Raw genomic sequence first — 132,178 nt, 5'->3', positions numbered from 1 at the left:
CAGCTCAGGGATTCAATCTTGCAACCTTACGGTTAACTAGTCCAACGCTCTAACCACCTGCCTCACGAGGAGCCTGCCTGTTACGCGAATGCAGTAAGAAGCCAAGGTAAGTTGCTAGCTAGCATTAAACTTATCTTATAAAAAACAATCAATCAATCATAATCACTAGTCATAACTACACATGGTTGATGATATTACTTGTTTATCTAGCGTGTCCTGCGTTGCATATAATCGATGCGGTGCACATTCGCGAAAAAGGACTGTCGTTGCTCCAACATGTACCTAACCATAAACATTAATGCCTTTCTTAAAATCAATACACAGAAGTATACATTTTTAAACCTGCATATTTAGCTAAAATAAATCCAGGTTAGCAGGTGAGCAGGTTAGCAGGTTACCTGGCAATATTAACCAGGTGAAATTGTGTCACATCTCTTGCGTTCTTTGCACGCAGAGTCAGGGTATATGCAACAGTTTGGGCCGCCTGGCTCATTGCGAACTAATTTGCCAGAATTTTACGTAATTATGACATAACATTGAAGGTTGTGCAATGTAACAGGAATATTTAGACTTATGGATGCCACCCGTTAGATAAAATATGGAACGGTTCCGTATTTCACTGAAAGAATAAATGTTTTGTTTTCGAGATGATAGTTTCCGGATTCGACCATATTTATGACCTAAGGCTCGTATTTCTGTTTGTTATTATGTTATAATTAAGTCTATGATTTGATAGAGCAGTCTGACTGAGCGATGGTAGGCACCAGCAGGCTCATAAGCATTCATTCAAACAGCACTTTCGTGCGTTTTGCCAGCAGCTCTTCGCTGTTTGACTTCAAGCCTATCAACTAACCGATGTAAAATGGCTAGCTAGTTAGCGGGGTGCGCGCTAATAGCGTTTCAAACATCACTCGCTCTGAGACTTGGAGTAGTTGTTCCCCTTGCTCTGCATGGGTAACGCTGCTTCGAGGGTGGCTGTTGTCGATGTGTTCCTGGTTCGAGCCCAGGTAGCGGCGAGGAGAGGGATGGAAGCTATACTGTTACACTGGCAATACTAAAGTGCCTATAAGAACATCCAATAGTCAAAGGTATATGAAATACAAATCGTATAGAGAGAAATAGTCCTATAATTCCTATAATAACTACAACCTAAAACTTCTTACCTGGGAATATTGAAGACTCATGTTAAAAGGAACCACCAGCTTTCATATGTTCTGAGCAAGGAACTTAAACGTTAGCTTTCTTACATGGCACTTTTACTTTCTTCTCCAACACTTTGTTTTTGCATTATTTAAACCAAATTGAACATGTTTCATTATTTATTTGAGGCTAAATTGATTTTATTGATGTATTATTGTAAGTTAAAATATGTGTTCATTCAGTATTGTTGTAATTGTCATTATTACAAATAAAAATGTTTAAGAAAATTGGGTCCTCCCAATAATCGGTATCGGCAATGAAAAATCATAATCGGTCGACCTCTAATGCAGACCTCAGTTTGGCTGGGCAGCCAGCTTTAGGAAGAGTCTTGGTGGTTCCAAACTTCTTCCATTTAAGAATGATGGAGGCCACTATGTTCTTGGGGGCCTTCAATGCTGCAGACATTTTTTGGTACCCTTCCCCAGACCTGTGCCTCGACACAATCCTGTCTCGACGCTCTATGGACAATTCCTTCGACCTTAGTGCATGTCAAAGCAAAAACCAAGCCATGTCAACTGTGGGACCTTATATAGACCAGTATGTTCCTTTCCAAATCATGTCCAATCAATTGAATTTACCACAGGTGAACTCCAATCAAATTGTAGAAAAATCTCAAGGATGATCAATGGAAACAGGATGCACTTGAGCTCAGTTTCGATTCTCATAGCAAAGGGTCTGAATACTTATGTAAATAAGGTATTTCTGTTATATTTTGAACGCATTAGCCAAAATTTCGAAAAATCTTTTCTTGCTTTGTCATTGTGGAGTATCGTGTGTAGATTGGGGGGGGGGGGTTAATGAATTTTAGAATAAGGCTGTAATGTAACAAAATGTGGAAAAAGGGAAGGGGTCTGAATACTTTACAAATGTACTGTAGATAAACATCTGCCTATTTGGACCAACCCTTGAATAGAGTTTTTGGAGTGGCTTTACTCTAGTTTGCCATGAAGCGTCAGTGTTGGTCCATTATTTCAGAAACCGGGCTTGCTATTGACTGCCATGTATTTCTCATCAGACACTCTGGATCTCTATTACATTGACCCCAATGGCTCCAGAACCGCAATTCCTCTGGTAAAGAAGGGTATTGCATGGTGGACGGACAAGCATGTCAAATTCAGGAACCCCAGTGGAAACAACAACCTCACTGTAGTTTTCCAAGGTGATTTGCATACCATGCAAAATGACACAACTACCTTGTAATAATCAAATTATCATGACTGACTAGGCCTTTTTCCTCCTTCAGGCACAAGCAAACCTGTGAACTGGAGAAAGCCTGTCTTTGAGCTGGACCCATCAGACTCTGACAACAATGGCTTCATCAATGAGGATTTCATTGTGTGGATGAGGACCGCTGCTCTGCCCACCTTCCGCAAGCTGTATCGCATCATCCAGAAGAAGCCCAACAACATGACCCCCACGCTGCCCCGAGGAGAATACATCCTGGAGGTCACCTACAGTATCCTTTTGAGAAAGACCGCAATATTTTACAATATAGAGATTCATGGCAGGCATATGTTTGTATTGAGAGAACATTGCACATAGGAGACAGAGCCATATGAGTTTGTGTTCAGTTATAAATTTATGTTGAGTACAATGCTTACTGTGATGGATCTTTATTCTCTTTATACCATTCACAAAGTCTACATAGGACACATCATTTTATCTTTAGAATCCTCGTGTCCAGATGCGCTGCTGTCATTTTCTTTAACCATGTGACCTCAGATTACCCTGTGCGGAGCTTCGATGGGAGGAAGCGCATGATCCTGAGCACCATCTCCTGGATGGGTGGCAAAAACCCCTTCCTGGGCATTGCTTACATCACTGTGGGCTCTGTCTGCTTCTGCCTGGGCTTAGTCCTCCTCAGCATCCACTACAGATATGGCAAACGTAACAACAGTGCAGATATTTCCAGTTGAAGGCCTTGCTCATATGGAGACTACCTCCTCCCTCTGCATGCCTGGGTCTAGCCACCACTAGTTTGGCCCTGCTCTGGACTGCTTGCTGATTTAGCCTGGATGCACTGCTCTTTGTTTGTTAAAATGTTTGTTTTGTGTTGTAATGTTAGCTCACTCATTCCCACCTCCAGGGGAAGGCTGCAGTCAGGTGTTTTTTCAGAAGGGTGATTATGTTCTAGATATCTGTTGTATAGAACTTACACCATTGCGGATTCTCGTGACAAAGAAGAATGTCTGTTCTACACAATATATGTCTGTAATATTGTGCCCTCCTGAAAAAGGCCTGTGTGTGTTGCAGAGTGTGTTTCACCCTGTAAACGAATGGGATGAGACACAAAAAGGCTCTGGGAGCTAAGGATACTGTGTCTTTGTACAAGATGGCTGCTGAAAATGTTCTCTGTGGTCTTGAAGTACATAGTGTTTGTATTATCTTTTTATCCATATCTTATCTCAAAAGATGACATGTATATTATTTGAGCAATGTTTGTTGTATGGCTTGATGGCACTATATTTTAATGTAAGTTCCACACACACATTATTCTGTAATATTTCCTGTTTGTGAATGTACTAATGTTTTTAATTTACATACCTCTGAGGCAATTTCAAACAGTTTTGAATTGGGAACAAAAGTTCATAGACATGTTGATTGTTTAAGGATATAAGCAGTCATTGATTTGATCAAATAAATGTTCACGTATCGATTTTATTGCCTCTCAACAAAAGCTATCTTATCGAGATTGACAAACCAATGTTTAATCACATTTTTATTTTGATCGATTACTGTATTGGTCAAACTGTGGTTTTCTCTAGTATGGTATGTGTGAAATCCTATTTTGTCCTCTTAGGATACAGTAATAGCCAACTTGATCTGAAGGTTTTATGGACTACAATTGAATTGAACAATTGAACTTGTTGACTTGACTATCAAAATGCATTTTAAAACATTTAACAAGCTTAATTTCAATGTTTACCAAATGCTATGCACTTTAAAAGTGTTACATTTGTTATGCAGTACTTGAATTTTTATTTAGGTTGTTTCTTTGTCTTTTAAAGCTAATTCTGCCCTTTATTCTTTAATATATTGCATTGGATAATCTGCTGATATTTAAAATGTGAAAAATGGTATTTGCAAGTTTGTTTTTTATTTCCCCCATCAATGTTGTTAATTGAAATTAAATGTGAGGTGCACTCCTGGGTGTTTCCCAATGATGTATATAAACCCTAGAATTTGCCTGCTATGTTTTGTTTTGGCCAATGGGGGGCTTTGCAGCCAACGATCAGCCATATAAGTCCTACATACATGTAGGAATGAATGGAATTATAGAGTATTTAAAATTTCAAGGACAAAAGTACATCTTTTTTTGTATTGGGGACAGTAAAATGAGAACTTTCAAAATAAATGTTTATTTTTAGCTTACAGAACATGATTAAAGTATGCATTAAGCTGTCTGTAATAGAATAAATGTGGCAAAAACAAATGTAGACATTAGTAAATGTATTTCTATAGCGTCCAAATTATTTTACAATGTGGGGGAGTGCCAAGATGGGGGGCTTTAAAACAGCACCCCCTGTCAGTCATCTAGTGTATATATAAATCTGGCATTGCCCCATACCAAGTTATTTCACACACACACACACACACACACACACAGGTATTCTATCACAATATACACATTTCAGAAGTTACTGACTCGATAGCCTACTGAATGTCAGGCCAGGCTTCTCTAAATTTGAGCAGAGAACACACCAATTGCCAATGTCACTTTCCGCCATACGGGGAAACTGACTTTTTCCAGATTGGCAGCAACCACCTTCATAGACTACGGTGACCGTTTCATCCCATGTAGGAGCTGCACCTACTTTTCACAATTCCGGGATAATATTGTCCAACCAATTTTCCAATGTGGAAACTGTCAGCTTATTGAGGAATATACAGTACCAGTCAAAATTTGGACACACATACTCTTTCAATTTCAAATGTCGTATTATAGCTTTTTACAGTGTTGTAACGATGTGCAAATAGTTAAAGTACAAAGGGGACAATAAATAAATAGAAATATAGGTTGTATTTACAATGGTGTTTGTTCTTCACTGGTTGCCTTTTTTTGAGCATGTAGTAACCAAAAAAGTGTTAAACAAATCTAAATCAATTTTTTATTTTTCAAAGTAGCCAACCTTTGCCTTGATGACAGCTTTGCACACTCTTGGCATTCTCTCAACCAGCTTCACCTGGAATACTTTTCCAACCTTCTTGAAGGAGTTACCACATATGCTGAGCATTTGTTGGCTGCTTTTCCTTCAAGTCAAAATTTGGACACACATACTCTTTCAATTTCAAATGTCGTATTATAGCTTTTTACAGTGTTGTAACGATGTGCAAATAGTTAAAGTACAAAGGGGACAATAAATAAATAGAAATATAGGTTGTATTTACAATGGTGTTTGTTCTTCACTGGTTGCCTTTTTTTGAGCATGTAGTAACCAAAAAAGTGTTAAACAAATCTAAATCAATTTTTTATTTTTCAAAGTAGCCAACCTTTGCCTTGATGACAGCTTTGCACACTCTTGGCATTCTCTCAACCAGCTTCACCTGGAATACTTTTCCAACCTTCTTGAAGGAGTTACCACATATGCTGAGCATTTGTTGGCTGCTTTTCCTTCACTCTGCGGTCCAACTCATCCCAAACCAACTCAATTTGGTTGAGGTTGGGTGATTGTGGAGGCCAGGTCATCTGATGCAGCACTCCATCACTGTACTTCTTGGTCAAATAGCCTTTACACAGCCTGGAGGAATGTTGGGTCATTGTCCTGTTGAAAAACAAATTATAATCCCACTAAGCACAAACCAGAAGGGATGGTGTATCGTTGCAGAATGCTGTGGTAGCCATGCTGGTTAAGTGTGCCTTGAATTCTAAATAAATCAAAGACGTTGTCATTAGTAGAGCACCCCTACACCATCACACCTCCTCCATGCTTCACGGTGGGAACTACACATGCGGAGATCATCCATCTCACAAAGACATGGTGGTTGGAACCAAAAACCTCAAATTTGGACTCATCAGACCAAAAGACAGACTTCCACCAATCTAATGTCCATTGCTCGTGTTTCTTGACCCAAGCAAGTCTCTTCTTCTTATTGGTGTACTTTAGTACTCTTGCTGTGCAGCAATTCGACCATGAAGGTCTGATTCACGCAGTCTCCTCTGAACAGTTGACGTTGAGATGTGTCTGTTACTTGAACACTGTGAAGCATTTTTGGGGGCTGCAATTTCTGAGGCTGGTAACTAATGAACTTGTCCTCTGCAGCAGAGGTAACTCTGGGTCTTCCTTTCCTGTGGCGGTCCTCATGAGAGCCAGTTTCATCACTGCACTTGAAACTTTCAAAGTTCTTGAAATTTTCACGATTGACTGACCTTCATGTCTTAAAGTAATGATGGACTGTCATTTCTCTTTGTTTATTTGAGCTGTTCTTGCCATAATATGAGTAACATAGGTAAATTGTTTATTTTATTTAAAAGAACTAGGTTTGACATACATGCCCATGAAAGAGATATTTTTTTAATTTGGCTTTTAATCAAAAATGTTTTTGTTAAATTCAGAAATCCTTTCTATGACCAATCACCCTAAAAGCGAGTTATATCATAGTTTATTCAGAACTATTTAGTGGACAGAGATATTAACAGGCAAGTAGTTTGTTTCACTTTAGCTTCTCAAATGTACAAAGTGTAGGTGTATATATATATGTCAGGGGTTTCTGGAAGTTTTAATGTTTTGTTTGATTTATATTAAGTAGACCATCATTATACTGTGCTCTATTGTGTTGTTTATCATGCTAAGAGTAAGGCCTAGACAGACAATTATTAAACTTTGACCTCCTCAATTTCATGAACCAAAAAGCAGCCTTAATGAAGTCATACACAAAGAGGGGACGAATGGTGCAAAAGTGATAGTTATGGATGTTTCTGTTTTTTATCCAATTGGAATATTGATTTGTGAGAATTGATTTTTTTCCTTATTTTTGGTGAGTCCTGATTTAAAAAAGAAATTGACCTACCACATAGGATGACCGTCAGTCTGTGATCTGCACAGTCATCCTAATGGCAATATTAAGTGACATTTTGTGACGTTATGTACACACTCTTTCAACATTGAGGTGACTAAACTTCTTGGAGTAACCCTGGATTGTAAACTGTCATGGTCAAAACATATTGATACAACAGTAGCTAAGATTAGGAGAAGTCTGTCCATAATAAAGTGCTGCTCTTCCTTCTTAACAACCCTATCAACAAGGCAGATCCTATCCTAGTTTTGCTGCACCTAGACTACTGTTCAGTAGTGTAGTCAGGTGCCACAAAGAGGGACTTAGGAAAATTGCAGTTGGCTCAGAACAGGGCAGCACAGCTGACCCTTAAAAGTAAATGGAGAGCTAACATTAATGATATGCATGTCAATCTCTCATGGCTCAAAGTGGAAGAGAGATTGACGTCATCACTACTTGTTTTTGTAAGAAGTGTTGACAAGCTAAACGTACCGAGCTGTCTGTTTAAACTACGGACACCCCAAGGTCAGAACAGACTATGGGAGGCGCACAGTACTACATAGAGCCATGACTACATGGAACTCTATTCCACATCAGGTAACTGATGCAAGCAATAGAATCAGATGTTCTTTTAAAAGGTAAGAAAGAGTACACCGTATGGAACAGCGGGGACTGTGAAGACACACACAAAGGTACATACACACGCATACGTATACATTGTAATATTGTTGTATGGTGGTACTATACATTTTGTATTGTACATTTTGTATTGTAGATATGTAGTGGTGTAATACTGTTATATGATGTACTGTTTTATCTTTTGCTTTATATTCAATGTTAGTACTTTAATGTGTTTGGGACTCCAGGAAGAGTAGCTGCTGACTTGGCAGCAACTAATGGGGATCCCTAATAAATACAAATGTAAAATGATACAAAATATTTGATCGTTACACTAGCACCAGTCTACAAGAGTCCAACCAATGAGCAGCGTGTGAACATATTGCAGCAATTTCCGGTCGTCTCTAATTACTACAGCCACAAAGTCCTAGTTATGGCTAAACCTCACCTCTTTCTACAATTTATCTTCTTAAAATCTGATTTGAAACCTAACACTAACCACACTACTAACCGTATTCCTTACCCTAACATTGAATTAAGACCAACATTTTTATTTTGTTTTCATAAATTTGTACGATTTGGGCTTTGTGGCTGTGGTAGCCTCAGCGTGATTCTGGGGGGTATGGCAACGCGAGACTATGGCTGTGTTAACAAGTGACAAAGATTATGGATTTTCTGACAAGATATGTCTCTCCGCCATAACAATGGGAGTCGTTGTCCGCAAAGCGGCACGGCTGGATGTCTAGCTCCCGCCTATCCTTTCTTTGAATTGGTGGATACAATTTAAGGGTTTTATTGGCATGGGTAACATATGTCTACCTTGCCAAAGCAAGTGAAATAGATAATAAACAAGAGTGAAATAAACAATAAAAAATGTACAGTAAACATTACACTCACTAACGTTCCAAAGGAATAGAGACATTTCAAATGTCGTATTATAGCTTTTTACAGTGTTGTAACGATGTGCAAATAGTTAAAGTACAAAGGGGACAATAAATAAATAGAAATATAGGTTGTATTTACAATGGTGTTTGTTCTTCACTGGTTGCCCTTTTCTTATGGTCACAAATCTTGCTGCTGTGATTGCACACTGTGGTATTTCACCCAAGAGATATGGGAGTTTATCAAAATTGGATTTGTTTTCGAATTATTTTTGGGTCAAATCAAATCAAATCAAATGCTATTGGTCACATACACGTGTTTAAAATATGTTATTGCGGGTGTAGCAAAATACTTGTGCTTCTAGCGCCGACAGTAAAGTAATATCTACCAAGTAATATCCGACAATTAAACAACATATACCCAATACACACACATCTAAGTAAAGGAATGGAATTAAGCCTATTTAAATATATAGATGAGCAATGTCAGAGAGTCATAGAATAAAATACAGTAGAATAGTATAGGATACAGTATATACATATGAGATGGGTAATGCAAGATATGTAGGCATTATTAAAGTGACTAGTGTTCCATTTATTAAAGTGGACAGGGTCTGTGTAATCTGAGGAAAATATGTGTCTTTAAATTGTCATACATTTGGCAGGTTAGGAAGTGCAGCTCAGTTTCCACCTCATTTTGTGGGCGGTGTGCACATATTATTGTAATCGTTTTATTAATTTCGATGAGGGTTGGTGACGTCAACCGCCTGTATTCAATGGAGAGAGATGCTATGCTACTAGCCTTTGTGGAATAATTCAGACATAACTGTAAGGAATAAGTCATTGTTCTACCCCAGCTGGCATGAGAGGAATATTGACTTTGTTCTTGATGTTTTTGACAACAAGGGTAATATTCTCACATATGAACAATTTATAACATTGAAAGAGTTTCCAATACCTTTCAGAGAGTTTATTTCTGTGATCAAAGCCGTTCCCAGTGGTCTAACTACACTAATGAAAACTCATCTTAGCTTTGGTAATGATCACAAAGTTTATCCAGAACTCAGATTGGAAGGCGTGGGCTTACTTGAGAAATCTTTTTGTAATAAATATATAAGACAAATTCTTCATTCACAAAACCAACTTACACCGAGAGGAAAGTTTTTCTGGAACATGCTTATTCCTGACATTGTCTGGAAAAATGCATGGTTAAGGCCTTACAAATATTGTATACCAAACAAAGTTAAGGAAGTGCACTTTAAAATTTTACATAAGATATATCCATGTAATTCTATGATATCCAAATTTGTGGCAATTGATGATATCTGCGTTTTCTGTGAGAAAGGAGGTGAGAATCTGTCTCACTTATTCTTTGAATGTAAATTTGTGTCAGAATTTTGGGAAAACCTTGCAAAATACTTATTTACCATTATGAACACTACCTATGTTTTTGACATGAAATATATAATGTTACTATTGCAATGATAACAAGACAACTGAAATTATTGTGATTTTTTAAAATTCTTGTTGCCAAATACTGCCAAATACTACTTGAATTTAACTATTTTATTAAAACATTAACCCTTGTGAACAATAACAAGAATAAAAAAATTCTAAATCATTACAATAAGATTTTTTTCAGAGTGATTACAATTGCACTAGAATAGTTTAAAAAAATATATATTTTTGGTTTGTTTCAATATTTTCTCGTTAATACCTGCGTTCTGTTTTGTATGATATAAGAATGTAAATTGTTGACCTGTATTTATTTTTTTACAGACGCTATGCTACTAGCCTCAATTCATGAATATGCATAGCCATCTCGAGACAACTCCCATATAAGGTGCTTTTTCTCAGAGTTGTCGGGATGTCACGTGTCCTTATTATATCAGTACACTCGTAACATGTTAAGCATTACGGAACTTCCATTATATCAAATGAACCTCACTTAGCAAATAAGACATTATTTTGGGGGGACCAAATTCAACTCTCATTGATTTCCATACAAAAACTCATTGCTTGGTGGGCGAAACAACGGAAAAAACGACACCTGCTGGAGGGAGACAGATTTTCTGCCGAGTTGGGCCACTCTCACCGTCTTCCTCTCTAGTGACTGACAACTGCAATTTATTCGCCATAAAGAATCTTGGGATATCACCGGAAGCACAGTAGCTAGGTTTTCAAAGTGTCCTTGTGCACTCACCTAGAAGTTTACTAAAATGTACAGACAACTTATGGTAAGCGTTCAATTATATATTCGACCAATTGTTATGTATTTGTGTACGCTATTCGATGTTTTATTTTTGGCCACTGCCGTTATCTGACATGCCTCCTCAAGTGAACTCTAACTAAGCTACCGAGCTATGTTGCTAAGCTAGCGTGTAACGTTAAACGTTGACTAACTAGCCTTTTTTATCAGGGTAGTTGGCTTGCTAGCTATCACCTGATATTTTACACTTGCTTGACAATCAAGTTAGCCTTCTGATCTAAACACATAGCTGTTTTTATACAGTATATTGTTAACCTAGCTAGAATAACACATGCTAGCTACTTGGTAAGCTAACTAAATGAGTGGTAAGTTATCTAGCTAACTACATAGTAGTTATTCAATTTTTTATTTATTTATTTTATTTAACCTTTATTTAACCAGGTAGGCAAATTGAGAACACGTTCTCATTTACAATTGCGACCTGGCCAAGATAAAGCAAAGCAGTTCGACACATACAACAACACATAGTTACACATGGAGTAAAACAAACATATAGTCAATGATACAGTGAAAAAAAATAAGTCTATATACAATGTGAGCAAGTGAGGTGAGATAAGGGAGGTGAAGGCAAACAAATATATGTATAAATAAATAAAAATATAAAAAGGCCATGGTGGCGAAGTAAATACAACACAGCAAGTAAAATAAAAAATAAAAACACTGGAATGGTTGGTTTGCAGTGGAAGAAAGCGCAAAGTAGAGACAGAAATAATGGGGTGCAAAGGAGCAAAATAAATAAATAAATACAGTAGGTAAAGAGGTAGTTGTTTGGGCTAAATTATAGATGGGCTATGTACAGGTGCAGTAATCTATGAGCTGCTCTGACAGCTGGTGCTTAAAGCTAGTGAGGGAGATAAGTGTTTCCAGTTTCAGAGATTTTTGTAGTTCGTTCCAGTCATTGGCAGCAGAGAACTGGAAGGATTGGTTTTGGGGGTGACCAGAGAGATAAACCTGCTGGAGCGCGTGCTACAGGTAGGTGTTGCTATGGTGACCAGCGAGCTGAGATAAGGGGGGACTTTACCTAGCAGGGTCTTGTAGATGACCTGGAACCAGTGGGTTTGGCGACGAGTATGAAGCGAGGGCCAGCCAACGAGAGTGTACAGGTCGCAGTGGTGGGTAGTATATGGGGCTTTGGTGACAAAACGGATGGCACTGTGATAGACTGCATCCAATTTATTGAGTAGGGTTTTGGAGGCTATTTTGTAAATGACATCACCGAAGTCGAGGATTGGTAGGATGGTCAGTTTTACAAGGGTATGTTTGGCAGCATGAGTGAAGGATGCTTTGTTGCGGAATAGGAAGCCAATTCTAGATTTAACTTTGGATTGGAGATGTTTGATGTGAGTCTGGAAGGAGAGTTTACAGTCTAACCAGACACCTAGGTATTTGTAGTTGTCCACATATTCTAAGTCAGAGCCGTCCAGAGTAGTGATGTTGGACAGGCGGGCAGGTGCAGGCAGCGATCGGTTGAAGAGCATGCATTTAGTTTTACTTGTATTTAAGAGCAATTGGAGGCCACGGAAGGAGAGTTGTATGGCATTGAAGCTCGCCTGGAGGGTTGTTAACACGGTGTCAAAAGAAGGGCCAGAAGTATACAGAATAGTGTCGTCTGCGTAGAGGTGGATCAGAGAATCACCAGCAGCAAGAGCGACATCATTGATGTATACAGAGAAGAGAGTCGGTCCAAGAATTGAACCCTGTGGCACCCCCATGGAGACTGCCAGAGGCCCGGACAACAGACCCTCCGATTTGACACACTGAACTCGATCAGAGAAGTAGTTGGTGAACCAGGCGAGGCAATCATTAGAGAAACCAAGGCTGTCGAGTCTGCCGATGAGGATGTGGTGATTGACAGAGTCAAAAGCCTTGGCCAGGTCAATGAATACGGCTGCACAGTATTGTTTCCTATCGATGGCGGTTAAGATATCGTTTATGACCTTGAGCGTGGCTGAGGTGCACCCATGACCAGCTCTGAAACCAGATTGCATAGCGGAGAAGGTATGGTGGGATTCGAAATGGTCGGTAATCTGTTTGTTGACTTGGCTTTCGAAGACCTTAGAAAGGCAGGGTAGGATAGATATAGGTCTGTAGCTGTTAGGGTCAAGAGTGTCCCCCCCTTTGAAGAGGGGGATAACCGCAGCTGCTTTCCAATCTTTGGGAATCTCAGACGACACGAAAGAGAGGTTGAAAAGGCTAGTAATAGGGGTGGCAACAATTTCAGCAGATAGTTTTAGAAAGAAAGGGTCCAGATTATCTAGCCCGGCTGATTTGTAAGGGTCCAGATTTTGCAGCTCTTTTAGAACATCAGCTGACTGTATTTGGGAGAAAGAGAAATGGGGAAGGCTTGGGCGAGTAGCAGAGGGGAGGGCAGTGCTGTTGTCCGGGGTAGGGGTAGCCAGGTGGAAAGCATGGCCAGCCGTAGAAAGCCAGAGAAATGGCTTTCTAGAAATGGAAAATGCCAGCCGTCAATCAGCTAAACCTAGCTTGCCACGTATTCTCTTCCACAGTCTTGAATTGTCATCCACAAGTGTAAAGGTTGCATAGGTTAGCTAGGAAAATTCTGACTAACTCTCTAACTATCCAAGTGTTGTAAAGGGTGGCGTTTGCACGTACACTTGTCATGTGAATGGCCATTTTTTGGAACAAGGTTTACGTCATCTGACACTTAAAGATGCGCTACGCAGAAATTGCTTCACTATTTCCTGGTTGCTAAAATTCTAATAGTTCGCCTAATTTCAGTTTGTGACAAAACAAGCAGTCATTGTGTGAATAATAATTGTACAGTCTAAACCGATATGAAATATATTTTCCATTACTAAAAATATTGTATATTCATCTGTTTGAAGCTGGTGTAGAAAATCGAAAGTAAAAGACGTAGAACCTTTACCACGGGAAGCATAGACATAGTACACACAGAACAGATCTACCGCTTATTAGACTTGCTTTCAACTTGAATGAATGATCTATAACTAAGTGTGAATTTGGTCAGGTAGCCCAAAAAGTTACATTGTAGCTTTAATGTATGTGTGTGGAGGATAATGGTGATTTCAAGACAACTGGGAACTTTTAGGTCAAATCATGGCGTCAATGATCTTCACTTCGGAAAGTCGGAGCTGTAGAAAGATGCCAGAGTTTCCGACTTGGAATTACGAGTTGACGTTCAAAAATATGTTTCCCAGTCGGAGCTTGTTTTTCCCCTGACTTCCCAGTTGTCTTGAAAGTTTGGAAGTCTGAGATTTCCGAGTTACCAGTGGTTTTGAACACGGCATAATTTATGCTCAACTGTCTAGAATCACAGCTAGCTACATGGCTTTCTAATGGACCAATTCTGTTGGCTAGATCTACAGTATCTAGCAGAAGAAGTACATTATACAGTATATATACACTGTAATGAGTAGGTGTGTCCAAACTTTTGACTGGTACTGTATGTGGACACCCCTTCAAATTAGTGGATTTGGCTATTTCAGCCACACCCGTTGCTGACAGGTTTATAAAATCGAGCACACAGCCAGGCAGTCTCCGTAGACAAACATGGACAGTAGAATGGCCTTACTAAAGAGCTCAGTGACTTTCAATGTTGCGCTGTCATATGATGCCATCTTTCCAACAAGTCAGATTGTCAAATTTCTGCCCTGCTAGAGCTGCCCCGGTCAACTGAAAGTGCTGTTAATGTGAAGTGGAAACGTCTAGGAGCAATAGCAACTGAGCTGTGAAGTGGTAGGCCACATAAGCTCACAAAACAGGACTGCCTAGTGCTGAAGTGCGTAGTTCCTAAAAATCGTCTGCCCTCAGTTGCAACACTCACTACAGACGTCGGAACAATAACTGTTTGTCGGGAGCATCATGAAATGGGTTTCCATGGCCGAGCAGCCGCACACAATACCAAGCGTCGGCTGGAGTGGTGTATAGCTTGCCACCATTGGACTCTGGAGCAGTGGCAACGCGTTCTCTGGAGTGATGAATCACGTCCCAACATCTGGCAGTCTGACGGACAAATCTGTGTTTGGCGGATGCCAGGCGAACGCTACCTGCCCGAATGCATAGTGCCAACTGTAAAGTTTGGTGGAAGAGGAATAATGGTTTGGCTAGGCCTCTTAGTTCCAGTGAAGGGAAATCTTAACGCTACAGATGCTAGTGACATTCTAGACGATTCTGTGCTTCCTGCTTTGTGGCAACAGTTTGGGGAAGGCCCTTTCCCGTTTCAGTATGACAATTACCCCTGTGCACAAAGCGAGGTCCATACAGAAATGGTTTGTCGAGATCAGTATCGAAGAATTTGACTGGCTTGCACAGAGCCCTGACCTCAACCCCATCGAACACCTTTGGGATTAATTGGAACGCCGACTGCTAGCCAGGCCTAATCACCCAACATCAGTGCCCGACCTCACTAATGCTCTTAGCAAGTCCCCGCAGCAATGTTCCAACATCTTGTGGAAAGCCTTCCCAGAAGAGTGGAGGCTGTCGTAGCAGCAAAGAGGGGACCAACTCTATATTAATGCCCATGATTTTGGAATTAGATGTTCGACGAGCAGGTGTCCACATACTTTTGGTCATGTATTGTAGCTAAAGCAAGGTTATTAGTTAGTGCACATGTAAATAGTTCAGTAATCATTTCCAGTTCATTTATTTTTATGCATTTCTTCCTGATCACCTATATGTTTAGAGTCTTCGGCAGCTGTCCAGCCGGACTATCTCCAGTAGTGCCCGCAGACAAGTTGACAACATGGTCAAGGAGAAGCAGAAGCTGTTCCAGGTAAGCTCTGGGACCAGGACCGGCAGATGGCGATGGAGTGGAAATGTGGAATGGAACACCTCTCTACCGAAGCTCAAAGACTGTTTTTAAAAGTAGAAGTTGACAATTCTGTTCTGGTTTTGTTTACCTAATTTTGACAGTCAACATTTGTGTTCAATCTTGTTTGACTAGTAATGGTGCAGTAATGCTAAGGTTAAAGTTTGCACTTTATTCTCAGGTTCTGGAAACAGAATCTTATTTTCCCACCATTGTAGCCTGAAAGATAAGTATTTATGATGTTTGCTCATAGGTTCACTCTTAGTTTGGGCTGGGCTGACTAATTTTGCATGCAGCGTGATATGCAAACAGCTGATACGACTTTTGATATCAGTGCTTTGCTGAATCTTGCATAACACGCAGAGGATGTCCATAGCTGACCTGCCCTGCTTTAAAATCCTGTTGCTAAAGCAATGATTGCTTTTCTGCATTTTTTATCTTTTTTTACTCCTTTTTTCTCCCCAATTTCGTGGTATCCAATTGGTCTTGTCTCATCGCTGCAACTCCCATACGGACTCGGAAGAGGCAAAGGTCGAGAGCCATGCGTCCTCTGAAACACAACCCAACCTAGCCGCACTGCTTCTTGACACAACGCACATCCAACCCGGAAGCCAGCCGCACCAATGTGTCGGAGGAAACACCGTACACCTGGCGCCACAGGAGTCGCTAGTGCGCGATGAGATAAGGATATCTCTGCCGGCCGAACCCTCCCTAACCGGGACGATGCTGGGCCAATTGTGCATCGCCCCATGGACCTCCCGGTCGTGGCCGGCTGCGACAGAGCCTGGGCTTGGAACACCCAGAATCTCTGGTGGCACAGCTAGCACTGCGATGCAGTGCCTTAGACCACTGCACCACCCGGGAGGCTGTTTTTCTGCAATTTGTTGTTGATTTTCATCTTAGCCTAAGAAATTCCTGATCCTTTTAAGGTCATAATGTTCATGGTAAGTGTTTCCGTTTGTATTAGGTTAGGCTGTAATATGTCGCAAGCAGAACTTTGCTTTCCAATGAGTATAAATCTTATTTTTTCTCCTCACTTTTACTTGTTTTAATTGCAGTTATAAACATCTCACAAAGTAGTTGGGGCTATTGTAGTGCAGTGTGTGTTGATTAAGGAAATATTCAACATATTCAGGTGGTGCAAAAGTGCTTAGACCATTTCAAATACGGCCACCACCCAGACCGAACCATTTAGTTTGTGATTCATATATGTTGCTATGAAGGGCTTCTTTGCGTAGCTCTGAATATAATTTATAGGGCTAATTTACTCTTCTTCCTGTTTACACAGGCAGATAACGGCATACCAGTCCATCTGAAGGGAGGAGCCAAGGATGCTATTCTGTACAGGGCAACGATGGCCCTTACAGTCTTTGGTAAGTATGCATTACACTGAAATTGGCTATATAATGTTGTACAGCCCTGATATGACCCTCCTTGAATGTAACATTGATTGTAAGTGCTAATGGAATTTTTACAGCATATGATCAAATAATATAGATCAAGTCTAACTACAAACAATGGAGTCAAATACCAGTTTCTCACATTTCCTGCAATTTTTTTTGTTTTACCTTTATTTAGGTAGCATTTAGATATTTACCTTGTCAGCTCGGGGATTCGATCTTGTAACCTTTCGGTTCTAGTCCAACGCTCTAACCACTAGGTTACCTGCCGCCCCTATGCCTGTTATATAAAACATCTTTCTCCTCTCTTCACAGGAAGTGGATTTGTCGTCTATGAACTCCTCAATGCAGCAATGCCCAAGAAGGCATGAGTGCCCTTGTCCATTTCCATCCCTAAATCAATCTTCTCTGTTGTACAGATGTATGATCTGGGAGATTTTTTTTTTGTCCTGTCAATAATGCCAATTTGTTTCATGCACGGGATCAATATTTATTGATTGTTCAATGAATGTACCATAGAGAATAAAACAACCACAATACAAAGTATTATCCATGTGAATGTTGTCATTTCAAAATCTCAATACATCTGATATAAACAGTTATTCTGTACCTAAAAAAAATATATACACTGCTCAAAAAAATAAAGGGAACACTTAAACAACACAGTGTAACTCCAAGTCAATCACACTTCTGTGAAATCAAACTGTCCACTTAGGAAGCAACACTGATTGACAATAAATTTCACATGCTGTTGTGCAAATGGAATAGACAACAGGTGGAAATTATAGGCAATTAGCAAGACACCCCCAATAAAGGAGTGGTTCTGCAGGTGGTGACCACAGACCACTTCTCAGTTCCTATGCTTCCTGGCTGATGTTTTGGTCACTTTTGAATGCTGGCGGTGCTTTCACTCTAGTGGTAGCATGAGACGGAGTCTACAACCCACACTGTGGCTCAGGTAGTGTAGCTCATCCAGGATGGCACATCAATGCGAGTTGTGGCAAGAAGGTTTGCTGTGTCTGTCAGCGTAGTGTCCAGAGCATGGAGGCGCTACCAGGAGACAGGCCAGTACATCAGGAGACGTGGAGGAGGCCGTAGAAGGGCAACAACCCAGCAGCAGGACCGCTACCTCCGCCTTTGTGCAAGGAGGAGCAGGAGGAGCACTGCCAGAGCCCTGCAAAATGACCTCCAGCAGGCCACAAATGTGCATGTGTCTGCTCAAATGGTCAGAAACAGACTCCATGAGGGTGGTATGAGGGCCTGACGTCCACAGGTGGGGGTTGTGCTTACAGCCCAACACCATGCAGGACATTTGGCATTTGCCAGAGAACACCAAGATTGGCAAATTCGCCACTGGCGCCCTGTGCTCTTCACAGATGAAAGGAGGTTCACACTGAGCACATGTGACAGACGTGACAGAGTCTGGAGATGCCGTGGAGAACGTTCTGCTGCCTGCAACATCCTCCAGCATGACCGGTTTGGCGGTGGGTCAGTCATGGTGTGGGGTGGCATTTCTTTGGGGGGCCGCACAGCCCTCCATGTGCTCGCCAGAGGTAGCCTGACTGCCATTAGGTACCAAGATGAGATCCTCAGACCCCTTGTGAGACCATATGCTGGTGCGGTTGGCCCTGGGTTCCTCCTAATGCAAGACAATGCTAGACCTCATGTGGCTGGAGTGTGTCAGCAGTTTCTGCAAGAGGAAGGCATTGATGCTATGGACTGGCCTGCCCGTTCCCCAGACCTGAATCCAATTGAGCACATCTGGGACATCATGTCTCGCTCCATCCACCAACGCCACGTTGCACCACAGACTGTCCAGGAGTTGGTGGATGCTTTAGTCCAGGTCTGGGAGGAGATCCCTCAGGAGACCATCCGCCACCTCATCAGGAGCATGCCCAGGCATTGTAGGGAGGTCATACAGGCACGTGGAGGCCACACACACTACTGAGCCTCATTTTGACTTGTTTTAAGGACATTACATCAAAGTTGGATCAGCCTGTAGTGTGGTTTTCCACTTTAATTTTGAGTGTGACTCCAAATCCAGACCTCCATGGGTTGATCAATTTGATTTCCATTGAAAGTTTTTGTGTGACTACCCGCAGGTAGTCAGCACATTCAACTATGTAAAGAAAAAAGTATTTAATAAGAATATTTCATTCATTCAGATCTAGGATGTGTTATTTTAGTGTTCCCTTTATTTTTTTGAGCAGTGTATATACTTTGTCTATAGCAATTCTGTTTTTAGCTGTGATTGTGTACATGAACCAATAGATAAACCATTATATGGGACAAAAGCCCCTGGGCCTATAGGATAATGGTTACTTCTGCTTATTTAGTTGACTTTGAATGCTCTGCCCAAAATGTATTTCCTGCTTTTAAACACTAGAGGCCCTCACTGATCATGAAATGAGGGACATTTTATCTAGGTAGATTTGATTTGAGGAAACTGGAATGACATTTTCTGATCCATGAAGATCCATTCACCATGTTTACAATCATCCGAAGAGGTGACACTGCCTCAATGATACCCAAGCTGTTCAAGGCTGTTGATATGGGCTAATTAACCAGAAGACAGACCTATCAGTAGCATCGCAATATTTTTCCTGTTCCTTGTTTTAAACCTGGACGTTTTACTTCATATTATGAAGCTTGTCTTACCTTGCTTCAAAGTAGCCTATAGCCAAAACCCCACCGTAGAAACGTGGAGGCAATTATTTTTATAGACTTACTCGTATGCGTTCCCCTGTTCTATTGGTTTATGTCAACGTTTTTTCATTGTATAGCAGATAAAGGCATTATCCTAATCATATTATCAAACATGATAGTTGTTGCATCTTTAAGTCCCCCCTCTTTCTAACAGATATTTCCATATCTGTCCACTTGCATGTGCGGTGCGCATTTTAGAATGGTGTTTTCCCGCTAATTGCATTTTGGAATATCCATGCATAGGCCAACTGCAGTGTGTACATTGCTGCCCCTAAAATGTGAATAAATAATAGTTTATCAATATTTTAAGCTAGACATTCCTATCCTTTCCATCAGTCCTATTAATTTATACGACATACACGTCCACTATACCACTTTGATACGTAACAGTGGGGATAAAGAAGTGAATAATAATAAGAAAATAAGTGGGTATACCCTCCGATACACCACTGGGACTACCTGTCCTGTACAATTACTTAATCAAGTGAAATTGTACTAAATAAGTTATATATTTTATTGTTTGCAGTTGTCATTAAATGTAGGACCGTGTCATTGTGTTTTAAAATCGGTGGAATTGTATATGTGTACAAGTTACCCGCAGGTAGTCTAGGTTGCCCGGACGACTGCATATAGTCTCCGAGAGATCCACAAGAAAATCCACGAACGGGTCGTTTGGATAGTAAATTCAAGTGGTTTTTATTGATTGAACAAATACTTTCACTGAAATAGATAGTAAGTAGACCGTTTAAAAAAAATCTAATATAGCCTACATTTGAATTTCCTCAGGGTTGACTGGCTATATAGACTGTGACTCACATTATCCCTGTTAACCCGTTATAGGCACTTAGAACAGAAGATCGTGATGTGCCAAAAGAATGCAGAAAAGAATGCACTTTCCAGAAGTGTGTTCCCACTGGTGGATGTTTCATATATCAAACCATGGCAAGGTTTACCGGTGGACTTTCGTAAGAGTTTGCGGCGGTAAAATGAGAGTTGGGAACAGCCCCCTATTAAGTAGCAGATTGTGGAAAGATTCTACCCACTTGGACAGAGACTTCTTTCTTGGACATCTGCTGTTGGAGCTTCCAGTAGCCAGCTAGAGGAGAGAAGGGTACACCCAGAGCTCCTAAAAGTTATCTATTAGTTTCTAGAGGGGGAGTCTTCAACGAGACTGCATTTACATTTTTTGATTTTATTCTGTCAGAATTGACCAGGTGAGCTACAAATATTTTATTTTATCCTGCTGTTGATTAGAAATAATTCAAAATTCATACAAAATAAATGCCTTTCAATGAATAAGACATTGTGCTAATCTGTATGTGCTATTTATGCGCTTTTTCAAAGACCTGGATGGATACAGGAATGCAAAGATGAATTTATTTCTGGGAATAACTGCAAGATTAGTGATTTTTTTCGCGGTCGTTAATTCTTCAGTTTATAGTTTGTCCATAAAGAAACACATCTATGTTGGATTATTTCTGGACCCAGTGTGGAATCAAGAATTATACTGTATGAGAGTATGCGCATCGAAGGAGAATAGTTTAGCCAAAGTAATCAATAAATTAGTTGATAATTGGTAAAACTTAACTTTAAGGCAATGATACATTTGCTATTGGGCACATTGTTTTGGCAAAAGTTTTTTATTCTACATAATATATATACTTTTATAATATATGGGCCTAATCTATACATTTTTTAGACTACTTGTGCTTATTAACGAATATAGTTCAGAAAAAAAGTGATTCTATTTTTTGAGATAACCATGCATAAGGTGACAGAAGTTAGGTCGTTAAATAGGCCTACTTTTTCTCTCTTTTCATTGAACCAAATCTTGCCAGACAGTGGTTTAGGTAAATTCCTCCACTGGCAGATGCCCTTTCAGTCAGGGAAATGTAATCTATTCCCTTTCAAGGGCTCGTGACTTTCTGTCCACTCTCTTCCCAACGCTACACTAAATGGGTTTGAAAATGTTTATGCAACTCTCTTCTCAGATTGATTCATGTGCTGCTGACCCATAACGTCTAAAAATGAAGATAAGGCTGTCGCTGGCGGTGGCTGCCTTTGTTGCTGTGTTATTCTCCACAGTTGAAGCTCAAGGTAAATGTCCCTTCCCCCTATCCCTCCTGCCAAACCTTTTCATATACCCCTCAACTCTCTCTCTCTCTCTCTCTCTCTCTCTCTCTCTCTCTCTCTCTCTCTCTCTCTCTCTCTCTCTCTCTCTCTCTCTCTCTCAATTCAATTCAATTCAATTCAAGGGGCTTTATTGGCATGGGAAACATGTGTTAACATTGCCAAAGCAAGTGAGGTAGGTAATATACAAAAGTCAAATAAACAATAAAAATGAACAGTAAACATTACACATACAGAAGTTTCAAAACAATAAAGACATTAGAAATGTCATATTATATATATGCAGTGTTGTAACAATGTACAAATGGTTAAAGCACACAAGTTAAAATAAATAAACATAAATATGGGTTGTATTTACAGTGGTGTTTGTTCTTCACTGGTTGCCCTTTTCTTGTGGCAACAGGTCACAAATCTTTCTCTCTCTCTCTCTCTCTCTCTCTCTCTCTCCCCCTCTCTCTAGTTGTTTGATTACAGTGTTTAGGATGTAGGGGTTTTATTGTGTGTGGACATACTATCACATGGAAACAACCCTGATGCATTGTACAGTATGATTAATAAAATGATACCCAGTTATGTGTGTATTGTGCTTGTTTTGACTTGTCCTGAACCTCTTCTCTTGTTCTGTAATGTATTATGAGTTATTTCAGAATACTTACAATTGCATAAACTCAATCTTGGTACATGTATATAATATATTCTAAATTAGTTTTTATAATTATGATAGGACATATACAAACTCTGTCATGAAACCATAATCAGGAAATGTCTCCAGCTATGCCAATGAGAAATCAGGGACTCTGATATTATGTCGTCAACAGTCATCTGTAATACCCAGTATGTGACATTACTGTCTCAACAGTTGGATCTGACTTTTATGTTGATGTCAGAGTCCTCACAGGGCTCTGAAACCATCATGTGTAACCATAGTCGTATTGATGTTATGGTTCGGTAAAAGAATCCAGGACACAATTGTCATTCCTTCATTGAAAATTGGATAGGATTTTTTTTTCTTCTTTCAATTATGTGTTCTAAAACAAAAGTACACTAAAAAGAAGTAAAACGAAAATAATTTCATGGTTTAGTTATTCCCCTCTGTAATTATGTCAACTAAAATTAAGTTACATTAGCTTTTCTAGATTTGAGTATTTCTCATATTTCGATCGCCAAACAAAATAAGTGGTCATGACATGATCATTTGTAGAAATGTGAGATCATAGTTTCAATATCCCTGATGTTCAAAACGTGAGAATTCAATTCTTATAATGTTTTTTTGAAGTGTAAAAACATTTTCCGACCAAAGACAAAAACCCAAAATGGAAAGTTCTGATTATTTCCCCTGAAAGCTTTTTTGGGGAGTCCAATGTCTACTCCCATATATCTTCACTAACGGAATGGAAATATGTAATATGAGAATCGCAAATTAATCCTCAGACAGGGCAAAGACAAAGAGAATGGGGCATTCTCGAAAACGTTAAGTTGCAATCCATATGGAAAGTTAATATGTAGTCATTTTTGTCAGTACATGTTGCGAAATTGCTTTGGCATCCCTTCTGCCTCTTTTGGAGAGTCATAGCTCTTTCCTCTGAATGACTGACTGTCTGTAGACTAAGGTTACTGACAGTAGCCAGAGTCTGGCTCATGGGGAAGGCAGAGGTGTCCTCTGGTCAGGCAGGTTGCTGTGATTTGCATCCACACCTGTTGAGGGAACTTTACTGAAAGATATCCACCAATGTTTATTGTGATTGTTTTATATCTTCAATGATTTTTTCCAATGTCTTGTTTTAGTAAAGTACGTTAAAATGCAAGATGAGAAGATTGAACAGAAAATATGCGCAGTAACAACTCTGTAACAACTGTGTTTCCAACTATTTGCGACTTTTTCTACAAAGATGCTCAAACAACTTGAGTAAAGTGACACAGCTCTTTGCTCTTGTGAGTGAAAACAACCTCCCAACCCACTTTCCTTACCCAACTTCCCCCTCCATCTCCCCTCCCCATCTCCCCTTTACTCAACTCCCCTCCCTACCCCCAAGTGGGTTTATTTATTCTTGTTCAGAGACTTTCTTGGAGACATGAGGGGAGCTTTCCCGGGCCCCCTGAATTGATGTCAGGTTGGTGATCCTCCTTTACTGTGTACCAATAGCAGCTTAGCTCAGGTCCTAGTTGTTGTCCGCCTGTGCATTCAGTGTGTCCTGAGCTGTGGCTTTCTCAGTGGGTATTTTACAATGATATTCTTGCATCCCATCCCACTGCCCTTCCTCAACAACTTGCATGCCACCCACCTGCTGACATGGTCTGCAAGGCCAGCCTTAGCATGTATGTCTTCATCACATACTCACCATAATCATGGACTATAGTATGTAGCATATAAGAAGTGCCTATACAGACATAGGCTAGAGGAGGAAGAGGCACTCCTACAGCACCTCACTTCGTAGATGTTAATACTCTTACATTCTCACAGTTCTAGCTATCTTGTTATTCTGTTTACCCTCAAGTACATGTTTATATGTCCAAACACTTTTGTTTCCCATTTAACTGTACTCACATAAAGGTGAAATGTCACTCAACACTCAGCTGATCTAAATAGGTTGCATGTGAACCCCAACTGAGGAAGAATATCATGTTAAAATATGTTTATTATCTCTGTGTGTGGTCCGTCATGTACATGGGAACTTTCATCCAATTTGTCAAGTTGTTCTAAACAACTTTCTCATGTACATGTGCATGGTGCCGTGGCAGCCAGCTCAATGTGGACACGCGTGTAGTTGTCAGATTGCATCTGTTGTTGTTTTATTCTTTTTATTTTCTATATATTTGTAAATTATTTTCCTCTGTATCTCAACTCTCTCTTCATTTTGCCTGTGTAAGGCAAGCAGTATCCCAGCACCTCATGCCATCTTGTTCACTCTGCCAATGAAAAGAACGTACACAACAGTCTCCCGTGACACATTGTGTATTCTTTTTGCAAGGTTTGCAATGGATGTATGCCAATGACTTGTGCTAGAGTCTCTAAATATACAAATACTTTGTCAAAATATGTATATATACTCTGTATATATAACATGTGTTAAAATCAGCAAATGCCATCAACATTACCTGGCAATCTTGACTCCATTGTATAATCAGTAACGTTGGAATGAAAATGTTGTTGTACTTGTGTGTTGTTCCAATCAACTCCATGACTTGAGAGCAACCTGTTGGTGCTGGTTGGTTGGGCATGCGTGGTAATGACTGCACTCAGCATGTATTGGATGGTTCACTCAATGTTTGTCCTTAGGGGAGTTTTGTGTGGAGTTGTTCTGTATTAATGTTGTTTACTCCAGACTTCCGGTGCTTGAGTTGCTGACTAGGGTCACCTGGTTGTGCAACTCAAACAAATGCCATTTTGTTTTCCAAAATGGCTTCTCACACTTTTTAAATGTTGTTGTAAGTTTATTTTTTGTCACATTTACCATGGATGTGGGTTTTTGTCTCCCTCAACAATGAACGTCTCAACTTCAGTCATGAAGTGTTTATCGTTGGGCTAAATGTGAATGCTTGATATAAAATGCCTTGCTGAAAATACTTGATCAACACTTATATACTCATACCCATGTTTTGCTTACATGTAAGTTAACATCAGTTCCTCTCTTGTTTGCAGTGGAGCCCCCCTCAGACTTGAAATTTAAAATTCTAAATGAGAACACAGTGCAAATGTCATGGAGAAAACCATCGCACAGGATACAAGGCTACAGAATACAAGTTGTATCGGATACAGGTTCGTATTTATTGATCTCATCCGTTAATTGACGTTTGCCTTACTAGTTATAGCTTTTCATGCCAAGCTGAATGATAATTTGCACCAATGCTAATGGCAACCCATTCTCTATATACCAGATGAACCAGCCAAAGAGTTGAACCTCCCTGCCACTGCTACAAAGACATCTATCACAGACCTGACTCCTGATCTGGACTACTCAGTGTCCATCATCTCCTATGATGGCACAGAGGAGAGTATACCCATCTTTGGCCAGCTCACTAGTAAGTGCTGAATATTCAAATCAAATCAAATGTCATGTGTCACCTGCGCCAAATACAACAGATCTAGACCTTAAAGTGAAATGCTTAAATTACTTAAAAATAAGTTGAAATGTAGCAAATAATTAAGGAGCAACAATAAAATAACAGTAGCGAGGCTATATACAGGGGGTTCCTGTACAGAGGGTTCCGGTACAGGGTCAATGTGAGAGGGCACCAGTTAGCCGAGGTAATATGTACATGTAGGTAGAGGTAAAGTGACTATGCATAGATAATAATCAGGGAGTAGAAGCAGTGTAGAAATGTGGGGTGTGGACAATGCAATTAGTCCTGGTAGCCATTTTATTAACTGTTCAAGAGTCTTATGGCTTGGGGGTAGAAGTTGTTAAGAAGCCTTTTGGACCTAGACTTGGCGCTCCGGTACAGCTTGCCGTGTGGTAGCAGAGAGAACAGTCTATGACTAGGGTGGCTGGAGTCCTTGGCAATTTTTTGGGCTTTCCTCTGACACTGCCTGGTATAGAGGTCCTGGATGGCAGGAAGCTTGGGCCCCATGATGTATTCTAATGCTGTTACAAGGTTAAAAATAACTTGTGTGAAAAGTCAGATGGCTTTCCTAAAATCCTGATGTGGACTGATATCAAAAGGGTTTAACCTCAGATCAGATCACTCAGCCATAGGAACAATGGGCCAATTACATAGTTTCAGGCCTCCAGCTGTCTATGGTGTAGCTGCCAAGTGAGATGAAAAACATAAGATTTTTAATGGAACAACTGAGAGTTTATAGCGTTAGCTTCTAGACACATCAGAAGAAGGAAATCACATGTGTTTATTGAAACTTTAATAATTTATAGCTAATGAACAAGGAAAAATATGTTTATATGTGTGGTTGATATCCCATTGAAGAGGCTTGATTATGTGTTGATTGTCTTGGATTTATACATGGCATATGGCACACAGGATGTCATGATAACAGTTCAAGTTCTCTTGTGTTTCAGTTCAATCCAGTAACACAAGTGGAACAGCAAGGAGACCTCAGACTTCAGATGCAATCAGTAAGTATGTTTATCTCAATGTCAACCAATCCCCTCTATGCCCATTGCCTGTCCACATAGCTGTACCATTTTTTCCAGTACCTTTTTTGTGTTTTTCCATGAACTTCCATCATAATCATAATAGTTTTCCCTGGAATATTTTCCTCAGCCTCAAATACCCCTTCTGTACTGCTGAGTTGTCACAGTGTGAGCAGACAGGTGGACCGACAGTGGCTGAGAATGTACACTGTAATTCGTAATTGAAAACAGTCTTCACATTGAGGCAAACGGGTTCCTTTTGTGCTCCCATAATCCAATAAGAGGGATGACGTCACTGTCATGCCAACTCTGTGCATGTCCATCCTTTAAATTAAATGTTGAAAGAAGTGGAAAGGATTACTGCTCTGACCAGAAGTCCTTTTACTGGAGTTCTTTGCCTCTCCATGAGTCCAGTCTGTGGATTGACAGGGAGACACGCTCACTTTTCCCCACTATGTACGATTTTGGTGGAAATTGAACCAGAAGTCCCGGGAAAAAATCTGGTAGAATGCTCTTAGCGCTCTCACAATTGACCTAATTGTCCTGCTAAATCCGTAGAATATTTTATGTTTTATCAAGAAATCTTCAAAAGGTGAGAATAACAAGATGTGAGAAGCACATACGCATAAAGAGTCAAATAGACCTAGGGGATCTAAGATTCAAGACATTCATAGAAGTCCTGCCAATTATTGCATCTTGGATGTTCCAGAGAATCTGATGGATCTGTGATTTAAAAACCCACTAGGGTTTGAAAACATAAAACCGAACAATACCGTTGAACGTTTCAGTGTTTATTTGGTCCATAAAAACACATTTTTGTCTTCATGACTGTTGGAATGTCATCTGTCAGATATTTTCATTATATGCACCAATTTCATGCACCAATCTGTCAGATTGTGTTCAGACAATTAATTGTGTTTCCTCTCTCCCCATCCCCATCTCCACCCCTCCAGAGTGTTCAGTCAATGCCATAGCAGACCTAGTCTTCCTGGTGGATGGCTCCTGGAGCGTTGGCAGGGAAAATTTTAAGCACATCCGCAGCTTCATCAGTGCCTTGGCTGGTGCCTTCGACATCGGAGAGGACAAGACCAGGGTGGCCGTGGTCCAGTACAGCACAGACACCCGCACTGAGTTCCCCCTCAACCGCCACTCCAAACGAGGAGAGCTTCTCAAAGCCATCAACACCCTGCCCTACAAGGGAGGAAACACCATGACAGGTATACGTGATAGGTGTGACTAAACAGCCTACTTGGACATGTTTGATCCCTTACAGTGAGTGCATGGATATCCTGTAGATCATTTGTAAATTCTTGTTGGACCGAATCCTAACTTGAGATCTGTGTGTGTAACTAGAACATTGGTGCAAATCTTCAATTTTATGTTCTGTTTCCGTGCTTGTTCTCAAGGTAGGCTTCTGCCCACAGACAATAAATGTTATCTTACGCTGAAAGATTTTAGGTAACACTATTTTCTTAAAGGTAAATGATGTTACACTCTGTGTCTAGGGGATGCCATGGACTACCTGCTGAAAAACATCTTTACGGAGGCGGCTGGCGCCAGGAAAGGCTTTCCGAAGATAGCCATGATCATCACAGACGGAAAATCCCAGGACCCAGTGGAGGAGTATGCTAAACGACTCAGGAACATTGGAGTGGAAATATTTGCCTTAGGTACTGCTCTTTCTTGAGAACATCCTTATAATGCTTTTAGTTTGTGTGTGCCTGGAGATTCTGTAATGGCTGATGTCCAGAGTACTCCATTTCTCAGGCTAATTTCTAAGATGTTTTTCACAATGTAGGCATCAAAGGAGCAGATGAGGATGAACTGAAGGAAATGGCCTCAACTCCCCACAACACACATGTCTACAATGTTCCTAACTTTGATGTGATCAAGGCAGTGCAGAAAAAGCTCATCACTCAGGTGTGCTCCAGTGTGGAAGACCAGCTCAACTCTCTAGTGAGCGGAGATGATGGTAAGACATTATAGATGATGGTAAGACATTATAGATGATGGTAAGACATTAAAGATGACGGTAAGACATTATAGATGATGGTAAGACATTATAGATGACGGTAAGACATAGATGATGTATTACATCACATTTCCATTGTTTGATTTAAATCTTCACCTATTTCAAGTACATTGTCAGAAATAGGTATGGTCAATGTAACAAATCAACAACTTTGTAACTGTAAATGTATTGTTAAAGTGTTGCCTAACCAAACTACATTTGTTCTGTCTCTAGTGGTGGAACCGGCCTCTAACCTCCAAGTACTTGAGATCTCCTCTAAGTCCATGAGGGTGACGTGGGATGCCTCTCTGGGGGAGATCACGGGCTACAAGCTGACTCTGATGCCCATGATGGCTGGGAAGAAGCGCCAGGTGGTATACGTGGGGCCCACCCAGACCTCCGTCAACGTCCGGGACCTGTCCCCAGAGACTGAGTACGAGATCAGCCTGTTCGCCCTGAAGGGTCTGACACCCAGTGATGCTGTCCTGGCCATGGAGAAGACTCAGCCTGTCAAGGTGTCATTGGGTGAGATAACGCTCTGTAACAGCATATCAGTGATCCACTCACTCACTCTCTCACATACTAACTCACTGAAAGTTTACTTAGTTGCTATGTAAAAGAACAACCTATTTCATAATGTAGACCATATAGAGATGACATCTAATGTATTTTCCACCCCAGAATGTTCTCTTGGAGTGGACGTACAAGCTGACGTGGTCCTGCTGGTCGATGGTTCCTACAGTATCGGATTACAAAACTTTGCCAAAGTCAGAGCTTTCCTGGAGGTCCTGGTCAACTCCTTCAACGTCGGGCTTGACAAGATCCGGCTCAGCTTAGTCCAGTACAGCAGGGACCCCCACACCGAGTTCGCCCTGAACACCTATAATGACATTGCTTCAGTGGTCAAGGCTGTCCGGACATTCCCTTACCGCGGAGGCTCCACCAACACGGGCAAGGCCATGAACTACGTCAGGGAGAAGATCTTTATCTCCACCCGAGGTGCTCGAACCAGCGTCCCACGTGTCATGGTCCTCATCACAGACGGCAAGTCCTCGGACTCCTTCAAGGACGCGGCCACCAACCTAAGGAATATAGATGTGGAGATCTTTGCCGTAGGGGTGAAGGATGCTGTGAGGTCAGAGCTGGAAGCCATTGCTAACGCCCCAGCAGCGACCCACGTATACACTGTGGAGGACTTTGATGCTTTCCAGAGGATCTCCAAGGAGCTCACCCAGTCCATCTGCCTGAGGATCGAACAAGAGCTCCTAAACATCAAGAAGAGGAGTGAGTAGCCATTTAACATACAGGCAATTCCATGGTAATAGAACAGTGCTGAGACTCAGAATTTTCCCTTTAAAATGTATGTTAAACAAAAACCAATGATTGTAAAGTTAAACAAACCATACAACTCTATGCACAATGACTACTTTTAACAATTTCCACTGAAAATTGTACAAAAACACATTTACTTGAAGATCACTGCAGATGCAAAGTTTGGTAGCAGAATGACAGCACAAACAGCACAAACTGTAATTATGTTACCAAACTTAGCATCTGCAGTGTTCTTAATGTAAACGTGTTTTTGTAACATTTTCAGTGGACATTGTTGATAGTAGTTCTTGTGCATAGAGTTGTATGGTTTGTTTAAGAATCATTGGTTTTTGTTTGACATACATTTTAAAGTGGAATTTCTGAGTCTCAGTATTAAATGCCCGTACCCTTTTAACAAAGGGCTGGGGGTTTTCCAGCTCTGGTCATGTGGTCAACAAAAACTCCTAGCCCTACTCATTACACATACCCCTGTTTGAAGTTTAGCATGCTAACTCTGGGCTGTACTGTACCTGTAACTATAGCTACATAACCATACATGCGGGTTACTTTAGTGGCAGCCGCTAAGTGACCTCGAACTCTGTATAGTCCATTGTAATCAGTTATTTGTGCTGTGGTAAAGCAGGTCAGAACTGTGCTACTGCAATAGTGATATCATAATGTAACTACATCTCCACTACACAAAAGGCTGAGTAATAATCTGAATCTATTATTACCCTTGCCTTGGTCTGTTTCTTTCTCCCCAGCTGGCTTCTGGTCAGGCAGACACAAGCGAGGTATTCATTGTCAGGGTTCTCCCCAGGATTTTTTAACAAGGTGGTGCTGCTGAGAACACCTGGAACTGCCATTTCCTGCAATATAGAGCAAATAAATACTCAAATAGGGTGTGGTGCCTGGCCTTAAATGATAACAAATAAAGAAAATAAATAATTAAAGAAATATATAGTACTTTTATTTATTTTTTTACATTGTGGTGCAGCCAGTCAGCGCAGTGCCCTTCTTGCATTATTTGGGGAGAACCCTGATTGTTTTATCTCTCCCTGACTGAGCATGCTGCCTTCAAAATATCACAAAACCATATGCCTGCATCTCAGGGGAGCTCGTTGAACCATTTGTTATCGTTTACTGTTTTTAAACACTATAGCAACTGACTGGGGACCCTCTGTTATTCTGACCTAAATGTCCTTCCAATTCAAAGGCCACCCGTCTCTGAAAGTCAACAGGACTTTAGATAGTTTTCAACACCACAGTAGCAGGACATCAGTTTATCTGCTGCACTTATTATCAGTAATGATCCCCCTTTTCCAAGAACACAAAACAATTAGCCATTGGCAATGTCCTGGGGTTATTAATATGAATGTGTTGCAATCTTGTCGGCTTAATGCATAATGCTAGCATTCAGTACGACGAGTGTTTCCTATGACCAAGACACTCATGGAAGATAAATTGTCAAATATGGATCTGTGAATGATGTTGAATGAGTTCAACTCATTGGTTCCGTTCCAGCTTTTCTGAATGAATAAGATAGACACCTCTGCTTGGCATTATCAAAAGCCATAACGATGACATTTCCTGTGAGTACAAAACACAAACCAGTCACTTAATTGTGTTTTATCCCTCTCGTCAGGTCTGATTGCACCCAGGGACCTGGAGTTCTCTGAGGTGACGTCCAGAAGCTTCCGTGTCACCTGGACAACCGATTCCACCAATGTCATGTCCTACTTGGTGCGTTTCCGTAAGGCAGAGGACATCACTGGGGACTACATCTCCCTGGCTGTGCCATCCGACACCACCAGCGCCATCCTGCCACACCTCACCCCCTTCACCACCTACGAGGTCAACGTGTTCGCCCAGTATGACAAAGGAGACAGTTTCCCTCTGTCAGGGGAGGAGACCACTTTGGAAGGTAAGGGGTTAAAAGCATACACATTCAGGGGTTTCACAGCATAATCAAGTGAAGAGATACAGTACACTCTTAGAAAAAAAGGTGCTATCTAGAACCTAAAATAGTTCTTCTGCTGTATCCATAAGAGAAACTTTTGAAGAACTCTTGTTGGTTCAAGTTTAGAACCCTTTTGGTTTAGAGTAAAACCCTTTTGGGTTCCATGTAGAACCCTTAGAGGATTCTACATGGAATCCAAAAGTGTTCTACCTGGAACCAAAAAGGGTTTTTACCTGGAACCAAAAAGGGTTATCCTATGGGGACAGCCAAAGAACCCTTTTGGAACCCTTTTTTTCTAAGAGTGTATATGTTATAGTGCTTTTGCTTTTTCTCACAAGTTTATGTTTCTCACAAGTTCAATAGTTTATACAGAAGGCTGGGTGTGGAGTCTTTGTCCTTACAAATTACATTGACAAGCCACTGCTAAACAAAACCTAAACATTCTTCTTTCCAGAACGAGGGACGGTGCAGGACCTGAGTGTGTCTGAGGAGACCACGGACAGTTTCCGGGTGTCGTGGCTGGCGGCGCCAGGGCCCGTGGTGAGGTACCGGCTGTCCTACATCCCCGTGACAGGGGGAGGAGAGGTGCTGGAGGCCCAGACCAACGGACCTGACACCACTATCGTGCTCCAGGAGCTGTTCCCCATCACCACCTACCGTGTGTCTGTGTCTGCAGAGTACACCTCCGGCCTGGGAGACAAGATGCAGGTCGACGGAACCACCAAGGAAGGTCAGTCAGTTAACCAGCGTGGCTGCTAACATTTCAATTCCTTACCTATAGCTAAAGCAGTTTATACTGTACATACATATTTGTCCTTTCCCTCTCAGTCCGTGGTTCTCCCCGTGATCTCCGTGTCTTCAACGAGACCGTGTCCAGCATGAAGGTGTCATGGAGGGCCGCTCCCAGGAATGTCCTCCAGTACCGCGTGGCCTTCAAACCAGCCGACGGCACCGGGGAGAGGAAGGAGATAGCCGTGAAAGGAGACACCACCGTGGCTCTGCTGAAGAACCTCCAGCCTGCTACTGAATATGAGCTGTTTGTCAGTGCCCGCTACACCTCTGGGCTGGGAGACCCACTCCTGGGTACAGGCACCACCCTAGAAGGTACAACTCTTATGTTTGTTATAACTGTCTGCTCTTTGGCTGCTTTGAAGGGGTTGTGTTTCAGAGAGAGAGAGAGGGAGACAGATAGAGCGAGAGAGAGAGATTGTGAAATATGACTTAAGGCGATCTTCATTGTCTTTGTTTTTGGAGTCGAACATCAGCATTTTTCTCAATGTGGCATGGTGTAGGATGTCAGTCTAGAAAAACATACTGCCCTAGAAATCCTTCCTAGATATCTCAGGATACCTCTTCTCTGACTGAGTGTTAAGGGAAACTCTGTAAATGCTGGAATATTGAACTTTATGTAATTCCTGTGACACAGACAGACTGTAGGTTAGCTCTACTTTATTGCCCATGAAGCAGGGAGAGCTGGAAATGGGTGGGGGTACTCTCGTAAACCTAAAACACTCCTGAGTACAGCCAACACATGCCATGCTAGACTAGCTCATGCAGTTTTACACACTCCGGGGACATATGGGTTATTTTAGATTATTTTATGTGACACATTCAATATCACTTTAAAGGAAAATACCACTCAAAATCTTTTGTTATTCGTTTCATTAGTCCGATACAGTCCCAAAATGTTTTTCGTGTTGGCAATCAAGTTTTTGTTTTGCCAAAATATATATTTTTGTGGCATTTTCATTCAATGATTTTGTAAACCATTTGGAATAGCAATGCTGCTGATCAGAGACGGCTTACTCTGCTAACTGGGCTCCTCAACCATAGACCTTGATGCATACTTAAGCCTATGTCTTCAAGAATGTTAGCCAAAATGTACCAAATCCATTGTAGACTACACCCCTCTTTCTAACACTGAGGGATAGTATTAGAAGGTTGTTCAGGACTGACGTGCAGTGAGTTAGTGTGAGGGACATCTGTTAGTGATATAGGTGTTTCAGTAGGCAGCCATTCAGGCCAGGGCAGCAGGAGGTTATGGTCTGGGTCACGCTGGTCTGGCTGCTAGGGAGCCCAACAATAACAAAGACCACTCTATCCCACACGCCAGAACAGACACGCCCCCACAATCCGTTCTGCTCGTGGCAGCCCAATCATAGGTCTCTGGACAGCTTTATGACATTAGTAGAGTTCTGTCCCGGAACGTCTTTGATCAGGGTGGTCTAGAAGAGAAAGCTCTGAGGATGGGAGGCCCAACTAGAAGGATGAGAGGGGAGGGGAGGGGAGGGCCAACTAAGAGGACTGGGGTCTGGGAAGGGGAGAACCAACTAGGGGGACTGGGGTCTGGGAAGGGGAGAACCAACTAGGGGGACTGGGGTCTGGGAAGGGGAGAACCAACTAGGGGGACTGGGGTCTGGGAAGGGGAGAACCAACTAGGGGGACTGGGGTCTGGGAAGGGGAGAACCAACTAGGAGGACGGGGGTCTGGGGAGTGGAGACACAACTAGGAGGACGGGGGTCTGGGGAGTGGAGACACAACTAGGAGGACGGGGGTCTGGGGAGTGGAGACACAACTAGGAGGACTGGGGTCTGGGGAGTGGAGACACAACTAGGAGGACTGAGGTCTGGGGAGGGGGGCCCACCTAAGAGGACTGGGGTCTGGGGAGGGGGGCTCAACTAGGAAGATGGGTCTGGGGAGTGGAGACACAACTAGGAGAACTGGGGTCTGGGGAGGCCCACCTAAGAGGACTGGGGTCTGGGGAGGGGGGCCCAACTAGGAAGATGGGTCTGGGGAGGAGAGGCCCAACTAGGAGGACTGGGGTCTGGGGAGGGAGGACCAACTAGGACTGAGGTCAGGCAGACAGGAGGCTGTATGTGCTTTGCTTTAGTTAGGTTTGAGGGTCAGCAGTATGCATGTAGAGAGGAATATTGTTCCAGCCCTTTCCCTTGAAAGGGACAATCTGCAGTTGCTACATACATTTTTTGACATACTGTGGGGAGAACAAGTATTTGATACACTGCCGATTTTGCAGGTTTTCCAACTTACAAAGCATGTAGAGGTCTGTAATTTTTTATCATAGGTACACTTCAACTGTGAGAGACTGAATCTAAAACAGAAATCCAGAAAATCACATTGTATGATTTTTAAGTAATTAATTTGCATTTTATTACAGGTGATATGCTGGTAGAAATGAGGTAAAACAAACCTGCATATCACCTGTAAAAGCTTTACTCCACACGCAAAGACGCATTCAAAGCTCTCCCCCACCCGCCATTTGGCAAATCAGACAATAACGCTATCCTCCTGATTCCGGCTTACAAGCAAAAACTCAACAGGAAGTACCAGTGACGCGCTCAATATGGTTGTGGTCCAATGAAGCAGAAGCTAAGCTACAGGACTGTTTCACTAGCACAGACTGGAATTTGTTCCGGGATTCCTCCGATGGCATTGAGGAGTTTCCTACATCAGTCACCGGCTTCATAAGTCAATCGACGACGTTGTCCACACAGCGACCATACATACATATCCCAAACAGAAGCCATGGATTACAGGCAACATCCGCACTGAGCTACAGGCTAGAGCTGCCGCTTTCAGGGAGCAAGACACTAATCTGGACGCATATAAGAAATCCCGCTACGTGCTCGGACGAACAATCAAACAGGCAAAGTGTCAATACAGGACGAAGATCGAATCCTACTACACCGGCTCTGACTCTCGTCAGATGTGGCAGGGATTGCAAATTATCACGAATTACAAAGGGATACCCTGCCGAGAGCTGCCCAGTGATGGGAGCCTACCAGACAAGCTAAATGCCTTCTTTGCTTGCTTCGAGGCAAGCAATGCTGAACCATCCGTGAGAGCACCAGCTGTTCTGGACAACTTTATGTTCATGCTCTCCGTAGCCGATGTGAGTAAGACCTTTAACCTCTAATTCCTCCCAAACCCGGATCCGGGAACACCCCCCACAGTAAAAAAGCTGACTAGCATAGCCTAGCATAGCGTCACAAGTAAATACTAGCATCTAAATATCATTAAATCACAAGTCCAAGACACCAGATGAAAGATACACATCTTGTGAATCCAGCCATCATTTCTGATTTTTAAAATGTTTTACAGGGAAGACACAATATGTAAATCTATTAGCTAACCACGTTAGCAAAAGACACCACTTTTTTTACTCCACCAGTTTTTTACTCCATCAGTAGCTATCACAAATTCGACCAAATAAAGATATATATAGCCACTAACCAAGAAACAACTTCATAAGATGACAGTCTGATAACATATTTATTGTATAGCATATGTTTTTTTAGAAAAATGTGCATATTTCAGGTATAAATCACAGTTCTACATTGCAGCTGCAATCTGAAATAGTGCCGAAGCTGCCAGAATAATTACAGAGACCAACGTCAAATACCTAATTACTCATCTTAAAACATTTCTGAAAAATACACAGCGTACAGAAAATGAAAGCCCAACATCTTGTGAATCCAGCCAATATGTCAGATTTTTTAAGTGTTTTACAGCGAAAACACAATATAGCATTATATTAGCGTACCACAATAGCCAGAAACACAACCGCATTTACCAGCAGCAAAGGTTAGCGATCGTAACAATCCAGAAAAATATATATAATTGGACTAACCTTGATATACTTCATCAGATGACAGTCCTGTAACATCATATTACACAATGCATATAGGTTTTGTTCGAAAATGTGCATATTTAGCAGCACAAATCGTGGTTATACAATGTGATCAGTGGCAACAGGTCATGCATTCTGGCCGGCGCCATCTTGGAAAGGCACCTAATCTAATCAATAAATAATCGTAAACTTGACTAAAAAATACAGGTTGGACAGCAAATGAAAGATGCATTAGTTATTAATGCAACCGCTGAGTTAGATTTTTAAAATTAACGTTACTAGACATACAGTGTGCGTTACAGCCAGACTAGTGCCGCAATAATGGCGGACAAATGCGTTTACATTTTTCCACATAAATACGGAATAACATCATAAATAGCTCTTACTTTTGGACGAGCTTCCATCAGAATCTTGGGCAAGTGGTCCTTTGTCCAAAAGAATCGTTGCTTGGTTGTAAAACGTCGTCTTCAACTTCGGAATTAGCAGCTAACATTAGCTATGTGGCCACAACATGCCCAAATGTTCAAAGCGCAATACTAAGGAAATTCCGAAAATAGCAATATACTCGCATAAACTGATATAACTCGGTTTAAAATAACTTCGTTATGATGTTTCTAACACCTATATCGAATTAAATTACAGACGGATATAGCTAAGGCCGATAACTGAGCGTTTCAAAATGCCATCCTGAGGTCTTGCTTTGCGCAATGACGAACGACGAAAAGAGAGCTCCCTTCGTTCCTTGGCCTTTTATAAGCTCTGAGAACTACGTAGACACTCCATTCCACTTCTCATTGGTTACTGACATCCAGGGGAAGGCGGGTGCAGTTCATGTCGACCCATAGGATACATACAGAGCTTTAAACTGATCTGAGAACAGAGCCTCGTTTTCAGACCTTCGCAGTTCCTGTCATGAATTTCGCTGCAGAAAGAGTACTGGTTCACCCACAGACATAATTCAAACGGTTTTAGAAACTAGAGATTGTTTTCTATCCAATAGTAATAATAATATGCATATTGTACGAGCAAGAATTGAGTACGAGGCAGTTTAATTTGGGAACGATAAATGTCCAAGTTGAAACAGCACCCCCTGTAGTGTCAAGAGGTTATTAAACAGGTTGACATTAACAAGGCTTGCGGGCTAGACGAATTACCAGGATGCGTACTCAGAGCATGCGATGACCAGCTGGTAAGTGTCTTCACTGACATCTTCAACCTCTTGCTGACCCAGTCTGTAATACATACATGTTTCAAGCAAACTACCATAGTACCTGTGCCTAAGAACGCCAAGGTAACCTGTCTAAATGACTACTGCCCCCGTGGCACTCACATCTGTAGCTATGAAATGCTTTGAAAGGCTGGTCATGGCTCACATCAACATCATCATCCCAGAAACCCTGGTCGCACTCCAATTCGCATACCGCCCTAACATATCCACAGATGATGCAATCTCTATTGCACTCCATACTGTCCTTTCCCACCTGGACAAAAGGAGCACCTAAGTAAGAATGCTGTTCATTGACTACAGCTCATTGTTCAAAACCATAGTGCCCTCCAAGCTCATCACTAAGCTAAGTATCCTGGGACTGAACACCTCCCTCTGCAACTGGATCTTGGACTTCCTGACCCTCAACACTGGAGCCCATCAGGGGTGCGTGCTCAGTCTCCTCCTGTACTCCCTGTTCACCCACGACTGCGTGGCCGCACACAACTCCAACACCATTATTAAGTTTGCCGACGGTGGTAGTCCTAATCACAGACTAGGATGAGACAGCCTATAGGGAAGAGGTCAGATACATGGCAGTGTGGTGCAAGGACAAAAACCTCTCCCTCAACGTGGGCAAGACAAAGGAGCTAATTGTGGACATCAGGAGATGGAGGGCCGAACACCCCCCATTCACATCGATGGGCTGTAGTGGAGTGGGTCGAGAGCTTCAAGTTCCTCAGTGTCCACATCACTAAGGACCTATCATGGTCCAAACACACCAACACAGTCATGAAGAAGGCACGACAACTCCTCTTCCCCTCAGGTGGCTGAAAAGATTTGGCATGGGCCCTCAGATCCTCAAAAAGTTCAACAGCTGCACCATTGAGAGCGTCTTGACTGACTGCATCATCGCTTGGTATGGCAACTGCTCGGCATCAAAGCGCAAGGCTCTACAGAGGGTAGTGCGTATGGCCCAGTACATCACTGGGGCAAAACTCCCTGCCATCCAGGACCTCTATACCAGGCATTGTCAGAGAAAGGTCCCTAAAAATTGTCAAAGACTCCAGCCACCCAAGTCATAGACCGTTCTTTCTGCTACCGCACAGCAAGCAGTACCGGAGCGCCACGTCTGAGAACAAATGGCACCTGAACAGCTAATACCCCCAAGCCATAAGACTGTTGAACAGTTCATCAAATGGCTAGCCGGACTTTTTACATTGACCCCCTTTATTATTTGTTTATTACATTGACTCCCTGGCACTGGCTCTATGCACACTCACTAGACTCTACCCACACACTCATACACACTACACTGATACTCCAACACACACACACACACACTTGTTGTATTCGGCGCATATTTTGATTTGACTCTTTTGCCTGGGGCTCCCTTCTCTTTGACAATAAAGCTGACCTCCTTTGTCCATATCTGGACCTCCAGCCAGGGCATGGTCAGAAGTCAGATGCTCAGTTTCCATGACATGGTCAGTTTTGCTGACTCATCAGACCTGGCGTCCCACCGGAGTAGAACCTTTGTCTGGTTACAGCAGCACAGCTAGACGTCAGGACAACAGGCCAACACTGATCTCATTGTTTACGGTGCCACTGGCTTCCAGGTACCCACTGTGTGAGGTAACCTCACTGGCTATTGGAGACAATAGTGCGCCCTGTGGCAGCCAGTGGCCAATCTATCTTGTATGTTCAGCCAACCACATCCTGATTCCTGACCACTAAAGATTGGCTTCATTAACTGAATCAGAGAAAGGGGGGTTGAGTTAAATGTCTGGGATTCATATTTTAAATGTGAGCCTTATATGTATTAAAGCAGGAAGTCTTTCCCAACATGTGTTAGGTGTTACTTAGCAGCTACTTCAAAGCTGTGAGCAGTTGAGTGCTGGCTGGTTCCTCCAGCAGAGAACTGGCTGTCTGTCCACTTCCTCCCAGTCCAGGAAGAGGCCAAATAGCATGGAGAGAGAAAGACCAGAGATAACCCACGCCACTGACACCAAGCCATACTTCTACTTCTATTTTGGGTCATGGGACAAAAATATGTTTTCGATAAAACTCTAAAAGTGCAGTTTGGTGTACATATCACACTATACAAACCACAAACTGCTGTCATACAGGTATAGCTAGCTAGCTCGTGTGCACGTGGCTGTAGACATTCATATGCAATGTTTGCAAGGTTAATGTTGAGTGAATGTTTGTTCGTGGGCATAAGAGCTGAGCTTTTCAGTAGTAAGCATTTCATGGCCACAGAGTGTGGCGTGAAACCAGGTGAATTCACAACGGTTTGCTTTGATTTATTTTCATGACGATCCCTTTGGAAACTGGGCTCCTGGCTGGGTAGTGCTTTGCCAGGCTCAGTGACTTAGCAGGAGACACTGTTTTTCCTCCAGACTGAAGGTCCTTTGAGGCGAAAGGGCAGAGCAGGGCAGAGCCCCTTGCACGCAGGTGAACCATGTGTCTTCATCATGGTCTGGCCCTACACAGAGCCTAGGTGGACCAGGCTCCAGGGCAGTTAAATGAGGGAAGTGTAAATAGAAGTGCAGTGAGTTTGATGGATTCTCTTTGCCATCTGGAGAGTGCCCTTGCTATCGAGCATCCTTGGGACGTCCCTACCCCATTGGAAGTTGACATTTAAAATGGTTAAGGTAAGGGTTAAGGTTAGGTAAGGGTCATGGTTAAAGTTAGGCTAAGGGTAGGGTTTAGGGTAGGGATGTCACAAGGATTCCGGATAACACTTACCATCTGCAAAGAGCGGTTCTCAAAGGAGACTTGGCTAAACTGTTTATCTGTAAATTGAAGTCTCCATTTCCAGTGGTGTTTCTTCTTTAACTGTGGGCTCAAGAATAAGCACTGCCTGTAGGCTGTTTGTTATACAATAACTCATGTACTGTATGAATGCAGTAAATGCATGCTGTTAAGTTACATTGATAAGAGCGATATTTGTGTCCATATGTGAGCTGATAGGGTGAGCTTTTTATGAAGGCTCAGCCTCATAGCAGGCAGCACACACAGTGTACTTTTCCTAGCACCTGACTCATCCTCTTGACACATATTGATATATATCCACATATCCAATTCGAGCCCAAACCAACACGGCTTTTGGCCGACGATTTGAAGGTTAGCTACATCAACAAACATGCCTTGGTTACAGGAAGCCCCTGGCTGATCTACTCCTATACATCACTTAGTGAAGTATACAGATTAGACTCTGTGTCTCAGTGATCTAGACCCATTGTGGTTGTCAGATCTGTTTCCTTATTTTTCTTTTTGAGATTTAGGGGATTATGATGACAACCGTATTTGCCAGTGTGATGATTAAAATGTGTAATAGCTTATCCTTTGTTAATGGCTCCTTCCTCAATGCTTCTTCAATGCTTTTCGTCATTGCACAGAAGCTGGGAGAGATTGTCCATTTACAAATCTAAGTTTTGCTTACATTGTTGGTTTCAAATGCATGTTTTGCTAATTCCAACTGAGCTTACTTCAAAATGGAGGCAGTTAGCTGTGTCCGTCTGTATTCCACGTGTTGCATGTATGTGCTTCAGCGCTTGGCCCCTGTGAGTGTGCTGTGCTCAGAGTACTGATGAAAAGTGGGTCATTGTCTGCAGAAGTCATTATCATGTGATCCGGTCCCTCTTGTGCAGCAGCACAGCCGGGAAAGTCAGTGGTCTCTCTCCTCAGCGCTTGGCAGCAGCTCCCTGCTCCCTGGATGGAGGGGACTTGGCATCTAGAGGGGCCACAGAATATTATCCTTGACAGGCCCTCCAAAATCTGGAATTCTCCATTCATTTCCTTGTTGAATTCATTACTCCTCATATTTGGATCAGCTCTCTCTCTCTCTTTCTGCATCTGCAATTGTAACAAACACACTTTAACGGATCAAGTTTCTTCTGTTTCGATGGAAAATGAAAGTGCTGTGAGCGAGACACTCTGAGCTAAGCGCTGGAATCCGGTGATTGGTTTTGCAGAGCTTTTTCCGATCCCTCTGATTATGAACAAAGTAAATCACTTGTTTTAAAAAGAGCTTGAGGGGTTAAACGGAGACAGATAAATCGTTGGTGGTTTATCACTATACCAGCGAATTCCTCCTGCTCACTAGAATACACTTGTCCAAACTATCTGCATCCAGAGTGAGACAAACTGCCATATCAACTAGCAGACCTAACACAAACTGTTTTGGACCATTTGATAAAGACTCTCTGTACTAACACTGGTATGTGAGATGTTTCCCAGCTTCCTCTGTTCTTTTTCCCCTCACAGTCCTTGGCTCCCCTAAAGACCTGGTTACCAAAGATGTCACGGAAACCAGCTTCGCTGTCTCCTGGACGGCAGCGCTTGGTAATGTGCGCTCCTACTGGTTGAAGTGGAAGTCGTTGTACACAGAGGAGACAGGGGAGAAGTCAGTCCCCGGAGATATAACGGCCACAGTGCTGGACGGGCTCACTCCAGAGACGCGCTACCAGGTCTCTGTCTACGCAACCTACGACAGGGGTGAGGGGGAGCCGCTCGTGGGTGCTGAGACCACAGATGGTAAGTCACTTCACCTCCCTAATGTTTCCACCACACACAGACTTACTGTGGGACCCTCTCTCTCTGTCTCTCTGTGTCTGTTTCTCTCCTTCTCTCTCTCTCTCGCTCTCTTTCTCTTTCACACATCCTCTCTGTCTGCCTGAGAAGATGGGTTTCTGGGTTTTTCGTCCACAGTTTACCTCAGAGCTGAAAAAAATATATACAGTGGGGAGAACAAGTATTTGATACACTACCGATTTTGCAGGTTTTCCTACTTACAAAGCATGTAGAGGTCTGTAATTTTTATCATAGGTACACTTCAACTGTGAGAAATGGAATCTAAAACAAAAATCGAGAAAATCACATTGTATGATTTTTAAGTAAGTCATTTGCATTTTATTGCATGACATAAGTATTTGATACATAAGAAAAGCAGAACTTAATATTTGGTACAGAAACCTTTGTTTGCAATTACAGAGATCATACGTTTCCTGTAGTTCTTGACCAGGTTTGCACACTGGTTGAAGTGGAAGTCGTTGTACACAGAGGAGACAGGGGAGAAGTCAGTCCCCGGAGATATAACGGCCACAGTACTGGACGGGCTCACTCCAGAGACGCGCTACCAGGTCTCTGTCTACGCAACCTACGACAGGGGTGAGGGGGAGCAGCAGGGATTTTGGCCCACTCCTCCATACAGACCTTCTCCAGATCCTTCAGGTTTCGGGGCTGTCGCTGGGCAATACGGACTTTCAGCTCCCTCCAAAGATTTTCTATTGGGTTCAGGTCTGGAGACTGGCTAGGCCACTCCAGGACCTTGAGATGCTTCTTACTACTCCTTAGTTGCCCTGGCTGTGTGTTTCGGGTCATGCTGAAAGACCCAGCCACGACCCATCTTCAATGCTCTTACTGAGGGAAGGAGGTTGTTGGCCAAGATCTCACGATACATGGCCCCATCCATCCTCCCCTCAATACGGTGTAGTCGTCCTGTCCCCTTTGCAGAAAAGCAACCCCAAAGAATGATGTTTCCACCTCCATGCTTCACGGTTGGGATGGTGTTCTTGGGGTTGTACTCATCCTTCTTCTTCCTCCAAACACGGCGAGTGGAGTTTAGACCAAAAAGCTCTATTTTTGTCTCATCAGACCACATGACCTTCTCCCATTCCTCCTCTGGATCATCCAGATGGTCATTGGCAAACTTCAGACGGGCCTGGACATGCGCTGGCTTGAGCAGGGGGACCTTGCATGCGCTGCAGGATTTTAATCCATGACGGCGTAGTGTGTTACTAATGGTTTTCTTTGAGACTGTGGTCCCAGCTCTCTTCAGGTCATTAACCAGGTCCTGCCGTGTAGTTCTGGGCTGATCCCTCACCTTCCTCATGATCATTGATGCCCCACGAGGTGAGATCTTGCATGGAGCCCCAGACCGAGGGTGATTGACCGTCATCTTGAACTTCTTCCATTTTCTAATAATTGCGCCAACAGTTGTTACCTTCTCACCAAGCTGCTTGCCTATTGTCCTGTAGCCCATCCCAGCCTTGTGCATGTCTACAATTTTATCCCTGATGTCCTAACACAGCTCTCTGGTCTTGGCCATTGTGGAGAGGTTGGAGTCTGTTTGATTGAGTGTGTGGACAGGTGTCTTTTATACAGGTAACGAGTTCAAACAGGTGCAGTTAATACAGGTAATGAGTGGAGAACAGGAGGGCTACTTAAAGAAAAACTAACAGGTCTGTGAGAGCCGGAATTCTTACTGGTTGGTAGGTTTTCAAATACTTATGTCATGCAATAAAATGCAAATTAATGACTTAAAAATCATACAATGTGATTTTCTGGATTTTTGTTTTAGATTCCGTCTCTCACAGTTGAAGTGTACCTATGATACAAATTACAGACCTCTACATGCTTTGTAAGTAGGACAACCTGCAAAATCGTCAGTGTATCAAATACTTGTTCTCCCCACTGTAGATGTAGGATATAAAAATACCCCATGACCTCGGAAAATCTATCTATATAACTGGAACGAGCCTATATAAAGCACCTGGAACAAATAGGAGATCCAGAGTGGGTCATATTTGTCTGATGACATTAAAGAGTGTGTCAAGATGGTTTGAGCCCTTGAAGAGATTGGATTTGGGAACAGACCTTATTTTCGTAAATACACCATGAGCGTAAAGCTTTCATAGTCTTTATAATCCAGGAATAGATAAAAAAGGTAAAAAATAATATGAAACAACTTCAGGTCTATCACCCTGACTGTTGAAAGCAGTGACCCAGGCTTTAGAGTTATGCAGGAAACTTCAGCCCCGTTCTTGGGCGCATGATGTGGAAAAAGTGAGATACGGTGACATTTCCGGCTCATTCTTTGAGCTCGGAGATAACGTCAATGCTGCTGGCATTCAACTGATCCATCTGAACAGCCAACGAGATGCTTTTGTAATCAGGGTGACGCGTGTGACTGCGTGCGTTGGTGCATGCTTGTGCAAGCATGTGCACGTGTATGTTATGTCCATATATGGCCATGACGCAATGCGCCACACCTGCTCCCAGTTATCAGGGGAGATTGTGGATTCGGATAGACACAGGAGTAGACAGTGCTTCCCCTCTCCTCGCAATTCAGCGACCCACTGAAATGAGAAAAGCACATTGACGGAAACTCTCCCCGATTGGGGAATTCATCCGCTGGTTAGCGAGACAAAATGTGCTAATGGAAAATGTGTCTCTCCATCGTTTTGTTTATTGATTCTGGAAAGCGGGGCAGGTGCAATTTACACCGAAAACAACCTTGAGGCACCTCCGGAGGCTTGTATGGTTTATATCTATGGTCACTAGCCCTGCGGGTTCCTCCACCAGAACCACCAGCCCTCTCTCTGTCTCTGTCTCTCTCCCTCTCTCTGTCTCCGCTAACAGGACAGGTCCATTTGGATCAAACCACGCAGTGAAAACTTGGACAGGCTGCATTTTTCCGTCCATAAAACTGCTCTCTCTGAAGTCTAGCTGTCTGAAAATTTTCCTGAGCTCGTTTAGGGGTTTTGGCAATTCACACTTGTCCTTCCTGCACCAAAAACACACTGGGGTCATAGTATGGAAAGATAAAACACACAGTGGGTACAACCCACCACCTCAACACAATCTAGTAAAGCAGAGTCTGGTCAGTGTATGGTCTGACTGGGAAATAAAACTATGTTTGGATGGATTTGTGTTCACAAGCATATGGAAACTGAACAGATACCGCCGTGAAAACCTTGGAGGTATCCAACCGTGTCAATGTTTAGATTGCCCAGAAGAAGCCATGGCTTCGTACCATTTTGAAATGTAGGCAGCAATTTGGCATGCATTCCAATTCTACTTTCTGCTCAAACTCGCAGCATAATACCAAAATCAATCCATCAAGCATTAATTTTCTTTCATTTGTGTTCCCAGTGTCTGCAGCCGGAAAAGTTGTCGTCGTTTCCGAGGAGACGGAGAAGAGCATGAAGGTGACATGGCAGCCTGCACCCGGGAATGTTGTCAACTACCGGGTGACGTACAAGCCGGCGTCGGGAGGGCGACAGCTGGCCACCAAGGTGCCCGCTGGGACCACCAACACCATCTTGAGACGCTTAACACCCATGACCACCTACGACATCACAGTGCTGCCTGTGTACAAGCAGGGTGAAGGAAAAGCAAGGCAAGGAGTAGGAACCACACGTACGTTGGTTTATCATTAACCACAACTGAACTGTGCTCTGTGCTGCTTACGTTAGCTTAGGGGTGTCTTGTACAGTAGTTAGTCACTGGAGGGTTATGCAGACTCATATCAAGTACTTATCATCATCAACTACTAAATCTTGCATGAAACAGATGCTTGCAGTAGGATAGCCCAGGAGAGAATGGGTCTCCAAATAGGCAGCTAAGAACTAGGATTTTACTAGTAATTGTAATAGTTTAGCCACATTTTACTTCCACTTTATATTCTTCTGCTTATATCAAATCTTAATTTTCTCTGTTCCAGTGTCACCGTACAAAGCCCCTAGAAACTTGCAGACCTCCGAGCCTGCTAGGACCAGTTTCAGAGTGACCTGGGACCCCGCTCCAGGGGAGGTGAAGGGCTACAAGGTCACCTTCCACCCCATTGGGAATGATATAGACCTGGGAGAGCTGCTGGTCGGACCCTATGACAACACTGTGGTTCTGGAGGAGCTCAGGTAGGCTTATCCTTGGACTGGAATGTAAAGTATATCAGATGGACTGTCACATGTAATGTATTCATTTGCACAGGTACTGTAGTTTGAGCTATGCCGCATTTTCATTAGTTCAGCAATTTGTTGTGTCAGTCTATCAGTCATATCTCTCAGACAAACTGACCAACCTGTTGAGACGAATGAAGTGTAACTGATTTAAGTTTGTCTCACAGGGCTGGTACCAAGTACACAGTGAGTGTGTTTGGGATGTTTGAGGGAGGAGAGAGCCAGCCGTTGGATGGAGAGGAAAAGACTACTCTCTCTGATGCCCCTGAACCACCACCATATGATGGAGGTAATGCCTACTCTCAAACCCCTACATGAATAATCATAGCCAGCAACAGCAACACAGCACTACACAGGAGACTACACTGGAAAGAATTGATCTTATGCACAGCCAATCAACAGGCGTGGGCACGGCAGCCATGTTAAAAAGTAAAGGGTCATGCTTAAGGTAAATATTTGTATGCAGGAATCGTATATAAAAAAAAGCTGGGATCCATTTTAGAGGCAAAAGCGAAATAACACATTTTCCTCAAAGAACCCAACAACCCTAATGACCTATAAGATTTTTTTTTATTGTTTTATTAATCTCCCTCATGATACTTAAGACCTTATATATATATGTTGTGTCTCCTGCGTCCATAGCCAAAGTGGGGGTATACATTTTTAATCCCTCTCCCCATAAAAACAGATGAGTTGCCCTAAATGCCTTTCCTCAAAGCTAATTGTCTCACCAAATAACAGATTTAACGACTGTTCCATCTGTTGGCTGCTTGCTTCTTTCATCACTTTGGGTTCCTTTTTCTGGATCCTGCGGCAGCTAAGAGCAGTAGAATTGAAAAAAGGATAAGCTGTTTGCAATTACAAGTGTTTTACAACCTACCGGGTGTGAGCGCGTGGCGTGGTGCAGGGCAGTGAGTGAGAGGAGAGGAGAGGAAAGAGAGAGAAGGAGGAAAATGTTATGTGTTTGATGGAAGGCTCCAGAGAGGCCAGTCTGACCCTCATCTGACTGGAAGGCCTCCTCTAATAGGGAGCAGATACAGTGACAAGACCCACAATAATATCATTTAATAAAGGGGGCAGAACACCCCTTCTACACCCATTTCCACCTTTCTCCTTACCCTGTACTCCTCAATTCAGTCCCCCCATCCCCAATCCTGGAGGAGTGAGAGTAAGAAGGGAGTGAGGAGAGAGGGATTAGGTCTGAAGTAATCCGTTCATCAGCCTCCCTCAACTCTGAAGATATTTTACACCAGACAGTAATGGAAATTCTTGTCTCCTTTTCCACATTCAAAGTGTTTTTTCCTGTAAATAATAGATAACCATTCTTTGAGTCACAGATACATTTGTGCTGTAACGCACAAGTAAACCAAACATTGAATTTACAGTGCCATAAACAGAGACTGGATGTGAATTTATTTATTTGGTGAAATGCATATTGCAGTCAAAGGACAAACATCTGCCGTGGCCGATAAAACTTCCCCATGTAGTCTCGCCCGATAGCCTTAGATAATTGTCTTTATTACGACTGTGTAGCTAACTAAAACAGCCTGTAATCCGAACGACACACGGTTCAGCCACTCTAGGACCCTCACACTCCGCTGGACATCTGTTTATCTGTGGGGGGAAGGAAAGACTAGTCTGTAAATCAAACATCATGTAACCTGTTTTCAATTGCAGACAGTGGCAGATTGCACAATATCTGTGTGCGGCTGCTGCCGCGCTTCTGCAGTCTTAACGGACTGGGGACGAGGCCTTCTTCTCATCCCACAGGTGTCTGGAAAACAGTGAGAGCTGTGCCAGTGAGGAATGCACAGTAACTCTCACCAAGGAGACCCTCGTATATCATGTCAGGAGAGCTTATTTTTGTTGTTCCCCGGGAGAGGCTGAGCAGTGGCCAGTGAAGAACACTCCTCGGACACACAGAGAGAGAGAGAGACAGAACAGTCTCAACTTGTTGGAAGGAAAGAAGACAATAATTATATCGGCACCTGGAAATGAAATGTGTATGATGAAAATAACTTGTAACCCTAAAAATGGAATAGAAAGTGTTTTTACTGCTTGCTTGTAAAGAGAAAGATGTGTTTTTTCTTCTTTTTGGGAAGTGTGTGTGATGTTCTGTGAATCCATGTCAACAATGTCATGTCAATGACCTCTTTTCTTTCCTACTCCTTCACCTCTCTTCACACCCATGCATTATTAAACATCTCTGAGCCATCTCCATGACATGTCTGCCCTCATAACTTCACCTGTAATATAACGGAAACTGCATTATAATAACTAGAGCCCATCACTGTTTTCTTCTGTGTCTCTGACCTGTAACCTCTGACCTCTCAGATGTGGTGTGTAAGACCAAAGCACGGGCTGATATAGTCCTGCTGATCGATGGCTCCTGGAGTATCGGCCGTCTGAACTTCAAGACCATTCGCTCCTTCATCTCTCGCATGGTGGGAGTCTTTGACATCAGCCCTGACAGGGTCCAGATCGGTAGGTTGAACCTCAGTGTGCCTAAGGTCTCACAGGATATGAGCATTCCTGCTCCCTGCTGTAGATAACACTATTGTAGCTCCACTCTCCAGTAATTCTGTAGGTGTTATAATGTTGTGTAGATTTACATGGCATCTGATCTGACAGAGGCTCTCTGTGTGTTTCTCCCAGGTCTGGCCCAGTACAGTGGTGACCCTAAGACTGAGTGGCACCTGAACGCCCACAGGACCAGGGCTTCCCTGTTGGAGGCTGTAGCCAACCTGCCCTACAAAGGAGGCAACACCCTCACTGGTACTGTACTTAATCTACATCTATAACCTCAATGCAGACATTACTGTTTTATACTGTTAACGCTATCATGTTCGTGCTTGTATTTGCAACTGAAAAAGGTTCCAGTTCGTAAACTTCACAATGAAAACTGTGCCACTGCTTTGGTTCTTGGCAGCTGAGCTGTTTGTGTGATAGCCAGAGGGTGAAGGGAACTGAACTCAATTGTATGCTCCATTATGCAAATAAAACTTTGTTGTTCCTAATAGGCTTACAATGTATTTTATAATAATCTGCATTCTGTTTAGCTGCCTTGTTGGAAAGGCCTCAGAGAAATTATTAAAGCGTATAATCAGTGTGATAAATAAATGTTTCTGTCTTCGTTGCAGGTTTGGCTCTGAACTACATCCTCCAGAACAATTTCAAGGAGAATGTTGGGATGAGACCCAACGCTCGTAAGATCGGAGTGCTGGTCACTGATGGCAAGTCTCAGGATGACATCATTGCCAACTCCCAGAACCTGCGTGACCAGGGCATTGAGTTGTATGCCATCGGTGAGTCTCTGCCATCTTCACTGGGAAGTTTTCCCGTTGTTCTATTTTGACTTGATAGGACATCTGACACTCCTTGTATCCATCTCAACTTGAATAATGACAGTTATCTTTGTCGTCTTGAAGTAGCGTGTGAATGCTCGAGTTGCCCTAGAATTATTCCTTACACACTTTTGCCTCACCTTGCTCTAAGACGGGATAGCTGACTTGACTGTTGTCCCTTGTTGACTCCTCCTAGGTGTGAAGAACGCTGACGAGAATGAGCTGAGGTCCATCGCCTCTGACCCGGAGGAGATCCACATGTACAACGTGGCCGACTTCTCCTTTCTGCTGGACATAGTGGACGACCTGACTGACAACCTCTGTAACAGCGTCAAGGGACCAGGTACCTTCAGCCTTCCATTAAACTCCTTGTCGTGACTGTTAATAAAGTGACAATCTTATTGGCTATGCAGGTTACACCCCTTAGTCTTAATACTAATGCTTAGTGCTAAGGCTTATATTCACAAAATGTTCCAGAGCGGGAGTGTTGATCTAGGATCAGTTTTGCCTTTGATTTCATAATGAATAAGAGGGGAGACCTGATCCTAGATCTTTGAGACTCTTTGTGAATACGGGCGATGATCTGGATCTGTGTGAGGCTGTAGTTATGTAAACAGGATTTAGGTCATGACTAAGAGAGACCCTCAATAGAGTTGCAAGTCTGGAGCACCAGGGGAGACAACACAAGGAGCTGGAAATAATATAGAATCTAGTACTCTTTCCCCTGATGCTCTATTTTATCCTCTCTGAAATTAGAAATAGTCTGCTCCTTAATCAAATGAATGAGCTGGAACTGGATACTATGTGGGAGAAGTTCCTTTTCTTTTTTCGAAAAGGCTTTAGACGTGGCGTGCAGCCGTCTGGAGTAAAGAGTCTTTGTCTGTCTGTCAACTGGATTTTCTACTAGGGAGCTGTGTCCAAATCTGTGAAAGACAAATCAAATGCTTGTAAACAACAGGTGTAGACTAACAGTGAAATGCTTACATACGGGTCCTTCCCAAAAATGCTGAAAGAGAGAAAATAGAGAAATAACAGAAAAGTAAAACACGTAATAATAAAAGCTTAGTAAATACACAATGAGTTATGATAACTTGGCTACATACACCAGGTACCAGTACCGAGTCGATGTGCAGGAGTACGAAGTAGTTGAGTTAGATATGTACAGGTACATATACAGTTGAAGTCAGAAGTTTACATACACTTAGGTTGGAGTCATTAAAACTTGTTTTTCAACCACTCCACAAATGTCTTGTTAACAAACTTTAGTTTTGTCAAGTCGGTTAGGACATCTACTTTGTGCATGACACAAGTCATTTTTCCAACAATTGTTTACATACAGATTATTTCACTTCTAATTCATTGTATCACAATTCCAGTGGGTCAGAAGTTTACATACACTAAGTTGACTGTGCCTTTAAACAGTTTGGAAAATTCCAGAAAATTATGTCATGGCTTTAGAAGCCTCTGATAGGCTAATTGACATCATTTGAGTCAATTGGAGGTGTACCTGTGGATGTATTTCAAGGCCTACCTTCAAACTCAGTGCCTCTTCGCTTGACATCATGGGAAAATCTAAAGAAATCAGCCAAGACCTCAGAAAAAAATGGTAGACCTCCACAAGTCTGGTTCATCCTTGTGAGCAATTTCCAAACACCTGAAGGTACCACATTCATCTGTACAAACAATAGTGTGCAAGTATAAACACCATGGGACCACGGAGCCGTCATACCGCTCAGGAAGGAGACGCATTCTGTCTCCTAGAGATGAATATACTTTGATACGAAAAGTGCAAATCAATCCCAGAACAACAGCAAAGGACCTTCTGAAGATGCTGGAGGAAACAGGTACAAAAGTATCTATATTCACAGTAAAACGAGTCCTATATCGACATAACCTGAAAGGACGCTCAGCAAGGAAGAAGCCACTGCTTCAAAACCGCCATAAAAAAAGCCAGACTACGGTTTGCAACTGCACATGGGAACAAAGATCGTACTTTTTGGAGAAATGTCCTCTGGTCTGATGAAACAAAAATAGAACTGTTTGGCCATAATGACCATCGTTATGTTTGGTTGAAAAAGGGGGATGCTTGCAAGCCGAAGAACACCATCCCAACCGTGAAGCATGGAGGTTGTGGGGGTGTTGTGGGGGTGCTTGGCTGCAGGAGGGACTGGTGCACTTCACAAAATAGATGGCATCATGAGGAAGGACAATTATGTGGATATATTGAAGCAACATCTCAAGACATCAGTCAGGAAGTTAAAGCTTGGTCACAAATGGGTCTTCCAAATGGACAATGACCCCAAGCATACTTCCAAAGTTGTGGCAAAATGGCTTAAGGACAACAAAGTCATGGTATTGGAGTGGCCCTGACCTCTCAAAGCCCTGACCTCAATCCCATAGAACATTTGTTGGCAGAACTGAAAAAACGTGTGCGAGCACGGTGGCCTGCAAACCTGACTCAGTTACACCAGCTCTGTCAGGAGGAATGGGCCAAAATTCACTCAACTTATTGTGGGAAGCTTGTGGAAGGCTACCCGAAACATTTGACACAAGTTAATCAATTTAATGCAATGCTACCAAATACTAATTGAGTGTATGTAAACTTCTGACGCACTGGAAATGTGATGAAAGAAAGAAATATAAATATTTAAATAATATAAATAATAAATATTATTTTAATATATTATTATTATTATTTATTTTATTTTCTTAAAATAAAGTGGTGATCCTAACTGAGCTAAGACAGGGAATTTTTACGAAGATTACATGTCAGGAATTGTGAAAAACTGAGTTTAAATGTATTTGTCTAAGGTGTATGTAAACTTCCGACTTCAACTCTAACTAGGAATAAAGTGACATATAATAAACAATGAGATCCTATGCTTTGGGTTGATTTGACCCCCCCTCTCCCATTTTCCCTTATAGGAGGTGGTCCCGGGGCACCCACAGACCTTGTGACCTCAGAGGTGACCCATTATTCGTTTCGTGCCAGCTGGACAGGCCCTGAAGGTCCAGTGGAGAAGTACCGTGTGGAGTACATGACCTTGTCTGGACGCCCTCAGCAGGTACATACCTTTAACCTCCACCCTAACACAACCTTATCAAAGACCAACCCCTCTGTTACTCTTCCCCTATCAGCCCCCCAAACCCCTCTGTCACTCCCCCTCTATCAACCCCCAAACCCCTCTGTCACTCCCCCTCTATCAACACCCAAACCCCTCTGTCACTCCCCCTCTATCACAAATCCCTCTGTCACTCCCACCATGGGCCTGAGGATGGAAGCAAGTTGTAAAGGTTTCGTTCTCATTGACTTACTTGGCTAAATAAAGATAGAAGAGATGACATACTGTAAGTATTCACCCTGACCCCACACCTACCCTACATGTAGCTTTGAGGACATTATGGGCAGTTTTTTGGGAAGACTTTTTCATTGTCCTGGGTTTAGTTCTAGCCTCTGATCTGCCAGAGACTAGAGGGAAACCCCAGAAACTCTCCCACCTCACTTCCTCAAGCTTGTGTTGGCTGCTCAGTATGAGGGTGTTTGGTAAAATGGGTTTGACAGAGGGTAAGACCACAAAATACAAGGCTTTCAATTTAGAGTACTAGTGGCAAAAAAGGTTTGTTTTGTTTATTTCATCCCTTTATCTGACAGCTGCTGGGTCTTGGCTCCAGTGTACTAGAATGGGGTAGCTAACTTCCAACTTCTTGGAGTCCAATTTCATTTTTCTAAGTATTTATTTTATTCCAACTCTCATGGTTTTGTGATGCAGTGGTCTAGTGTGTGATCGAGGTTTTGTTTGTTTTTTACTCTTCTAAATAGAAACGGAGTGGGTTGGAAAGTGTAGAGTTTGTTCAGAGTTCCTACAACCAATTTCTGACCCACCACCTGGATTCGGTCTTATGTAGCAAAATTTGAAATTGTGTTTTTTTTACATTGGATAAAAGTACATGGTATATCATACACTACAGTTGAGGAACAATGAGAAAGGAATTCTGCTTTGAAAGTTAATGAACTTGTAACCCCACTTTTGAGAAAATGGACCATGAATATTTTGGTACAGCTACTGGAGAGTTCTTCTTTGTCTACACCCATTCACCATCGTTCACACCCTCTTCAGCCGTAGCCACACCCATCTCTCTAAGGATTCACAGTGTAGTTAAACAACCAAAGATTTCAAGACTAAAAGTAGTGAAAGTAGAAGCAAAAAGTAGTAGTAAAAATAAACTTTATCTAGTCCTTGGCCTATATCCTAATCTGACTTTGGTGCAGGTCATACTGTTCTTCCCCATTACCGTATCTGGCAAACAAACACTATATAAAATAAAATCTAAATGTATTTGTCACATGCGCAGGATACAGAAGGTGTAAACGGTACAGTGAAATGGTTACTTGGATAGTGGAGTCTTTTGTTTAGACATGTAGCTAGCTAAACAATGAACCATAATCCCAACTCTAATGCCGCGTTCAAAACAACTAGGAACTCCAAAAAAAACTCAGACTGGGAAAAATCGATTCGAATGGTCATCCAACTCGGAATTCCAACTCTGGAACTCGGGCCTCTTTCTAGAGCTCCTACACAGATCATACACGTAACGTTACCTAAAGTTAGCTAGCTAGTTATGAGTATACTTTAACTTGCAATGAAAATGACTTTCCACAAAATTGGAAACATATAATATCTAAAAATGTCGCTAGACTCTTACCTGTATACATGGATGAACGCTTCTCCCTTTGTCATGCATGCCACGGTTGCCCTTAGTTTGAAGATGTTATCCGGAGACAAGTGTTTTATACAACAGACTCTCTCCGCATTTGGCAATCATCTCTCTGCTTCCACTTGGCATTCCACTGATTTCAAAACTCAGGCCAACTTCTTCCATGACAACGACACCGTTTCTTCCCCACCATTGTCATCAGAAGACTCTACAATGTCTGGTTCAATGAAAAGGTTTTGACCTAAATCAGTGATTTCCTCATTGTCTGATTCATTTTCAGAGTCAGAGAGAGTCAGCATTGCACGATTATCCTCTCGAAAGTACTCCAACACAATGTTTTCCCACTGAGCTTTGGCAATAGCGCTATTAACTTCAGGGCAGCAATGTTGAGAACAATTGCAAAAAAAATTCAGTTCTTCATGATATCTTTCAAAAAAAGCTGCAGTAGACAGGATTATCCACACATACAGTACTTAGCAGCTCATGTTATAAACAGAAGCATGGCTAGTGGGAAGGTTCCTCTATTTTCCGTGGCTAAACCAACTAGGCTCGTTATTTAACAATTGCATTCGTATTTACAAAAGGCATACACATTTGTTATTAAGGCACATGAAAGTTCACATGTTCCAGCAAGCATTTCTGAAAAACAAAAAAACGTTCAAATGCCTCTCCTGTAAAGTAGTGACGTGCAACATACGCCTAGCTTCCAGAAACGGGTCATATTTCTGGTTCAATGAAAACCAGTAGCATCAACACAGGAAACACTGATAGCTGTACTTTGTTGTATTGTTTGGCTTATTTGTCCTCCAACAGAAACCAACCTTTCCATGCTTGTCAATGGGGTTACTTAAAATAGACATCCCAAGTCATTCTACAACCTCATACTGTATTCGCCTGGTTCATGTTTACTCTTGTTGTCTGGTTGTAGATGTTTGTTGATGGCTCTGTGACCACAGCCATCCTACCTAACCTGAACCCACTGACTGAGTATCTGGTCAACGTCTACTCTGTCATCGGAGAGGAGAGCAGCGACCCACTGAAGGGCTCTGATACCACCTGTGAGTCCTAATCTGTTTTTCTGTGTTCTTCTTTGATCCACTATACTGTACCTGTCCATTACTGTCCTTTAACATACCTGTATGTCCCACACGTAATCTCTATAGGATCAACAATGGATGTATTTGAGACTGTAAAACAAGTCTTCTTCCATTACATTCAGCACACCACTGTGACTGTATGGATGTTCCTGTGGTGCTTGTGCGGTCCCTGTTTTCAACGTTAAAGAAAGAACAACACTGTCTTATTTATGATACCATATAAGGCTGATATTATTGTAATCAAAGGGGGAAACACCATTTCAAACTCAAACCATGCTGTTATTCTGCGCCCACTATGTGCATCAAGAATGAGTTTATTTTTATGTTGTTCTTCGCTATTCTTTTATTTGTCCTCTAGAATAGCGTGATTTTATGAAGCAATTTTCTTTATGAGTTATTTCTCCATAAAAGCTCCTATAAAATACCTCATTGTTTAGTTCTCACTACTTGAATAGGCACATGACATCTGCATGGCTACATTTCACTGCAAACATTTTGTTTTTGGATGGGATTGTGTGTGTTTAGAATCTAAGTGTTTCCCTCTCCCTCTTCCCATGTCCAGTGCCCCTCAGCGCAGTGAGGAAGATGATCATCTATGAGGAGCGTCCCACCACCATGAGGGTGAAGTGGGAGGAAGCAGTGGGTGCCACGAACTACATGCTACTCTACAGAGCCATCAATGCCACAGAGCCCTCCGTGGAGAAAGAGGTGAGACGGCAACTGAGAGAGAAAGAGAGAGACGCCAGACCAACTGTTGCACTGACACACATACACGGATGCTGCCAATGACCGGATATACCGGTCCCCTGCCAATGTCTCCTGACAGCATGCAGATGTCAAGGAGCAGTGATGAATAACTTTCCTTTTATGGATGCAGAGACAACAAAACACAGAATTATTTATTACATTTTTTATCTTACTCTGGCATGATATTAGTTCCTGAGGTGTCAAATCAAGAGGATTAGATCATCTGTAGTATTGGCAAACACTTAGATAAGTTATATGACACTTGACACTGCCTAAGACCCTTAATCTGTGGAAACATGTTCATCCAAACTGCCTGTCTGAACGACAGTGAGCCTTGTAAACTATGTTTGTTCCGTCATGGTCCTCCCCTGCAGATGAGAGTTGGAGGGGACACGACTGATGTCCAGTTGGTGCAGCTGATCCCCAACACGGCCTACACTCTGTCTGTCTTAGCCCTGCATGGACAGTCAGCCAGCGACCCCCTGACCGAGCAAGGAGTCACATGTACGTACAGAACAGTACTCTTCTACCTTCAAATGTTGTTATTAATGTTTTGCGCTCAGTGCCCTAAGGGAGGGTAAGGCACGACAGATCCTAACTCGTATAGAGTAAATCAAGTCTCCTCACTCCCTAGTTTATGGAATGAAAGGGATTAAAGTAATAATGTAATTTGGTGAGCCTCATGATCTGTATCTCTGTCCCCTCTGTAGTGCCCATGCCCCCTGCGGGAGAGCTGAGGGTCAGAGACGTTACCCACAGCACCCTGAAGATGAACTGGGATGCTGCTCCAGGTGCCGTCCTCAAATACATCATCACCTACACGCCTGATGAGGGAGAGGCCAAAGAGGTGAGATACGACATTCACAATACATCTGTTGGATACAGACGGCAGTGAAAGGAATACTCTGTACTCTACATACTCCCTCTGGGGGCAGAAACATATGCCTAGCTTCCTCTCCTACTGGTCACAGCAGACACCAGCTCCTGTGCTGAGCACATTCTCTGTTTATGTCAGCTAGCAGATTGATATTGATATTATTTACACATCATTTGAGATATGACATTAGACAGCGTAATGGGAAGGGCAGCTGGTGAGAAGGGTATGCAGTGGACCTCTGGGGCTGTGCTATTTGACCGGGAGCCTGGTGGAAGGATCACACCACTGGACCGGGAGCCTGGTGCAAGGATCACACCATTGGAGCGGGAGCCTGGTGGAAAGATCACACCATTGGACCAAGAGCCTGGTGGAAGGATCACCCCACTGGACCGGGAGTCTGGTGGAAGGATCACACCACTGACAGAGAAGGAATGACCTCCTGTACCAAATGCCATGATCGTGCGATTCCTGAGTACTGAAAAGAAACAGAGAAGTTTATTGTGCATTTAGAAATATGTTTGGGGTACTTTTCCAGTGCAGTATGTTTGTGCTTGACTGTCATATATATATATATATATATATATATTTTTTTTTTTACTTGATTGTTTGTCTCCACCTCTGCGTGTGCTAAGGATTTACACATGAAGTGGAAATAACATGCTGTCTCGTCAGATGTATACAAAGACGCCCACAGTTTCTCTCACAGATTCTTTGGAACTCATCAATGAGAACGGAAAATGATTTTGGAAGGCATTCAACATGACCATGATGAGGAAAACAGAATTACTCATGACAAACCCTAACCCTCCATTTACAAAATAATGCAATAGTTATTCAGTTGTTAATACAAGTAAATTATTTAACATGGTTTACACTGGAATAATGTGACAGACTGTAGGGCTTGATGTAAACAGAGATGTTGTTTTGGTCTGCAGCTTGAAGTGGGGGGAGGTGTGACCTCCAAGGCCCTGGACAACCTGATCTCTCAGACTGAGTATGTCCTGGCTGTAACCCCCATCTACAATGATGGAGCTGGAAACCCCATGCTCAACACAGCCATCACAGGTACAGTCACACAGCCTATGTGAGGGTTAACACACTGGGGTTACACTCCATGGAAGTCCTACTCAGTACTATAGGCCCCAAAAACCTTTGGGCCCTAGTTATAGGGTATAGTGATGTTTTTGTTATAGGGTATAGTGATGTTTTTGTTATAGGGTATAGTGATGTCTTTTTTATAGGGTATAGTAATGTCGTAGTTATAGGGTATAGTGATGTCCTAGTTATAGGGTATAGTGATGTCCTAGTTATAGGGTATAGTGATGTCATAGTTATAGGGTATAGTGATGTCCTAGTTATAGGGTATAGTGATGTCCTAGTTATAGGGTATAGTGATGTCCTAGTTATAGGGTATAGTGATGTCCTAGTTATAGGGTATAGTGATGTCCTAGTTATAGGGTATAGTGATGTCCTAGTTATAGGGTATAGTGATGTCATAGTTATAGGGTATAGTGATGTCCTAGTTATAGGGTATAGTGATGTCCTAGTTATAGGGGTATAGTGATGTCCTAGTTATAGGGTATAGTGATGTCCTAGTTATAGGGTATAGTGATGTCCTAGTTATAGGGTATAGTGATGTCCAGGGTATAGTGATGTCCTAGTTATAGGGTATAGTGATGTCCTAGTTATAGGGTATAGTGATGTCCTAGTTATAGGGTATAGTGATGTCCTAGTTATAGGGTATAGTGATGTCCTAGTTATAGGGTATAGTGATGTTATAGGGTATAGTGATGTCATAGTTATAGGGGTTATCCCCCTCTTCAAAGGGGGAGACACTCTAGACCCAAACTGTTATATACCTATATCCATCCTGCCCTGCCTTTCTAAAATATTCTAAATCCAAGTTAATAAACAGATCATCGACCATTTAGAATCCCACCGTACCTTCTCCATTATGCAATCTGGTTTCCAAGCTGGTCATGGGTGTACCTCAGCCACGCTCAAGGTCCTAAACGATATCATAACCGCCATCGATGAAGACAGTACTGTGCAGCCGTCTTCAACGACCTGGCCAAGGCTTTCGACTCTGTCAATCACCACATTCTTATCGGCAGACTCAATAGCCTTGGCTTCTCAAATGACTGCCTCGCCTGGTTCACCAACTACTTCTCAGATAGAGTTCAGTGTGTCAAATCGGAGGGCCTGTTGTACGGACCTCTGGCAGTCTCTATGGGGGTGCCACAGGGCTTAATTCTCGGGCCGACTCTTTTCTCTGTATATATCAATGATGTCGCTCTTGCTGCTGGTGATTCTCTGATCCACATCTACGCAGACGACACCATTCTGTATACATCTGGCCCTTCTTTGGACACTGTGCTAACAAACCTCCAAATGAGCTTCAACGCCATACAGCACTCCTTCCGTGGCCTTCAACTGCTTTTAAATGCTAGTAAAACTAAGTGCATGCTCTTCAACCGATTGCTGCCCGCACCCTCCCGCCCGACTAGCATCACTACTCTGGACGGTTCTGACCTAGAATATGTAGACAACTACAAATACCTAGGTGTCTGGCTAGACTGTAAACTCTCCTTCCAGACTCATATTAAACATCTCTAATACAAAATGAAATCTAGAATCGGCTTCCTATTTCGCAACAAAGCATCCTTCACTCATGCCGCCAAACATATCCTCGTAAAACGGACTATCCTGCCGATCCTTGACTTCGGCGATGTCATTTACAAAATAGCCCCCAACACTCTACTTATCAAACTGGATGTAGTCTATCACAGTGCCATCCATCCAAAACCCCATATACTACCCACCACTGCGACCTCTATGCTCTTGTTGGCTGGCCCTCACTTCATATCCATCGCCAAACCTGCTGGCTCCAGGTCATCTATAAGTCTTTGCTAGGTAAAGCCCCGCCTTATCTCACCATAGCAGCACCCACCCGTAGCACGCGCTCCAGCAGGTATATTGCACTGGTCATCCCCAAAGCCAACACTTCTTTGGCCGCCTTTCCTTCCAGTTCTCTGCTGCCAATGACTGGAACGAATAGCAAAAATCTGGAGTTTTATATCTCCCTCTCTAACTTTAAGCATCAGCTGTCAGAGCAGCTTACCGATCACTGTACCTGTACACAGCCAATCTGTAAATAGCACACCCGACTACCATATCCCCATATTATTACTTACCCTCTTGCTCTTTTGCTCCCCAGTATATCTCTACTTGCACATCATCATCTGCACATATATCTCTCTGGTATTAATGCTAAATTGTAATTATTTTCGCCTCTATGGCCTATTTATTGCCTACCTCCCTACTCTTCTACATTTGCACACACTGTACTACCTCATCCCCATATCTATTTTTCTTTTGTGTTATTGACTGTATGTTCGTTTATGTGTAACTCTGTGTTGTTGTTTTTGTTGCACAAGATGCTTTATCTTGGCCAGATCTCAGTTGTAAATGAGAACTTGTTCTCAACTGGCCTACCTGGTTAAATAAAGGTGAAATAAAAATAAAATAAATAAATAGTTATAGGGTATAGTAATGTCATAGTTATAGGGATGTCATAGTATTTAAATTATATATTTTTTTAAATTACCCCTTTTTCTCCCCAATTTCGTAATATCTGATTGGTAGTTACAGTCTTGTCCCATTGCTGCAACTCCCCTATGGACTCTGGAGAGGCAAAGGTAAAGAGCCATGCGTCCTCCGAAACACGACCCTGTTAAGCCGCACTGCTTCTTGACACACTGCTGTGTGTCGGAGGAAACACCGTCCAGCTGGCGGCTGAAATCAGCTTGCAGGCGCTCGGCCCACCACAAGGAGTCTCTAGAGCGCGATGGTACAAGGAAATCCCGGCCGGCCAAACCCTCCCCTAACCCGGACAACACTGGGCCAATTGTACGCCGCTTCATGGGTCTCCTGGTCACGGCCAGCTGTGAAACAGCCTGGGATCGAACCCGGGTCTGTAGTGACGCCTCAAGCACTGCTGCGCCACTCAGGAGTACAGAGATGCCATAGTTATAGGGTGTAGTGATGCCCTAGTTATAGGGTATGGTAATGGCATGGCAATCTCTCCCATTTAATTTTTCCTTTCTTCTGTGTAGATGTTGTTCCTGCTCCTAAGAACCTGCGTTTCTCTGAGGTGACCCAGACCAGCTTCAGAGCCGACTGGGACCATGGGGCTCATGACGTGGCCCTCTATCGTATCGGCTGGACTAAGAAAGGAGACACCAACTTTCAATATGTAAGACAACCATCCAGGTGGTTTGCACTTATACAAAATCGTGACATTAGATTTTGATTGACTATGTACAGAATATTGGTATAATGTACAGAATTTGATTATTCTTGGTATTCTCAATAAAGTTGTGATTAGGAAGCATTGCCGACATATATTCTATAAGCCCTGTTGTTTTGTGTCTACCAGTCTATAAGCCCTGTTGTGCTGGGTCTCTCAGTATATAAGCCCTGTTGTGTCGTGTCTCCCAGTCTATAAGCCCTGTTGTGTTGTGTCTCCCAGTCCATAAGCCCTGTTGGTTCTCCCAGTCTATAAGCCCTGTTGTGTTGTGTCTCCCAGTTTATAAGCCCTGTTGTGTTGTGTCTCCCAGTCTATAAGCCCTTTTGTGCTGTGTCTCCCAGTCTATAAGCCCTGTTGTGCTGTGTCTCCCAGTCTATAAGCCCTGTTGTGTTGTTTCTCCCAGTCCATAAGACCTGTTGTGTCTCCCAGTCTATAAGCCCTGTTGTGTTGTGTCTCCCAGTCCATAAGCCCTGTTGTGCTGTGTCTCCCAGTCTATAAGCCCTGTTGTGCTGTGTCTCCCAGTCCATAAGCCCTGTTGTGTCTCCCAGTCCATAAGCCCTGTTGTGTCTCCCAGTCTATACTCCCTGTTGTGTCTCCCAGTCTATAAGCCCTGTTGTGTTGTGTCTCCCAATCTACAAGCCCTGTTGTGTCTCCCAGTCTATAAGCCCTGTTGTGTTGTGTCTCCCGGTCTATAGGGCTATAAGCCCTGTTGTGTCTCCCAGTCTATAAGCCCTGTTGTGTCTCCCAGTCTATAAGCTATGTTGTGTTGTGTCTCCCAGTCTATAAGCCCTGTTGTGTCTCCCAGTCTATAATCCCTGTTGTGTTGTGTCTCCCAGTCTATAAGCTCTGTTGTGTTGTGTCTCCCAGTCTATAAGCCCTGTTGTGTTGTGTCTCCCAGTCTATAAGCCCTGTTGTGTTGTGTCTCCCAGTCTATAAGCCCTGTTGTGTTGTTTCTCCCAGTCCATAAGACCTGTTGTGTCTCCCAGTCTATAAGCCCTGTTGTGTTGTGTCTCCCAGTCTATAAGCCCTGTTGTGTTGTGTCTCCCAGTCTATAAGCCCTGTTGTGTCTCCCAGTCTATAAGCCCTGTTGTGTCTCCCAGTCTATAAGCCCTGTTGTGTCTCCCAGTCTATACGCCCTGTTGTGTTGTGTCTTCCAGTCTATAAGCCCTGATGTGTCTCCCAGTCTATTAGCTCTGTTGTGTTGTGTCTCCCAGTCTATAAGCCCTGTTGTGTTGTGTCTCCCAGTCTATAAGCCCTGTTGTGTCTCCCAGTCTATAAGCCCTGTTGTGTCTCCCAGTCTATTAGCTCTGTTGTGTTGTGTCTCCCAGTCTATAAGCCCTGTTGTGTTGTGTCTCCCAGTCTATAAGCCCTGTTGTGTCTCCCAGTCTATAAGCCCTGTTGTGTCTCCCAGTCTATAAGCCCTGTTGTGTTGTGTCTCCCAGTCTATAAGCCCTGTTGTGTTGTGTCTCCCAGTCTATAAGCCCTGTTGTGTTGTGTCTCCCAGTCTATAAGCTCTGTTGTGTTGTGTCTCCCAGTCTATAAGCCCTTTTGTGTTGTGTCTCCCAGTCCATCCTGAACAGTGATGAGACCAGTAACGTGTTGGAAAAGCTGCAACCAGACACTATGTACGACGTGTCCATCACCGCCATATACCCTGACGAGTCTGAGAGTGAGGACCTGCTGGGCAGCCAGAGAACATGTAAGATAAGTTAATTATCTAATCTAATGCATTACAATAAATACATATTAGGAGCTGCCCATGCAGATCAGATTTACTAACAATAACTCTTTATATTTCTGTTTCCCTCTGCAGTGTCCAAGGTTATTTTCACCCCTGGTAAGTTTATTTGTTGTAATCAAACATAAATCCATACAGCACTCATAGAGAGAATTCATTTGAATCAAATACATGTATTTTTATCAAAGTGTCACCATCCAGAAGTTAGGTGATCTGTGTTGATTGGATGTGTGTTTACGTCAGAGTTTATGTTGTTGTTTATGATGTTGTGTTCGTGCCCAGCCCCCACAGGGCCTCCTCAGAACCTGCAGGTGTTCAATGCCACGACCATCACTCTGACCGTCAAGTGGGACCACGCCCCTGGTCGTGTCCAGAACTACAAGATCACATACGTCCCCACCGCCGGGGGCAAGACCCAGTCGGTAAAACCAGGACCAGCCAGTAGCCACACGAGTCAGCTTAGGGCATCACAATTCCAAGCTGTTCATAGTGCTAACATCAGCGTTTAATCCTAACCATCCTCTGGATGATGAAAGGATAAGGAAGGGAGACCTTGTAGCATGACACAGAGGCACTTTGTTTGTGTGATGGGAAGATAATAGCTCCCACCAGAATGTTCAGATGACACAATTTAAAGCTATAACACACAGCAATTTTTGCATTATAATTTCTGAAAATGTCCATAATATATCTACCGCTAATAGTGGAAGGATCATTTTTTACAGTATTACTTAACCGCTGTGTTGTGATTGGCTGTGATATTTCAGTTTATGTGCGTAAACAAGCACTGAATGAATAGTGTAGGGAATTATTGTACCATCTAAATTGCTGTGAAATATATTTTCAATAACAATTTTTTTTTTTACAGCTATTTGAAGCTGGTGGACCAAAACCTCTGTTTGAAGCTTGTGGACCTTTGTTTTGGTCCACCATTTTCAAACAGCTGTAAAAACTATATTTTTTGTTATTGAAAATATATTTCACAGTGATTTAGATGGTACAATGATTTCCTACACTATTCAGTGCTTGTTTTCGCACATAAACTGAAATTGAGTGAACAATGTAGAATTTCACCAACCAGGAAATGACAGCGCGATTTTCACTAGATAACACAGCCACAAAGTCGGAGTTTCCCAGTTTGACAATAGATAGATGAATATCACAGCCAATCACAACACTGGCGGGTAAGGAATACTGTGAAACACTATCATTCCACTATTAGCACCAGATATAGTATGGACATTTTCTGAAATTACAATGCAAGAATGTAAAAAATATATATAAGGCGAGCAATGTCGGAGTCCGGAGTGTATATATATATGTGATGGGATGTATAGACATTATGGACAGTATGTGGATAGAATATGTAGTATATCTGAAGAATACGTAGGATAGAATAGTATATGTACAGCAATAGTTGAAAAGGATGACCTTGACTAGAATACAGTATACATATGAAATTAGTAAAACAGTATGTAAACATTATTCATGTGACCAGTGTTGCATGTCTATGTACATAGGGCAGCAGCCTCGACGGTGCAGGGTTGAGTAACCGGGTGGTAGCCGGTTAGTGACAGTGACTACTGTAAATTCAGGGCAAGATACTGAGTGGAGGCCAACTAGTGATGGCTATTTAACAGTCTGATGGCCTTGATATAGAATATGTTTTTCAGTCTCTCGGTCCCAGCTTTGATGCATTTTAGAAACACGTGGTGGTCAGGAACCTTGACCAGAGCTCCAGGGGAGTGGGGTTATCAGTGTGGAGAGGTGGAGGAGAAGGGGGGGCAGAGATGGAATGTCGGCCCAGCAGGGTTGAGGGTGTATGTGTGTGTGTTAATGTAACAGGACAGGGAGTGTGGTACCAAGGGGATCGTTGACTGCAGACAGTGTTTACAGGGTCCTTCAAGTTGTCTGGCATCGCTGCTGCTCCACTCTATAGAGCTGGATAGTAGTTTAGACAGAAAGGCTTTTCTCCTCAGGCCAGATGTTTAGGCGCTTAGAGTTTGCATGATGTGGAGGCACACAGAGAGAGATCCAGTAAATGGAAGGAAGCAGTTAGAGAATTTCACTCTCTCATCAGTCTTGTCTGTGAAGTGATAGGCCTACCATATTGGAGTCAAGGGTAGCTAGCGCTATGTCAGTTATTTGTCCATTCAGAGTTTCCATTCCCATGCAGAATGGATGAAATGTTTTCCCTTTTTTAATTAGAGGACAGAACCCAGTTCTGTTCAGTGGCCGTCCGTCCCTCGGTTGCTGTGATGATATCACACGCTAAACATTGAGGCATTGTTGGAAAGCTGGAAGCTAATGAGCCAAGCTTAGCCAAGTGTTTTTGGTTCATTGACAGATCTTCAACAAGTATGGAGAGCTCAAGAGGCTCCGCTTTGATTCATTTGTGACAAAAAGTCTGCGTAGGAAATGGGAGACACTGATGATAAGTTTTCACCAGGCATGCTGTCAGTGGTTAACTTACTCTGTGGAGTACAAGAAAAAAACTAGAAAACTCACACACGCACGCACGCACGCACACGCACACACACACAGGGTTTACTCAGTCAGCCGTCTCTGTGAGGCGATGCAACCCAACATCGTTCCTTTTAATACAGCAGCTCCTTGATCAGAAACAATGCAGTAAATTCATCAATCATACCTCTTTAAACAACCCATCCCACTGTTAGGGCCATTAGAGTACAGCTTTACCTTAGATCTTGCTCACTACAATAGCAAAGTGCAAAAATGCTCGATGCATCCTCTGACAATTTTTTTTACAGTCTGGTATTTCTCAACCTGCATTCTTTCCATCAAGTCTCTGACACTGACATACACTGTCAAGGGAGAGAAGCTGGAATCAGAGACATCCACATCCAATAAGATAATTCAACTGTTTTTCCTATGTCATCTCTTCTGAGGCCACATTGAATGGACTATTTGACGCATTTGTAATCTGAAGGGAATATTACAAGAATTTAGAGTTGATCCAATAATTGCGAAATGAGTCGACCCTTAGGCCTTGAGTGTGATCATGGACCAGGTGAGCAAAGTGAGGGTCCTTCCGTCTTCTCTCCCAGTCATTTCAATCTGTCTTCATTCCCCAACAGACGCAGATTGGAGGGAAGAAGAACACGGTGCTGCTTCCCAGGCTGACCCCCGACACTCCCTACTCCATCACCGTGTCAGCCATCTACAGCAACGGGGAGAGCAAGGACATCTCTGGCAACGGAAAAACCAGTGAGTGACCTACTGTAACTGGGGCCTCGCTAAGGCCTTCATGATTACATCATGTTCCCTTTTGTCTTCTCAGCTTCACCAGGGAACCGGGGTTACATTTGTAACCTAGATGCTGATGTTAAAGATGCCCTAAATACTGTGTTTGTAAAACATTGATTTTACGCCTACCACTTGCCACTTCTGTACCTCTACTTACATTTTAACATCTGTAGCTCATTGTTGTCATTTAACATAGTATGAATCCTAAAACCTCCTTTCTTCTCTCTCTCCAGAGCCTCTGGGTGGAGTGCGGAGCCTCCAGGTCACTGACCCTACCACCAGCACCCTGAACGTCCAATGGGAGGCCGCCGAGGGCAATGTGCGCCAGTACAAGATCTACTATGTGCCCACCGCTGGAGGAGCTGAGGAAGTGGTAGGCTGGGCCACCTCTAACCAATCACTACCGAATCTCACTATGGCATGCATACTCTTTCATTATCACATCCATTATCTAATGCTGAAAGAATACAAACACCAATACACTGATACTTCACAGATTCACTCAGACAGTCAAACATACTTGCAAAATACTACTCCTTTACCAGACCTTTTCTCTCTCTTTTTAATCGTGTTTTATGACGTTTTTCCAAATTTCATATAGACAGATCACTTCTGTGTAGCTTTGTGACTCAGTCCTGTTGTGTGGTTGTATCTACAGGCCCAGGTGTCTGGTAGCACCACCAACACTGTGCTGAAGAACCTGATGTCTGACACCCTCTACACCGTCACTGTGGTCCCTCTCTACCCCCCTGGAGAGGGCAAACGCATGTCTGAGAACGGCAAGACACGTGAGTCCATGTACAGGTTTACTGTTAGGATGGTTCACGTTATCTAGTATAGATGACCTGCCTCAACAACCCTTTTCTCATGACGTACCATGGTCAATTTAATGAAGGAGCCTGTGTACAATCTAAAATAGTTCTATTTCTACCAGTCTTGGTACAGCATTTCCTGAGCAGAAGATTGTGCAGTGTGCTAAGGCTACAATATATGATAATGAGTTGGGTTTTTGTTTGGTCATTCTTTGAGACCTGGCATTTCTGTAGAGCATGCACTCTCTGGTCTAGTGTATTGGCTTGCTTACTCCTTATGCCAGTAAACTCTTGTAATGAGCCCAAAATATGTCCCAGTTTTATTGTAGCGGAATTTTCCTACTAAATTAAGCGAACCCCTTTTATTTCTGGGGGCAATGCCAAAAAGATCTAACATGTTTTTGGTTGTCATCTGTTTACAGCTAAAATGTCCAATGCCATGCTAGATAGTATGATTCACTGTAGACACTATATTTAGTTTATTAGCTGGTTACCATCCATTTTGAACAGGCCATCCCTCTTCCAGTTTCTTCCACAATTATATTTCTCCACTCAGTATGACTCAGTCTTTAGTGGGCTGATTGCACAGGAAGGAATTCCTCTGTGTTGGCAACACTAGTGATGTCTCCAGCCTTAAGGTAATGGGGTCCGTTTATGGGGTGTAATGACTGGTAGTGGTTGTGGTAGCACGGCTGGGGGGATAGCATGACGTGAGTAATTTGCTCCTCCCATGGAAAAAACTAGAGGAGGGAAGAGAATGAATTGAGAGTATTTTTTCACTTTCCATTCATCAGCCTTCTCTAGACTGGCTATATTTATCAAAAGTCACTTTATGTCATTACTGTTACTGGTACCAAAGCCATAGCCTAATGGTCTTCTGTCTATCCTGTTGTTAGGTTCATCTGTCCTGTATTAAATCCATCAGAATGTACCCCCAGGGACACCGATCAATGATAGCTTTCAAGCTTTTGATCTCTGTCAGAATTATAGGACTCTACATCTTGCTTCTTCAATTTCAATGGAATCTATATTTCTTCAGGCAGTCTGACAAATGATGCTAATCAAATCTAAATTGGGCTTTAGTCATCTTTTATCAATTTGTGATAAAAAAAATATTGATATTGATGTGGACTATCCATTGATGCTGTGCTTTCAGGGTGAAGCCCAGGACTTTTGTTACTTATTTCTGGCCAATACTTCTGGTCTCTAAGAAAAGAAGCTCCCCATGTACTTCCCACTCTGTCTTTATGAGTGTACAATGCTGAGTGGTACAAAGACTGGAAACATCATACTAGTCAACTAGTATGTATTGTACATAGACCCAGTGAACGCTTGGATGGCTTCAAGGTGAACATTCCCTAGTGTCTGATTCAGCCACCAATAATTTAGTTGGACTCTCTAATACATTTTTTCAGCTGCTGTTCTCTTCCCACTCACCCCCACTCTCTTCTTTCCCCATCTCTCCCTTTCTTTCTCTCTCTCCTCCTCCCTCCATCCCCCTCTCTCTTTCTCTCTCTCCACAGTGGAGCGTACCCCCGTGAGGAACATCCAGGTCTTTGGCCCCACCACCAACACCCTGAATGTGCGCTGGGATCCCGCCTCAGGCAAGGTCGTGCAGTACAGGGTTGTCTACGCCCCCCTGAGCGGCACCAAGCCCTCAGAGTCGGTGAGTCACCACCAGGGAGACCCATAGGGTCTCTGATTAACCCCGCCCCAGGTCAGAGGTCAAATGTTAATGTCCAGTGACTTGGGGTGTGTGCAGGGGTGGCCGAGTGGAACGCTTCGGTCCATTTACAGATTTCCATCACTACAGCTCTTTGTGAAGGAACAGAACAACATCAACCTGTTTGTGCTCCACATCGACTGTCTTTCTGGTGGGGGTTCTTATTTAACAGTCTATTACTGGTTTAAGGCCACATTTTCATGTTCATTAATTAAAACAGGAAGCTGTCTGGGCTTTTTCCCCTCCTTATCTGGCTTGACGGTGCCCACATCTGGAGTTATAAAGGATGTCACAAACAACTCATAAACTGCTACTTGACATTGCACAAACAGCCACATCTGTGAGAAGCATTGAGACACTGAGACCCTGTTTTGACTTAACAGGTCTTTAAAGAGTGATGCTGTTCCATTTTATTGATAGCTAGAAGTACTCTCTTTGTTCTTATAAAGCCACAACATTGTGTTTCTGGGGGAATATTATGATGGACTTGGGCTGGGCTTTTCCAGTGCCAGGGCCAGCTTTCCACGTCAGCAGCCATGTGGCCAGTGTCACGATGCGCCATCACATTTAACACAGGGAGGTTAGGTGTATGCACTACTAGATTAGGAAAGCAGCCTTGTCATATTGGGTTTACTCCTCGAGAAGAACATTTTGCTATTAATCCCTCCAAAGCGATGACCGACGTAAGGGTTCGATGACATTTGTCAAAAACAGTCCCATCAGAGACACAGAGATAGAGATACACACATTGAACACAACACAATTGTGTTTGGGGTCAAAGGGAGAGAGGGAAACCAAATACCAGGTGGGTGGACTCCTGTATATTTTGTACTGTATGTGATACTAGGACAAGGCAGGTAGATGAGAAGATCAGGGTAGAGGCTGATAACCTTTGATAATGTTATCAAGAGACAGAGAAGTGGGGTCTGGTATGGGAGAACACAGACACACAGAGATGAGCACCAGCCAGTGAGGACAGAGCAGAGGAGCCAGGCTGCTGTAAGCAACTGTCAACACATTACGTTAGTTACTCAGTGTGTTATTGCCCTGACTGTCTGGAGGGGCCATACATCATTGACATAAAATTCATACTTGTGTTCCCCCATTCACTGAGCACTGAGAAGTATCAATACAAGTGGTTGTTGAGTGAGGTGAGGTGAGAACGAGTTGATAGAGGTGTCACACTGAAACCGCTGTCAGGTTGTCAGACTGGGGGGTCATAGTGAGTGTCAGAGCTGCCAGGGCCGTGGGTCAAACAGCATTACAGCATGATTGCTGTTTTCCCCCTACAGCTGATACACTTTTCAGACAGGACTCTTCTCCCCCATCTGGATGTGTCAGTGTAGGCTAGCTTAATTGATGTAGAATAATGTTGATAGTTACAGCTATCCTTGTTATTACTATTAATGCTTGTCTTCATCATAATTTCTCTAGTTTTGAGAATCAAACGTGTGGGTGCGAGAGTTGTAGTTTGATTGAATCCAACCCACTGTAATGCATGCTGGAGACTGTGATTGGTCCTTCAGTGCTGACCTCTGTGTCTCTATCCCCTCTGGTCAGATCCTGGTTCCTGGGACCTCCACCACCACCCTGCTGGAGCAGCTGGTCCCGGACACGCCTTACAACGTGGGAGTGGTCGCCATCTATGCCAACGGAGAAGGACCACCGGCTGAAGACAAGGGCACAACACGTAAGATCCAGTATATACTATCTATCATATATAAGATCCTATTGCCTTTACATGTTTATCCACATCCAAGTATATGCTTGATATTGTGCTAACTTCTTTATTATCCCCGTCCCAGTTCCCCGCAGTGGCCCTAGGAACATGCGTGTTTATGATGCCACTACCAGCTCTCTGACCGTGGCATGGGAACATGCTGAGGGACCTGTGCAGCAGTATAAGATTACCTACGCCCCCACCACTGGAGACCCCATCGAGGAGCACGTAAGCACCTATATTGCTGCTATTTCTGATGATAACCTCATCAAACACCATCTTGATGAGTCTACAGCATGAATTAGAGTGTGGCCCAAGGCGCAGTGTGGGGAGGTTGTCAGGATCCTTATTTCTCCTCTGTTTGAAGTACCTGTTGAATAGTATTAATGAACAGTAATACAATGTTTTGCCTGTGTGTCCTGTAGACCATGGTTCCTGGGAACAGAAATAGCGTCATCCTGCCCAACCTGGATGCAGACACTCCCTATAAGATCAACGTGCAGGCCATCTACCCTGACGGACCAGGGGGAGATCTGGATGGAGACGGGCATACAGGTACGCTAGCACATTCTATGCTTGGTCCACTATTCAACATGATAGACAAACAGACGCACACGGTTCTCCACAAACACAGTTGCTCGCAGACACATACTGTAAGTTACAGTCACACACAGACACATTCACAGTACAGGAGTTTTATAAACTCAGCCAGTGATTATTATCCTGGATGTCAGAAACATGGCTTCAGTTCAGTCTGCCTGTGAATACCAGAAACTTTTGAACTGGCTGCCCTCCAATGTTAGATCTCACACTAGAGCTGCCCAATACCCAGTCTCATTTCCTCTAACAAATTACACCACATCAAAGCAAAGTCATAGCTTGGGACTGCATGGCTGTGATATTAATGTTAAAAATGTTGTAATATGTTTTTAATATGTTTTGACGGTCTGTATTTTCTTCCCCACAGTTGGCATGCTAGGACCTCAGAATCTGAGAGTGTCAGATGAGTGGTACACTCGCTTCAGGGTGTCCTGGGACGCAGCACCCTCCAGAGTGGTGGGCTACAAACTGGTCTACTCACCTGAAGGTCAGATAGCTACTATTTTACTCTTCTAATATACTATTATATTCAGCTGTGAAAGAAGATTCACTTGGCTTACTTAATATACATATCCAGCTATAGAAGAAAGTCACAGATGTGATTGTTATTGACCTGGAGTGTCCCTGTCTATGCCTCCTGTTATTGATCTGTATTGTCCCTGTCTGTGTCTGCTTGTTATTGACCTGGAGTTTCCCTGTCTGTGCCTACTGTTATTGACCTGGAGTGTCCCTGTCTGTGCCTACTGTTATTGACCTGGAGTGTCCTTGTCTGTGTCTGCTGTTATTGACCTGGAGTGTCCCTGTCTGTGCCTGCTGTTATTGACCTGGAGTGTCCCTGTCTGTGTCTGCTGTTATTGACCTGGAGTGTCCCTGTCTGTGTCTGCTGTTATTGACCTGGATTATCCCTGTCTGTGCCTGCTGTTATTGACCTGGATTATCCCTGTCTGTGCCTACTGTTATTGACCTGGAGTGTCCCTGTCTGTGCCTGCTGTTATTGACCTGGAGTGTCCCTGTCTGTGCCTACTGTTATTGACCTGGAGTGTCCCTGTCTGTGCCTGCTGTTATTGACCTGGAGTGTCCCTGTCTGTGTCTGCTGTTATTGACCTGGAGTGTCCCTGTCTGTGCCTACTGTTATTGACCTGGAGTGTCCCTGTCTGTGCCTGCTGTTATTGACCTGGAGTGTCCCTGTCTGTGCCTGCTGTTATTGACCTGGAATGTCCCTGTCTGTGTCTGCTGTTATTGACCTGGAGTGTCCCTGTCTGTGCCTACTGTTATTGACCTGGAGTGTCCCTGTCTGTGCCTGCTGTTATTGACCTGGAGTGTCCCTGTCTGTGCCTACTGTTATTGACCTGGAGTGTCCCTGTCTGTGCCTGCAGGTACTGATCAGACCATGGAGACGTTTGTTGGAGATGTGACCAGCTACCAGCTGCACAACCTGCAGCCTGGAACCACCTACGACCTCAAGGTGTTGGCCCAGTACGACGCTGGCCTCAGCGGACCTCTCATTGGACAAGGAACCACATGTAAGTCATTTATTGGTTGTTTGATTGGTTGCTTGACTCATTAGTTGTTTGGTTGATCAAATTATTGTTTGATTGATTGGTTGACTGTTCCTGTCTTTCACAGTGTACCTGAACATCACTGACCTGACCACCTACAACATTGGTTATGACACCTTCTGCATGAGATGGACCCCCCACAGGGCTGCCACTTCCTACAGACTCAAACTCAATCCATTCGACCGTAAGTGCTGTACCTGGCTGGGAGCCCATTCCATATAACCTTGATACCTGTGGGGGAGAACTGTTTCTATATTGATTTGAGAATGTTTACTGTCGATCAGATATGTAGACAAAGTTGCCACCCTATCACAAAGGTGTCTTTGTTCGAATGTCTAAATATGTTATATAATTGTATTTTATTCATGCCCACTGATCCATCTGTCTCCTATTAATTCTCTGACGCTGGAGGACTGTAAGAGAAAAAAAATATGGGAAAAAATGTTGCAATATTTAAGTCTGTTTACAGTATGGTAGCCATTATAGATGGAAGCACTGCACTTTGCCACATTAAGTTAATTCATGTTTGTTTGAAAGGGCATGTTGAATAAAACAAAACACTGTATAAGCCCACTGCTACCTCAGTCCAAGCACTATCACTGGCTGGCTTTAACCCCTCTCCTTCCCCTCTCTTTGAAAATATTCATAATAATGATAATGAATTAGATTTATATAACGCTTTTACCAGGTGTGATTTCCAGTTGCTCAAAGTGCTTGGGGATAAATGGGGTATACGTTTAAAGTGTATGGGGATAAATCACCTGATCCACTACCAATGTGTGTTACTCTTTCCTCCTACAGCCTCTAACAGGGGAGGTCAGGAGACCACCATCACTGGGTCTGAGAGCCACTACTGTTGGGACGGCCTGACCCCTGACGCCCTCTACAACGCCACAGTGTACACACAGACCCCCAACCTGGAGGGTCCTGGAGTCAGCGTCAAGGAGAGGACCCGTAAGAAACTCCACTAACCATCAGACCTGTAACATGTAACATTTCATTGTGTTTACACACATGTATACCTCCCACCACACTCCGGGTATAAGAAAACACCTCAGGGTCTTTGCAGGGGACTAACAGGGCATGCTAGTGAAGTCCAAACGGTTTGACTGTTTATGTTCTGGTCTTTGTTACAGTGATTAAGCCCACAGAGACCCCAACTGAGCCCCCCACTCCACCTCCACCCCCCACCATCCCCCCTGCTATGGACGGTAAGGAAAGGCTTGAAGTCAGCATGCTGTGAAGAGAAGTGAAGCTAACACAGAGAAGAAACTCTTCATACATGTCCTACCTGACATTGACTTGCTCTATGTGCACCACAGTGTGCAGAGGGGCCAAGGCTGACCTGGTGTTCCTGATTGACGGCTCCTGGAGTATCGGAGACGAGAGCTTCAGCAAAGTGATCCAGTTTGTGTTCAGCATGATCGGAGCCTTCGACGTCATCCACCCTGGCGGCATGCAGGTACGTAGCCATTCAGGCTATCCTCTGAGCGTCAGCTCTTTGATGTTTACAGCATATTCTCTTCTCTTTTCCTCTTTCAGCGTGTATTCTTCATGTCAATGCTTTATTATTCTCTCGCTCTCGCTCCCTCTCACTCCCTCTTTTGTCTTCTGGAAACAGGTGTCTTTTGTGCAGTTCAGTGACAGTGCCAAGACAGAGTTCAAACTGAACACTTACCAAGACAAGGGAAGGACCTTGGCTGCGCTGCAGCTTGTCCGCTACATGGGAGGAAACACCAAAACAGGTACGCCCACAGACTGCTACTCTCAATCTTACTGGATGATATCGTTAACACCAATTGCATAATGTTGAGTTAATTAAAGATTCTACAAACATTCACTCACCACCAATGTCATTACAGTGTCTTCATCTTGCTGGTGGAGTTGAATGGGTCTATAGTTAAAGGTGGAAATTGATGTCTTACCCCTCTGTGTACAGGTGCTGCTCTGAAGCACGTTGGTGAGAAGGTGTTCACCTCAGACAACGGCATGAGGAAGTACGTGCCTAAGGTTCTGGTGGTCGTCACCGATGGTCGCTCCCAAGACGAGGTCCAGAAGAGTGCCTCCAACCTGATACACTCTGGTAAGTGTTCAACATTTGGATTTGTCCTTACAGAAGTCAGTAAAAGGATATTTTCAGTCCAGATTTAGTCAACATAAGTGTAGCTACAGAACTTTAGAAATGACTAGATATGTTTTGAGATAAAGCATTACTTACTCCTTTTGGGGTTTTCACTGTCAAATTGGAAGATCTGAACAGCCAACAGGGCTAGGGCATATGGATCATAACGGTTATCTTTGTGCTCGTCTTGCTCCAGGTTACAGTGTATTTGTGGTCGGTGTGGCCGATGTGGACGTGGCAGAGTTGAGGAACATTGGCAGCAAGCCAAGTGAAAGACACGTCTTTGTTGTGGATGACTTTGACGCGTTCGCCAAGATCCAGGACAACCTCCTCACATTCATCTGTGAAACGGCCACATCCAGTAAGATTTACATCTACATTACACAGTACCTCAAGACACAAGTGAAAGCAGATTGACGTTAGCTGTATGTTGTCCTCCAGCCTTTTCCATCACATCATGTTTTGTTTTACTTCTCCCTCCTCAGCTTGTCCTTTGATCTACATCAACGGGTTCACCTCACCTGGTAAGTATATGCTACACCTATATTCTGAATAAACTGACAGCTGCTGATAACACCTATGGCCAGGAGCTCTTTACTGACGTAGAAAAACTCTGAGCCCTAATTCATTCCTACCAACAATGTCAGTACTGTGTTCCTGTGCATTGACTTGTATCTTCTCATGATTGTGTATTGACCTGACGTGTGTTCACCAGGCTTCAGAATGCTTGAGGGCTTCAACATCACAGACAGGACCTTCGCTGCCATGAATGGCGTGTCCATGGAACCTGGCTCTTTCAACAGCTTTATAGGCTACAGGCTACACAAAGATGCATTCCTCTCTGCACCCACAAAGTAAGTGTGTGCCTGTTTGCGGGCTGTTGCCTGCTCTTCTCCTGTGTATTGTAATGCTAGCCAGCCTACATAATCATTTTTTTGTATCTTCAAAGGCTCTGCTCGGAGAGCGCTGTGCCAAGAGCCCTTTTCAGCCCTGTTTGTTGTTGCAGCAGCTTGTAGAATATGAGGTGTTAGGAAGAGAAAATGATTTGGTTCAGAGTGTAAAGCTCCCAGGGTAGCCCCTCTCCCACATACACTACCGTTCAACAGTTTGGGGTCACTTAGTGGGAGGACAAGTACATTCGAGTGTCTAGTTTGAGAAACAGATGCCTCACAAGTCCTCAACTGGCAGCTTTATTAAATAGTACCCGCAAAACACCAGTCTCAACTTCAACAGTGAAGAGGCGACTCCGGGATGCTGGCCTTCTAGGCAGAGTTGCAAAGAAAAAGCCATATCTCAGACTGGCCAATAAAAAGAAAAGACTAAGATGGGCAAAATAACATAGACACTGCACAGAGGAACTCTGCCTAGAAGGCCAGCGTCCAGGAGTCGCCTCATCACTGTATTTCTGATCAATTTGATGTTATTTGAATGGACAAAAAAATGGCTTTTCTTTTAAAAACAAGAACATTTCTAAGTGACCCCAAACTTTTGAACGGTAGTGTATGTCATAGAGGGATCAACCAAAGCAGCCGAAGGTCTAGAGCCCAGCTCTTTACTGGGCCCATTAAAATGTATTCAGGCAAATGCTGAGCTGCTCAAGAGTTCTGCGCTAACATTTTAGGCATGAGCATGCTTAGTTCATTTGTCCATAATCATCTGTAGTTGTGCGTGGGTAAGTCATTGACTTCATGTGCACAAATGGAAACACTTCAAGCAGTAAAGTAGGGACGGAAAATACTTTCAATATGTCCGTAATTTTTGGAGTCTGGGGTAGAACTGGCAACCATTTTCAGATTCTGTGGTCTACGTGACGGTGGATATTGTGTGTCTTTTTGGTTTATGGTGTGGCTTTTAGATGCCAACCTTGTTTCTCTGTGTCTTTGATTTTCCAGAAGTTACAAAGGATCTAGTGTTTCGTCCTGGCCAAAGGCTCTATAGATTACGATTGGCTATCTTAATTCCAACAGGTTTTAGTGGACCCTCTCACTTTGATCAAAGATGAATGATTATCTGATTAACTAACTTAAGTCAACATTTTGTATGTCAAATGAATACAGCTAGTAATCAGATTTTCTCAGTGTTGTAGTCTATGAAGTTGACCATCTTACAGAAGAGAATCCCTTAGCTTTATGAAAAAGCTCTGCCATGACACCTGTATCCTGTATTTTTCTTCCTGCCAGGGAGATCCACCCAGAGGGTCTTTCTCCATCCTACACCATTATCCTGCTCTTCCGTCTCCTTCCTGACACCCCCAACCAGGCCTTTGATATCTGGCAGATTGCCGATGGTAACAACAACCCTGAGGTCGGGGTCACTGTCAACCGTAAGCCCCCATCATGCTTTGTTTCTCTTCTGGGTTAGCTGAAGCTACCTAACAGCTATGGTCTGATTCCCCTCCTTACTGCATCAAATAACAGTCTTTAGAAACTTAGACCAGTGTAATGATTAGTGGGCTGCTACAGTCCACTGATCCCCTCTAGGGAAGAGTTTTGGTTTGGCACGGACTTTTCACACTTTTTCTACAAGTCCATAAGTGTTCACTTGTGAGGGCCATCTTCCCTGTATATCTCTCTCTCTCTCTATCTCTATCTCTCTCTCTCTCTCTCTCTCTCTATCTATCTCTCTCTCTATCTCTCTATCTCTCTCTCTCTATCTCTCTCTATCTCTCTATCTCTCTCTCTATCTATCTATCTCTCTCTCTCTATCTATCTCTCTCTCTCTCTATCTCTCTATCTCTATCTCTCTCTCTCTATCTCTCTATCTCTCTCTATCTCTCTCTCTCTCGCTATCTCACTCTCTCTCTATCTCCCTCTCTCTCTCTCTCTGTGTGTGTGTGCGTTGCATGACTTCTCCCTGTAATGTATGTTTAGGGGTCCATCTGAAGCCATCGTTCTCTCTTTTCAGCTTCCAGCAAAACAATCACGTTTTACAACAAGGACACCAGAGGGGAGATCCAAAGAGCCACGTTTAATGAGGATCAAGTGAAGAGAATTTTCCACGGGAGCTTCCACAAGGTAAACACCATTTCACTTGAATGAAAACAGTTTGTGGGCCATATGGTGACATTAAGGCTTGGCAGAGGAGTAACATATCTTGGCCTATTTTTGTGGTTGAATTTCCCAAGGACATACAGATCAGCAATAATCAGCAATAATTTGGGATAATAACATCCAAAACACCAGGTTCTAAAGATAAATTTTCACATGAATAATGAATTTCTGTGGTAAAATGTTTAGATACATTTTCAAGGCAGAGTAGACGTCCTGTCTGGGATGTGTAGCCTTGATATGGTCACCACCTATGATAGATGTGTTCTGTCATTATGGTCGGTCATGTCTGTTCATAGTTGATGTTTCTGTTGATTAGTGTTATGCCTCATTGAATACACCTCCTGAGGGTATGATCTTGTGGATAATAAACGCCAAGACTAAGATCTAGCTAGGATATGGTTACTTTCCTCTCATGAAATTAAATGTGATCCATCTTATAGTATTGCGATGTGGGTTCGGTGCCAAAGTTCAGTCTTCAGCCCTTTTTATGCTCTGCTGTTAGCTTTGTTTTCTGAGGCTGAAGGAAGTTACTTTGATGAATGGTTTGGAAGGACTATAAATATATTTTCACAGGTTGGAGGAGACTTTGGTGACCCATGGTGATCTTGCACAATGTGCAACCTGAATATTTTATTTTATTTGGAACCAGTTATAGTTAGCCTAGCAATGGAGACTTACGACGTGCTGATTGGCCATTGTCCTGGCGGCGGTCAGGTGGGAATTCAAGAACATTCTGAGGAAGTGGGCTGTTATTGGATCAGCGTTTGTTTTGTTTTACCTCGTTTATGATAAATGAAACTCAATACATTGGGAAAAAAGCCACTTCGTACTTTTGGACCGCATAAAAGAAAGCTAGCTGCATGTGTCCAATGAGGTATTTTCAGGAGTATTTTCTGCTTGAATAAAATTATCTGTCAATAAAAAAAATGTCCTGCTTCAACAGACAGTTTCTAACAGTCTGAGAAAATCTGAATAAAAATTCAACAAGCTCAAAGAGACCTACAACAATATGTAAACATGAATGGAGATATTTTGACATGTATATTGCATCTTCTATACATCTTTACTGCCTCCGAATGTGGATTCCCATTGGGGCCCTAATAATCTTCTATGTTGGGATTACAATATTAAGTCTCAGTGGGGGTCAGTGAGTGCATAGAGTCATTACTGTACATGACTGTAAACATCCATCAGTCACTCAAGGCTTTCTAACCCAGTTGAACTAACTCTGTAGGTTGTCATTATTGTATAAAAAGCCATTGGTCCTCTAGAATGATTTTCTCAGTGTTTTACAACCATGATATACAGTGTTTTTGTCACATTCTGCGTAACTCAGTCTCAGCAGGAGTAGAGGAGCCCATGTTGGACATCAAACGCCAGCCCCAACTCAAAGCAGAGCAGAATATTAAACATCCTCTGTTGTGCTCAGATATCAGACTGTAGGGTGACAAGGATTTCAACAATGAACATCAGTAAGATGCAACTAAAATGAAAAATGACTGTTTCCAATGGACCTGAAAAATGTTTCAAGTGTATCCAATGTTTCTGAAGGGGAACAATATGCCTCCTATTATGTAAAAACTTCAGCTATTCCTTTTTCTAAAAACACATAATGAGGACACTCCCTCTAGTGTGCTCTACTCTGATCCGACATCAAATGTACTTCCTAGGGTCAATGAATCCATTGTAAACACTTCGAAGTCATGAGGGAGAATGTTTCGCCCATAGAACATCAAGTTGATGTAGTTTCAGTCAGACTGCTAAGCAGCAAGGCTAATTACAGACTAATGTTATGAATGGAAACCTGGAAAATGTCGGGTCAGGGCTTCAGCCGATGACATGACTAACATCAGTACAACGACATCATCAGAGCTCCAGTTGGATGTGTGTGCTTCTTATCTCTTCTTATGGTTGTGGTGGTGCCTGCAGTCTGAGTGTGCGCTGGGTGGTTAGTTTGTGGTACTGTGCAGTTACTGCTCCAAGCGAACAGGTGTCTTCGGTGGTCTACCTACCTGCTTTTTCTCTGATCAGGGAAACTATTTGCCACTCAAAGAAAACGAAAAACTATTAACATGTATAGTGTGTGCCCTACCTCAGAGCAGTTCATATCTTTTGATATGAACTCAGAGTAGATTGTTATGAGACACAATAGATTATTCCCCTCCCCTCGACTATTTCTCTCACAAAATGAATTGTTTCTACTTACTAAGATCAGACATGTCCATAGGGAAGTATGAAACAACTAACCCAAACCAACCATTATCTCTATTCCTAGTCTGACCCATGCTCTCATTTGAACTATAGTCCTGATATTTACTAAGTATAGTAAAATGTGTAGGGTGTAGCTGCTTCATATAGTTTAATAGCAATGTGTATGTTACAGAGTGCAGACTGATCTACCTCTCCTTTCTCCTTGGGCCAGTAGCTAAATAGAGAATTATCCAGGTTAGAGAGGTCTGGCTCTCCTCTGATCCACCATGTGGGAAATCTCCTAATGATAGCTTTAGCAGACGCTAGCCCTCTCTAACCAACTGGGGATTCCCTCCCCACACTGCAGGGATGGTGGCCTTAGAGGGGCGTTTGACCAGGGAAAACTTTATTCTCAGGCAGAGTGTTCCACTAAATAAGAAACACAAGCATTTTGCTACACCCGCAATAACATCTGCTAAATACGTGTATGTGACCAATACATTTTGATTTGATTTGAAAGGGGGAATATTTTTCACCAACTCATATATGTATCATTGGTGCCATTAGCTTTTTTGCGTTTGGTTGCGATCAAGTGGAAATATATATTTTTTTAAATTGTGCTTTTGGTAATAGCTAGATGTATTCAGTCCATCCACTCTACAGGTTCCCCATACTTAGAGCTTCACAAATGCAGCTATTATTCTCTGAGAGGATCCAAACTCTCTAAAACTTTCCATTCAGGGATTGGGTGGAATGAGCGGTTGGGTTTTGTCAGTATTTGCAAGCACTAATTGAGAATGAGTGGGAGAAGAGAATGCTCCAAAGAACCAAAGCAGTTTAAAACGTTGGTCTTCGGTCAATCTAACTGATACATTTCCATAGCCCTGACTGCCCTCTTTGTACTCTCATTATAAGAGTTTCCTCTGAAGCCTTCTTTTAAAAGCCCTCCATTCCGCGAGGTAGCCAAGCAGACTTAATGACGCATGCAACCATTCCTGCAACAGAAGAAGCCACTCAGAAATGAAATGGTGACTTTACAACCAAAGCTAAGCAAGCTCCTTTTCTGAAACCAGGATGGGAATATTGTATCGTCCTCCAAGACTTGACATGGGAGCGTAGATGTCTGGAATGATATGGCGGCAGTGGTATACACGAAGAAGGATTTTGTCTCTTCCTGGAAAGAGTTGGTGAAATCTGCAATTTGTCAGTGCATCAAAAATATCACGAAAGATCCACTTTTACTTTTAATCAAACTAATGTAGGATTCCCATATCAGGCTGCATGTGAATTGTGATTTCACGCGCCATCGTGAAATGGAGTGAAAACATGGAGGAGTTGTGAAGACACAGCCAACAACAATAAAATGGAGTCTGATAGAAATCATGAAAGTATGTCAGACACACTGGAACCCAAATATAGCCATATACAGTATACTGTTGCTATGTCTGTGGACTGGACAACTTGTTCTATATATAGCATATATAGCATATAGCATATGACGTCTATAGTATACCAGAGGGAGAATCCATACTAAGCGTGAATGGAGTGCTGAAAAAGAGATGTGTCCAGGATGTGTCATTGTCTACAGGAGTTATAGTCAGAGGGAGGGAGGAGTAATTAAGTGTAATTGTGACTTGGTCAGTAATAGTGGAAGTCAAGGTCTAGTCTTTCTTGACTCCTGTGGTTTTTGATCCATTCAGAAGATTTTCATCATCTGTGTCAGTGTGATAGATTTCTCAGGCCTTTATTAGAGAATGAGTCATTGTGTGACTCATTGATTGTGTTCCAATAGAATATGCTTCGTGTTCCCCAACATCAGCCAACTGCAGTTGATGGAATTTCATGTTGCTTTCAAATGATGAGTCTCGGTGAAGGACACTGACATTTTTGTGAATCCTCATTTTGCAGTAATATTCTTGTTGGTTAGTGAAATAATGTATATGTACGCATTATTTGCGCTTGCAGTATGTAATTTAGCGTTATTTTGGTAAGCCCTCAAGTGCATCATGGTATATACTGTATGCCCATGCCAGGATCTTGGGGTATCAGACCCTCCCCTCTCCTGTGGTTGGCCAGATAATAATGTTGTGAGTGGTTGTCAAGTCCGGTTGGTTTCGCTCTGTAGGACAGTAACACAGTAACGTTAGCCTGCTGTCTCTGTCAGGGTGAAAGCTTGTCAGAATGTTCGGCAGAAAAATGCAGCTGCGCAGGAAAGTATGGAGAGTGTAGCACTTTTGATGGTGTACCATAAACAACATCATTTCGAGATGTGATGGGAGTTTTGGAGAGTTAATGTTGAGAAATGGCCCATACCCTGGCAGTTTTGTGTTATTTCATGTATAGCCTATAGTTTGTTGTTTCATGTTGATCATTCAATGTTCTGTGTATCAGTGAAAGTGACATTAACTTTTTTCCAAGGGACCTACAACCAGAATGTTCTTACTTCTTACGTGATACAATGATCTTTAATTAACTTCTTTATAGAAAATCATATTAATAATGGTGATTTAGTAAAATACAGTATCAGCGTCTTTATAAACATCAGTTAGAAGACTTTAGGGGTTTCGTTTGCACATTGGCTCAACTGGGTTCTTAGTTTATAGTACGAGACTCCTGAAGAATTGTGCTTTTATTATTTTTTTTACCTTTATTTAACTAGGCAAGTCAGTTAAGAACAAATTCTTATTTTCAATGACGGCTTACCCCTAACCCGGACGATGCTGGACCAACTGTGCGCCGCTCTATGGGACTCCCAGTCACGGCCGGTTGTGATACAGCCTGGAATCGAACCAGGATCTGTAGTGACGCCTCTAGTGCCTTAGACCGCTGCTTCGCTCAAAACATGCCTTTCCATAGGAGAGAGAGGCTCTCTTTTATACCTTTATTTAACTAGGCAAGTCAGTTAAGAACAAATTCTTATTTTCATTGACGGCCTAGGAACGGTGGGTTAACTGCCTTGTTCAAGGGCAGAACGACAGATTTTTACCTTGTCAGCTCGGGGATTCGATCTTGCAACCTTTCGGTTACTGGTCCAACGCTCTAACCACTAGGCTACCCTAGTACCTGCCACCACTAGGCTATTGCAGAAATACCATGTGAAAAACACTGAACGCTTTCAGTACTCTTTACCAAGCAATTATGTCCAAATATTGTTGCTGTAGTTGTTCATATTGAGAAGATTAGAGTGGTCTTAACTAATAATCCTCTTCTCCTCCTCTTCCTCCTCCTCCTAAAGCTTCACATCAGTGTCTCTCCCGAGAGGGTCAAACTGAACGTGGACTGCCAGGAGGTTGCAGAGAAACCCATCAAGGAGGCCAACAACATCTCCACAGATGGCTATGAAGTGCTGGGCAAGATGGCGAAGTCAGGAGGATCAAAGAGAGAGTCGGCTACAGTGAGTGAAAAATTGATAACACTTATTTGAAATGGAAAACTCCTGATAAAATGCATCCCTCACTCACACACAAGCTGTGAAGTGCAAAGTGCCCAGATGTGCTCCTCATGTGTTGATGCTCAATTAAGAGCTGACAACTCACGGTCATTGTTGGAGGGATGTAAGACGCTGCTCTCTCTGTCTTGTTCTCTCATGCTATCTGTGTTCCAGCTCTCTATGGGATCTGGCCTGCGTCTGGAGCCATGTTGTTTCTAAGTCTTGGACGCTGGAGCTCAATGGAAGCCATGTGTAACACCCATCTGTATTCGTCTCTCTTCTCTCATCTTTCTGTTCTGTTGTGCAGTTCCAGCTCCAGATGTTTGATATTGTGTGCAGCTTGAGCTGGACCAGCAGAGACAAATGCTGTGATCTCCCGGCCACGGTAAGAGCAGCTTCACTGTAGACAGCCCTCTAGTAAGGCCTCACCTGTACAGTACTGTACAATCAAGCCTTGATACATTGACTCTGCTCATCTTTCACTATACACCATTGAGCACTTACTATAGGTTAAGAGAGCCATTGTAGTTTTGCATGTTCATTTTGGAGTTTATATGTCATTACTAATGTTTTAAAGTGCACATGCTGTATAGCCGTTACGAAGTGATGCCTAGCTGGCAAAAAGTTATTTGAAATGAAATGATTGCACTGTCAGGCCTGAATAGACCATTGTATTCCTGGCTAATTGGACTAATCTCAGTACAGTACAATCCCAACCCCACCAAAACAACTGGTCCCTTTGATCCTGGGGTGGACAGATAAATCATTGTACCATCTATGGTATCTTTATTATTGGATACATGTTATATACTTGACTATAGCCAATTACCCATCTCTCTCTCTCAGTGTAATTTGCATGAGATATTAATGTATCATGTCAATGAAGGCTGTGTTGTATGAGATTTCACATATTCCCTTCCACAAAAAAACAGATGGATTTTTTGTTGTCAAAGAGTATTTGTGTGTAGGCCATGCTATGGTAGCAGTTATATTTTAGTATGCTCCCCAGTTCTATCATGGCTTTAGCAGCCTTTCTAATGTGTTTCCTAGCAGAAAACTTCAAGGCGCCATTTTATGGTTTGGGTTGCCAGAGCAGTGGCACTCATTTTCATCACAGATACTCCTATTTGCACTTGTTGTATTTCGTGAGTTACCAGAAAGGCCCACAGATGTCAAGAGATGGACAAACTATTACTGTTGTATTTCAGTAAAAAATGAAATAACATTCTTATTGTCTTTCTTTCTTTCGCCATCTCCTTCCTTTCTCTCCTGCAGAGAGATGAGCTTAAGTGCCCGGCTCTTCCCCACGCCTGCACATGTGCACAGGACAGCGTTGGCCCACCGGGACCACCCGGCCCCTCGGTAAAGACAATAACCATCCCACCATCTGTCCTCGTCTTGGGGCAGGGCTCTCTCTGCTTCTGTCTGTCCTCGTCTTAGTGTAGGGATCTCTCTGCTTCTGTCTGTCCTCGTCTTGGGGCAGGGCTCTCTCAGCTTCTGTCTGTCCTCGTCTTAGGGTAGGGATCTCTCTGCTTCTGTCTGTCCTCCTCTTAGTGTAGGGCTCTCTCAGCTTCTGTCTGTCCTCGTCTTAGTGTAGGGCTCTCTCAGCTTCTGTCTGTCCTCGTCTTAGGGTAGGGATCTCTCTGTTTCTGTCTGTCCTTGTCTTAGGGTAGGGATCTCTCTGCTTCTGTCTGTCCTCCTCTTAGTGTAGGGCTCTCTCAGCTTCTGTCTGTCCTCGTCTTAGGGTAGGGATCTCTCTGCTTCTGTCTGTCCTCGTCTTAGTGTAGGGATCTCTCAGCTTCTGTCTGTCCTCGTCTTGAGGCAGGGTTGTCTCTGCTTCTGTCTGTCCTCGTCTTAGGGTAGGGCTCTCTCTCTACTCACTAATGCGATGATGATGATGGTGATGCCACTCTCAATCCCCACTATGATGATGTGAACATATAGGAATAGTGTTACAGGGATATTTTTCTCCTCACAACTGTTGCCCTGCTCTATAGATTAAGCATGTGGATATTAGAGTGGGGTCAACATGTGAGTATCTGTGTTTTTTCCCATGGAAAACGAAAGACAGGGGGATGAGATGAATGGTGTGCAATGAGGTGTGGACTATCAGACTTAGGGATGTGTCAAAAGGTAAATGCCCATCGGGAAAACAGTACATCTGGAATATGTTTGCTTCACTCCGCAACCTCATCTAAGCCCCTGGGGGATTCCTGCTGGCTTGGGATTTAGGTCTGGAAACAGCTCCTGTTGTGGGGATGGCTCTGACTCTCAGTCTCTGACTCTCAGTCTCTGACTCTCAGTCTCTGACTCTCAGTCTCTGACTCTCAGTCTCTGACTCTCAGTCTCTGACTCTCAGTCTCTGACTCTGTCTCTCATCCTTGCTTGACTTTCCCAGGGTGGACCAGGTACTAAAGGACCCAGAGGAGAGAGAGGAGACTCAGGACCAACTGTAAGTAATGATTTTGTATTGATTTAGTATCAAGCCATTTAACACACACTTGGATCCAGAGCGATTCATTGAATATTATGGATGTGTGGTCCAAGCCCGAATCCGACTTTAAATCAAGCCATATCCTACTGAGCTGGGATACAGTCCAAGGCCTAACGCATTTACAGTAAATCAGACTTCAGCCTAATGCAGTAGTTATCTCAAAGCACATACCATTAGCATGCCCCATCAGCCAAAACAGATTTCTCACATCTGAACCCACTTATTGAATGTACTGTATAATTTTCAGCTTGTTATGTCCTGTTTATTTTCCCCCAGCTTGATTTAAGGAGGTCTATGTTGAGAGGTCTGATGAGAAGTAGAACATATTTCTCACCAACGGTCACTGATTGTTCTGGTTCCTTCTCATTCTCTCAGCGCTGCTGGGAAAAGCAGTGGGGAGGTCTACCGGGAGATATGGTGTAAATAGTTTAATATTAGTGTGACTGTTTGGTTTTGTCATTCTGCTTCTACTATAGGGTTCAATGGGCCCCCGTGGAGAACAAGGACTTCCAGGACCATCCGGACCTCCAGGTCCACAAGGCCCTAATGGCTTGTCTCTGCCCGGAGAACCTGTAAGTCATCTGCAGTGTTCTTAGGGATTTACAGTGTGGGGGACTGTAGGATGTCCTCCCTGACGTATGATTTACACACACAGTCACTCTGTGTTAAGAAGACCTTATTTATTGTTAGACATCCTGCTGAAGCTGGAATGTAAATTCACTCTCAGTGACAGACTACGTGGTCAAGAGAAAGAGCAGATCTGTAGTTGTTCAGGGTTGGAGTTCCCTTTGTACTCCAGCTCTAAACCTCTCCTTCCCTTTGTCTTCTCAGGGCCGTCCCGGACCAAAGGGAGATCCCGGAGACTCAGGTCTGACTGGGCTGCAAGTGAGTACAGCTTTCTTTTTCATTAGCTGTGGTTTTCAACAAGAAACCAGAGACGATCCACAGAGAGAAACAGCGCTACTGGAGTCTGGAATCTGTCCACATGGCAAAGCTGAAACCACATTCAAAGTGGGAGGTAGACCATGCAGTCCCCAGAGTGGGGTATACACTCCAAGCAACCTGCTGATTTACAGTGGAAGGCCAGTGGTGCAGTTAAGCTATCATGGAGCACAGAAGAGTCTTGCTAATGGGAATAGAGGATTAATATGAACTGTACATATTCTATACTGTCAACCCTATACTGTAAACACTATACTGTAAAACCTATACTGTAAACACTATAGTGTAAATCCTATAGTGTAAAACTTATACTGTAAACCCTATACTGTAAAACCGATACTGTAAACCCTATAGTGTAAACCCTATAGTCATGGCCAAAAAGAGTGAATTGTAGACTACACTCCTAGAAAAAATGTGCCATGTAGAACCTAAAATGGTTATTCGGCTGTCCCATAGGAGAACCATTTGAAGAACCCTTTTTTGGTTTCAGGTACAACACTATTGGGTTCCATGTAGAACCCTTTCCCCAGAGGGTTCTACATGAAACCCAAAAGAGGTCTACTTGGAACCAAAAAGGGTTCACCTATGGGGACAGCCTTTTGGAACCCTTTTTGTCTAAGAGTGTATTCTTCGTTTTACTTAGGTGCCACTAATTGGATTTAAATAGCTGAGAAAATAAGTGATGTGAAGATAAGCAACCTCAGGATTATAAGACTACATCCCTCAAGGTTGCCAATGACTGTCAGTGTCTGGGAATATGTGGATCCTAAATTGCATCAAAAGCCCAAAGAACGATGGCTGGAGACAATGGGACTACATATCAGAAGTCAAACGTACCCTGGCCTGGTAATTTCTTGGAGGATATCCTTCTTACGTTAGATGGATTCCTTGCCCCTCTTGTAAAGAGGAAACAACCTGAAGGGGGTTACAATGAATTGTTTAGGGTTCTGGAACTGGTCAACCACGCAACCTCCACCATGACCAAACTGTATCACTGATAACCTACAGCTTGACCAGACTGTATCACTGACAACCTACAGCTTGACCAGACTGTATCACTGATAACCTACAGCTTGACCAAACTGTATCACTGACAACCTACAGCTTGACCAGACTGTATCACTGACAACCTACAGCTTGACCAGACTGTATCACTGACAACCTACAGCTTGACCAGACTGTATCACTGACAACCTACAGCTTGACCAGACTGTATCACTGATAACCTACAGCTTGACCAGACTGTATCACTGATAACCTACAGCTTGACCAGACTGTATCACTGACAACCTACAGCTTGACCAGACTGTATCACTGATAACCTACAGCTTGACCAGACTGTATCACTGACAACCTACAGCTTGACCAGACTGTATCACTGACAACCTACAGCTTGAACAGACTGTATCACTGATAACCTACAGCTTGACCAGACTGTATCACTGATAACCTACAGCTTGACCAGACTGTATCACTGATAACCTACAGCTTGACCAGACTGTATCACTGACAACCTACAGCTTGACCAGACTGTATCACTGACAACCTACAGCTTGACCAGACTGTATCACTGACAACCTACAGCTTGACCAGACTGTATCACTGATAACCTACAGCTTGACCAGACTGTATCACTGACAACCTACAGCTTGACCAGACTGTATCACTGATAACCTACAGCTTGACCAGACTGTATCACTGACAACCTACAGCTTGACCAGACTGTATCACTGATAACCTACAGCTTGACCAGACTGTATCACTGATAACCTACAGCTTGACCAGACTGTATCACTGATAACCTACAGCTTGACCAGACTGTATCACTGATAACCTACAGCTTGACCAGACTGTATCACTGATAACCTACAGCTTGACCAGACTGTATCACTGATAACCTACAGCTTGACCAGACTGTATCACTGACAACCTACAGCTTGACCAGACTGTATCACTGACAACCTACAGCTTGACCAGACTGTATCACTGATAACCTACAGCTTGACCAGACTGTATCACTGATAACCTACAGCTTGACCAGACTGTATCACTGATAACCTACAGCTTGACCAGACTGTATCACTGATAACCTACAGCTTGACCAGACTGTATCACTGACAACCTACAGCTTGACCAGACTGTATCACTGACAACCTACAGCTTGACCAGACTGTATCACTGATAACCTACAGCTTGACCAGACTGTATCACTGATAACCTACAGCTTGACCAGACTGTATCACTGATAACCTACAGCTTGACCAGGCTAAATCACTGATAACCTACAGCTTGACCAGGCTAAATCACTGATAACCTACAGCTTGACCAGACTGTATCACTGATAACCTACAGCTTGACCAGACTGTATCACTGATAACCTACAGCTTGACCAGACTGTATCACTGATAACCTACAGCTTGACCAGACTGTATCACTGATAACCTACAGCTTGACCAGACTGTATCACTGATAACCTACAGCTTGACCAGACTGTATCACTGATAACCTACAGCTTGACCAGACTGTATCACTGATAACCTACAGCTTGACCAGACTGTATCACTGACAACCTACAGCTTGACCAGACTGTATCACTGACAACCTACAGCTTGACCAGCCTGTATCACTGATAACCTACAGCTTGACCAGACTGTATCACTGATAACCTACAGCTTGACCAGACTGTATCACTGATAACCTACAGCTTGACCAGGCTAAATCACTGATAACCTACAGCTTGACCAGACTGTATCACTGACAACCTACAGCTTGACCAGACTGTATCACTGATAACCTACAGCTTGACCAGACTGTATCACTGATAACCTACAGCTTGACCAGACTGTATCACTGACAACCTACAGCTTGACCAGACTGTATCACTGACAACCTACAGCTTGACCAGACTGTATCACTGATAACCTACAGCTTGACCAGACTGTATCACTGATAACCTACAGCTTGACCAGACTGTATCACTGACAACCTACAGCTTGACCAGACTGTATCACTGACAACCTACAGCTTGACCAGACTGTATCACTGATAACCTACAGCTTGACCAGACTGTATCACTGATAACCTACAGCTTGACCAGACTGTATCACTGACAACCTACAGCTTGACCAGACTGTATCACTGACAACCTACAGCTTGACCAGACTGTATCACTGATAACCTACAGCTTGACCAGACTGTATCACTGACAACCTACAGCTTGACCAGACTGTATCACTGATAACCTACAGCTTGACCAGACTGTATCACTGATAACCTACAGCTTGACCAGACTGTATCACTGATAACCTACAGCTTGATCAGACTGTATCACTGACAACCTACAGCTTGACCAGACTGTATCACTGATAACCTACAGCTTGACCAGACTGTATCACTGATAACCTACAGCTTGACCAGACTGTATCACTGACAACCTACAGCTTGACCAGACTGTATCACTGACAACCTACAGCTTGACCAGACTGTATCACTGATAACCTACAGCTTGACCAGACTGTATCACTGACAACCTACAGCTTGACCAGACTGTATCACTGATAACCTACAGCTTGACCAGACTGTATCACTGATAACCTACAGCTTGACCAGACTGTATCACTGATAACCTACAGCTTGACCAGACTGTATCACTGACAACCTACAGCTTGACCAGACTGTATCACTGATAACCTACAGCTTGACCAGACTGTATCACTGACAACCTACAGCTTGACCAGACTGTATCACTGATAACCTACAGCTTGACCAGACTGTATCACTGATAACCTACAGCTTGACCAGACTGTATCACTGATAACCTACAGCTTGACCAGACTGTATCACTGATAACCTACAGCTTGACCAGACTGTATCACTGATAACCTACAGCTTGACCAGACTGTATCACTGACAACCTACAGCTTGACCAGACTGTATCACTGATAACCTACAGCTTGACCAGACTGTATCACTGATAACCTACAGCTTGACCAGACTGTATCACTGATAACCTACAGCTTGACCAGACTGTATCACTGATAACCTACAGCTTGACCAGACTGTATCACTGACAACCTACAGCTTGACCAGACTGTATCACTGACAACCTACAGCTTGACCAGACTGTATCACTGATAACCTACAGCTTGACCAGACTGTATCACTGATAACCTACAGCTTGACCAGACTGTATCACTGATAACCTACAGCTTGACCAGGCTAAATCACTGATAACCTACAGCTTGACCAGGCTAAATCACTGATAACCTACAGCTTGACCAGACTGTATCACTGATAACCTACAGCTTGACCAGACTGTATCACTGATAACCTACAGCTTGACCAGACTGTATCACTGATAACCTACAGCTTGACCAGACTGTATCACTGATAACCTACAGCTTGACCAGAATGTATCACTGATAACCTACAGCTTGACCAGACTGTATCACTGATAACCTACAGCTTGACCAGACTGTATCACTGATAACCTACAGCTTGACCAGACTGTATCACTGACAACCTACAGCTTGACCAGACTGTATCACTGACAACCTACAGCTTGACCAGACTGTATCACTGATAACCTACAGCTTGACCAGACTGTATCACTGATAACCTACAGCTTGACCAGACTGTATCACTGATAACCTACAGCTTGACCAGGCTAAATCACTGATAACCTACAGCTTGACCAGACTGTATCACTGACAACCTACAGCTTGACCAGACTGTATCACTGATAACCTACAGCTTGACCAGACTGTATCACGGATAACCTACAGCTTGACCAGACTGTATCACTGACAACCTACAGCTTGACCAGACTGTATCACTGACAACCTACAGCTTGACCAGACTGTATCACTGATAACCTACAGCTTGACCAGACTGTATCACTGATAACCTACAGCTTGACCAGACTGTATCACTGACAACCTACAGCTTGACCAGACTGTATCACTGATAACCTACAGCTTGACCAGACTGTATCACTGATAACCTACAGCTTGACCAGACTGTATCACTGATAACCTACAGCTTGACCAGACTGTATCACTGACAACCTACAGCTTGACCAGACTGTATCACTGATAACCTACAGCTTGACCAGACTGTATCACTGATAACCTACAGCTTGACCAGACTGTATCACTGACAACCTACAGCTTGACCAGACTGTATCACTGACAACCTACAGCTTGACCAGACTGTATCACTGATAACCTACAGCTTGACCAGACTGTATCACTGACAACCTACAGCTTGACCAGACTGTATCACTGATAACCTACAGCTTGACCAGACTGTATCACTGATAACCTACAGCTTGACCAGACTGTATCACTGATAACCTACAGCTTGACCAGACTGTATCACTGACAACCTACAGCTTGACCAGACTGTATCACTGACAACCTACAGCTTGACCAGACTGTATCACTGATAACCTACAGCTTGACCAGACTGTATCACTGACAACCTACAGCTTGACCAGACTGTATCACTGACAACCTACAGCTTGACCAGACTGTATCACTGACAACCTACAGCTTGACCAGACTGTATCACTGATAACTCCAGTGCTGAATGATCGGCCCCTGGATTTCAAAGATTGGAGGCATTATCCTTTGACGCCAATAATGAGCATAATTTAGTTGAGAATCACTCACCCCCATCAAGGACGACTTTACTTTGGAAATATGAGTCACACCTGAATCCTAACAATTACCCTGTGATGTTAGTAATACTTGAGAATAATCACATTAAGATGTTTATGACTATAGCAGCCTTGGCTGTCGAATGGTTCTGCTAACAACATGCATTTCAACAACCAAATCAAGTATCCTAAATTGCATCAGAAAAGTCTATCATGTTCTCACTAAAAAACAAGAGAGTTCTCACAAGGAAACTAGAGAGCAGTTATTCCACAGTACAGCTAGTAGTTATCATTTCTGGCCAAATGAAAAGGCAATGTTGTGCCATTTGAGCCATTTTGTCAGAATTGTGTGTTATTACTGGTTATCAGAGTTTGATTGAGTGTGTTGTGTTCATGCAGGGTCCTGCTGGTGCTGCTGGTCCTATGGGTTCTGTTGGACCAGGAGGAGTGCGGGTAAGATCAGCATCTCTGTACCTCTACACAGAGCTGCTCAGTGTACAGGCACTGTTGAAAGGCCAGGAATCTAGCCAGCACCTACTTAAATCAACGTGTGCATGTGATCCCTCAACGTGCGCAGTTAAACTGTTGTGTGCTCCTAGTATTCTGGTGCATGTCAGATGACGTCATTGGGCTCCATTAAACTGGCGCAGTAGAACACACTACAGAGATTGGTCGCTAGGGAGATTAGCGAGGTCCTGGTTTATTTCACTGAGTTTTTATAGTCCCATCTCTTGGAAGCACCACCAGTTTAACAGCACCATAAAACGTACAGTACATATATACAGAAATAAAGTTAACATTGACAACATACCTTTAACACAACAACAACGTAATGCCAACTTTTATTGCTGCCTGTTGTGAGCGTCTATCTTCTCTTCCCAGGGACCCCCAGGGAAGGAAGGACCATCGGGACCTAGAGGTCCAACGGGACCGATGGTGAGTACTGCAGCCAGAAGACGTGGTCAAAACACAGACAAACTCAGTCCTTCAGGAGTGGTTGTTGTCCTTATGTTTACCGTTTGGTAACTTTGGTAAGTGGATATAGCAATAACGCTGTCCATCTTCTCATCATCCAGGGAAGTCCAGGATCTCCGGGTTCACCAGGAAACACAGGAAGCGCAGGAAAACCAGGAGACACAGGAAACCCAGTATGTAGAAATACAAGTGGTCATATGGTGATGATGTATGTTTCATCGAGGACAGCAGAGTCCCTAGCAATCTTCCAAAAACATCTGAAATCCTACCTCTTCAAAGACTGTCTTGAATCATCCCACCGCATTTGATTAAATTGGAAAATGTTAACTAACTTCCTATTTCACAGCGTATTTGTGGTGTTTTGTTGCAAATCTCATGCAAATGATTGGCTTTCCTTGTATTGAGAACATCCATGTTTCCTCTTTTTCACAGGGACTGTCTGGAGTAAAAGGAGAAAAGGGAGAGAGGGTATGTGCTGTATCCTTTAGTCCAGGACTAGGCAACTACTGTATCCTTTAGTCCAGGACTAGGCAACTACTGTATCCTTTAGTCCAGGACTAGGCAACTACTGTATCCTTTAGTCCAGGACTAGGCAACTACTGTATCCTTTAGTCCAGGACTAGGCAACTACTGTATCCCTTAGTCCAGGACTAGGCAACTACTGTATCCTTTAGTCCAGGACTAGGCAACTACTGTATCCTTTAGTCCAGGACTAGGCAACTACTGTATCCTTTAGTCCAGGACTAGGCAACTACTGTATCCTTTAGTCCAGGACTAGGCAACTACTGTATCCTTTAGTCCAGGACTAGGCAACTACTGTATCCTTTAGTCCAGGACTAGGCAACTACTGTATCCTTTAGTCCAGGGCTGGGAAACTACTGTATCCTTTAGTCCAGGACAAGGCAACTACTGTATCCTTTAGTCCAGGACTAGGCAACTACGGTATCCTTTAGTCCAGGACTAGGCAACTACGGTATCCTTTAGTCCAGGACAAGGCAACTACTGTATCCTTTAGTCCAGGACTAGGCAACCACTGTATCCTTTAGTCCAGGACTAGGCAACTACAGTATCCTTTAGTCCAGGACTAGGCAACTACGGTATCCTTTAGTCCAGGACTAGGCAACTACTGTATCCTTTAGTCCAGGGCTAGGCAACTACTGTATCCTTTAGTCCAGGACTAGGCAACTACTGTATCCTTTAGTCCAGGACTAGGCAACTACTGTATCCTTTAGTCCAGGGCTAGGCAACTACTGTATCCTTTAGTCCAGGACTAGGCAACTATGGTATCCTTTAGTCCAGGACTAGGCAACTACGGTATCCTTTAGTCCAGGACAAGGCAACTACTGTATCCTTTAGTCCAGGACTAGGCAACTACTGTATCCTTTAGTCCAGGACTAGGCAACTACTGTATCCTTTAGTCCAGGGCTAGGCAACTACTGTATCTTTTAGTCCAGGACTAGGCAACTACTGTATCCTTTAGTCCAGGACTAGGCAACTACTGTATCCTTTAGTCCAGGGCTAGGCAACTACTGTATCTTTTAGTCCAGGACTAGGCAACTACTGTATCCTTTAGTCCAGGACTAGGCAACTACTGTATCCTTTAGTCCAGGACTAGGCAACTACTGTATTCTTTAGTCCAGGACTAGACAACTAGATTCAGCCGTGGGCTGATTTTTTGTCGGAGCCGATGGTCAATGGTGCCGGAACATAATTATAATCATTTGTACACTGCAAATTGACCACAAGTAAGGCACAAAAGAGGTTGTATTGGAAAAGAACAACCATTTCATACCTTAATTACATGGAGACACGATCACGTCTCTTTTTCTTTATTCATGGGAATACTTGGTGAGCAGATTTCCTAAATGAAACAAATTTTTATCTGAATCCCTGGTGAATTTAGTCCTTTTTTGACCAAAAACAAAAATCCTCAGAACTTTGGGAGGTGCTTTTGGGAGCCGCCTGTTGTCAACCCCTGCTTCTCAGAGTAGCATAACCTTGTCTCACCAAAATGTGTTTGTTTTCCAGGGGGACTTTGCATCTCAGAATCTGATGCGTTCCATTGCCAGACAAGTTTGCGAACAGCTTGTGAATAGTGAGTTCTTATTTAGACCTTCAAAAACCAGCATTGGTTGGGTACACCTACACACACATACAATGTATACAAATAAACTATCTATGTGATTTTGCTATCTGCCTTAATCATATCTTCATTCATTCCTCTCAGGTCAAATGAGCAGAATTAATAATATGATCAACCAGATCCCCACCGGTTACTCTAGCAACAACCCAGGCCCCGCAGGCCCCCCTGGTACCGCCGGCAACACGGGTCCTCGTGGAGAACCTGGACAGACTGGCCGAAATGGTTTCCCTGGAAACCCCGGCTTACCTGGAAACCAAGGCGAGAGAGGTGAGTGATAATGTGCTGTTTATGTATTTTTTGCCTGTTTTTATTACTTCCTGTTTTTGTATGGCTAGAAAGTAAATTACAACCTATCAGAGATGCAAAACTTTAAGTTATGACAGGACACGGTCCTCTTCTTTAACCTATGTAACATCCTTGGATAACGGTTGGTCTGTTCTTTGAGCCTGGAGTAACATTGCAACTTTTACAACAATGGTACAATTAAATAATGACTGGAGCACAAAGATCAAATGGAAGTTTTGATTGCAAGCAATTGTGCAAAACACATCTATTCTAAAAATATAGAGTTCATGACATCATGTAATTAATTGATGGTCATCTGCCATCATGCTTCACTTCCTATAGTAAATCTGATCCATGCTACAATTTCCTCCATCCTCAGACATGCTCATTTGTGGTTTTTACAAATACATGGTGCTGTACAATAGGACCTTTTGTCATTGCTAATAACCTGTTGCCTGTGTATCTGATTGTGTTGCTGCAGGGATGCCAGGAGAGAAGGGAGAGAGAGGATCCCCTGGAACAGGACAGAGAGGACAGAGAGGACTCAGTGGTCCCCCTGGTAAGACCTCGGCCATCACTCACTTCTCATGTACAATAACCCATTTCACAGCTATGCCTCTGCCAAGGTCTCCCGTCTCATAAGAAAACAGACCATTAACGGAAGCCCCTGACTCAGTAATTTGCCTCATATACAGCTGAAGTCGGAAGTTCACATACTCTTAGGTTGGAGTCATTAAAACTTGATTTTCAACCACTCCACAAATTTCTTGTTAACAAACTGTAGTTTGGACATCTACTTTGTGCATGACACAAGTACTTTTTCCAACAATTGTTTACGGACAGATTATTTCACTTATAATTCACTGTGTCACAATTCCAGTGGGTCAGAAGTTTACATACACTAACTTGACTGTGCCTTTAAACAGCTTGGAAAATTCCAGAAAATGATGTCATGGCTTCAGAAGCTTATGATAGGCTAATTGACACCATTTGAGTCAATTGGAGGTGTACCTGTGGATGTATTTCAAGGCCTACCTTCAAACTCAGGGCCTCTTTGCTTGACATCCTGGGAAAATCAAAAGAAATCAGCCAAGACCTCAGAAAAAAATGTGTAGACCTCCACAAGTCTGGTTCATCCTTGTGAGCAATTTCCAAACGCCTGAAGGTACCAAGTTCATCTGTACAAACAATAGTATGCAAGTATAAACACCATGGGACCATGCAGCCGTCATACAGCTCAGGAAGGAGACGCGTTCTGTCTCCTAGAGATGAACGTACTTTGGTGCGAAAAGTGCAAAGGACCTTGTGAAGATACTGGAGGAAATAGGTACAACAGTATGTGTATCCACAGTAAAACGAGTCCTATATCGACATAACCTGAAAGGCCGTTCAGCAAGGAAGAAGCCACTGCTCAAAACCGCCATAAAGAAGCCAGACTACGGTTTGCAACTGCACATGGGGACAAAGATCGTACTTTTTTGAGAAATGTCCTCTGGTCTGATGAAACAAAAATAGAACTGTTTGGCCATAATGACCATCGTTATGTTTGGAGGAAAAATGGGGAGGCTTGCAAGCCGAAGAACACCATCCCAACCGTGAAGCATGGGGGTGGCAGCATCATGTTGTGGGGGTGCTTGGCTGCAGGAGGGACTGGTACACTTCACAAAATAGATGGCATCATGAGGACGAAAAATTATGTGGATATATTGAAGCAACATCTCAAGACATCATTCAGGAAGTTAAATCTTGGACGCAAATGGGTCTTCCAAATGGACAATGACCCCAAGCATACTTCCCAAGTTGTGGCAAAATGGCTTAAGGACAACAAAGTCAAGGTATTGGAGTGGCCATCTCAAAGCCCTGACCTCAATCCTATTGAACATTTGTGGGCAGAACTGAAAAAGCGTGTGCGAGCAAGGAGGCCTACAAACCTGACTCAGTTACACCAGCTCTGTCAGGAGGAATGGGCCAAAATTCACCCAACTTATTGTGGGAAGCTTGTGGAAGGCTACCCGAAAGGTATGACCCAAGTTAAACAATTTAAAGACAATGCTACCAAATACTAATTGAGTGTATGTAAACTTCTGACCCACTGGGAATGTGATGAAAGAAATAAAAGCTGAAATAAATAATTTTCTCTACTATTATTCGGACATTTCACATTCTTCAAATAAAGTGGTGATCCTAACTGACCTAAGACAGAGAATTTTTACTAGGATTAAATGTCAGGAATTGTGAAAAACTGAGTTTAAATGTATTTGGCTAAGGTGTATGTAAACTTCCGACTTCAACTGTACCTTAACAACAAGGTATGGAACATAAGAATCTTCCCGCATACTAACTGGAAATGGTTGTGCTCAACAACTGGAGACAGGAGGTTCCTATTCACTACTTCCTGATCTACAGTTCTTAACTTATTTCACCATGGTAGCCATTTTGTTCTAAATCCTATCCCTGGACCTCTCTTTGTGACTTTTAGAACTCCTCCCAATGCAATATAAATGACCGACCCAAGGGGCAGGCCAAGATTTACCTAGATGTGTCTCATGAACCTTCGTTTGGGCAGCTGTGTTTCATAAATTCTCAGTGAACGGTCAAACGTATTCCCAGAAAAACACTTCTCTTTTCGAGAGAGAATTTATGCTTCTTCTTCACGGGATTGGTCCGCACAGATGTGTTCACACGTCTTGATCAACATACGATACATCAAAGGAATTGAGAGCCAAGGTCTATTTCTGGATGAAGGATTTAACATTATGCATTATAGCTGCTATCTCTCTTATCAAAACAATGTTACCCCGACCTCTCATTCATCAGTGATCCCAAACCCATTCTAGAAATGGCTGAGGATTAGTCTCTAATAGCCGTCTTATTCACTGTTGATATTATGCTGTCTTCATGGAGGCAACATAACATCCACCTTTAATTGATATTCAGCATGTGAAGGCCCTGAGTCCCCAGAAGCTTTCCTATCACAAGGAGTAGGGGGGCTAGTGGAAATATCAGCCTATATATGATGTCTTCTTCCCCCTCCTGTCGAACACTGCCAAGTCTGTTTCTGTGAATGAAGTAAGACACTACTAAACTCCTGTAGGAGGAAGCTAGTTAGCTAGCAATGATGACTCATTGTTGAGTGGGAGAATCAGATTGTTGTACAATGAGCGTTGCTTTGGTGGCTCCTTCATTGACAACACATGTGCTCACTTAAGAGATCAAAGAGCAAGAGAGAGCGGAGGAAATTCCATCCTTTGTTTGTACTGTCTAGACAGACTGGGGCAGGGAGTAACTCACCAGAGCCCTGACTGGCTCACTTTTAATCAGACTTTTAATTGAGCCGTCTAAATATTGAAATTACAGTGGTAGAAACCAATAGTCCCCCCCCTCCACTTCCAGTTGAGATTTAAGGGTGATGTCAGGGAGGTTTCGTTCAGACTATTCTTTAATTATTTTCCACAACCCATCTCCCTCTCCCTACTCCCAGGGCCACCAGGCGAGGCTCGAACTGGCGCCACAGGTACTACGGGCTCTGCTGGGCCTCGGGGCCCTCCTGGTCGCCAGGGAACCTCAGGAGTGAGGGGACCACCTGGACCCCCTGGCTACTGCGACTCCTCCCAGTGTGTTGGCATTCCTTACAATGGACAAGGTTACCCAGGTATGTCCACAACTGACTGAATCCCAATCTGCATGGCAGGGTAGCTGAATACATAGTGAATGTAACGTATGCACACTAATTTATTTACAACTTTATACTCAACAGCTAACTTTCTGCTCTGGTTCAATGCACGGAGGCCATGGGTTTCAAGGGTTCTAAACAAAATGCAGTTGTTAACATTTCTGCGCACAGATCCCGATTACGGGATCATTTCCCTAAACAACCCCTGAATTGCAGGGCGCCAAATTCAAAAATATTACTAAAAATATTTATAATCATGCAATCACAAGTGAAATATACCAAAACACAGCTTAGCGTGTTGTTAATCCACCTATCGTGTCAGATTTTGAAAATATGCTTTACAAAGAAAGAAATCCAAGCTTTTGTGAGTGTATCAATCAATGCTACAACAGCTAGCCCCAAATTAGCATGGTCACGAAAGTCAGAAAAGCAATAAAATGAATCGCTTACCTTTGATAATCTTCGGATGTTTGCACTCACGAGACTCCCAGTTACACAATAAATGTTATTTTTGTTCGATAAATATTACTTTTATAACAAAAAACGCCATTTGGGTTGCGCGTTATGTTGAGAAAACTACAGCCTCGTTCCGTTCGACGAAAATTCCAAAAACTATCCGTAATGGTCGTAGAAACATGTCAAATGTTTTTTATAATTAATCCTCAGGTTGTTTTTAACAAACATAATCGATAATATTTCAACCGGACCGTAACCTATTCAATAAGAGAGAAAAGGAAAATGGAGAGCTCCCCTCTCGCGCGCAGGCACTATTCAGAGGACACCTGACTACTTTTTAAAAATCTCGTTCATTTTTCAAAATAAAAGCCTGAAACTATGTCTAAAGCCTGGTCACAGCCTGAGGAAGCCATTGGAAAAGGAATCTGGTTGATATCCCTTTAAATGGAAGGAAGACTGGCCAGGAAACACAGATTTAAAAAAATATAACTTCCGGGTTATATTTTCTCACGTTTTCGCCTGCAGAATCAGTTTTGTTATACTCACAGACAATATTTTGACAGTTTTGGAAACTTTGGAGTGTTTTCTATCCTAATCTGTAAATTATATGCATATTCTACGATCTGGACCTGAGAAATAGTCCATTTACCTTGGGAACGTTATTTAAAAAATATAAAAAATCTGACCCCTAGCGTCAAGAAGTTAACAAAACTTTATTCAAATGGGACAGTGGACGTATTTTTGTCTCGACAACCCCCTTTTGGCAACATTATGAACCCTTTACTTCCAAGGTCTCAATATGTTTGTAATAGAGTGGATATTCATAATTGCATGTTAAACACTGCCAAGTAGAAATAGAAATGGCAAATAACTTTCTGCAATAGAGAGATCTAACCCCCTGTTTGAACTGTTTTCAGGTCGGTCCTAGTAAACTCTCTATGCTGCCTGTGCTGCTTACAGTCCTGTTTCTGAGATGTTAGCTCACTGGCTAATGAGCCCTTAAGGATAACCACCGGGGACATAATTAATGAACAACGTTAAAAACCAAAAAACGAGACAGAAAGGAGTGGACTCGCACTAACACCACTTCACAGCTACTATCAGACAAGCTGCAGAGATGGCAACCCTACTGGCCTGTTTGTATCTTGAACCAAAACCCCAGCAAACAGAGAGAGAATGCTTCTCTACGCGGGAAGGAGCATGTAAAAAACAAACAAACCAAAAACTACTAACAAGTGGATCTCATAGGAAAAGAACAAGTGTTAACATGTTGACGTAGAGGTGATATCTGTAAATAAACTAATTGTGCCTTGTAAATGATGTTTGAACCACACAATCCACTAAAATCATTTAACATCTGTATTGAGCTTGTGCCTTATAACCTGCTTCTTACTGACTTACTGCCAGCATAACCTCTGTTTTATTACAGTATGAGGCCTGTGATTTACACAGCTTGTGCTCCGGTCCAAACCGAAGCATGTGACATTTGTACATTTAATCATGATGTTCTTTGTATGTTTGCCTAATCTATGCTAAGCGTTCTTTTCCTACCATTTTCTTATGTTTATATATATTTAGTATTCAGACACCTTGACTTTTTCCACATTTTGCTATGTTACAGCCTTATTCTAAAATGGATTCAATAGTTTTTTTCCCTCATCAATCTACACACAATACCCCATAATGACAAAGCGACTTTGGGATGCTGGCCTTCTAGGCAGAGTTCCTCTGTCCAGTGTCTGTGTTCTTTTGCCCATCTTAATCTTTTCTTTTTATTGGCCAGTCTGAGATATGGCTTTTTCTTCGCAACTCTGCCTAGAAGGCCAGCATCCTGGAGTCGCCTCTTCACTGTTGAAGTTGAGACTGGTGTTTTGCGGGTATTATTCAATGAAGCTGCCAGTTGAGGACTTGTGAGGCGTCTGTTTCTCAAACTAGACACTCTAATGTACTTGTCCTCTTGCTCAGTTGTGCACCGGGGCCTCCCACTCATCTTTCTATTCTGGTTAGAGACAGTTTGCGCTGTTCTGTGAAGGGAGTAGTACACAGCATTGTACGAGATCTTCAGTTTCTTGGCAATTTCTCGCATGGAATAGCCTTCATTTCTCAGAACAAGAATAGACTGACTGGTTTCAGAAGAAAGTCTTTGTTTCTGGCCATTTTGAGCCTGTAATCGAACCCACAAATGCTGATGCTCCAGATACTCAACTAGTCTAAAGAAGGCCAGTTTTATTGCTTCTTTAATCAGTACAACAGTTTTCAGCTGTGCTAACATACTTGCAAAAGGGTTTCTAATGATCAAGTAGCCTTTTAAAATTATAAACTTGGATTAGCTATCACAATGTGCCATTGGAACACAGGAGTGATGGTTGCTGATAATGGGTCTCTGTACGCCTAGGTAGATATTCCATAAAAAATCTGCCGTTTCAAGCTACAACAGTCATTTACAACATTAATCATGTCTACACTGTATTTCTGATCAATTTGATGTTATTTTAATGGACAAAAAATTTGATTTTCTTTCAAAACAAGGACATTTCTAAGTGACCCTAAACTTTTGAACGGTAGTGTATAGATATATATATATTAGTTAATTTGCTGAGGAACATTTGTTGTATAACACCACAATGGGTTTTAGGAGTAGCAAAAGGATAGGATAGAGCTAGAGACAAGTGGCAGTGTTGTATTAGTGTTTTGTTACAAATTCAATCCCAGCTTTATTACTTGTATTGATATTTATCTTTATATGCGGTATGTGTTCAATATGGTTAATATTTCTCAATAACATTAAGTTCAGCAGTGCATGTAATCACTCTAACATAGAAACAAGATAAATTACAGTTCTTTGGTCCATACATTCAATACCTTGGTTGATTTTTCATGTTTAGGACATAGTCAAACATTTAGGTTGTACATTGTGCATGTTAAGTCTCAGCCTGTTGACTAAAGTCCTGTTTGATTGGCCAAACTAATGTTTCTAGCCACCGGCTACGAGCCCGACCCTGAAACCTACCTAGTCCCTATACCTGAGGAAGAACCGGAAGATGAATCTGAGGCAATACAGTCGCCTGGTTACTCACGAAACCAGAGAGGAAAGAGGTCACTATCAAGAGACGATACCGAGAGGATAGCACCATAAACAAAAACAAAACAAAGGATTGTTATATTGAATTTATCTCCATTATTACATGTGTGAGTATTAAGTGAAATTCAGAGAATAAAATATATGGGTCTGATACCCTTGGCTTTATTGAACATATCTTTACGCATCAACAAATTAAGTTCAGCAAGATTAAGTGGAAATATAATGAATCTCGACATTATTTCATTACAAACCTGTGTGCTTGCTAACTGTTTCCTTAAGTGTTTCTGCTTGTAACATAACTGCATTAAGTGTTAGAGTCCAATGTTTAATGCACTAATCATTGGAAAGTCATCAAATACGTTGGGGAAGATATATGTATGTCTCTGTACCCCTCCACATTAGCCCTGTACCTCACAGTTCATTGCAAATTTCACAATGTCAAGCTGTCTGTTGTTCTTTTGAAATCATGTAGTTTGCCACCCTCTTCATCAGAAAGAGGGTTACTGGTTCCAGCTCCATTAAAAGTTCCCAAAGATTCCCAGCTATTATCAAATCAGGCTTTCAATGAGTTACTTTAGACCAAATGTGTATCTTTTTTTATAATACCAACTCACAGCTGATTTTTCCCAAAGGTGGAGTTGCATGTCTGTGTTGTATATTTAAGATTTCAACAAAACAAAAACAAATCAGAATATAGTTATTGTTTTGTATCAATACCAAATGCAGTTGGAATTTGTTTGCAAGACTATGGACATAGAATTGCTTTTTCATGTTTTAACTGCACATTGTGAATTCCACAGCCTTATTTTCTTATTTATTTCTGAAACAGAAGAGGCATTTTTCAATAAAACTACTGAAAATTGTACCTTTTGTTTCAGTCTCATGTCTGGTGTCTCAGTCTATGTCCCAGTTATTTGATACATGCACTGTAGCTGCAAACACTGGATATAGTATATCACATGTCAGATGCCAATCCCAAAAAACGTCTTTACTAGAGTGAGTACAGCTTCAAAGGGGCAATCTGCAGTTCAAACTATAACCAAGCAGCCACCCTGCCACTATTTTGGTATAAAGATGAGAGATGGGGCTGGAGAAATGTAGCCACTGTCAAGTTCATAGACAGAGCTATGGATGCAAGGACTGACCATCCATGACGTCAAAATTATAGTTTTAACCATGTTTTGAGGCTATACAGTGATTTTTTACAATTACATTGTTTGCAAACAATGGACTTAAACATGTTTATATTTTGGGTTCTGATTGGGTACGACAGTTGAACTAAACTTGTGAGGAATTATAAGTTAAATAATATACGTTATAATATTCAAGAATCAATGGGTATATAATATACAGTCAGGTCTGTAATTATGGGCACCCTTGATAAAGATGAGCAAAAAAGGCTGTATAAAATAAATAATAAAATTGGGAAATGCTCAGAGAAAGAGATTTTGTTTAAGAAGCAATAAAATAAATAAAAAATAGATAGGGGTAAAAATTATTGACAACCTGTTGTCAGTACTCTAGCATCCTCCCCTTCTGAGGATAATGACACTGAGCCTTATTCTTAAATGTTTTATGTGGGGGAGGGATCCTAGACCATTCCTCTGAACAGAACTTTTCCGGATCCTTGATAGCCTGCTATCCTTGATATCCCGTCTGCTCTTATGGACCGCCCTCTTCATTTCAAACCACAGGTTTTCAATGTGGTTAAAGTATTGAGACTGAGATGGCCATTGCAAAATGTAGATTTCTAGTCAATTAAACATTTCTTTGTGGATTTTGATTAGATTTGGGGTTATTGTCATGCTGGAAGATCCACTTGCCGCCACAGCCTACTAGCAGAGGCAACCAGGTTTTTGGCTAAAATGTATAGAATGGTTGCTGGCTTAATTTTTAACATTTCAGTTTGGTCTAAACAATTTAAAATCATCCTATTGAACTCTTTTCATTGAGACATCATCAAACAGAAACCACATTTCTCACTGGTCACCAACAACTTAAGGCAGGAAGTAGACCCACTCCAGTGACTGTGGCCAAGCATGAATCCATACCAGATCATTAAGTTTGCTGACAACACAATGGTGGTAGGCCTGATCACCGGCAATGATGAGACAGCCTATAGGGAGGAAGTCAGAGAACTGGCAGTGTTGTGCCAGGACAACAACCTCTCCCTCAACATTATCAAGACAAAGGAGATGATCGTGGACTACAGTAAAAGGAGGGCCGAACACGCCCCCATTCACATCGACAAGGCTGTAATGGAGAAGGTCGAGAGTTTCAAGTATCTTGGTGTCCACATCACCAACAAACTATCATGGTCCAAACACACCAAGAAAGTTGTGAAGAGGGCTCAACAACGCCTTTTCCCCCTCGAGAGACTGAAAAGATTTGGCGTGGGTCCCCAGATCCTCAAAAAGTTCTACAGCTGCACCATCGAGAGCATCCTGACCAGTTGCATCACCAACCTGGTATGGCAACTGCTCGGCATCTGACCATAAGGCGCTACAGAGGGTAGTGCGTACAGCCCAGTACATCACTGGAGCCATGCTTCCTGCCATCCAGGACCTATTTCCCAAGCAGCATCAGAGGAAGCCCCAAACAATTGTTAGGCTCCAGTCACCCAAGTCATAGACTTTTCTCTCTGCTACCAAACAGCAAGCGGTACCGGAGCACCAAGTCTAGGTCCAAAAGGCTCCTTAACGACTTCTACCCCGAAACCAGAAGACTGCTGAACAATTAATCAAAGGGCCACACAGACTATTTACATTGCCCCCCCCCCCCCCCTTTGTTTTTACACGGCTCTACTCGTTGTATATTTTCTCTGCATAGTCACTTTACCCCTACCTACATGTACAAATTACCTCGACTAACCTGTAGCCCCACACATTGACTCGGTACCGTTACCCCCTGTATATAGCCTCGTTATTGTGCATTGTTGGTTAAGGGGTTGTAAGTAAGCATTTCACGGTAACTACACCTGTTGTATTTGTTATATTCAGGGCACATGTGACAAATCAAATTTGATTTGATTTTGAAGTATTCACTCAGCCTTTGGTATTTCAGTCAGAAGGATGTAGTGTGTGACCTTGCTAGACAAAACACTGTGGTTCCTCTCAGATGAGTCATCCATGGGAAACTCCTTTTGAAGTCCCTGCTAATATGCAGCCTTGGAGCAGGGAAGTACTCATCAAAGACATACAATTAAAAAGGTAAGTTATAAGCCGTGCTTGCGTATGTCTTTAACCCCATAAAAGTCTAAGGTGCTCTTTGGAGGGATTCAAGCTTACTTTCCCAGTCACTCTTCAAACTGTGGAAAGTTTAAAATACTTTATTATAACACCTGGAAAATTTCTGCAGATCTCCATCCAAAGAGAAAACAAGCACTTAGGAAAACGATCAGAACTGTGAAGTAAGGAACAACTGAGTTTATTTCAATTCATCATTATGAATGGAAAAGCCCCTTACAGGGGGAGTTCTATAGAAGAAATCCCCTAGAGAAAGAGTGGGAGAAGAGGCATTTGGAGGCCAAGACTGCTACCACTGGCAGACATGGGAAACTGTTGAAAGCACTGGATTCTCAGCAGTCAAAGGATCCAAGTATTTTCACACTGCGCCCGGATGCAAACATTAACGGCTATAAAACGGCTTATTAAAAACATTTTATTTGCTTCTTGGATGATCAAATAAATTTGATACACGCTTTGTATTTGTTAAAGCCCCGCTTATAAAAGCATGCTCAACTGCCTGCAGGTAGTCTTTTTGTGACCAGATGATATGTGTTAGCCATTAAAAAGCAGAGAAAACCCACAGAGGTTTGAAATCCAAATACAGTACCCACAACTGTATGTAGCCTGACGCTATAGGGGTTTTGATCCTTAACCATCAAAAGAAATATGAGAATCAGAGTAGTGAGTCTGAAGAACCTTTGTTTATAAGATATTGTTAAATGCACTAAAACCAATCCTCTATTTTTAAGATGTTAACCGCAGCATAAACATACAGATTTGTGTCAAAACCAACTGTTCTTTGAAGTCGATATGGGCTATTGGTCTGATTATGAAGCGAGTATAAGAAGGAAATAAGTAAAAAATCAACAAAAAACACCCCATTCCATGCTAATCAAAACCTGACCCCCTCAACATGTCTGAATTATGACTTTTGGTAGCCTTAAAACCTCTGAGGGCTAGGGGGCAGTGTTCAGAATTTTGGATGAATGACATGCCCAAAGTAAACTGCCTGTTACTCAGGCCCAGAAGCTAGGATATGCATATAATTGATGGCGTTGGATAGAAAACACTCTTTTAAACACTCTGTTAAAATAATGTCTGTGAGTATAACAGAACTGATATGGCAGGCGAAAACCAGAGGGAAATCCATCCGGAAAATGTTTTTTTGAGGTCACAGTCCATTTCAATGCTTGTCTATGGAATATACAAATAAATAGCTGCCAGATTGCAGTTCCTATGGCTTCCATTAGATGTCAACAATCTTTAGAAAGGGTTTCAGGCTTGTTTTTGGAAAAATGACAGAGTAGTTGTAGTTTTTCCAAGGTGTCTCTCATTAGAAATGTAGTCTTGTTGCGCGCATGAACGAGGTGCGCGCTCTTCGTTATTTATCTTCCCTATTGAACAAACTATTCTCTGTCTTAAATTTTATAGTTTATTTAGATATTAGAGTACCTGAGGATTAATTAGAAACATCGTTTGACTTGTTTGGACAAACTTTACTTGTAACTTTTTGGATTCGTTTGTATGCATGTTGAAAGAGTGGATTACTGAATCAAGTGTGCCAACTAAATGGACATCTTTGGGATATAAAGAAGGACTTTATTGAACAAAACGACCATTAGTTGTGTAGCTGGGACCCTTGGGATTGCAAACAGAGGAAGATCTTCAAAGGTAAGTGATTTATTTTATCGCTATTTGGGATTTTGTGATGCCTGTGCTGGTTTGGAAAAGTATTTTGGTGTGGGGCGCTGTCCTCAGATAATCGCATGGTATGCTTTCCCCGTAAAGCCTTTTTGAAATCTGACAACGCGGTTGGATTAACAAGAAGTGAAGCTTTTAAACGATGTAAGACACTTATATTTTCATGAATGTTTAATATTACGATTTTGTCATTTGATTTTGGCGCTACAGCTTCACAGGACGTTGTCGATTTTGATCCCGCTGGCGGGATCCGTGCCCTAAGAGTTAATGTTCCGTTGGTAGTTTAATCTTGCCAAAAACTCGTCCATTTTATTGTCCAAAGATTGCATGTTTGCTAGCAGAATTGAGGGGAGTGGGGGCTTATTCGATCGCCTCCGACTCTTTCAGAAGGCAGCCCGCCCTCTGGCCTCTCTTTCTCCGCCTCCTCTTCATGCAGATCACTGGGGTCGGGGCCTGTTCCCGAGGGAGCCGTATATCATCCGCCTCGGGCTCGTCAGAGTCAAGAGAGAAGAAAAAGGATTCTGCTAGTCCGTGGTGAGTAATCGCAGTCTTTATGTCTAGAAGTTTTTTTTGGTCATAAGAGACGGTAGCGGCAACATTATGTAAATAAATAGTAAAAAAATAAGTTACAAACAACTCAGATAAATGAACAAAAAAAACACAATCGGTTGGGGGCATGTAAAACGTCTGCCTTCTGCTCCGGCGCCATCTTACATTGGAGACACAACTTCTGTCATAAGTCATATGGTGGTTTTCCCTGACCTCAGAGCTCAGTCCATGTTCCAGTGTGTCATACCCGCTAATTCTTCCACTCACTATCGTATTTCACTCAAGGGATTGCATGACTCCTGTAGTTTCCACACCAGACCTCAGTATTCGGGGCTGGTTAAAATGTCACACAAATTCTGATATTATTTAGAAGCAAAGGGCGCAAGACACAAATATTCCTATTTTTTCAACCAATGTAATCAAATCACTGTTGTGTTTCTCTATTTTTGAAAATAGTTTATATTCAATCAAGACCGAATGACACAAAATTGTCTCTACAGAGATGTAGATGTCTGGTGTTCCCAGTGTCATCACAGTTTGGACTCATGATGCAGCATGTGGAGTTCTATCGTTCTCGGAAGGCAAAAACACATCATATGAATTCCAGCAAATTCCTGCGTCATTTGGCTGGTATTGCTGTGAAATCCAATGGGTTTAGGGAAGTAAGAGGTTGGGATGAAATGAGCATGTTTTAATGGAAACTGATGGACCATGCCAAACATTGGAGATGACTTGTAATAAAATATCTCACAACTGCCTGATGGTATTTGGAGACTCCAACAAAGGCATAATAAACATGTAAGCTTGTTAACATTTTGGATAACAAGTCCTAGGAGAACTATTGAAATGGATGGGATTTGACTTTTACAGGTTTTGGAAAATAACTTAAAATGCCATGCCCTGACCGTTTACGCTAAAATATGTGACAGTATATGAAATTAAATCATATTTACAGTTCTTAAAGTGTATGTCCATTTCGTGAAAAATCTGATTTATGAACAATAATGATCTCTACTAACAATACCCGCTGATGGCAACAGTCAAATATCTAAGACAATTCATCTCACAAGCCCTCTACACACACCATTGGACAAGATAGTGAAACATCTGGGAAGATTTTCACTTCAGGGAAAACATGTGATCAGAGCTCACACTTAGACAAGATCAGACGTTTGTTTCACAAATATAAACAGTTCTTCTTTGGGAGTGAGGAATCTAAACAGCGGCGGCCTGAGTAACAGCCATCTGCACAGCTGTGTCTCAGACTCCAGCTGAGACAAGCTGTTTGAGCCAAGATGGAGGACACAGGGAGACTCCTCTCCTCCTATCCTCCTCTCCTCCTCTCTCTGCAGGAGCACACAGAGTGTAAACAACAGCATAAAACACTTGAATGACTTCAGACTGAGAGAAATTACAGACTAGACTAATGAGATTAGATCAGATGACACTTTTATGAGGTCAATTAAAATCAGTTTTCTGTTCAGGGGCTTCCTGTAAGTGGCAGCTGTGCTGCTTAGCCTCCCAGCACAGCTAACAAGACTTGACATCACACTGACATCACAGATTATCTATATTCTGAAACTCAGATTTTATCACTGGATTATAGTAACTATACACGTGGGAAACTAAAAGTAGAGAATGGTAATGGAATTGCTCTGACCTGATGTTCTCTGCATATTGTACTACCTTATGAACTCTACACTATTCTCACACGTCTTTCTTTTCCATTGTCTGGGAAATGTGTGGGACATGGGAGGGACAGGTTTGAGACGAGGACAGGCTTTAATTCATGATTGAGAACTCGACTGCTCCACAGTTAGAGAGCTCTTTGCCTGCATCCTTCCTCCTTATAATCAGTTGCTGGTCTGGTTTTGGAAACTCCGTGGAAACCTACTGTCTGAACGCTGAATGCTTGACCTTTGAGGAGAATCTCTTTCTTTATCTAAAGGAGTGCTTTATTCCTTCCTTAGAGCATTGGGCCACAACCGAAAGGTTTGCTGGATTGGATCCCTGAGCTGACAAGGTAAAAAATATGTTGTTCTGCCCCTGAACAAGGCAGTTAACCCACTGTTCCCTGGTAGGCTGTCACTGTAAATAAGAATTTGTTCTTAACTGGCTTGTCTAGTTAAAAATGCGGCATTACATATCAGTCATTCCTGATGTAATAACCTTTTCCATGTTTACTGTTCATCACTACACAAATAGAGTTTCTGGCAGTTCTGATGTAAAACAAAATGGTCAGAGCCACCAAAAACCCACACATTGCTTGACTCAACTGAAAATGGTACAGAAAGTCTTTAATTCATAATCTGCCTAGCGACACGTAACCAGTATACCTGCTGCCCCGCATAAAGAATGCAATTGTAAGGCGATTTTACACAAAGCGGTATCCTCAGTATAAATGGATGTGGAATTCCAGTTCAAGAACTCCATTCTGGTGCCTCCGTTCCAAAGGTATCATTTGCATTTAATAAGTCCCCTCTTTGTCCTCCTCTGGAAAAATATTGTTTTGTAATACCTCCACATAAAACAGTAGTACAAATACTTTCTCCTTTTAATATCCAATGTTGACACATTATTGGAATTTAAATTTCCTTTTTTCAAATTTCCAGTCTCAAAACTCCCCAAAGATAAATCTTTTTTTTTCCTAAATGAAAAGCCTAATTCTTGTATTAAAACTGATGTATTTACTATCTAAATTGTTAAGGAAAACTAAGATGAGAGTTGTAGTTTACAGTGTTATGGGACAATGAAATTCTAAATTCTAAACGGCATGATTCAATACAAAGACTTGATATAAAACCAGCATCAATGTGGAGACTGTCTGTCTTTCCCATAGCGAAATACAAAGATAGATTGTCCAATACTTGGAGCTGCTGTCTGTGTGATAACATAATAAGCAAACAGAAAAGGACCAAGACCAAAAGCAGAAAAGCAGAGTTGACTGAGGAATATAACTTAATATCGGTGCTACAAATAGACAGACTGCTTAAAATAGTCAAATAATCGTTTAGTAATGTTGATATTAATGTGGTTAATTTAGAACCTCACAGTGTATATGACAAGAGCAGAAATGTTTAGGCCCAAGGAACCAAAAGTAAAATGTGTTCATAATTTTTCTATTTACCATACAACTCACCCAAAAGTAAAGTCACATGTTTCATCCACAGTTCTCCACTCCAAATCAGTTGAGGTTATTCACATTTATTGAATTATTGAAATGACCACACGTTTGTGCATCTTTACCCCACAAAACCGTTAACATATTGCATCCTCAAAAAGCACTGACCATTAACACAGTTTCAGGAAAATATAAAGATTTTCCACATGTATGTTCTCATGTTAGTTTTTACGTGAAATGTCCTTATCTGGTAATTTCCTCATACTATTGTTCCCACTAAAAAAAGAAAATCAATGTTGTTTCCACGTCCTTTGAACAAAACAATTCAATGTGATGACATTGAATCAAGATTGGAAAACTGATTGGATTTGCAAAATGTAATCAACGTAAGGAAATGTTGTCTTTTTTAGACCCAACTTTTAACCTAAATTCAATGACATTGTGACATTTTTGCCAGAGGATTTAACTTTTAATTCATGTTAGTTGAAAACTCAACCAAATGTAAATCAAAACTAGACGTTGAAATGACATCTGTGGCCAGTGGGTTTTCATAGCCCTCTTTAAAATCATAGGCCCAATAAAAGTTTACTTCTCAATCACTTTAAATGCATTTTTCAATGCTGGGTACATTTTGCTCAAGGGCTGTCTAATGTCCTTGCATGGTCCAATTATTTTTGCCCATTTTGGCGTTAAATTATGTGTGGTGCTTTATGCAACGACTCACTATAAATCAGACAATTTGATTAATAGCTTACAATGAAATGTAAATTGTTTACAAAGACACAAAGACAACTTTTCAAACTTTCTTTGAACGTTTATTCAATTGTGTCGTTCCATAATAAATTAGAAACTTGTGGGAATCCCTGTGGTTAGGTTTCCCTCTCTTTGAACCTCCATACAGACAGACACTGTTTTGACTTGCCAATGTGTCTGACATTGTCTCCACTTGGAGCAGTCTTCATGGGGTCAATGTGAATTCAGTATCGTCATATTACACCAGGGAGAAAAGCCTTTTGAAACATGCTCAGGTACTAGGCATCTTAGTGATATTATTCTTGTAAGAGGGTACATCAAAGCAGTGTGGTATACTGTTTTGAATACAATTTAATAAAATACTTATTCAATAACCACATACTGTACCTATCAGTGCTCATATGGCAAGATAATGATAGCGGTCCTGCTGTATGTCTCTACCCAGTAAGATCTTTGTGTCAATTTATTTTGTGTGTTATCAGTCAAATAAAAATGTAATGTTCCATCATATGTACATTTTGTTGGACAATAAAGCTTGTTGAATGAAATTGATAAATACAACTAGGACAAGAGATTTAATTTCAAGAAGCTCTATTTTCTGAACATAATACAGTCCATGTCATTAGAAAGTACGCAAGATGACTGGTTTCCATACTGTAGATTACCATCCCAGACCAAATACAGTATACAGAGTATCATCAATGAAAGCTGTGTTGTCGATAGAGAAAATGAGACATAATTGCAGGTCTCAGCCACATGAAGTTAGTACATTGTTTGACAATGAGGGGAAAAATTAGAAGTAGGGAGCCAGTGGAGACAGTCTCTGGAACATAGCCCACTTCAAACACTTGTCACAAAGTAATCAAAGATGCACACTGGGTTATGGCGGACTCTGACAGACCAACAGACGGTAACAAAACATAGTGACCAGTACCAGGACGTTACCAAAACTGAGTTGGATTTAGTTCATGAAGTAGCCATTATATTAAAAACTGTAACATCTTATGCTTCACGGAGTCGTGACTGAACGACGACAATATCAACATACAGCTGGCTGGTTATACGATGTACCGGCAGGATAGAACAGCGGCGTCTGGTAAGACAAGGGGCGGTGGTCTATGTATTTTTGTAAACAACAGCTGGTGCACTATATCTAAGGAAGTCTCGAGCTATTGCTCGCCTGAGGTAGAGTATCTCATGATAAGCTGCAGACCACATTACCTACCGAGAGAGTTTTCATCTATATTCTTTGTAGCTGTTTACATACCACCACAGTCAGAGGCTGGCACTAACATAGCATTGAATGAGCTGTATTCCCCCATAAGCAAACAATAAAAACCCTCACCCAGAGGCAGCACTCCTAGTAGCCGGGGACTTTAATTCAGGGAAACTTAAATCAGTTTTACCAAATTTCCCTCAGCATGTTAAATGTGCAACCAGAGGGAAAGAACTCTGCATCACATATACTCCACACACAGAGATGCATACAAAGCTCTCCCTCGCCCTTCATTTGGTAAATCTGACCATAATTCCATCCTCCTGATGCCTACTTACAAGCAAGAATTAAAAGCACCATTGACTAGATCAATAAAAAAGTGGTCAGATGAAGCAGATGCTAAGCTACAGGACTGTTTTGCAAGCACAGACTGGAATATGTTCCGGGATTCCTCCAATGGCATTGAGGAGTACACCATATCTGTCATTGGCTTCATCAATAAGTGCATCGATGACGTCGTCCCCACAGTGACCGTACGTACAAACCCCAACCAGAAGCCATGGATTACAGGCTACATCCGCACTGTGCTAAAGGCTAGAGCTGCCGCTTGCAAGGAGCGGGACTCTAACCCGGAGCTTATAAGAAATCCCGCTATCCCCTCCGACGAACCATCAAACAGGCAAAGCATCAATACAGGACTAAGATCCAGTCGTACTACACCGGCTCTGACGCTCATCGGATGTTGCAGGGCCTGCAAACCATTACAGACTACAAAGGGAAGCACAACCGAGAGCTTCCCAGTGACACGAGCCTACCGGACGAGCTAAACTACTTCTATGCTCGCTTCGATAACACTGAAACATGCATGAGAGCACCAGCTGCATGGGAGCATCACGCTCTCCGCAGCCGATGTGAGTAAGACCTTTAAACAGGTCAACATTCACAAGGCCGCAGGGCCAGACGGATTACCAGGACGTGTACTGCGAGCATGCGCTGACCAACTAGCAAGTGTCTTCACTGACATTTTCAACCTCTCCCTGTACGAGTATGTAATACCAACTGGTTTTAAGCACACCACCATAGTGTCTGTGCCCAAGAACACTAAGGTAACCTACCTAAATGACTACCGACCCATAGCACTCACGTCTGTAGCCATGAAGTGCTTTGAAAGGCTGGTCATGGCTCACATCAACACCATCATCCCAGAAACCCTAGACCAACTCCAATTTGAATACCGCCCCAACAGATCCACAGATGATGCAGTCTATTGCACTCCACACTGCCCTTTCCCACCTGGACAAAAGGAACACCTATGTGAGAATGCTATTCATTGACTACAGCTCAGCGTTCAAGAGCATAGTGCCCTCAAAGTTCATCAATAAGTTAAGGACCCTGATACTAAATACCTCCCTCTGCAACTAGATCCTGGAGTTCCTGACGGGCCGCCCCCAGGTGGTAAGGGTAGGTAGCAACACTTCCGCCACGCTGATCCTCAACACAGGGGCCCCTCAGGGGTGCATGCTCAGCCCCCTCCTGTACTCCCTGTTCACTCATGACTGCACGGCCAGGCACGACTCCAACACCATCATTGAATTTGTCGATGACATAACAGCATGATCACCGACAACAACGAGACAGCCTATAGGGAGTAGGTCAGAGACCTGGCCGTGTGGTGCCAGGACAACAACCTCTCGCTCAAGGTGATCCAGACAAAGGAGATGATTGTGGACCACAGGAAAAAGAGGACCGAGCACACCCCCATTCTCATCGACGGGGCTGCAGTGGAGCAGGTTGAGAGCTTCAAGTTCCTTGGTGTCCACATCACCAACAAACTAACATGGTTGAAGCACACTATGACAGTCGTGAAGAGGGCATGACAAAACCTATTCCCCCTCAGGAGAATGAAAAGATTAGGCATTGGTCCTCAGATTCTCAAAAGGTTTTACAGCTGCACCATCGAGAGCATCCTGACTGGTTGCATCACTGCCTGGTATGGCAACTGCTCGGCCTCCGACCGCAAGGCTCTACAGAGGGTAGTGCGAACGGCCCAGTACATCACCGAGGCCAAGCTTCCAGCCATCCAGGATCTCTATACCAGTTAGTGTCAGAGGAAGGCCCTAAAAATTATCAAAGACTCCAGCCACCCTAGTCATAGACTGTTCTCTCTACTACCACACGGCAAGCGGTACCGGAGCGCCAAGTCTATGTCCAAAAGACTTCTAAACAGCTATTTTTTATATATATTTTTTTATTTATCCGTTATTTTACCAGGTAAGTTGACTGAGAACACATTCTCATTTACAGCAATGACCTGGGGAATAGTTACAGGGGAGAGGAGGGGGATGAAGGAGCCAATTGTAAACTGGGGATTATTAGGTGACCGTGATGGTTTGAGGGCCAGATTGGGAATTTAGTCAGGACACCGGGGTTAACACCCCTACTCTTACGATACGTGCCATGGGATCTTTAATGACCTCAGAGAGTCAGGACACCCATTTAACGTCCCATCCGAAAAACGGCACCCTACACAGGGCAGTCCCCAATCCCTAGTCAAACATCTAGTCTATTCACATTGCCCCCCCCCCCCCCCCCCCTCTCTCCACACCACTGCTACTCTCTGTTGTCATCTATGCATAGTCACTTTAATTAACTGTACCTACATGTACATACTACCTCAACTAACCGGTGCCCCAGCACATTGACTCTGTACCGGCACCCCCCTGTAAATATTGTTATTGTCTTCTTCTGCTCTTTAATTAATTGTTACTTTTATCTCTTATTCTTATCCATATTTTTTGAAACTGCACTGTCGGTTAGGGATGCGTAAGTAAGCATTTCACTGTAAGGTCTACACCTGTTGTATTCGGCGCATATGACTAATAACATTTGATTTGATTTGATGTCTGGGATTGTGGACTCGTAAACAATGTCTAAATCCCTCAATCTCAGATCTGGACCTCGAAGCCAGTTCCATTGCGTGTTTTTCATTGTTCCCATCTAATAAGGTACTGATTTAGACCTGGGACACCAGGTGGGTGCAATTCATTATCAGGTAGAACAGAAAACCAGCAGGCTACTGACCTTGTATGGTAAAATTTGAATACCCCTGGTCTAAATGATAAAGAGATAATAACATGACAGAGCCTGTGGATATGAAGGCTGTCTCTAACGAGAGGGAAATGATGGAAAGACAGAGGATGCCTCTTCACAGATGAATTATTTTGAGGAAGAAATGACCATTGAATTCTGTCCTGAAAATCCTTCTTCTCAGTTTTAACAAAGCAATGAATATAATAGAAAATACACATTCCATTTCAAATCATCACATCTTCTCCGGAAAGGTCAGTTTGGTCTGAGTGAAGCTTACCGTATTTGCACTGCCACATTCTGGGACAAAGGGAGAACATTTCAGTTGGTTATTTCAAGCTGGGCTTATTCAGATGTAGCTGAGCTGAGTGTGGGTGTTGGTGAGGGGGCCTGAAAGTTTTCTGCCTGGCCAAATGATCTCCAATGCTTCTCCCTAGAGGGCAATAAGGAGAAACACTCACTACAAAATATGATTGTGTTGTGTCATTTTTTCCTGGCAGCTTTTCCTTGGAAAAAAAATCATCTCTCAGCTCTACAATGATAGGCTTCTAGTTCTGAACCGTTCTGAGCAGCTGGTAGACTGTTGGTCATCATGACCTGGGGCCATGGGGAATGTGTTAAGCAGGGGAGAACCCCCAACAGAGGAAGAGAACCAGGATGACGAAGCTCCCCTGAGTTTTCTTCTGGGTGGGGGGGGAGCCAGTGTAAGGCTACCGTAGCGGCTGATGAGAAACGCCTGCTGTTGTTCAACGGGAAGGGAAGACTGGTCATGATGAATAATGTTTTGTGGTGTTTTCATCCATTTGCTGTATAAGAAAGTGTAGTTTTTCAGTTTTAGGATACAATAAACATTCTCATATGGAGTGAATGATAGAAATGGAGTTGTGCTTGTTTTGGTATGAAATTCTATTTATTTGGAACACATTTTGCATCTCCACATGAATGTGGTTCTGGTAGAATGTGATATACATACATTTTAGAGTAAGCAAACATTGAGTTAATTAGATAGACATGATTGGCAAATGAGGCTTAAAATGTTTTTAAGACTAAGAAAACACTTTAAATGTTGTCCATGATCATAAACCTAACCAACTGCGAATGAAATGTGAACATCTGTAGAAAACAGTTCCATGTGTCCCTTGCTTGTTGTTCTAGAACCTTTTCACACTTAGTTTCTTCTTGTCCCCGAAGTAATGCGAGCCAGTTTCTATTTTATGGTGAGAGCATGGCTTGAGTACACGAACACCCTCGTCAACCCTTAAAGCTTTTACGCTGACATCGTCACCAAACGTACCAGTTGAATATAGGGTTTAGGTTAAGGAACATACTGTACATCAAGGTTAAGTTCCACCATTGGGTCTTTCACGTACTGTCAGAAAGTAGTCAGTTACTGTATGTGGAATTGGGCACAGACAATTATTGGGCACAGACAACAGCACAAATGGCAAGAAGGTAGAGACAACAATACATCACACAATGCAGCCACAACTGTCAGTAAGAGTGTCCATGGTTGAGTCTTTGAATGAAGAGATTGAGATACAACTGTCCAGTTTGAGTGTTTGTTGCAGCTCTTTCCAGTCGTTAGCTGCAGCGAACTGAAAAGACGAGAGACCCAGAGATGTGTTTGCTTTCGGGACCTTTAACAGAATGTGACTGGCAGAACGGGTGTTGTATGTGGAGGATGAGGGCTGCAGTAGATATCTCAGATAAGGGGGAGTGAGGCCTAAGGGTTTTATAAATAAGCATCAACCAGTGGGTCTGGCGACGGGTATAATGAGATGACCAGTTTACAGAGGAGTATAGAGTGCAGTGATGTGTTCAATAAGGAGCATTAGTGGCAAATCTGATGGCCGTATGGAAAAGAATGGACTTAATCATCCCTGTTTTTATCACAGATCATCTTCACTGATGTTTGTTCTGGTATGTTCTGCTGCTCCCTTGCTACAGCCTAACGTGATAACGCCTTGAGGGAAACATTTCTCAAAGAGCTGATGTGGTCTTCCTCTCTCCCCTCACTCAGAAACCTTACATCCTCGCCTACTAGTAATGTGTATGGGCAACATATGAAGCACCACAGAAGTGATGGTCCTGTTTTGCATTTGAGGGTTATTCAGAACATTTCAGCACATTTGCTTTGATGTAAATCAGAGAACACAGAACACGTGAGACACCGTATGCTGTGCAGACGCTGAATACAGCGCCAGTTTTCACACTGAGATCAAAGAGAACCAAACATAAACTAGTCATGCTATTTATTGCACAGAAACAATATCTTCATGACATCTAAAGTTGTCCATTGTTTTGTTTACAGAAAATGAACATTAGAGTTTGATTGAAGGATTGCTGTTGGTGAACAAATTGTTAAGATATTTATTGAACTAACCAATCACTGTAACAGTATACTATATATGGTGCAGTATATCATGTAGTGTTTTATTTGTCTCTGCTACGTGTGAGTGAGTCATGTGTTGTAATGCATTTTCTCCTGAGATTAATGTTGATGCAATGGATTCAGGCCTTAACCCTGTTACTTACTGTAACTTAAGAAGGCCAGGCCACATTTCAGCTGCAGGGTATTTAAACACAGGGGTCCAATTAAATCCATCCTGGTGACCAGGTTTCCGAAATAAATTACAAACAGTTGCGTTCTTCTGCATGTCTGTTTGAACTCTGCAAAATCATGTTAATTACACCAAAAATAAACCAACTGAATATCAATTCAAACTGCCAAATCTGGCATTGTAAGGGCGATTTTTTGCCCTACGTCACTTTAGCTGACAAGTAGCTTGAATGTCTACACTCTAAACCCGAACAGTATTATTCAATAATTGTAATGTTCTGTAAACATAATAAATGTGAAAACATTGTAACATAACTGTTTTAGGTTTTAGGTTCCCATAACACGCACCTACCTCACTTTTGATTTTGAGAGACTTTTGTATTTTTTTATTCAGATTAAATGTATTGGAGAGTTTAGGTGATGATAGTTTGACAGGCACAAATATCTGTCAAGTTCGACCTTGATTACGTCTGAAGTCATATACAGTTGAAGTCGGAAGTTTACATACACCTTAGCCAAATACATTTAAACTCAGATTTTCACAATTCCTGACATTTAATCCTAGTAAATATTCCCTGTTTTAGGTTAGTTAGATCACCACTTTATTTTAAGAATGTGAAATGTCAGAATAATAGTAGACAGAATTATTTATTTCAGCTTTTATTTCTTTCATCACATTCCCAGTGGGTCAGAAGTTTACATACACTCAATTAGTATTGGGTAGGATTGCCTTTAAATTGTTTAACTTGGGTCAAATGTTTTGGGTAGCCGTGCACAAGCTTCCCACAATAAGTTGGGTGAATTTTGGCCCATTCCTCCTGACAGAACTGGTATAACTGAGTCAGGTTTGTAGGCCTCCTTGCTCGCACACGCTTTTTCAGTTCTGCCAACAAATTTTCTATGGGATTGAGGTCAGGGCTTTGTGATGGCCACTCCAATACCTTGACTTTGTTGTCCTTAAGCCATTTTGCCACAACTTTGGAAGTATGCTTGGGGTCATTGTCCATTTGGAAGACCCATTTGCGACCAAGCTTTAACTTCCTGACTGATGTCTTGAGATGTTGCTTCAATATATCCACATAATTGTCCTCCCTCATGATGCCATCTATTTTGTGAAGTGCACCAGTCCCTCCTGCAGCAAAGCACCCCCACAACATGATGCTGCCACCCCCGTGCTTCACTGTTGGGATGGTGTTCTTCGGTTTGCAAGCCTCCCCATTTTTCCTCCTAACATAACGATGGTCATTATGGCCAAACAGTTCTATTTTTGTTTCCTCAGACCAGAGGACATTTGTCCAAAAAGTACGATCTTTGTCCCCATGTGCAGTTGCAAACCGTAGTCTGGCTTTTTTATGGCGGTTTTGGAGCAGTGGCTTCTTCCTTGCTGAGTGGCCTTTCAGGTTATGTCGATATAGGACTCGTTTTACTGTGGATATAGATACTTTTGTACCTGTTTCCTCCAGCATCTTCACAAGGTTCTTTGCTGTTGCTCTGGGATTTATTTGCACTTTTCGCACCAAAGTACGTTCATCTCTAGGAGACAGAACGCGTCTCCTTCCTGAGTGGTATGACGGCTGTGTGGTCCCATGGTGTTTATACTTGCGTATTATTGTTTGTACAGCTTAACGTGGTAACTTCAGGAGTTTGGAAATTACTTCCAAGTATGAACAAGACTTGTGTTCACAACTTTCTTGGTGTTCACGACTGTCTTGGTGTTCACGGCTGTCTTGGTGTTCACGACTGTCTTGGTGTTCACGACTGTCTTGGTGTTCACGACTGTCTTGGTGTGTTTGGACCATGATAGTTTGTCGGGGATGTTGACACCAAGGAACTTGAAACTCTCTCTACAGCCCCGTTGATGTTAATGGGGGCCTGTTCAGCCCTCCTTTCCCTGTAGTCCACAGTCAGCTCCTTTGTCTTGTTCACAATGAGAGAAGAGGTTGTAATCATGGCACCCCACTGCCAGGTCTCTGACCTCCTTCCTATAGGCTGTCTCATCGGTGATCAGGCCTACTACCACTGTTGTGTTGTCAGCAAACTTAATGATGGTGTTGGAGTCGTGGTTGGCCACACAGTTGTGGGTGAACAGGGAGTACAGGAGGGTACTAATCACGCACCCCTGAGGGGCCCCAGTGTTGAGGATCAGCGTGGGAGATGTGTTGTTGCTTACCCTTACCACCTGGGGGCGGCGAGTCAGGAAGTCCAGGATCCAGTTGCGAAGGGAGGTGTTTAGTCCCAGGGTGCTTAGCTTAGTGATGATTCTGAACATTCTCCATTGAGGTTGCTTTTTAGTCCAGGACTAGGCTTAATAAGTATTTAAATGGCACCTGAGAGTTTGCACTTTAGTGACTATTCCATTCGTTCCATTGTACCATGTTCCTAATTAAACCAAGCTCAGCACATGTCCCAAGTGATTTAATTAAGGCTAAGTATCCTAATCTTTCTCTGGTACCATGTTAGATTAGTAAGCCTGTGCCATAAAATTGACATTTATGTATCCGTTTAGGAACTACATGATGCCCACAAAAGGCGTATGACTGTTCTTCGTGCTCTTCCTGTGTTGCTGCACGAGGAAGTCTCTAGATTTTTCAAAACATGCAAGGTAGGTTTCCCGTCATTCTGGTTATTTTCGTTATTTACACATTCGAGTTCATTCAGAAAATCATGCTCGTTTTAGAAGATGGGAAACTGAAGCCAAGGCTACAGGCTCTGAATAATGATTTGATGATACACGTGTTGGCATTAATCAAATGTCTACCACAAGCTGATAACACTCTTTGTTTTTGTTGGAGTCTTATTTTTTTAGGTGACATTGTGTTGTATTCTGTAAGAAGTGTTATGCTGATCTGCTAGAACACAGTACAAAATATTGTCAGAATATTTGTTTGAAGTCAGAACACCTACCAGTGGCCTGTAAGTGCTTTACATGGGCTTTTCCCTGAACCATGCAGGTAGAATTTGCATAGAATTTGACATTTTGTATGAAAACATACACTGAGTCTTCACCTGTACACTTATTTCTGGTTTTATGGTTAATATGCTGTTTTATCATCTATTGAGAAACTATCCCATGGTAATGCCAGTACAGCATGCTTTAGACTTAGAGCAGAACACAACAGTTTATGTTCCAATACTTTAGATTCAATAACTGTTTAATAACACATCTCAGAACCAAATACTGAGCCAAGTCACTACACATCTACAAAGAGTTGAGCCTGAGAACAAAAGCCAGCAATGACTTTAATATACAAAATGTTAGGGGGAAGTGATACTGTTGCGTCATTGCAGTATTTCCACCCCATCAGGGTTTTTTTGGAGGGTATTTTTTAATCTTTGAGATTATTGTGCCTGTTGAGCTGTCTCAATTGATATTGTAATTTCAGTTTACTTAAAATAATAAACTGTTTTATAATCCCAAACTGACCTCAAAATTATTATTTGTTAACCTTGTTGATTTTTTAAAATGATTTAGTAAAGGAACCCCAAAAGACACTTCCTCTTACCCCGTAATCATCCTTACAGTAGCACCTCTACCAGGGTTGCGGTCAATTCTGGTCAAATCAGGAAGTAAACTGAAATTTCAGTTCTAATTTCATCTCATAGGAGGCAATGAGGAAAATTGGAATTGATATTGGCATTTTAGTTTACTTCCTGAATTGAAAAGGAATTGACCCCAACCACAGTGGAAGCGCTAGTGTAAAATACTTCTCTTTATAAGTGAACCTTTGCAGTATTTAGGCTAATAATTGTAGGTCATGGTGTTTCTTAGATCTGCCATTTACTTTAATGTATTATGTCCTTGCTCAAATGCATTGAGATGACTTTTTCTAAGCATGTTGTCCACTGTTTGTAACACACAGCACTTGAATCGGTCTACCACTTACTTTTTTCAAGCATGTTATCCACTGTTTGTAACACGGCTTAGCACTGTCAAGTAGATTTTGGGGCTTACATATGGGGCAATGTCTCAGTGGAGGTCAGGGTCGGGTCAATTCCATTTTAAATTCTGTCAATTCAGAAAGTAAACTGAATATCAGGTTTCAGGTAAGACCCACGTGCAGACTGTGTAGAAGTAACAATGTGTATTGTAACAACAGGGGAAGGCAAATGACAGGTCAAGGCAGGCAGGGATCGATAATCCAGAGTGGTGGGGCCAAGGTACAGGACGGCAGGCAGGCCCAGGGTCAGGTCAGGCAGAGGTCGGTATCCAGAGCAGGGACAAAGGTACAGGACAGCAGGCAGGCCCAGGGTCAGGTCAGGCAGAGGTCGGTATCCAGAGCAGGGACAAAGGTACAGGACAGCAGGCAGGCCCAGGGTCAGGTCAGGCAGAGGTCGGTATCCAGAGCAGGGACAAAGGTACAGGACAGCAGGCAGGCTCAGGTTCAGAGGCAGGCAGAATAGTCAGACAGGCGGGCTCGGAGTCAGGACAGGCAGGGGTCGAAACCAGGAGGGTGAGAAAAGAGAGACTGGAAAAGGCAGGAGCTGAGACACAAAACGCTGGTAGGCTTGAACAGACAAGACGAACTGCCAACAGGCAGACAGAAAACACAGGTATAAATACACAGGGGATAAGTGGGGAAGATGGGTGACACCTGGAGGGGGTGGAGACAAGCACAAGGATAGGTGAAACAGATCAGAGCGTGACACTGAAATTCCTCAAAAGAGGCAAATCAACTGAATTGAAAATGATTGACCCAAAGGAAATGTGTTATTGTTACTGCAACAATGAATCCATATTATTCCTGGATTAAAAGCATTAATTTGTACGGTTTTTAATTTAATTTTAGTTCTACGCAATCAGTTGCCACAAAGTTTTGAGTAGATGTACCTTTTGAATTAAGAAAGTTTGTTTTCTCAATGTGTGTGTTAGTTGTCGCAACTTATAATAATTGATTACAGGTTAATAGCTAGGTTGTAAGCATAACACAAAAATATTAAGTTCTACAACATGAAGTTTGTGGTAAATACTGTATATTTTAAGTTACTGTAGATCAGAGTAATAAAGTTAATCATTCTAATTACTTTAAGTTACATGTAATAAAAATGATATATGAATTAACAGAAATGATTAAGTACTGTATCAATCAATACTTTTAAGTAAAAAAAATTTTTTTTAAATGAAGCAATCAGTTGCCACATGTATTGATTTCTGCTAACTTATTCGGTTTTACAGTGTACTGTCTAGCCATAGCAAAGTTGATAGCAGTTTCCTTCATACATTTTGCAGTGGAGCTAAACAAAGTGGTGTAATCATCTCTCCACATATTGGTTTCAACATGAGTCATGAAGGAAACTCTGTGACACTCAATAGAAATTGTAATTTGTCTTATGCCTCCTGGTTTCACTTTTGCCCTTGAAGAGTCTATTGAAGTGGCTGCACTCACATCTCAATTCAGACTGAAACCGTGTGACCGTTACCGGGCTCGGACCACACTGGCAAACATGAGAACACTGCCCATGTAAACTGTGGCGACTAGGCATGCTGTCAGTATTTACATGAACAAAACAGTGGCAGTCCCTGTGAGGTTGGGTGGAAGAAATGGTTTAGATCCTTTAAAAAGGCATTGAAAAGCTAACAACACATCACAATGTCTACAGCAATGCTTTAGTACATCATTGGGAGAGATGCTTGAAGGGAGTGTGTAATTGCCTTGCTGTTAAATATTACATCATTTTACAAGTGACTACAGGTATTGTTTCCTAAAGTATTGATATGAGGCACTTCATGACTGGCCACAGCTCCTTTTAACTGACATGAAATTCAAACCTTAGTGGATGATGAGCAAGGAAAGAGAGTTGTGCATGTGAATGGATGAATAGCAGTAATAGAAAGTCGGGGACTGCATATTATAAAGAGTTAGTTTGTATCCCCACTGCCTGATGGGGCAGATATGTTCTGGTGTGGTAGTTGATTGTTAATCTATACTGCAGACTCTCAGGCAACACCAGCTACCAGCTGTGGAGAGAAACATTAACTCTTCAACATTTTCATGAGTGGGGCATCAGGTTTCACTCTCCCTATACTCCCTACAACCTTGCCTCCACCCTCCCTCCAACCCTCCCTAAAAACACATCCCTTTTCACGCTCCATTTCCCCAACCTTCCCATGCATTTAAGTGTAGTCAAATGTCAGTTTGTGTAGTTGGTAATGTTATTGTACCTCTACTGCCAGTTGTGGATAGAATGTTTGTGTTGTATGTCCCTTGACCAATCAGAATCAAGCATTTAACCAAACAGTGATATATTTAACCTTCCAGTAGTACTGAGCACTGCATAGTTGACAACGGCTCATTAATGAAGGCAACTCTTTTTCCCTCCTCAAAAGGGACATTTGTGTATATTTTCCACTGGCCTGCAGAAGTAGGTCATGTTATAGTAGTGTTAACATATAGTTGAAGACTTTATGAGACCAGAGACTCCCAGAGGAGGTGATCTTCTCTTCTGCAAACCGGGTCATTCCCTGGCCCTTAGCTGGGAGGGGCTTTCTATTGTCCTCTGGGACGGCTCAGCTCCATGTCTGCTGCATCCATTCTAGAAGCTTGTTGCACTTACTACAAAGAGAACGTGGTGTGTTTCTGATTTATATCTCAGCTGACAGACAGATTGTTACGGACTGGGTTTACTGTAGTCCTGACGGTTTGTTGGGAAATGTCTTTGTCATCAGGAGAAAACAGTTAGCCAGCAGACACGTCTTCCCTTCTATGCTCACAGGGTCTGCGATGTTCCATCGGTCTCACCTGCTTCCTCAGCACAGTTTATTTTGTGGTTTTATTGGCCCGTTCTGATCCTCCATCTAGAGCCCATGATATGAGCTTTAGCAAACACCTCCTACTGTACTGTTGTCACAGACTGTAGGAGCCAAAGGCATGAAAAAAACAAGGGATTAAGAGACGTGCCGTTGACTTTGTGGTACTCTTCCAGCTTTTCTTCTGCAAACATACCCCCTCAAAGTCACTGCACTCTGTACAAGCAATGCAAGGGAATGGGCTCTGTATTGTGAATTTACAACCCTGAAAGAGGCCCATGACATGATCAATATGTACGATAGTCCTGGTTTCATAGTGAAGTTTGATTGGGTTTTCAGAGCTCAGGTGCTGCCAACAATTCTGTGCAGCACAGGAAATACAGTACAATGAACAAGGGTGCCCCTTGTGTTGCTGTACACAGGCCAAGATGAGTCAGAACTGGGCCATGGAGTGATGGTGGCAGCCGGGGAGTTACAACACAACTCCCAAACCCACGCTACACTCTTAGAAAGAAAAGTGCTATCTAGAACCTAGTAGGGTTTCACCCTCCCACACAACAGTATTTCCCCTTCGGTTTTCACTTAGGCCCCACACAGCAAGCTAATTATCACTCTCTCCCCAGATCGACTTAACAATGGGGGAAATACAGAATAATTGAATGCCTCCTACGTGGTTAAGACGTGGGTCAGGACTAATCCTCATGACTTCCTCTGAAGGTAGCCCGCTCTCTCCTGGTGTGGTGTCGTTTAAGCTCCAGACCTGCTCAGTGCGGTCAGCCCCAATCACAGCCCCCTGCACTCTGAGAACGTGAACAAGGTGATGTCTTTTCCTGTTTCAAAACTAGCAAGAAAGTGTGATGGGTCCGCCCTCAAAAATAATTAGCATAAAACGTACTTCTTTTTTAATTAAAAAAAATATATATTTTCATTGCATCAGGGATATCGTCTGGGGTTGGAACTGGTCCAAGGAACAGAATCGAAAACCGGAAACTTAAGAAATTATTTTTTAAATTCAGGGGGTGGACCAGCTTTCATGTTGCGGATAGATTGTTGCTTCCATCAATGTAATTGTCTGCATCATTTTCAAGCACCCATATATCTTTGGGGTAAATATATATATATCTATACACATACATACATACACATACCCATAAATATATATTTATTTATATATATACATACCTAAACATTCATACATATACACATACAGTGGGGCAAAAAAGTATTTAGTCAGCCACCAATTGTGCAAGTTCTCCCACTTAAAAAGATGAGAGAGGCCTGTCATTTTCATCATAGGTACACTTCAACTATGACAGACAAAATGAGAAAAAAAATTCCAGAAAATCACATTGTAGGATTTTTATAGTTGGTTGTAATTTTAATGAATTTATTTGCAAATTATGGTGGAAAAGAATCTGCCCAATTCCAGCCTTGCTGAAGAACCCCCAGATCATCATTGATCCTCCACTAAATTGCACAGTGGATGCGAGACCTGGAGAGGCCTACAAGCCACAGTGTCTCGCACCCACTGTGGAATTTGGTGGAGGATTGGTGATGATCTGGGTGTCACGCCCTGACCACAGAGAGCTGTTTATTCTCTATGTTGGTTGGGGCGTGATAGTGACTAGGGTGGGTCATCTAGGTGCTTAATGGTTTATGTTGGCCTGGTATGCTTCCCAATCAGAGACAGCTGTTTATCGTTGTCTCTGATTGGGGATCATATTTAGGTAGCCATTTTCCCCATAGTGTTTGTGGGATCTTGTCTACAGATTGTTGCCTGTGTGCACACCAGTAGCGTCATGTTTCGTTTGTTCTTGTGCTTTATTGTTTTGTTTGGTGAGTTTCAATTTATTATAATATGCGGAACTCTACGCACGCTGCGCCTTGGTCCAATCCTTATGACGAATGTGACACTGGGCGTGCTTCGGCAATGCTGGAATCCTTCTGCTCTGACAATGTTTCCCAACTCTGAGGATTGTTTTTTCCAGCAGGATCATTTGAATCCGACGTCATTTTGTGTGTCAATTCATCAACCATGTGCCATGGAATAATACATCGCAAATCTCTTCCCAACTATTTTGCAATTTTATATGGCAGAGCTGTCAATTTTTTGGTCCTTAAAATTACATTGGTATATATTTTTATTTATCACAATTTTCTTAACCATTTTTGGTCTTTAATGCAGGGCCGACAGACATGTTCCTTACTTTTTCCCCCTTCCACTTGCCTCTTCCATTTTTGTGGTAATGTTGCAATTAGTTGGTTGTAATTATAGGTAGAGCAGACATTTCCACATCTCTGTGTTAGCTGCATGTGTGACAACTCCGTCAGTCCTATGTATGCTATCATTTACAAAGATGATATATATATATATATATTTTTTTTTATTGAAAAATGTTTTTAATCAATTAGTATATTTGAGTTTAGCCACAATATTTGTTGTATTATTTGTTCTGTCTTTTCAGGTGGATTAAACTGAAATTGCAACCAATTTTCTTAGGCTTGTTTAAAAAATAAGTATATTTTGGAGATGATTTGGTTTTCAAATAACCAAAAGTGAGCAGTTACTGAGTTGTATTCTCAGGAAAGGGAAAAAGGCCATTCTTGAACATGGGGTGAGATATTCTTAGTAATTTACTAGAGAACCATTTTGGATTTAAGTATAACTTTTGTATGACTGATGCCTTTAGAGAGAGGTCTAATGCTTTAATATTTAATAATTTCTGCCCTCTGAATTCATTTTCATTATATAAATAGGCCCTTTTAATTTTGTTTGGCTTGCCATTCCAAATAAAATTTTATATTTTTTGTTCATATCATTTTAAAAGCAGGTTACTAGGTGTAGGCAAAAGCAAATATTCACTTTTCAATGCTAGTTCATATTGGATTCATTAACTACACAAAGGTAAGATGTGTTTTTAATTGTTTATGCTTTTAATTCTAGTGCTACTCTGCGCACACACAAGCTTGTTAGCCAGCTAGCTAAATTTAGCTCTTATCCAACATTCAGCAACATTCAGCAAAGTCCCGGAAGTTCAAAGACATTCAAAGTTCCTTAATAGATGCTGCTCCTCCATAGGTATAATTATGTGGGCCTAATGCAGATTAGTGAAGGAGACGAGTGGATTACGGCTTTCAACACTGCCAGTGGACACTATGAGTACCTGGTCATGCCATTTGGACTCACCAAATGGCTCCGCTGTCTTCCAGGCCCTGGTCAACGATGTGCGCCCAGACATGTCAAATCGTTTTGTTTTTGTCTACCTCGACGACATCCTGGTTTTCTCCCATTCTGCTCAGGAACACATTCTCCATGTTCGACAGGTTTTTCAAATATTTTTTTTGTAAAAGATGAGAAGTGCGAGTTCCACCGCTCCACTATCTTCTTTCTGGGATACATCAACGCTGAAAGGAATGCTCAGATGGATCCGGAATAGGTGAGAGCGGTGGTGGATTGGCCCCAGTCCACGTCCAGGGTGCAGCTCCAACAGTTTCTGGGGTTTGCTAATTTCTACCACCGTTTCATTTGGGGCTACAGCAACCTGGCGCCCCCCCCCCCCCCCCCCCCCCTCTCTGCACTCAAGGTACCGTTCACATGGTCTCCAGCAGCTGCCAAGTCTTTTGGGGATCTAAAGCAGTGATTCACTACTGCCCCCATCCTCATCCATCCGGACCCGACTCGTCAGTTTGTGGTTGAGGTTGATGCTTTCGACGTGGGAGTAGGGGCCGTCCTTTCCCAGCGATCCGTCCAGGACCAAAAGCTTCATCCCTGTGCCTTCATGTCCCATCATCTCAACCCTGATGAGAGGAACTATGATGTTGGGAAATCGGGAACTCCTATTGGTTATGATGGCTCTGGAGGAGTGGAGGCACTGGCTGGAAGGGGCGGAACATCCATTTTTGGTATGGACGGACCATAAGAATTTAGAATACCTCCGCACTGCCAAGTGCCTCAACCCAAGGCAAGCTCGTTGGGCCCTGTTATTTACCAGATTACATTTCACCATCTCCTACCGCCCAGGGTCCAAAAATGGGAAGCTGGACACTCTCTCACATTTGTACAGTTCCACTCCCACTCCCTCTGAATCTGAGACCATCCTCCCTGCCTCATATTTGGCGGCTTTGGTTGTTTGGGGTATTGAGGCTCTGGTTCGCAAGGCACAACATTACCAGCCGGACCCTGGTGGGGTGCCCGGCTAACCGGATGTTTGTTCCTGATCCAGCCCAGCCTCAGGTCCTGGAATGGGCTCACTCCTCCAGGCTTACCTGTCATCCTGGGGCTCGTCGTGGGGCTCGTCGTCACTGGGCTTCCCCCGTCAGATGGTAACACCACCATTCTGACAGTGGTGGATAGGTTTTCCAAAGCCGCCCATTTCATCCCTCGTCCCAAGTTACCTTCAGCCAAGGAGATGGCCCAGCTCATGGTGCAGCACGTCTTCCGAATCCATGGACTCCCGGTTGACATGCTCTTGGACAAGTTCTCGTCCCGGTTCTGGAAGACGTTCTGCATCCTTATCGGGTCATCGGCCAGTTTGTCCTTCGGGTTTCATCCCCAATCCAACAGCCAGTCGGAGCGAGCCAATCAAGACATGACACACTTTGGTGTCTCGTTGCTAGTAACCGCACCACCTGGAGCAGGCAACTGGTCTGGGTGGAATATGCTAGGAACACTCTTCCCTGCTCGGCTACTGGACTCTCCCCCTTCGAATGCTCCATGGGGTATCAGCTTCTGCTTTTCCCAGAGCAAGAAGTTGAGGTCAACATACCCTCAGCCCAGATGTTCGTCCACCGCTGTCAGTGTACCTGGAAAAGAGCTCGGCGGCTCTTCTCAAGACCACCTCCAGGTATAGTCGACAATCGGACCACCACCAGACTCTGGCTCCCAACTATCGGGTCGGGCAGAGGGTATGGTTGTCCACACAGGACCTGCCCCTCCGGGTGGAATCACGTAAACCTTCCCCCTGTTTCATTGGTCCTTTCCCCATTTCTTAGTCCCACTGAGTCCTTAGTCCCACTGCTGTTCACCTGCTGTTACCCCGCACCCTCAATGTTCACCCTACTTTTTATGTCCAAGATTAAGCCCTTGTCTCACAGTCCTTTGTCTTCTGTCTCTAGGCCCATCCCTCCCCCTGTGTAATCGACGGTCAGCCAGCGTACAAGGTGAGATGCCTCCTGAGGGTTCGACCATGGGGCAGGGGTTTCCAGTACCTGGTTGACTGGGAGGGTTTTGGCCCAGAGGAGAGGTGCTGGGTTC

General features: G+C 42.7%; 3 protein-coding genes across 5 annotated transcripts in view; all 3 read left to right on the top strand.

Annotated features, from left to right (window-relative positions):
- The window catches only part of LOC139553752 (cell cycle control protein 50A-like), a 6,547-nt gene extending 1,910 nt beyond the window's left edge, over positions 1-4,637 (top strand). The window contains exons 5-7 of the mRNA XM_071366386.1: positions 2,216-2,359; positions 2,444-2,656; positions 2,923-4,637. Coding sequence (XP_071222487.1) covers positions 2,216-2,359; positions 2,444-2,656; positions 2,923-3,116 — 551 coding nt within the window. The 3' untranslated portion in view covers positions 3,117-4,637. The remainder of the gene's footprint in view (positions 1-2,215; positions 2,360-2,443; positions 2,657-2,922) is intronic.
- Positions 4,638-10,604: 5,967 nt separating this feature from the next.
- LOC139553749 (cytochrome c oxidase subunit 7A2, mitochondrial-like) lies at positions 10,605-17,697 on the top strand. Its single transcript, XM_071366382.1, has 4 exons — positions 10,605-10,930; positions 15,626-15,715; positions 17,040-17,124; positions 17,467-17,697. Exons 1-4 carry the CDS (start codon positions 10,913-10,915, stop codon positions 17,520-17,522), a joined length of 249 nt encoding a protein of 82 aa, XP_071222483.1. The 5' UTR covers positions 10,605-10,912; the 3' UTR covers positions 17,523-17,697.
- A 3,026-nt stretch (positions 17,698-20,723) lies between these two features.
- LOC139553748 (collagen alpha-1(XII) chain-like) lies at positions 20,724-104,830 on the top strand. Of its 3 annotated transcripts, none has more exons than XM_071366380.1 (66): positions 20,724-21,071; positions 21,849-21,954; positions 25,628-25,744; positions 25,864-26,007; positions 27,000-27,056; positions 28,028-28,291; positions 28,580-28,744; positions 28,873-29,046; positions 29,320-29,610; positions 29,767-30,369; positions 32,042-32,320; positions 32,811-33,086; positions 33,185-33,460; positions 42,481-42,750; positions 46,150-46,416; positions 46,721-46,913; positions 47,123-47,244; positions 49,290-49,439; positions 49,611-49,730; positions 50,096-50,260; positions 50,496-50,642; positions 53,225-53,364; positions 55,944-56,073; positions 56,675-56,820; positions 57,234-57,363; positions 57,570-57,706; positions 58,672-58,801; positions 61,852-61,991; positions 63,612-63,744; positions 63,859-63,882; positions 64,066-64,205; positions 66,882-67,011; positions 67,284-67,423; positions 67,709-67,838; positions 69,386-69,528; positions 71,146-71,275; positions 71,391-71,533; positions 71,731-71,860; positions 72,273-72,392; positions 73,282-73,428; positions 73,532-73,648; positions 74,266-74,418; positions 74,601-74,675; positions 74,787-74,926; positions 75,086-75,209; positions 75,404-75,547; positions 75,783-75,947; positions 76,072-76,110; positions 76,302-76,440; positions 77,767-77,909; positions 78,491-78,600; positions 84,062-84,220; positions 84,564-84,641; positions 85,532-85,618; positions 86,655-86,708; positions 87,227-87,322; positions 87,582-87,635; positions 93,751-93,804; positions 94,234-94,287; positions 94,428-94,499; positions 94,759-94,794; positions 96,355-96,421; positions 96,554-96,736; positions 97,236-97,313; positions 100,236-100,406; positions 101,801-104,830. In XM_071366380.1, exons 2-66 carry the CDS (start codon positions 21,885-21,887, stop codon positions 101,809-101,811), a joined length of 9,216 nt encoding a protein of 3,071 aa, XP_071222481.1. In that variant the 5' UTR covers positions 20,724-21,071; positions 21,849-21,884; the 3' UTR covers positions 101,812-104,830. The 3 variants fall into 3 exon arrangements, with proteins under 3 accessions (XP_071222481.1, XP_071222480.1, XP_071222482.1); XM_071366379.1 differs by having other exon boundaries at positions 20,726-21,071; positions 103,862-104,830; XM_071366381.1 differs by lacking the exons at positions 25,628-25,744; positions 25,864-26,007; positions 27,000-27,056; ... (10 more) ...; positions 46,721-46,913; positions 47,123-47,244 and having other exon boundaries at positions 20,738-21,071; positions 103,862-104,830.
- Positions 104,831-132,178: the final 27,348 nt, after the last annotated feature.

This window comes from Salvelinus alpinus, chromosome 25 (genome assembly GCF_045679555.1).
Source record: "Salvelinus alpinus chromosome 25, SLU_Salpinus.1, whole genome shotgun sequence".
Classification (NCBI taxonomy): Eukaryota; Metazoa; Chordata; class Actinopteri; order Salmoniformes; family Salmonidae; genus Salvelinus; species Salvelinus alpinus.
This window is presented reverse-complemented; position numbering and strand designations above follow the sequence as displayed.

What these genes read in the sequence shown, in the direction of transcription:
- LOC139553749 (XM_071366382.1), top strand. An exon ending in AGAAGCAGAAGCTGTTCCAG is followed by an intron (nt 15,716 to 17,039) that starts GTAAGCTCTGGG and finishes CTGTTTACACAG; the next exon opens with GCAGATAACGGCATACCAGT. An exon ending in GATGGCCCTTACAGTCTTTG is followed by an intron (nt 17,125 to 17,466) that starts GTAAGTATGCAT and finishes CTCTCTTCACAG; the next exon opens with GAAGTGGATTTGTCGTCTAT.
- LOC139553748 (XM_071366379.1), top strand. Translation starts at nt 21,885, where the DNA reads ATGAAGATAAGGCTGTCGCTGGCGGTGGCTGCCTTTGTTGCTGTGTTA. An exon ending in GCACCAAGCCCTCAGAGTCG is followed by an intron (nt 69,529 to 71,145) that starts GTGAGTCACCAC and finishes CCCTCTGGTCAG; the next exon opens with ATCCTGGTTCCTGGGACCTC. An exon ending in GGGAGGAAACACCAAAACAG is followed by an intron (nt 75,210 to 75,403) that starts GTACGCCCACAG and finishes CTCTGTGTACAG; the next exon opens with GTGCTGCTCTGAAGCACGTT.